Source organism: Arachis stenosperma, chromosome 7 (assembly GCF_014773155.1).
Source record: "Arachis stenosperma cultivar V10309 chromosome 7, arast.V10309.gnm1.PFL2, whole genome shotgun sequence".
In the NCBI taxonomy this organism is placed as follows: domain Eukaryota; kingdom Viridiplantae; phylum Streptophyta; class Magnoliopsida; order Fabales; family Fabaceae; genus Arachis; species Arachis stenosperma.
Genome location: NC_080383.1, coordinates 91,445,093 through 91,577,624, shown reverse-complemented (window position 1 = coordinate 91,577,624; position 132,532 = coordinate 91,445,093). Strand labels below are relative to the sequence as shown.

At 34.6% G+C, this 132,532-nt stretch overlaps 7 protein-coding genes and 1 pseudogene across 16 annotated transcripts; 3 read left to right on the top strand and 5 right to left on the bottom strand.

The window, feature by feature from the left end:
- Positions 1-15,150: 15,150 nt before the first annotated feature.
- Positions 15,151-19,511, bottom strand: LOC130942193 (uncharacterized). 2 transcript variants are annotated; one of them, XM_057870889.1, is made up of 7 exons: positions 19,264-19,511; positions 18,693-19,005; positions 18,448-18,533; positions 17,655-17,801; positions 16,055-16,157; positions 15,811-15,923; positions 15,151-15,554 (listed from the first exon to the last, which is right to left on the bottom strand). In XM_057870889.1, exons 2-7 carry the CDS (start codon positions 18,916-18,918, stop codon positions 15,462-15,464), a joined length of 768 nt encoding a protein of 255 aa, XP_057726872.1. In that variant the 5' UTR covers positions 18,919-19,005; positions 19,264-19,511; the 3' UTR covers positions 15,151-15,461. The 2 variants fall into 2 exon arrangements, with proteins under 2 accessions (XP_057726872.1, XP_057726873.1); XM_057870890.1 differs by having other exon boundaries at positions 18,693-19,182; positions 19,264-19,490.
- Positions 19,512-39,351: 19,840 nt separating this feature from the next.
- Positions 39,352-48,717, bottom strand: LOC130939117 (uncharacterized). Of its 6 annotated transcripts, none has more exons than XM_057867209.1 (14): positions 48,037-48,717; positions 47,615-47,932; positions 47,035-47,214; positions 46,357-46,492; positions 44,973-45,307; positions 44,228-44,357; positions 43,321-43,449; positions 43,156-43,200; positions 41,330-41,409; positions 40,787-40,883; positions 40,572-40,661; positions 39,872-39,925; positions 39,704-39,769; positions 39,352-39,618 (listed from the first exon to the last, which is right to left on the bottom strand). In XM_057867209.1, exons 1-14 carry the CDS (start codon positions 48,519-48,521, stop codon positions 39,466-39,468), a joined length of 2,298 nt encoding a protein of 765 aa, XP_057723192.1. In that variant the 5' UTR covers positions 48,522-48,717; the 3' UTR covers positions 39,352-39,465. The 6 variants fall into 6 exon arrangements, with proteins under 6 accessions (XP_057723192.1, XP_057723193.1, XP_057723195.1 ...); XM_057867210.1 differs by having other exon boundaries at positions 39,710-39,769; XM_057867212.1 differs by having other exon boundaries at positions 39,726-39,769.
- A 200-nt stretch (positions 48,718-48,917) lies between these two features.
- Positions 48,918-49,766, top strand: LOC130939119 (uncharacterized). Its single transcript, XM_057867215.1, has one exon. The coding sequence runs from the start codon at positions 48,918-48,920 to the stop codon at positions 49,764-49,766; it is 849 nt and encodes a 282-aa protein (XP_057723198.1).
- Positions 49,767-61,153: 11,387 nt separating this feature from the next.
- Positions 61,154-63,823, top strand: LOC130940803 (pollen receptor-like kinase 4). The gene is made up of 3 exons (XM_057869040.1): positions 61,154-61,957; positions 62,044-62,715; positions 62,993-63,823. Exons 1-3 carry the CDS (start codon positions 61,243-61,245, stop codon positions 63,631-63,633), a joined length of 2,028 nt encoding a protein of 675 aa, XP_057725023.1. The 5' UTR covers positions 61,154-61,242; the 3' UTR covers positions 63,634-63,823.
- Positions 63,824-68,136: 4,313 nt separating this feature from the next.
- LOC130940895 (uncharacterized) lies at positions 68,137-83,881 on the bottom strand. 3 transcript variants are annotated; one of them, XM_057869174.1, is made up of 24 exons: positions 83,644-83,881; positions 82,726-83,110; positions 82,089-82,205; positions 81,915-81,994; positions 81,499-81,645; positions 81,260-81,408; positions 81,050-81,180; positions 80,768-80,890; positions 80,565-80,638; positions 79,264-79,869; positions 79,029-79,140; positions 78,749-78,886; positions 77,769-78,098; positions 77,037-77,307; positions 76,820-76,930; positions 75,633-76,681; positions 74,587-74,989; positions 73,565-74,493; positions 73,414-73,479; positions 73,212-73,337; positions 71,556-71,800; positions 70,299-71,458; positions 69,687-69,734; positions 68,137-68,989 (listed from the first exon to the last, which is right to left on the bottom strand). In XM_057869174.1, exons 1-24 carry the CDS (start codon positions 83,775-83,777, stop codon positions 68,970-68,972), a joined length of 6,954 nt encoding a protein of 2,317 aa, XP_057725157.1. In that variant the 5' UTR covers positions 83,778-83,881; the 3' UTR covers positions 68,137-68,969. The 3 variants fall into 3 exon arrangements, 2 of the variants coding, with proteins under 2 accessions (XP_057725157.1, XP_057725156.1); XM_057869173.1 differs by lacking the exon at positions 69,687-69,734 and having other exon boundaries at positions 75,633-76,930; XR_009070460.1 differs by lacking the exons at positions 68,137-68,989; positions 69,687-69,734 and having other exon boundaries at positions 71,233-71,458; positions 71,556-71,795; positions 75,633-76,930.
- A 17,806-nt stretch (positions 83,882-101,687) lies between these two features.
- Positions 101,688-115,022, top strand: LOC130942225 (calcium-transporting ATPase 9, plasma membrane-type-like). 2 transcript variants are annotated; one of them, XM_057870932.1, is made up of 31 exons: positions 101,688-102,362; positions 102,442-102,558; positions 102,665-102,704; positions 102,817-102,929; positions 103,046-103,177; positions 103,281-103,370; positions 108,321-108,390; positions 109,440-109,510; positions 109,596-109,679; positions 109,824-109,901; positions 109,983-110,054; positions 110,172-110,255; positions 110,361-110,443; positions 110,682-110,790; positions 110,890-110,945; positions 111,414-111,456; positions 111,530-111,613; positions 111,732-111,869; positions 111,952-112,017; positions 112,126-112,224; positions 112,304-112,414; positions 112,522-112,689; positions 112,765-113,106; positions 113,206-113,304; positions 113,375-113,512; positions 113,589-113,689; positions 113,780-113,825; positions 113,986-114,123; positions 114,294-114,401; positions 114,495-114,586; positions 114,710-115,022. In XM_057870932.1, exons 1-31 carry the CDS (start codon positions 102,165-102,167, stop codon positions 114,831-114,833), a joined length of 3,294 nt encoding a protein of 1,097 aa, XP_057726915.1. In that variant the 5' UTR covers positions 101,688-102,164; the 3' UTR covers positions 114,834-115,022. The 2 variants fall into 2 exon arrangements, with proteins under 2 accessions (XP_057726915.1, XP_057726916.1); XM_057870933.1 differs by having other exon boundaries at positions 102,805-102,929.
- LOC130940712 (protein ENDOPLASMIC RETICULUM-ARRESTED PEN3-like) lies at positions 106,045-107,727 on the bottom strand (annotated as a pseudogene).
- An 894-nt stretch (positions 115,023-115,916) lies between the features above and the next one.
- LOC130940719 (receptor-like protein kinase) lies at positions 115,917-119,582 on the bottom strand. The gene has a single exon (XM_057868934.1). The coding sequence runs from the start codon at positions 119,447-119,449 to the stop codon at positions 116,198-116,200; it is 3,252 nt and encodes a 1,083-aa protein (XP_057724917.1). The 5' UTR covers positions 119,450-119,582; the 3' UTR covers positions 115,917-116,197.
- Between the last annotated feature and the right edge of the window lie 12,950 nt (positions 119,583-132,532).

The window sequence follows — 132,532 nt, the reverse complement described above, 5'->3', positions numbered from 1 at the left end:
CAAAAACCACAGAAAATCATAAAAAACCCTCAAAAATCCTAGAAAACTATAAGAAAACCCTAAAAAACTGTAGAAAATACTAGAAAACCCTAGAAAACCATTAGAAAACCTTAGAAAATCCTAGAATATCAAAGAAAAATCCCAGAAAATCCTATAAAATCCTAGAAAAATACTCGAAAACCGTAAAAAACCCTTAAAAACCAACAAAAACCTTCAAAAACCCTAAGAAAACATTAGAAACCCGTAGAAATCCCTAGAAACCCTAGAAAAACCCTAGAAAATCCTAGAAAATGGCAGAAAACCATAGAAAAGCCTAGAAAATCCTTGAAAATTCCTAGAAAACGCTAGTAAATCGTAGAAATCCCAAAAATACTCTAAAAATCCTAGAAAAATACTAGAAAATATTAGAAACTACCATAAAATCCTTAAAAACCACTAGAAAATCCAAGAAAACACTAGAAAAACCTTAGAAAAACCTAAAAATTTCTAGAAAACCCTAGAAAACGGTAGAAAATCTTATAAAAATCCTCAAAAATAGTAGAAAACCATAGAAAACCCCTACAAAAACCTAGAAAACACTAGGAAACCCTAGAAAATCATAGAAAATCCTAGAAAAATCCCAGAAAACACTAGAAAACCCTCTAAAATCCTAGAAAAACCCTCGAAAACCCTTAAAAACCCTTAAAAACTGTAGAAAATCCTAAGAAAACCTTAAAAAACCCTAGAAAACCCTTGAAGATCTTAGAAAACCCTAGAAAACTGTAGAAAATCCTCGAAAACTATAAGAAAACCCTAAAAAACTGTAGAAAATACTAGAAAACCCCAGAAAACCATTAGAAAACCTTTGAAAATTCTAGAAAATCCTGAAAAAATCCCAGAAAACCCTATAAAATCTTAAAAAAAATACTCGAAAACCATAAAAAAAACCCTTAAAAACCCACAAAAACCTTAAAAAAACCCTAAGAAAACCTTAGAAAACCGTAGAAACCCCTAGAAAATCCTAGGAAATGGTAGAAAACCACAGAAAACCCCTAGAAAATCCTTGAAAATTCCTAGAAAACGCTAGTAAATCGTAGAAATCCAAAAAATACTCTAAAAATCCTAGAAAAACACTAGAAAACATTAGAAACTACCAGAAAAACTTTAAAAAACACTAAAAAACCCGAGAAAACACTAGAAAAATCTTAGAAAAACCTAAAAATTCCTAGAAAACCCTAGACAACGGTAGAAAATCTTATAAAAACCCTCGAAAATCATAGAAAATCATAGAAAACCCCTACAAAAACCTAGAAAACACTAGGAAACCCTAGAAAATCATAGAAAATCCTAGAAAAATTCCAGAAAATACTAGAAAATCCTCTAAAATCCTAGAAAAACCCTCGAAAACCCTTAAAAACCCTCAAAAACCATAGAAAACCCTAAGAAAACCTTAAAAAACCCTAAAAGATCCTAGAAAATCCTAGAAAACTGTAGAAAATCTTAGAAAACTATAAGAAAACTCTAAAAACTGTAGAAAATACTAGAAAACCCTAGAAAACCCCAGAAAACCATTAGAAAACCCTAGAAAATCCTGAAAAAATCCCAGAAAACCCTATAAAATCCAAAAAAACCATAAAAGAAATCGTTAAAAACCCACAAAACCTTAAAAAACCCTAAGAAAACCTTAGAAAACCGTAGAAATCCCTAGAAATCCTAGAAAATCCTAGGAAATGGCAGAAAACCATAGAAAACGCCTAAAAAAGCCTAGAAAACCCTTGAAAATCCCTAGAAAACGCTAGTAAATTGTAGAAATCCCAAAAATACTCTAAAAATCCTAGAAAAACACTAGAAAACATTAGAAACTACCAGAAAAACCATAAAAAACACTAGAAAACCCAAGAAAACACTAGAAAAACCTTAGAAAAACCTAAAAATTCCTAGAAAACCCTAGAAAACGGTAGAAAATCATATAAAAACCCTCAAAAATCCTAGAAAACCATAGAAAACTCCTACAAAAACCTAGAAAACACTAGGAAACCCTAAAAAATCATAGAAAATCCTAGGAAAATCCCAAAAAACACTAGAAAACCCTCTAAAATCCTAGAAAAACCCTCGAAAACCCTTAAAAACCCTCAAAAACCACAGAAAACCTTAAGAAAACCTTAAAAAACCCTAGAAAAACCTAGAAAACCTTAGAAAACTGTAGAAAATCCTAGAAAAACTCTCAAAAACCACAGAAAACCCTAAAAATCTTCTAAAATCCTAAAAAACTATAAGAAAACCCTAAAAAACTGTAGAAAATACTAGAAAACCCTAGAAAACCCCAGAAAACCATTAGAAAACCCTAGAAAATTCTAAAAAAATCCTAGAAAACTCTATAAAATCCTAGAAAAATACTCGAAAACCATAAAAAAACCCTTAAAAACCCACAAAAACCTTAAAAAAACCCTAAGAAAACCTTAGAAAACCGTAAAAATTTCTAGAAACTCTAGAAAAATCCTTGAAAATCCTAGAAAATGGCAGAAAACCAAAGAAAACCCCTAGAAAATCCTAGAAAACCCTTGAGAATCCCTAGAAAACACTAGTAAATCGTAGAAATCCCAAAAATACTCTAAAAATCCTAGAAAAACACTAGAAAACATTAGAAACTACCAGAAAAACCTTTAAAAACACTAGAAAACCCAAGAAAACACTAGAAAAACCTTATAAAAACCTAAAAATTCCTAGAAAACCCTAGAAAACGGTAGAAAATCTTATAAAACCCTCGAAAATCATAGAAAACCCCTACAAAAACCTAGAAAACACTAGGAAACCCTAGAAAATCATAGAAAATTCTAGAAAAATCCCAGAAAACACTAGAAAACCCTCTAAAATCCTAGAAAAACCCTCGAAAACCCTTAAAAATTCTCAAAAACCATTGAAAACCCTAAGAAAACCTTAAAAAACCTTAGAAAATCCTAGAAAATCTTAAAAGATCCTAGAAAACCCTAGAAAATCTTAGAAAAACCCTCAAAAACCACAGAAAACCCTAAAAACCCTCAAAAATCCTAGAAAACTATAAGAAAACCCTAAAAAACTGTAGAAAATACTAGAAAACCCTAGAAAACCCCAGAAAACCATTAGAAAACCTTAGAAAATCCTAGAATATCAAAGAAAAATTCCAGAAAATCATATAAAATCCTAGACAAATACTCGAAAACCGTAAAAAACCCTTAAAAACCAACAAAAACCTTAAAAAACCCTAAGAAAACATTAGAAACCCGTAGAAATCCCTAGAAACCCTCGAAAAACCCTAGAAAATCCTAGAAAATGGCAGAAAACCATAGAAATCCCCTAGAAAAGCCTAGAAAATCCTTGAAAATCCCTAGAAAACGCTAGTAAATCGTAGAAATCCCAAAAATACTCTAAAAATCCTAGAAAAACACTAGAAAATATTAGAAACTACCAGAAAAACCTAAAAAACCACTAGAAAATCCAAGAAAACACTAGAAAAACCTTAGAAAAATCTAAAAATTCCTAGAAAATCCTAGACAACGGTAGAAAATCTTATAAAAACCCTCGAAAAACATAGAAAACCATAGAAAACCCCTACAAAAACCTAGAAAACACTAGGAAACCCTAGAAAATCATAGAAAATCCTAGAAAAATCCCAGAAAACACTAGAAAACCCTCTAAAATCCTAGAAAAACCCCCGAAAATCGTTAAAAACCCTCAAAAACCATAGAAAACCCTAAGAAAACCTTAAAAAACCCTAGAAAACCCTAGAAAATCCTAGAAAACCCTACAAAACTGTAGAAAATCCTAGAAAAACCCTAAAAAATCACAGAAACCATAAAAAACCCTCAAAAATCCTAGAAAACTATAAGAAAACCCTAAAAAACTGTAGAAAATACTAGAAAACCCTAGAAAATCCCAGAAAACCATTAGAAAATCCTAGAAAATGCTAGAAAATCTTAGAAAAATCCCAGAAAACCCTATAAAATCCTAGAAAAATACTTGAAAACCATAAAAACCCTTAAAAACCCACAAAAACCTTAAAAAACCCTAAGAAAATCTTAGAAAACCCTAGAAATTCTTAGAAACCCTAGAAAAACCCTAGAAAATCCTAGAAAATGGCAGAAAACCATAGAAAACCATTGAAAATCCCTTGAAAACGCTAGTAAATCGTAGAAATCCCAAAAATACTCTAAAAATCCTAAAAAAATACTAGAAAACATTAGAAACTACCAGAAAAACCTTAAAAAACACTAGAAAACCTAAGAAAACACTGAAAAACATTAGAAAAACCTAAAAATTCCTAGAAAACTCTAGAAAACAGTAGAAAATCTTATAAAAACCCTCAAAAATCAAAGAAAAGACTAAAAAACCCTCGAAAACCCTAGAAAACAAAAAGAAAACCCTAGAAAATCGTAGAAAACACTAGAAAACCTTAGAAAACCCCAGAAAACCATTAGAAAACACTAGAAAACCCTCGAAAACCAAAGAATTCATGAGAAAACCCTAGAAATCACTAGATATCCCTTGAAAGCCCTGGAACACCCTAGAAAAAACTTAGAAATCTCTAGAAAAACCCTTGAAACCCGTAAAAACCGTAAGAAAATCATAAAAAACCCTAGAAAACCCTCGAAAACCATAGAAAACCTTACGAAAACCCTAGAAAACCCTAGAAATCCTTAGAAAACCCTGGAATACCCTAGAAAAAACCTAGAAAACCCTAGAAAAACCCTCGGAAACCGTAAAATAAAAAAATCCTAAAAAAACCTCAAAAACCATAGAAACCCCTAGAAAAACCCTCGAAAACCATAGAAAACCCTAAAAACCCCTACAAAAATTGAGAAAACACTAGGAAACCCTAGAAATCATAGAAAATCCTAGAAAAATCCTAGAAAACCCTAGAAAACTATATAAAATCCTAGAAAAACCCTCGAAGACCATAAAAAACCCTTAAAAACCCTCAAAAACCATAGAAAACCCTTAGAAAACCATAGAAAATCCTAGAAAACCCTAGAAAATCGTAGAAAATCCTAGAAAAACCCTCAAAAACCACAGAAAACCCAAAAAACTCTCGAAAATTCTAGAAAACTATAAGAAAACCCTAGAAAATCGTAGAAAATACTAGAAAACCCTAGAAAACCCCAGAAAACCATTAGAAAACACTAGAAAAAAAACTAGAAAACCCTCGAAAACCCTCAAAAATCATAAGAAAACCCTATAAAACACTAGATATCCCTAGAACGCCCTGGAACACCCTAGAAATCCCTAGAAAAACCCTTGAAACCCGCAAAAACCCCAAGAAAACCATAAAAAATCCTAGAAAACGCCCGAAAATCCTAGAAAACTCCTAGAAAATTCCTAGAAAACCACAGAAAATCTTAGAAAACCCAAAAAACCCTAAAAAAAACCCTAGAAACCAAAGAAAACCTTAGAAAATCCTAGAAAAACCCTAGAAAATACTAGAAAAACCCTCGAAAACCAAAGAAAACCTTATAAAACACGAGAAAACCTGAGAAAACCCTAAGAAAACCCTAGAAAACCCGAGAAATCTTTAGAAAACCCTAGAAAAATAGTAGAAAATCCTAAAAAACCCTAAAAAAACCCTAGAAAATCCCTACAAAAACCTAGAAAACACTAGGAAACCCTAGAAAATCATAGAAAATCCTAGAAAACCCTATAAAATTCTAGAAAAACTCTCGAAAACCATAGAAAACCCTTAAAAATCCTCAAAAACCATAGAAAACCCTAAGAAAACCTTAGAAAATCCTAGAAAACCCTAGAAAATCCTTAGAAACCCCTAGAAATCCCTAAAAACACTAGAAAAACCCTAAGAAAACCCTAGAAAACTGTAGAAAATCCTAGAAAAATCCTCAAAAACCACAGAAAATCCTAAAAAACCCTCAAAAACCCTAGAAAACTATAAGAAAACCCTAAAAAACTGTAGAAAACCCTAGAAACCACCAGAAAACCATAAGAAAACCCTAGAAAATCCTAGAAAAATCCCAGAAAACCCTATAAAATGCTCGTAAAATACTTGAAAACCATAGAAAACCCTTAAAAACCCTAAGAAACCCTTAGAAAACCCTAGAAATCCCTAGAAACACTAGAAAAATCCTAGAAAATTCTAGAAAATGGCAGAAAACCATAGAAAACCCCTAGAAAAGCCTAAAAAACCCTTGAATATCCCTAGAAAATGCTAGTAAACCGTAGAAATCCCAAAAATACTCTAAAAATCCTAGAAAAACACTAGAAAGCATTAGAAACTACCAGAAAAATCTTAAAAAACACTGGAAAACCCAAGAAAACACTATAAAAATCGTAGAAAAACCTAGAAATTCCTAGAAAATCCTAGAAAATGGTAGAAAATCCTAGAAAAACCCTCAAAAACCATAGAAAACTCTAGGAAACCGCTAGAAAAACCTAGAAAACCCTTAGAAATCCCTAGAAAACCCTAGAAAACCCTAGAAAACCCTGAAAAATCCTAGAAAAACCCCAGAAAACCCTAGAAAATCCTAGAAAAACCCTCGAAAACCATAGAAAACCCTTAAAAACCCTCAAAAACCTTAGAAAACCCTAAGAAAACCTTAGAAAATCATAGAAATCCCTAGAAAACCCTAGAAAATCTAAAGAAAACCTAGAAAATCCTGGAAAATGGTAGAAAACCATAGAAACCCTAGAAAAATTTAGAAAATCCTAGAAAATCCTTAGAAATTCCTAGAAAATTCAAGAAAACCCTAGAAAACCTTAGAAACTACCAGAAAAACCCTAAAAACCCTAGAAAACTTAAGAAAACACTAGAAAAACCCTAAAAAATCCTAGAAATCCCTAGAAAATCGTAGAAAATCCTAGAAAAACCCTCAAAAACTATAGAACACCCTAAAAAACCCTCGAAAACCCTAGAAAACCATAAGAAAATCTAAGAAAACCGTAGAAAACACTAAAAAACCATTAGAAAACACTAGAAAACCCCTAGAAAACCATAAGAAAACCTTAGAAAACACTAGATATCCCTAGAAAACTCTAGAACACCCTAGAAAAAACCTAGAAAACCCTAGAAAAACCCTCGAAACTCGCAAAAAACCCAAGAAAACCGTAAAAAACCCCTAGAAAACCCCCGAAAACCATAGAAAATCCTAGAAAACTCTTAGAAGTTCCTAGAAAACCACAGAAAATCCAAAAAAATCCTAAAACCCTAGAAAACCAAAGAAAATCCTAGAAAATTCTAGGAAAAACCCTAGAAAATACTAGAACAACCCTCGAAAACCAAAGAAAACCGTATAAAACACGAGAAAACCCTAAGAAAATCCTAGAAAACCCGAGAAATCTCTAGAAAACACTAGAAAAATAGTAGAAAACCCTAAGAAAACCCTAAAAAGAACTTAAAAAATCCTAGAAAATCCTAAGAAACTCCTAGAAATCCCTAAAAATCCCTAGAAAATCCTAGAAAACCCTAAAAAATCCTAGAAAATCCTAAGAAAACACTAAAAATCCTAGAAAAAATAAAAAACCTTAGAACACCATAGAAAATATTAAAAAATCTTAGAAAATCTTATAAAACCCTAGAAAACCCCAGAAAAACCATCGAAAACCCTACAAAACCCTCGAAAACCATAGAAAATCCTAAGAAACTCTAACAAAACTCTAGAAATCCCTAGAAACTCATAAAATAATCCTAGAAGACCCTAGAAAACCTTAAAAACCCTAAAAAATACTAAGAAAACCTAGAAAATCTTAGAAATTCGTAGAAAATCCTGAGAAAACCCTAGGAAACCCTAGAAAAACCAAAAAAACCTTAGAAAAACCTAGAAAATCCTAGAAAACCCTAAGAAATGTAAGAAAACCCTAACAAAACCCTACAAAAACCTTGAAAAACCCTAGGAAAACCTAGAAAAACCCTAGAAAAACCTATAAAACACTAAAAAAAACCTAGAAAATATTTGAAAACCCTAGAAAATCGTAGAGAAACCCTAGAAAACCATAGAAAAAACCTGGAAAACCCTAGAAAATCCTAGAAAACCCTTGAAAATCCTAAGAAAACACTAGAAAATCCGAGAAAAACCTATAAAATCCTAAAAACCCTAGAAAAATGCTCGGAAACCCTAGGTAATCCTAAAAAGCCGTAGAAAACCCTAGAAAAACAAAGAAAATCTTAGAAAAACCCAAGAAAACACTAAAAAACCCTACAAAATCCCTAGAAAACACTAGAAAACACAAAAAACCTAGAAAACCCTAGAAAACAAAAAAATCCTAGAAAAACCTTAGAAAACCATAAAAAATCCTAGAAAACCCTAGAAAATCCTAGAAAAACCTATAAAACCCTTGAAAAACCCTCGAAAATCCTAGAAAACACAAAAAAACCCTCGAAAACCCTAGAAAATCCTAAGAAAAGCCTTGAAATCAGTAGAAAACCCTAGAAAACTCTAAAAGACCCTAGAACACCCTAAGAAAACTCTAAAACACCCTATAAAAACATAAAAACCTTAGAAAGCCCTAGAAAATTCCTAGAAAACCCTAGAAAATACTGAAAATGCTAGAAAAACCTAGAAAATCCTAGAAAACCCTAGAAAGCCCTATAAAACCCTAGAAAAACCTAGAAAATCCTAAGAAAATTCTAAAAAACCTAAAAAACACTAGAAAAATCCTAGAATACCCTAGAAAACCTAGAAAACCCAAAAAAACTCTAGAAAACCCTAAGAAACTCTAGAAAACCCAAAAAATGCTAAAAACCTTAGAAAACCCGTAGAAAAGCCTAGAAAACGCTAGAAAAACATAGAAAACCATAAAAAACTTTAGCAAAACCCTAGAAAACACATGAAAATCCTAGAAAATACTAAAAAACCCTAGAGAATCCTAAGAAAACACTAAAACCCCTAGAAAAATATAAAAACCCTAGAAAATACTAAAAATCCTAGAAAATCCTATAAAACCTTAGAAAACACCAGAAAACCATCGAAAACCCTAAAAACCCTCGAAAAACCTAGGAAACCCTAACAAAACCCTAGAAATCCCTAGAAAACGATAAAATAATCCTACAAAACCTTAAAAAATCCTAGAAAACACTAAGAAAACCCTTGAAAACCCTAGAAAAACTTAAAAAACTCTAAAAAACCAGAGAAAATCCTAGGAAGTCAAAAAAAACCCTAGAAATCCATAGAAAATCCTGAGAAAACCCTAGAAAATCCTAGGAAGACAAAAAAACCCTAGAAAAACCTAGAAAATCCTAGAAAACCCTAAAAATGTAAGAAAACCCTAACAAAACCCTAGAAAAACTTTGAAAACCCCTAGGAAAACCTAGAAAAATCCTTGAAAACCTTATAAAACACTAAAAAACCTAGAAAACATTAGAAAACCCTAGAAAATCCTAGAGAAACCCTAGAAAACCCTAGAAAAATCCTGGAAAACCCTAAAAAATCCTAGAAAACCCTTGAAAATCCTAAAAAAATACTAGAAAATCCTAGAAAAACCTATAAAATCCTAGAAAACACTAGAAAAATGCTCGAAAACCCTAGGAAATCCTAAAAAACTGTCAAAAACCCTAGAAAACCTTAAAAAGCTGTAGAAAACCCTAGAAAACCCCTAGAAAACACACAAAAAAACCTAGAAAACCATAGAAAATCCTAGAAAAACCCTAGAAAGCTATAAAAAATCCAGAGAAAACCCTAGAAAATCCTAGAAAAACCTATAAAACCCTAGAAAAACCCTCGAAAACCCTAGAAAACACTAAAAAATCTTTGAAAACACTAGAAAATTCTAAGAAAAGCCTAGAAATTACTAGAAAACTCTAGAAAACTCTAAAAGATCCTAGAAAACCCTAAGAAAATTCTAAAACACCCTATACAAACATAAAAAACCTTAGCAAGCTCTAGAAAAACCCTAGAAAATCCTAGAAAATACTGAAAATGCTAGAAAACCTTAGAAAATCCTAAAAAACCCTAGAAAGCGCTAGAAAACCCTAGAAAAACCTAGAAAACCCTAAGAAAACTCTAGAAAACCCTAGAAAGTCCTAGAAAAATCTTAGAATACCCTAGAAAATCCTAGAAAACCTAAAAAAACTCTAGAAAACCCTAAGAAAATCCTAGAAGACCCTAAAAAAATGCTAAAAACCTTAGAAAACCCGTAGAAAAGCCTAGAAAACCCTAGAAAAACATAGAAAACCATAAAAAACTTTAGCAAAACCCTAGAAAACACTAAAAACCCTAGAGAATCCTAGAAAATAGTAAAAAAACCCTAGAAAATCCTAAGAAACTCCTAGAAATCCCTAAAAATCCCTAGAAAACCCTAAAAAACCCTAGTAAATCCTAAGAAAATACTAAAAACCATAGAAAAACATAAAAAATACTAGAAAACCCTAGAAAATACTAAAAAACCCTAAAAAATCCTATAAAACCCTAGAAAACCCAGAAAAAATATCGAAAATCCTAAAAAATCCTCGAAAATCATAGAAAACCCTAGGAAAATCTGACAAAACCTTAGAAATCCCTGGAAAACCATAAAATAATCCTAGAACACCCTAGAAAACCTTAAAAAACCCTAGAAAATACTAAGAAAACCCTAGAAAACTTAGAAAACCTAGAAAACTCTAAAAAACCTTAGAAAACCCTAGAAATCCGTAGAAAATCCTGAGAAAAGCCTAGAAAACACTAGGAAGACCAAAAAACCCTAGAAAAACCTAAAAAATCCTAGAAAACCCTAAAAAATGTAAGAAAATTCTAACAAAACCCTAGAAAAACCTTGAAAACCCCTAGAAAAACTCTAGAAAACCCTATAAAACACTAAAAACCTAGAAAACATTAGAAAATTCTAGAAAATCCTAGAGAAACCCTAGAAAACTCTAGAAAAATCCTGGAAAATCCTAAAAAATCCTAGAAAACCCTTGAAAATTCTAAGAAAATTCTAGAAAATCCTAGAAAAACCTATAAAATCCAAAAAAACCCTAGAAAAACTCTCGAAAACCCTTGGAAATCCTAAAAAACCGTCGAAAACCCTAGAAAACCTTAAAAAGCCGTAGAAAACCCTAGAAAAACAAAGAAAACCTTAGAAAAACCCTAGAAAACGCTAGAAACCCTACAAAATACCTAGAAAACACTAGAAAACACAGAAAAACCTAATAAACCCTAGAAACCATAGAAAATTCTAGAAAAACCCTAGAAAACCATTAAAAAATCCTAGAAAACCCTAGAAAATCCTTGAAAAACCTATAAAATCCTAGAAAACCCTAGAAAGACCCTCGAAAACCCTAGAAAACACTAAAAACACTCGAAAACCCTAGAAAATACTAAGAAAAGCCTAGAAATCACTAGAAAACCCTAGAAAACTCTAAAAGACCCTAGAAAACCCTAAGAAAACTCTAAAACACCCTATAAAAACATAAAAACCTTAGAAAGCTCTAGAAAAACACTAGAAAATCCTAGAAAATACTGAAAATGCTAGAAAACCCTAAATAATCCTAGAAAACCCTAGAAAACACTAGAAAGATCTAGAAAATCCTAGAAAACCTAGAAAACCCTAAGAAAACTCTAGAGAACCTTAAAAACCCTAGAAAATCCTAGAAAAATTCTAGAAAACCCTAGAAAACAAAAAAAACTCTAGAAAAACTTATGAAAACCCTCGAAAACCCTAAAAAATCCTAAAAATCATAGAAAACCCTTAGAAAAGCCTAGAAAACCCTAGTAGAAAAACATAGAAAACCATAAAAAACTTTAGTAAAACACTAGAAAACACTAGAAAACCCTAGAAAATCCTAGAAAATACTAAAAACCCTTGAAAACCCTAAGAAAACCCTAGAAAACATTAGAAATCCCTAGAAACCCCTAAAAAACTAGAAAATCATGAGAAAACCCTAAAAATCGTAGAAAAATATAGAAAACCTTAAAAAATCCAAGAAAATAAAAAAAATCCTAGAAAAACCCTAAAAACACTAGAAAAACCTAGAAAACCCTTGAAAATCCTATAAAATCCTATAAAATCCTAGAAAACCTGAGGAAAACACGCGAAGAGCCTAGAAATTCCTAAAAAACCGTCGAAAACCCTAGAAAACCCTAAGAAAACCTAAGAAAACCCTGGAAATCCTTGGAAAATCCTAAAATAACCCTAAAAACCCTAGAAAATCCTAGAAAAAAGCTAGAAAACCCAAAGAAAACCCTAGCAAATCCAAGAAAAACCTAAAAAACGCTAGAAAACCCTAGAAACACCTTGAAAACCCCTACAAAACCCTAGAAAATCCTTGAAAAAACCCTAAAAAACACTAAAAAACCTAGAAAACATTATAAAATCCTAGAAAAGCCTAGAAAAACACTAGAAAATCCTAGAAAAATCTTAGAAATCCCTAAAAAATCCTAGGAAACACTAGAAAACCCTAGAAAACCCTAGAAAAACATATAAAACCTTAGAAAACCCGAGAAAAATGCGCGAAGACCCTAGAAAATCTTAAAAAACCGTCGAAAACCCTAGAAAACCCTAGAAAACCTTAGAAAACTCCAGAAAAGCACTAGAAAACACTAGAAAACCCTAGAAAATCGCTAGAAAACACAAAAAAAAATCATGGAAATACCCTAAAAATCTTAGAAAACTCTAAAAACCCTAGAAATACCCTTGAAAACCCTAGAAAAGCTTAAAAACCCTAAAAATATCCTAAAAAATCCTAGAAAATCCTAAAAATCCTAGAAAAATCCTGAAAGACCCTAAAAAACCCTAAAAACCCTAGAAACCTCCAAAAATCCTAGAAAATCTTAGAAATACCCTGGAGAATCCTAGAAAATCCTAAAATCCTAGAAAACTCTAGAAATACCCTAGAGAAGCCAAGAAAATTTTAAAAATCCTATAAAATCCTAAGTAAACTAGAAACCCTAGAAAACCCTAGAAATACCCTAGAAACCCATAGAAATACCCTAGAAACTCTTGAAATACCCTAGAAACCACTAAAAAACTCTACAAAATCCTAAGTGACCTAAAACCCTAAAAAAACCCTAAAAATCCTAGAAAATCCCTAAGAAACCCTAATAACCCTAGAAAACTTTAGAAATACCCTAGAAAATCCTAAAAATCCTAGAAAACTCTAGAAGTACCCTGGAGAACCCTAAAAAACCATACAAAACCCTAAGTAACCTAAAAAATCCTAAAAACCCTAGAAATACTTTAGAAACCCCTAAAAACCCTAAAAAAACCGTAAGTACCCTAAAAAACCCTAGAAAATCCTATAAAACCCCGAGGCTTAGTGTAACGCATATTTTAAAAGAAAATTTGACTTAAGAATCATATTATTTGATTTCGATTTATTAAGAAAAGTATTATGTTTTAAGTTCAATTTATTGAGGAAATATTTTGTTTTAAGTTATGATTTGAATTCGGTTTAATTAAGAAAAAAAAATTTTATTCTTGACTAAATGTTAGAGAAGTTTGGATATGTATAAACTAAACGTTTTGAGGTTATGATTGATGAATGATTGAAAGTGTATCTTTCTAGTGATGCGGAGATGTGACTGATTATGTGGTGATATTGAGGTGTGGTTGATTATTTGGTGATGCGGATGTATGACAAAAAGAAAAGGAATGAGAAACTATGAATGAAAAAAATAATTGAGAATTGGTTGTTTGATTGGGCTTTTTGCCAATTAGTAATGCGGAAGCGCTCGCCTGACTGATAACCTAATGTTGCTAATGTGAGAATGTCTGCCTGAGTGATAGCCTGTTTCTCACTGTGATGCACATTAGAGATGCTAGCAAAAATTATTATGATTATGATCCGGCCTAACTGACATAGGTAAACTCGTGATATCGAGGTATCCTGACTGACATGGGTTCGCCCATGATGATACCAATGTGCCTGACTGACACAGTGGAGAAACCATATTCGAAATTTGCCCCGGGTAACGTTGGATTGCGGGTAGACAATTGACGCATGAGCTCATCACCTGCACAGGAAAGGCATTTATCATATGCATTTGTGTGAATTGCATGAGTGTTCCTGTGTGTTGTGCTGTATTATTTGTGAATTTCCTTATATTTGATCTATGCATGAATTGCTTGTGTGCTTGTATTGCGTGTGTACTTGTGCTTGTTGGTTTTTGTATATGTTAGGGATTAAGATAATTGAGATCTGATCACTGAAACTCAAAACCGAATGACGTGACTCGAATTTACTTGAAATGATTCAATTTACAGAGAACTAACTAAAATCTTTAAAGTGAATTTTAAAGAATTCTAAACGTAATTATTTTGAAGTTATAAAGTAATTATTTGCAATTTATCCTTTTACTCTCATAGCATTCACTGTCCCTACTAAAAACCTGCAAGAACGATGTTCTCAACCCCTATAGGTTTCTTTTTCAGCGGCAAATTCATGAATCCTAGACACAAAACCACAGTTTCAGGAATCTTAAGCGCAAAACCATGACCAAACTACAAAATTTTATGTATATATGTATTTAAATTTTTTGTATTTGGTTCAGTTTTAGGTTTTATTTTGCCCTCATCATTTATTGTTTTGGTTTTCAGACGGGTACAACTTGTATATATATATATATATATATATATATATATATATATATATATATATATATATATATAGGGAATAAGGAACAATTTTTTTAGTAGAACAAGACTCGATCTATCCATGATTGGAATTAATGGTCGCTTAGGTAGATATCAAAATTATAAAATTATATTCAAGATAACCCGAGAATCAAACTCGGATCACAGTAATAGTAAATTAGTAAATACAACGGAAAAGAAAAACGTAAACCCAAGGTCACAGTCGGTTAAATCGAGAATTTACAACAAAAAATATCTCCATGTAGGGTTTTTAAGATTCCACTCTTGATTCTTTTTTTTTCCCCTTTATACTCCACCAAACAACATTGAATCAACATATTTCTATTATAGGATTCCTGTTAAAGCAATAATTAAGATACGAAATTAAAATAGATCACACAGGGCACTGAGGATACACCACGCCCTTGGGGTTGTTGACTTTGTATCGGAGCTCAAAATAGCCATATTAACGTGACATTACTTGGAAAACTTACACTACAGACACGACATACTAATGCTAGAACCTTAGAGGGACCATGGAGACAAGCTATATATTTTACATTTTACACTTAGATGAGTGCTGCTGGTCTCATATGACAGTAATGATGCAATGATGAGATTTTCCAAGAACAATGTAAGCAAAGAATGAAGAGTCAAAAAGCATCGGAATGCAAATCATATAAATTCATAGCTTATACTCTTGGATGATGTCGAAAAATTCAGCCAAGGTGTAAACAATTTGACAGGTACTCAATGCAGATGATGATTTCGACAATAGACTTTAGCATCTTTTTTATGATGAAATTAGATACAGAATAACAAACACTAAGGTACTCCATATTGGTTTAATATACTAATAATACAGACATACAGTATGAAGGAATTTCAGCTAGTCTCAAATATAGAGAAAGAAGAGCAGAAGCTGCAGGGAGAAAGAATTGCACGTGCATTTACCACAATTAGTAAAGGCCCAACATCCTTAGCTCTGTCACATGGCTGGGATCAAGTTCAGGCACATTCTTCACATGTTCTCGATCTTCTACCACATATTCCTGGCATAGAAAAGTGAATAGTTAAATACTTTCAAATTTTGAAAATCCTCATATGATACGAATCATTTAAAATCATCTATTGAATGATACAAGAGTAAATATATATAATTTCAAAGAACACTTTTGTTGTTGTACTTTTGTTTTCATGCATTTCAGCATTCTTATGGCATCCAGTAAAAAGATCGGTATTTTCTGTTGGATGCCATTAGCCTGTAATAAGTCAAACTGATATCAAGTCAAGAAACGCATAGCAGACCTTTGTCAATTCTTGTTTTGCAAGAACATGGTAGTGGCGTTCATTGATTCTTTGACCACATATTATGGCTATGAAGAATCCATAGAGCAATCCCACCAAAACAATGGCTAGAACTGCAAGCCAAAAGGAAACATAATTTTAATTACGTATAATAAAGATGGTATAGATTAATACAATTACAGATGAAGAAAAAAAACTGCAAATATTGGTCATAAAATTTTTAGAGGTGAAGCATTAGGTATACCAGCCATTGTATAAAATCCATATGGATGTTCTTCATAACCAAACATTTCCCTTAGTTCATCTCCATAAAATTTATACACAAGCACCCCCAAGAAAGCAACAACCTGTTGAAATTAGGAAGAACTTAACAGGCATTCTGTCAAGTAGATATTTAAAAAGCATTTACAACACATATGGTACTATTACTATCAAATAATTTCTTTCGGTGGGTCTAATTTTTCAGAGGTCAAATTGAATCAACTTAGGAAGCACAAAGCCTTTGTTAGCTTTATCCGTTCAACATTGGGAAGTCTTTTGTGTAACAATTCTAGGTTAGGATACTGTGGGGTCCAACTGAACCCTTAAGTAGTTAGCAAATGCCAAATGAACAAGGAAATCAATTATAAGGAGAGACCAGAATAATATATCTAACATGAAACCCTTCTTTTAGATCATGTGTCATGCACTACAAGCCAAATATCTAATCCTGTGATTCTTGTCCTGCAAGAATCCTTCAAATCCTATCCCACAATATCTACTTGTTTCTATGGCTGTTGTAAGACATGTTGGAGTTATGCTTCACCCAAATACAACAAAATCTGGCATAAACAGCAGACTACTGCAGATTTTGCTTCCTGCCATGGATAAGTTGAATATTAAAAGCTATAGCTCCTTTTGACAGGATTATTGAACAAGATTACTTGATGGGTTGCACACTTGCACTAAGCATTTAGCAATTGCTAAAAGCCATAGTTGATGGGGATCTCTATTTTCTTAAACCTAAAGACTGAATCAATTATAAGTGATGTGTTAGCACAGATGCCAGTAAGACGGGGGAAATGTAGAAGATTGTATTAAATTGGGGAAGTGTATCAATGTGCCAAAACTGTAAGAATTGGGAAAAAAAACAGTTACAGCATGTGAAGCAAGGGTAGAGGAAGAGTTAGAGCTCCAACATCTCTCTCTAGGCCAATCCGATTTAGTGCCCGATTGGATTGGCCATTTTTAAGAAAGATGAGAAAAGCACTTTTTATAAAGGTATTTGGATATTTAAAAGAAAAAAGCAAACTTTGAGTTTTAATGAATTGTCTAAAACAAAAAGTGCTTATATTTTATATTTAAACACAAAAATGCTTTTTATAATATAAAAAAGATCTAATTCTGTTTAAAATGCCATCTTCTGTCCAATGTTGCTTTTATAATTAGGTCCCCTTGTACTCTATTCTCTTTGTAATAACCTTCTCTTGATGTTAATCAAGTATCTTCAGTTATCCCCCAAAAAAGAAAGTAATGACTTATCAGCGAAAGTTTGTTGAAGACATGCTACACAATAAAAACTAAATGAAGTGGGTTTCCGTAAAATATCTTATTCCACTAGAGGAGAAAACTATCAATGAAATGCCTTCTGAGAATCACAATAATTTGCAATGTTATATAGACTCCTAGGGAAACCACAGCAATGGCCACTAATCAAGAGCGATAGCGGTAGATATGGATATGCTGTATACAAATAAGACTGTTCATACTTCATAATCACTAGACAAGAAAGGGCAAAAGTAATGTCATGAACATGCATAAAGTATCAATTTCACAATAAATAATTGTGATGACCAATCCCATACCAGTTGAACAATTATGAAAATGAATGCATGATCTCTGGCAACAAGAAACTGAAATTTTAATCTCAACCACCACCGATCTGGTGGGACGTTTGCACGTAATATGAAGACAGCTCTACACTCTGTACAGTGAGAAAAAGCAAAGCCCTCCTAGTACAACAGAAGGAATGAGAAGTCCAAAAGTAAGCAACACAGCAGCATAAATATACTGGAAGTCCTCACAAGAGCATGAAAAGAACACAAATAAGTATTAGATCTCCAATAGCAAACAAATAACTCTTACAATTGAATAAAACATTGTGATTATGGTTATCTTTCCCCTGTAGTTTTTCTCCCTTTCCAAATAATCCTCTCTACACTTTTTTTTTTCTTCCTTCCCATTTTCCCTTTTTCTTTTCCTATGAAACCTCCTTCAACTTTAGTTTAAGTTGAAAACAAATCTTTTATAGAAAGAAAATTTTCATTTTCAACTTTAACTCTAACTTGAGTAACAAGTTGTACTTTAACCCCATGTGGTGATAACATGTTTTATTTATAAACCTAGCTCCCTAAATTTTATTTTTTAATTATACTATTAACACCAAGCCTACCAGACTTTCAAGAGGATAATTTGAGGAAGTTTTATCTTACGATTAAAACTATGTTGTCTAATAAAACTAAATTTGAGGGGGTTTAGTGACAGAAAAATGGTAAAGGGTTATTTGAAAAAGTGTGAAACTAGGGGAACAAAGTTTACCTTAGCCTTGGCATAATTATGACCAACAAGACAGAACACTAAGAAGCGAAAGGAAGTTACCTTTGTAGACCGCCAATTATCTAGACATGATCTGTGGACATACTTTTGGGTGCCTTTGCAATGGCAAGGAGCGATCAAATCTTCTCCTAAAAGAAATTTACTCAATATTCAGCAAGTAGTTAACCTTGAAATACATAATTACATGCTACTTTAAGTTCCTTGGATCATATATGGGTTATGTCTGAAACTAATTTCATGATGGATACCATATAAATAAAATAAGTATGAAAAGAGGTATTACAGACCTCCTATATCAAGGCATATCCGGCACTGTGGCTGATCCGCATTTACCAGATGACAGCTCTCATCAAGAGGAACAGGGTGTGAATCATCGTTAGCAGCAGCAATGATTTCACAGGAAAATGAAGACTCTCCTCCTCCTCCTCCATATTCTTGCAAATTTAGATGCTGATTCAAGATGGGTTCGGATTCTGAACACTCTTCCTTGTCACCATTTGACGCTAATTGCATTTCGGGAAATGTATAATAAGGATTAAACAATGAGATTCATGGACAGAGCTATAATTACTACAGACCATCTCAACAGAACTAAGAAACCTGCAAAGACACCCACGAACAAATAATTATTAACTGGGTGTACGAGAAGGGGAAGGAACACGCTGAATAACAAACAATGAAAAAAAAAAAAGCAACTAGGTCTAGTTGGGTCGATCTCATTCATCTGTAAACGCAGGCAGGCAGCTTTGTTTTCAAAACGAAACCAAACAAAGCGAGCTGAAATTGAATTCAATATGATTTTGATTTTGATTAGAATAGATTTGAATTGAGAGAGAGCGGAAGCGAAGTGTGGCTTACCTAAATGATAATAGGAGCAAGAGACGGAGGCCTGCAACTGCAAGTGCTTCTGCAAGCAAACCCCAAATTTGATCTCAACCTCATTGAACTCGACTAACCAAACCTGGCTTTGCTAATGCCTATTAGTATTACTATTAGCACCCAATGTCAACATTCAACGACAAATTGACAATCGAAATCCTTTCGAGTTCCTACTTTCGTACTTTTTTCTTTCTTTCTTTCTTTTTTTAAACCAAAAAAAAACCTTTCGAAATTTCTTCTCTTTTTCTAAAATTTGCAGATCGGATTTCTCTTTTAAGAAATCCAACTGAATTTAATCCATCTTTTTTTTCCCCTAATTTATTCTGTCGTACTGGGCTTAGAATAGTCCAGCCCAGATTCAACCCTGCAACGCCTAGTTCTCAAACTGAGCCGTCTACACTGGTCAAAAAAAAAAAGCTGAGCCGTCTACCAGCAACTCGGCCCGATAGCAACGAATCTATAGTTCGTGTGACCTTGCCCATATAGATCTCCACAAGCCGTATCTGATCGGGGGAGTAAATTAAAACTCTCACCATTATTACCAAAAAAAAAAAAAAAATTAAAACTCTCACCACTATTTTGATTATCACTATTAAGGGTAACAACAAATCTACTTTAAATATGTTACGATTCTTGTTAATTTAAACATCGAATTTATTGTACGTGTTTTAAATGAGTATTTGATATATTTATTGTTCATATTATTTAATATTTTTATTATTTATTTATATTTTTTTTTTAAATTATAGTCTAAACAAGAATGTCAAAAAAACTTCCATCCCGACACAAAAGTCAAAACCTTCAACAAGGCATTTAGACTTCACTTTTAAACGGTGGCAGAACTTGAAACAAAATTTTGGGAGAATCAGATAGAAAATAACTGTTAAGATACTTTTGATATGGACCCTATTTAAAATAAACTCGTCTAACCTCATCTCTCCTATTTAGATGATATTGTCAAATTTGAAATCGTTTTTCAGGTCTCGTTCCAAAAAATTAAGGTCAAACTCATATGCAACTCTTTGAATTTTTAAGGTTGTATCACACTTTTTTCGTATTTATTAAAGTATAAGAATTATCTACAGATGTTGATATTATAAAAGTTATATGTTCTCCTTTTTAAATATTAGCATTTCTCTTAAAAAATGCGAATACACTCAACAAAATTTTATATAAAAAAGAAGTTAGAATGACAAATATTAAAATTTATAATATTTATTGAATATTTTTTATCATATAAAAAATTAAATTAAATAAACAGTATAATATAAAATAATATTAAATTACATAAATGAAAAATATCTAATTTTTTATATTTGAACTCAAAGGTAGAGAGAATATTACTTATTGAATAGAGAGTTGCAAAATGCGAATACACTCAGTTCAGTCTAAATTTAATATGTTTTGAATGTTTAAAATTAAAAATTATTGTGCAATAAAAACAAAAGATAAAGATTGAACTTTAGTATTTTAAGTTATAATAAAGTATTTGAACCAATTGAATTATCTTTTACTTTTTAAAAAAATACTACTATTTTTTTAACAAAAGTTTGAAACGACTATGACCCTCGTCTCAATTAAGTTTCGCCCAGCTTTTAAAATCAAAATTTCATCCAAAATTCCTTAGTCCTAAGGGAATAGAATCTCTCGACTCGATGATATTATTGTTATATTAACACAACGGAGTTTGGAGCTTTAGGCCAATTTTTTTCTTGACTGGGTTGTGCCTTTGTTTGGCTTCGAATAATGAAATTTATTTTCTTAACGAGTTTAACGAAGAAAAATTATGCAGAGAAAAAATTCATGCAGAAGAAAATTTGTTAGATTTTATATGGAAATTGATTTGATATGTGTTTTAAATTTTGTAATACGAAGAGTTTAAATATTATTTAGTAATTATTAATTTATATTTTTAACTATTAAAATATTTAATTTAATTTTATATATTTTGATTTTATTTATTTAGTTATTAGATTAAATTTTATATTAATAAATTTAAAATTTTTTATTTTGACTTAATAAGATGTTATAAATATCTCAATAATAATTCTATTAAATTTTTTTTTGTTCGATGAATTGGACAACCTGTAATTTTAGACATCACAAACTCACATACACCATAAATATTTAAGAATTTTATCAACTATCTAGTCATCTAAAATTCGAATATGAATGTAATATATGAGATAACATATTTAGCCGCTCAACCAAAAGCTTCAGTTGTAGGATCTTGCTAAGTTAAGCCTTTTGGTTTGTCTAAAACTCTAAATTGCAATGTATGAGAGAAGAATTTTTACTGACAGCAATGTATGCTAGCTCCTAACCTCAGAACAGAAGGCAGTTATAGCCCAAATTATAAACGATTGCTGACAAGAGTACCAAGACTTGGCTCTTAGCTGGGGACTTTAATGACATAAAAGAGATCTCAAAAAATAAAGGAGGCATCCCCAACAACAACAGATCCTGAAGACTGTTTGCAAATTGGATAAATAATAGCGAACACATTGATCTCGATTGTGTGGAGTATACCGTATAGATTTACGTGAAGAGGTCCTGTTTAAGAAGGGTATGATAGAATATTTAAAAGATTTTATTGTGTTTTGGTCAATACCACTTAGAGAGTTCAATTTCAGGATATGGTGGTGAAAGTTCTCCCAAGATTCAACTCAGATCACCACTCTATCCTCATAACAGAAGCTAGACCCTGAAAGAAAACGGCTTTTTAGGTTCGAAGTCATGTGGCCTTATCACCCAAACTTCGAACCTTTCCTCCATGAACAATGGGAAAAAGAAGAGATTCTTAACAACACCCTTACCAAAGTAAGGAAGGAATTGCAAGATTGGAATAAAAATGTCTTTGACAATATCTTCAAAAGCAAGAGGAGAATTTTAAATAAACTGATGGCATTCAAAGAATCAGCAGCTATGGAAAAAACAATTTTCTTAACAAACTGGAATATGATCTGAACAAAGAGTTAAATGGGATTTTAGATAGAGAAGAGACTTTCTGGCTTCAAAAATCAAAGAAATAATGGATTCTTTAGGGAGATTGCAACATTAGGTTCGACCATACTAGAACCATTATCAAAAAAAGAAAGAATAAAATTGTCAAGCTAAAAAGTCAATAAGGAGATTGGATTGAAAATGAGAACCTCATAAAGCAACATGTCATGAACTTCTACAAGAACTTGTACTAAGAAGAGGTAGGAGAATATCCCGACAAATGCAGAGATTAGGAGAGCTCTCTTTAGCATAGGATCTCTCAAGGCTTCGGAGAAAGACGGGTTCCTGACTATATTTTTCAAAAATAATTGGGAGCTCATGAAACAAAAATTTGTGACTATATCAAGAGTTATTGATTCAATCCTAACCGCATTGAAGAGGATAACTCCCCTATGTCAAGTACAAGATTTTGTCTAAGATCCTAGTGCGGCGAATTAAACCTATTATCAATGAAAGGATCTGCCCTCACCAGTCTAGCTTCATCACAGGAAGAAAGATTCAAGATAACATTCTTATTGCCAAAGAGGTCTAGCACTCGATGAAAAAGATAAAAGGAAGTAGAGGCTAGAAAGCCATCAAAATTGATATTGAGAAGGCTTATGATAGAATAAATTAGGATTTCATGAAACATAGATTGCAAGAGATCGAAATTCCCAACAAGCTGATCGAAATCATTATGAAAGGAATTAATTCAGCCAGATTCAATGTTCTGTGGAACGAGGACAAAACTGATGAACTTTTACCTAAAAGGGGTATAACATAATAAAACTAGATTATAAATAGATATCGATTTCTGAAAAACTCGTAATTTTATAAAGATACACACGAGACGATATTTATATATTTTCTAAAGCATACTTATTTTTCTTATTGGTATTTGTTAAACTTTAATTAAATTTTTAACATGCATTCTTATATATACTCTATTTTTATGGAATGTAGTAATATGTTACAAGTATTAGACATGGTTATATGTGATTTAGTTTGGATTAGTTTGGGAGACTCTGGCTAGAAAATTGTAATTAACGGCGGTTGTGATGTTAACCTAGATGCATTTGGCTTAGACCTCAGCTAGTAGGGGCGTTGCTAGCCTAACGTGTAGGCCACACATTAGATCTGTTATACCGTACGGGCACATTAGAGGAAAGGGATACCCTTATAGGTGGAGCCGCCCTAAGTGTGTAATATTCGATTTGATTTGACTTCTGGAATGAGAACTCCCATTTCAGTTCATTAAGCGTAATTATTTATCTATTTATTTGCATAATTAATTAATATGAATTCATCATCTTTGGAAAGAAATATAATTTTCATGGTAAAACTTGTATTGTCTCATATGGGTTATAGATGTAATATTTTCTCACTGAGTTGCAAAACTCACCCTATTATATTCCCATATTTTTCAGATACAGGTGTCATTCCAGGTTCCATTCTACCTGCCCCTCAGTAGATCTTAGTCATTTCGATGAGTCATTCTTCTTTCCAAGGGCTAAGTAATCATATAATGGAACCTTTGTTTAAAATCTAGATGATATCAATGCTCCATATGTCACAGGAAGGATCCTCGTTTGGGTTATGTTGTTTTGAATCTCGAACGGTTTAGATAGAAATTATGACTTGGTTATTAAAATGTATGGATTTAACTATATACTTTAGTTATCAACTTAATATATATCATATGACTTTTGACATGTTTGGTTGTGGATATGATTGGAATATGTTGTTATTGTTATCTTTGAAAAATGATGTTTATTATTGATATAGAAAGATAATATTCATGTTGGTAAAACTCTAAGAATAGAGGAGTCTCTGTCCATTTTCCTAAAAACTTGGTCGATTAGCTTGCTGAGAGACTTGTCCCTTGAGTGTCAGTTATGATTTGGTTCAGGCTATGACAAAGTGGTATCAGAGCCTTAGGTTTTTCTGTGTTATATGGAGTAAGGGTCATTTAGTAATACTGTAACAACCTTGATTTTCGAGTACGCGAGATCTTTTTTGAAAGTACGAATTTCTTCAGAATATCAATAAAGGAAACACCTCTGCTATATTGTCAAGCATCTCAATCCTCATTGTCATTATGTCATCTTTAAGCTAGGACCTCTTTTGGGGCAAGCTCGATAACGCAATCACGAAGAACCTAATTTTTGAACCGTATCGGTTAGGAGTTTTGATTCTAGTTTTCGTAAATAGTCTCTGTTTGACGAACCAGACTTGATTCATGAGAGAAGAGAGATAATAGTATAATATTATCATTATATTAGTATTAGAAGCTGCTTGAATGATATTATAAGGTTACCTGGTCTGTTTTAGTTAAAAACTGAAAATCGGTTTAACCGGGTTCACAGTTTACTGGTGCAGCTTTGCACCAGCACTCTCTGACGACTTTAGAAATGCTAAGGCCTAATCATACATGTTCTAATCTCATATTAAATATCTTACTAGTATCATTTATGCTAGTGGCTCATAAAAGAATTTTTAGAGATATTTTTACAAGTGTTCCGATACATCTAGTTTTAGTAGTTATACACCTGATATATTTTAATATTATTTTAATCCACCTTCAAATCAACCAATCACAACTCACCCTACACCACCAAAACCCCCAAGGCTGCCTCATTTTCTCATTGTGGCCGAAAATCATCAAGAGAAAAATGAGAAAAAAGTTCTTAGTTCCAAATCTTCAAAGCTTGATTTCTTCTGAACTAAAACTCAAATCAAAACTCCGATTTCACCAAAAACGAATCCTAGACCTCAAATTGGGGTTCAATTTTTGTTGAAATCATGTGTAAAATATGGGGTTTTAGTAGTTGCAAATTTATTATGAATTGTGGTAAAAATTGGTTGCTGAAAAGATTGAAAAACGGGTAAAAGCAGAGAGAGAATCTGAAGAATTTATGAATAACACGAAGAACACTTTGAGTGTGACAAAGAACATTGAAGAACACCTTTTAGATCTTAAAAAGGGCAAGGTTGTAATTATTTTGGTGTTTGAGGGGTTATTTTGTAATTTCTAAAAGTTAGGGTGGTTAAAGTAGAAATATTAAAAGTTACAGGTGGTAAAAAGTGAATTTTAAAGGTTAAAAGTTAAAAAGGAATAATTTTCGAAAATTTAATAATAAAATAATAAATAATAATAAAATATTAAATAATAATATTTAATTAAAAATAATATTTTAATAAAAATAATAAAATAATGCGAAAAAGGCAATTTTCTGTGAAAGTTTTAGAAAGACAACTTTAAGCGTAGAATCTCATAATTACCTTCATAAAATACTTAGGGAGTGGTAATAACATATTAGTGAGGCAAAGACAAAGGAAAGATAAAAAGTTAAAGAAGAGATAAAAATCGAAGAAAAAATCTGTAAAGTTTTAATGACAGAAAACAACAGATATTAGTGAACGAACTAGTAGCAACATAGTTAGTTCTTGAGTTGCGCCTATGGTTAGGTATAATATGAAAAGTTAAAATGTTTCAGTATAGACTAAATGAACCTATACTTGGGACAGGCTAACTATTCATACCGAAATTTACATTAGCCTTAAATACATACGTTAAGCAGAAAAACCAGAGCAGAAAAAGAGATACAGAAAAAAGAGTAATCAGAGCAGAGTAAAGAGACAGAGAAAAAAGTAGTCAGAGCAGAGTAAAGATTCAAAGAGAATAGAGTAATATGATAAAGATATTTGTATGCTCATCTGCTGCATTGAGGCAGTCAGATAAATGGTGGTACGACCACTGAGAACGCTTTCCTGGGATACCTTGCTATAATGCTTTGTTGTAAGACAGAGGTTGCTTACAGAGGTATCGAGATCAGTGTGCTCCTGTAAGACAGAGGTTGCTTACAGTGAGTGTGCTATTGCTCCTGTAAGACAGAGGTTGCTTACAGCGAGTGTGTGTTGTTCCTGTAAGACAAAGATTTCTTACAGTGAGTATGTTGGGCGTATATCGGCTAATAAGTGCCGCCCTACAAGACAAAGGTTGCTTGTAGTGAATACCCTACAAGAAAAAGGTTGCTTGAAATGGGTATTGCCAACAGGAAAGCCTTATCCAGACAGAGGTTGCTGGGTAATGTCGGGAGCGGGTTAGTAACCGACAAATGAGCTCATTACCTGCACTAGGGCTAGACATGCATCATACTTGGTTGCACATTTCCTCTGTTATGATTGTTGTTTGAATGTATGCTTTCTTTGTTTGTATTCTATTCACTATGTCTGTGTTTTATTTTCTTGTATTCTTTTGTTTGTGTTTTGCTTCATGTTTTCTCTATTTTTCTATTTATTTGTTTCTTCTGTTTAATACTTTTCAGTATTTTGCTATTTATCTGCTAAACAACACGGAATTAATGAAATTAAGTAATAACCCAATCCTACTAAGAACTCCCCAGTTCTTACCCATTCTCTCTCCTTTCCCCTTCAGATGGAAGTAAGAGTACTTTTTCATAGCTCATTGATGATCGTTCCGCAAAGAAGATTCTGCTCTAAGTAGTCTTCTGAGTCTAGGTTGAATCTCATCCTCTGTTTATATGTATATACTGTGAGGCCAGCCGACATCTACACCCCGTCTACCTATGAACTTTAGCCTAGGCCCTTTCGTACAGTGTTGCTGTTTTGTGGACAATCAATAAAGTACCAGTGAGATGCTCTTTGACGACGTATGATCGTGCAGAAGAGTAGTAGACGATCTTCTGCCTTTGATGACTTTCCACCTGACTTGAGTTTTGAAGACTAAGAACATACTTTCCCTTGCTTTAGTAATTTAGAGGGACTAGGTGAGTATAGAGTCTAGGCTAGCTTGGGTGCCAGCTTAGGGACTTCTTGAACAGGTCAGGGCCTGGGATGTTGTATATATATATATATATATATATATATATAGTTATTATCTAGCTATATCTAGGGTTGTTCTACCTAAAAGTTTATACTCTAATGAAGGCTGAATCACTGAATGTTGTCAACTACTTGTGATGTATTTATGTGTGGTTGTTTATAACTGTTTTATCTGTTATCAGTTGTGAATTGATTATTGATGTACCACTATTTTATGGTTTATTTTGTGCTAAATTGAGTGGTATTTATCAATTCTCTGCATACTTATTCATACAATTTGCATGGTTTTACAAATCCTTCCCAATTTTGTTCTATGGTTGAAAACTTGCTTCCTAAGCCTTTAAATTGTGTATTTTTAATTCCCCTCTATCCCATTCGATGCCGTGATTTGTGCGTTAAGTGTTTTCAGGCTTTATAGGACAGGAATGACTTAGAGGATGGAAAGGAAGCTTGCAAAAATAGAAGGAATACAAGAAACTAAGGAGCTGACCAGTGAGCATCGGTGCGCACGCGCACCTCACGCGCACGCGCAACTTGGTGCATCTCACACGACGCGGACGCGCACCTGACGCGGACGCGCGCCTTGCGCAGAAGATCATCGATGCACACGTGTACTTGGCGCGTACGCGTGGATCGCCGTCACGTGCTGCATATTGCAGAAAGCGCTGGGAGCGATTTTGGGCCGAGTTTGGACCCAGTTTTTGGCCCAGAAACACAAACTAGAGCCAGGAGACAGCAGGGACTCAACACACATTCACACATTCTCAGTTTTTAGTTTTAGTTTTAGTTTTTGGGAATCTTAGAGAGAAATTACTACTTCCTCTAAGGTTCTTCACATTCAGAGTCTTCTAGTTTTATGCTTTTGAGTTGGATATTACAAAGAGTTACTACCTCCGTGAAGTTTTTATCATTCTAGTTTGTTTCCTATTCCTTTACTCTTTTATTTCCCATTTACTTTGTTTAGAGTTATATGGATACCTCCAATTTTGGAATTAATTAATGCAAAGACACTTTTCTATTTAATTTCTTTATTTCTTGATTATTTTTAATTGAGTTTTATTGCCATGTCTTCTTTCTACTCCCTTTACATGTATGCACAAATGGCATCCATGTCAATGGAGTAGGCTCTCTACTTGGCTTGGGAGTTGATTGATAGGAGACCCTTGAATTGGAAAGACTCAAGAGTTAATTAGTAATTAGAGGTTGTTGGCTGGCTCTCTAGTCACTAACGCTAATTCTTCCCACGGGAGAGGATTAGGACTTGTGAATCAAAGTTAGCTCAATTACTTGACTTTCCTTCATTCGTTGAGGGTTAACTAAGTAAAAACAACAATCTATTACTATTAATCTTGGAAAATCTAACAAGGATAGAACTTCCTATTAATCTCCTCCTAGCCAAGGCTTTTATTATTTCAATTACATAAACTTCTTGTTAATTTCTACTACTTTAATTTATAATTAATTATTTGCCCATCACCCAAACTCCAAATTTCTGAGAAACTCCTGATCAATAAGTAGCACTCTTTTAGCAACTCGTTGGGAGACGACCTGGGAATTCTACTCCCAGTATTTTATTCTAAATTTGTGACAACCCTTTTTAAATTGATATGCAGAATTTTCATTGGTTAAAAACTGTACTTACAATGTTGTTTCCGATATAAATTCTTAATCGGTAATTTTCCGCACATCAATTATGAATGATTCCGTCTATTAATTCAAACATTTTCAAAATATAAAAATACCTCGCAAATTAACTATGTTTTTAACAATGAATTAGTCTCATGTGATAAATAATGGATAATAATTAGGAAGATAAATTTGTAGTGCTCAATTTCTGGTATGATCTAGACATATTGAAAATTAGGTCGTTACAATTTAGTATCAAAGCAGTTTGTTCCCAGTAGAGCCTGGGGAGTGAATTGACTATGCTTCACTGCATACTCTGCTTGTGTGTCTCATGTCGTTAGGGTATCTTTAAGATACATTAGGCATGAATGTCTATGAGCACTCATTTTGAAAATGTTCGTGATTAACTTGAAATATTAAGACTGATCACCTTAATATTGATTGTTTGGTGTGGATAAGACCTCAATGATTGTGAACAGACATGGTTTAATCGAGCTCCGAGCGACGAATCGATGCGAGACACAGCTATCATCATAGCTGTTATGATGTCCATAGCTATGACTATGTGAGATTTGAAAGCTGTAAGGAATGGTCTGATCTCTTCGTCAGGATGGCTTGAAGGAAATAGATCGCTTGAAGATGAATTCTTGAACGTGGCTGAAATTTTGAGGGCAAAATTTTCTTTTAGGAGGGTAGAATGTAACAATCCCGATTTTCGAGTACGCGAGATCTTTTCTGAAAGTACGAATTTCTCCAGAAGATCAGTAAAGGAAACACCTCTGCTATATCATCAAACATCTCAATCCTCATTGTCATTATGTTATCTTTAAGCTAGGACCTCTTTTGGGGCAAGCTCGATAATACAATCACGAAGAACCTAATTTTTGAACCGTATCGGTTAGGAGTTTTGATTCTAGTTTTCGTAAATAGTCTCTGTTTGACGAACCAGACTTGATTCATGAGAGAAGAGAGATAATAGTATAATATTATCATTATATTAGTATTAGAAGCTGCTTGAATGATATTATAAGGTTACCTGGTCTGTTTTAGTTAAAAACTGAAAATCGGTTTAACCGGGTTCACAGTTTACTGGTGCAGCTTTGCACCAGCACTCTCTGACGACTTTAGCAATGCTAAGGCCTCATTTTCTCATTGTGGTCGAAAATCATCAAGAGAAAAAGGAGAGAAAAGTTCTTAGTTCCAAATCTTCAAAACTTGATTTTTTCTGAACTAAAACTCAAATCAAAACTCCGATTTCACCAAAAACGAACCCTAAACCTAAAATTGGGGTTCAATTTGTGTTGAAATCATGTGAAAAAGATGGGGTTTTAGTGGCTGCAAATTTATTATGAATCGTGGTAAAAATCGGTTGCTGAAAAGATTGAAAAACGGGTAAAAACAGAGAAAGAATCTGAAGAATTTATGAATAACACGAAGAACACTTTGAGTGTGATGAAGAACATTGAAGAACACCTTTTAGATCTTAAAATGGGCAAGGTTGTAATTATTTTGGTGTTTGAGGGATTATTTTGTAATTTCTAAAAGTTAGGGTGGTTAAAGTAGAAATATTAAAAGTTACAGGTGGTAAAAAGTGAATTTTAAAGGTTAAAAGTTAAAAAGGAATAATTTTCGAAAATTTAATAATAAAATAATAAATAATAATAAAATATTAAATAATAATATTTAATTAAAAATAATATTTTAATAAAAATAATAAAATAATGCAGAAAAGGCAGTTTTCTGTAAAAATTTTAGAAAGACAACTTTAAGCGCAGAATCTCATAATTACCTTCATAAAACACTTAGGAAGTGGTAATAACATATTAGTGAGGCAAAGACAAAGGAAAGATAAAAAGTTAAAGAAGAGATAAAAATCGAAGAAAAAATATGTAAAGTTTTAATGACAGAAAACAACAGATATTAGTGAACGAACTAGTAGCAACATAGTTAGTGCTTGAGTTGTGCCCAGGGTTAGGTATAATATGAAAAGTTAAATTGTTTCAGTATAGAATTAATGAACCTATACTTAGGACAGGCTAACTATTCATACCGAAATTTACATTAGCCTTAAATACATACGTTAAGCAGAGAAACCAGAGCAGAGAAAGAGATACAGAGAAAAGAGTAATCAGAGCAGAGTAAAGAGACAAAGAGAAAAGAGTAGTCAGAGCAGAGTAAAGATTCAAAGAGAATAGAGCAATATGATAAAGATGTTAGAGAACAAGTAGAGGGCCTGTTGGGAGGTCAATTGTTGCATTAAGGCAACTCCAAAGATATTTGTATGTTCATCTGCTGCATTGAGATAGTCAGATAGATGGTGGTACGACCACTGAGAATGCTTTCCTGGGATACCTTGCTATAATGCTTTGTTGTAAGACAGAGGTTGCTTACAGAGGTATCGAGATCAGTGTGCTCCTGTAAGACGAGGTTGCTTACAGTGAGTGTGCTATTGCTCCTGTAAGACAGAGGTTGCTTACAGTGAGTGTGTTGTACTCATGTAAGACAGAGGTTGCTTACAGTGAGTGTGTTGGGCCTATATCGGCTAATAAGTACCGCCCTGCAAGACAAAGGTTGCTTGTAGTGAATACCCTGCAAGACAAAGTATGCTTGCAATGGGTATTGCCATCAAGAAAGCCTTATCCAGACAGAGGTTGCTGGGTAATGTCGGGAGCAGATTAGTAACCGACAAATGAGCTCATTACCTGCACTAGGGCTAGACATACATCGTACTTGGTTGCACATTTCCTCTGGTATGATTGTTGTTTGAATGTATGCTTTCTTTGTTTGTATTCTATTCACTGTGTGTGTTTTGTTTTCTTGTATTCTTTTGTTTGTGTTTTGCTTTCTGTTTTCTCTATTTTCTCTATTTATCTGTTTCTTCTATTTACTGCTTTTTGGTATTCTGCTCTTTATATGCTAAACAACACGGAATTAATGAACTTAACTAATAACCCCAGCCCTACTAAGAACTCCCCAGTTCTTACCCCTTCTCTCTCCCTTCCCCTTCAGATGGAAGTAAGAGTACTTTTTTGTAGTTCGTTGATGATCGTTCCGCAAAGAAGATTCTGCTCTAGGTAGTCTTCTGAGTCTAGGGTGAATCTCATCCTCTGTTTATATGTATATACTGTGAGGCCAGCCAACATTTACACCCCGTCTACCTATGAACTTTTTAGCCTAGGCTCTTTCATACAGTGTTGCTGTTTTGTGGACAATAAATAAAGTACCAGTGAGATGCTCTTTGACGACGTATGATCATGCAGACGAGTAGTAGATGATCTTCTGCCTTTGATGACTTTCCACTTGACTTGAGTTTTGAAGACTTAGAACGTACTTTTCCTCACTTTAGTAATTTAGAGGGACTAGGTGAGTATAGAGTCTAAGCTAGCTTGGGTGCCAGCTTAGGGACTTCTTGAACAGGTCAGGACCTGGGATGTTGTATGTATATATATGTATATAGTTATTATCTAGCTATATCTAGGGTTGTTCTAACTAAAAGTCTATACTCTAATGAAGGCTGAATCACTGAATGCTGTCAACTACTTGTGATGTATTTATGTGTGATTGTTTATAACTGTTTTATCTGTTATCAGTTGTGAATTGATTATGAATGATTCCATCTATTAATTCAAACATTTTTCAAATAAAAAAATACCTCGCAAATTAACTATGTTTTTAACAACGAATCAGACTCATATGATAAATAATACATAATAATTAGGAAGACAAATTGGTAGCGCTCTGTTTCTAGTATGATCTAGATATATTGAAAATTGGGTCGTTACAAATATCACAATTGTGCAAATAGAAGTCGATCCATTTTCACAAAGTGTGATGTTACTAGAGGCCTATAGGAAGTTGTCCTCAATCTTTTGTTCTTATAATTCTTTCTATCTGTCCTATTGTCTTTGAACCTAATAATCTAATATACATATGTCGGTTATGATCCAATCGCCTTACTTACTCAATAGGTAGAAGATGCCACCCAAGAAAAGAGATAGTGGAACTGTTCATACTCCTGATACTGCTGAATCCAATAGGGCAGTTTCTTCGTCACTTGGAGCACTTCGACAAAGACCATAGAGCCAAAGGATAGCTAATAGGCGCAGAGAAGTGATACCCCATGACGGAGTTCAAGAAAACCCTACAGTAGGAGTGGCTCAAGTAGACTTGGCAACTGAATTGAGGGGAATGAATCAAACCCTTAATGCGGTATTACAGGTCCTAACAAATCAAAATAGGGGTGAAGCGGGACTTTATAATGTCTCAAATCTTTAAGCTCAAAGAGTTCATCAATTGTTTGGGGATTAAGAGCCGCCAATTGAGAAGTATTTGAAGTTGAGTTCATCTACTTTCAATGGAGATTCTTTGGGTGAAGATTCACAACAATATCTAGAGGATGCAATGAAAGCTATTTGGGTTCTCAAGTGCATCAAAGAATGGGTTATTGAGTTAGTATCCTACAACTTGTACGGTTCAGCAAGATATTGGTATAAATCTCTTCTCGAGAGCAAAGAAGTAGCTAGAATTTCTCCTTCTTCTTGGGAAGAGTTCACCAAAGAATTTCTTGTTCAGTTTTATCCAACTAACAAGCAAGCATAAGATGCAATTGCCTTTAAAAGATTAAGGCAAAAGAATATGACAGTGACTGAGTATTCTAAGGAGTTTAATAGACTTTCTAAGAGTACTCCGTACTTGGTGAATTCAGAAGAGATGAAAGTTCATCGGTTCGTTTGTGGGTTGGCAGAACTTATGTTCACTACTCTTATGCTTGATGTCGAACGCATATCTTTTAAAGATATCCTAAACCTTGCTTATGGAATTGAAGCTGGGATAGTAGAGAGAAATGCTTTTAAGGATGTTGGCAAGAAGCCCAAGATGAAGGGACAATTTTCTGGTGGATCTAGTTTAGGAGGATTTCAGTCTTATCATGGCCAGACTAATCAGCAAGGTTATTCGGGTTATCGAGCTCTTCCTTAAACATCTTTTGGTGGGGTTGCTTCTTTTGGATCTGCTCCCATGAGTGTTTCGAGTCCCATACCTTTTGTTAAGGGCACCTATCAATCTAGTGCATAGGTTCAAATCAAACAAGGCCAGCTCAGCCCTATTGCCATCAGCGTGGGAGTTACCATTCTGGTATATGTTTCAAGGCCATTGGAGCATGTTTTGGTTGTGGCTAATCTGGGCATCTTAGGAGAGGTTGTCCTAATTCTAAAGGAGGCTTTGCTCTAGGTATTGCACGTCTGACAACACCAATGCCATCATCTTCAGCTATATCTATTAGGAATTTTCTGGTCCTATTGGTAGAGGAGCTGGTGGCAGGGGTCAGATTTATAATAGAAGAGAAAGTCAGAGAAGGAGAGGTCAGGCACGTGTGTAAGGTTTCAATGGCCAGAAGCGTGTGAGGAAAGTTTTCAGATGTTTAAGGCTTGTCTGACCTCAACGCCTATCATTGTTTTACCTTCAGGGTCTGGGAGATTCTCAGTCTTTTGTGATGCATCTCGGATAGGACTTGGTTGTGCATTGATGCAGCCTGGCCGCGTTATTGTCTATGCCCCGCTACAATTCAAGAAGCATGAGCAGAATTATCCAACTTAAGACTTGAAAATGGCAGCGGTTATTTTTACTTTGAAGATTTGGAGGCACTATCTTTATGGTGAGACCTATGAGATCTATACAGACAACAAGAGTTTGAAGTATATATTTTAACAAAAGGATTTGAATTTGAGGTAACAGAGATGGATGGAGTTGCTAAAAGATTATGATTGTACCATCTTGTATCATCCTAGCAAGGCAAATGTTATGGCTGATACCCTTAGTAGAAAGTCGATGGGTAGTTTGGCTCATATCACTCTTGCAAGGAGACCAATTGTTGAAGAAGTCCACCAATTAAAGGGTGGTGGAATCCAATTTGACCTCGGAGAATAAAAAATGTTCTTAGTATATGTCCGAGCCCAATCTTCCCTAATAGAACAAATCAAGGTTGCACAAAGTGATGATCCAAAATTAAGAAAACTTATGGAAGATGTTTGCAATTGGAAGAATTCAGACTTTTCTATTGATCAAGATGTTTTGCGTTGTGGGAACGCTTATGTGTACCAAATAAACCACGACTTGAAGAAAGTTATTTTGGAGAAGGCTCATAATTCTAAGTACACAGTTCATCCAGGTTCCAACAAGATGTATCAAAATTTGAAACAATTATTTTGGTGGGAAGGCATGAAGAAAGATATAGGATTTTTCGTTTTTCATTGCTTAACTTGCCAACAGGCTAAGGTTGAACATCAAAAGCCTGCTGGGTTATTATAACAAATTGAGATACCTGAATGGAAGTAGGACAAGATTACGATGGATTTTGTAACAGGTTTACCTCGTAGCTTTAAAGGTTTTGATTCAATTTGGGTAATTGTGGATAGAATGACGAAGTCAACCCACTTTCTTCCAGTGGAAACAACTTTTATTGTAGCTCAGTATGCTCAACTTTATGTTGATGAGATAGTTAAACTACATGAAATCCCAGTGTCCATTATTTCAGATCGCGGACGTCAGTTCACCTCTCATTTTCGAAAATTATTTCAGAGAGTATTAGGAACTCGTATGGATCTTAGCACAACTTTTTACCCTCAAACCGAAGGATAATTGGAATGAGCAATCCAAACATTAGAAGACATGTTAAGGTGTTGTGTTCTAGATTTTGGTGGGAATTGGGACAGCTATCAACCTTTGATCGAGTTCTCTTATAATAATAGTTATCAAACCAGCATTCAAATGGCACTATTTGAGACTCTTTATGGGAGAAGATGCAGGTCACTTATTAGGTAGTTTGAGGTTCGTGAGGTTAAGATTTTGAGACCAAATTTGATACAAGATGCAGTTGAGAATGTTCGCTTAATAAGAAAACGCTTATTAGCAGTTCAAAGTAGGCAGAAGGCTAATGTGGATAACAGAAGGCGCAAATTAGAGTTTTCAGTGGGTGATCAGGTATTCCTTAGAGTGTCACCTATGAAAGGAGTGATGAGGTTTGGAAAAAGAGGCAATATTAGTCCTCGTTACATTGGTCCATTTGAGATATTGGATAGAATAGGTGCAGTTGCTTACCGGTTAGTACTGCCGCCTAAGTTGTGCATGATCCATCAAGTGTTTCACGTTCTAATTGTGCAGTTGAAGAGGAACCAGTGACTATAGTTGATTACCAAGTAAAGAAACTACGTTCTAAAGAGATAGCATCTGTGAAAGTTGATTGAAAAAATCATTCGATAGAAGAAACAACTTGGGAAGTGGAGGATGTCATGCACGACAAATATCCGTATCTGTTTGAGTCTGAAGGTAACTATCACACTTATCACAATATATGAGTTCGAAATTTAAGGACATAATTTCTTAAGAGGGAGAGAATGTTATAACTGAAAAAAAAAAGAAAAGAAAAAGGGAGGAGAGGCACGCGAAAAGCACGTGCCCCCATTAATCCCTCTTATTTCCTTCAGGAAGGCAGGGATAACAGGCCGATCTTCCCCAAGAGCTCACATCGACGGGAAGGTTTGGCACCTTGATGTCGGCTCTTCACCACCTGGCGCTGTAGTATGTTCCAAGGGTTGGGTTGTTCGCCCATTAAAGCGGTACGTGAGCTGGGTTCAGAACGTCGTGAGACAGTTCGGTCCACATCCGGTGTGGGCGTTAGAGCATTGAGAGGACCTTTCCCTAGTACGAGAGGACCGGGAAGGATGCACCTCTGGTGTGCCAGTTATCGTGCCCATGGTAAACACTGGGTAGCCAAGTGTGGAGCGGATAACTGCTGAAAGCATCTAAGTAGTAAGCCCACTCCAAGATGAGTGCTCTCCTATTCTGACTTCCCCAGAGCCTCCGGTAGCACAGCCGAGACAACGATGGGTTCTCTGCCCCTGCGGGGATGGAGCAAAAGAAGCTTTGAGAATTCAAGAGAAGGTCACGATGAGACGAGTCATTTCTCATTAACGATAGGTGTCAAGTGGAAGTGCAGTGATGTATGCAGCTGAGGCATCCTAACAGACCGGTAGACTTGAACCTTGTTCCTACATGACCCGATCAATTCGATCAGGCACTTGCCATCTATTTTCATTGTTCAACTCTTTGACAACATGAAAAAACTAAAAGCTCTGCCCCGTCTATCTATCCAAGGGATGGAAGGGCAGAGGCCTTTGGAACGACGGGAATTGAACCCGCGCATGGTGGATTCACAATCCACTGCCTTGATCCACTTGGCTACATCCGCCCAAAGGAGAAATTTCCTAGACTACTCTGCTGCATAGCCAAATATCATCATACTTACGTGCATCATTAACCAATAAGATTATAAAGCGGGTACTAATATTGCAGATCGATGCATTTCGGTTAAAACACCCGAAGTAGCAAAGCCTTGGGTAAAAATAACACTCAGTTCAATTATTGCACTTAAATCATTTTTATGCTTTTTAAAACAAAACCTTACTCATTTCCCCTCTTTTTCTTAGCCTCACCCTTCTCCTTTTTTATCCATCTCGTCTCCCGCATTATTTTCATCTTTTCATATCTTCTTCTTCCAATCACACACTATCATTAAACTCACTTCTTTCATATTATTTCCTTTTCCTTCTCTATTCTATCTTATTTATTCAAATTTCATTTATCACAACCCTAAATCATGGAGTTTCAACTTAATGAGTGAGAAAAATAGTTAACTTTTGAGTTCTGATTATTATTGAGGTTTCAAGGTAACTCTTTAACTCAATAATTAGCTATATCTCTAAATTTTATCATTCCTATGCTTGTGGGTATAGCAAAATCCGAAATTAGAGTTATTAGGTTAGAAAATTTGGGACTTTTGTCAAAGTGAGTAAGATTATGTTAATTGACAACATTAGTAGCTCACAAATATCATTATTGTCATATTTCTAGAGTTGTAAAGTTATTGGACTTCATTTGGTAGCTCGTTGACGCGCTCAAAGTTGCTTACGGTTCCTTGGAATCAAGTTGTGAGTGGATATTATGTCTATAATTATTTTAAAGTATACTATTATTAATATTTAAATTGAATCATTATTTTCAGCATTTGAAAATATTTAATTATTGTGATTTTTGAATTGGAATGGATATCGATTTCTGAAAAACTCATAATTTTACAAAGATACACACGAGACGATATTTATATATTTTCTAAAGCATACTTGTTTTTCTTATTTGTATTTGTTAAACTTTAATTAAATTTTTAATATGCATTCTTATATATACTCTATTTTTATGAAATTTAGTAATATGTTACAAGTATTAAAAATGGTTATATGTGATTTGATTTGGATTGGTTTGGAAGACTCTGACTAGAAACTGTAGTTAACGGTGGTTATAACGTTAACCTAGATGCATCTGACTTAGACTTCAGTTAGCAGGGGCGTTGCTAGCCTAACGTGTAGGCCACACGTTGGATCTGTTATACCGTATGGGCACACTAAAGGAAAGGACTACCCTTAGAGGTAGAGCCACCCTAAGTGTGTAATATTTGATTTGATTTGACTTCTAGAATGAGAACTCCCATTTCAATTCATTCCGTTTAATTATTTATCTATTTATTTGCATAATTAATTAATATGAATTCCTCATCTTTGGAAAGAAATATATTTTTCATGGTAAAACTTGTATTGTCTCGTGTGGGTTATAGATGTAATATTTTCTCATTGAGTTGCAAAACTCACTCTATTATATTTCCATGTTTTTCAGATACAGGTGTCATTTCAGGTTCCATTCCACCTGTCCTGCAGTAGATCTTAATCATTTCGGTGAGCCCTTCTTCTTTTCAAGGCTAAGTAATGATGTAATGGAACATCTACTCAAAATATAGATTATGTCAATGCTCTATATGTCACAGGCAGAGTCCTCGTTTGGGTTGTGTTGTTTTGAATCTCGAATTGTTGAAATAGTGATTATGACTTGGTTATGTAAAACGTTTACTTTAGTTATCGACTTAATATATATGATGTGACTTTTGACATGTTTGGTTGTAGATATGATTGGAATATGTTGTTATTGTTATTTTTGGAAAAGGATGTTTATTATTGATACAGGAAGATAATATTCATGCTGGTAAGACTCTAAGAATAGAGGAGACTCTATCCATTTTTTCTAAAAACTTGGTTGATTGGCTTGCTGAGGGACTTGTCCCTTAAGCGCCAATCATGACTTAATTCAGACCATGATAAAATAGCTGATGATATATTAAACAAGCAATTGCTTGTTTATGAACCAAGTTATTATTCACTTAGGTAAATTCTCCGTGAAGGTTTTCATATTGATGTTACAGTTGATATTCTGGTATTGTTTGTCTTGTTGAACTCCTCACCATGAATATGGAAGTAATATTTTCCATATTTCATATATACAAATTTATTTGGATAAAGTATACGTTTTGTTCATAACATTTATGATTTTTTTTTAAATATTTTTAACATTTTTTATTTGTGTCAAAATTATCTCTAAAAGTTTTCAATTTTGTTCCTAACGTTTTACATAGAATTAGCGTGTAGAAGTAATTTTGACACAATTCGAAAATATTAAGGACAAAATTGTATGAAACTAAATGTTAAAAGGTACTTTTAAAGAAAATCACAAACGTTAGGGATAAAAAACATACTTTACTCAATTTATTTTAGCTCTAGAAACATATTATATGCTGTATTGAATGCCTCAGTTTACAGTTGTTACGGTGTAAAGTGCATCTTGCACACTTTAACTTAGCAAGCCATTCCATCGCTCTTTCAGGTTCTGATAAGCCTTCGGACAAGGTATAGCCAACAATCCAAGCCTTCCGTCAATGCAAGTTTCTGTTGCTAGGTTCAACCTTAATAGTGTACTGAGTGCCTTGTCAACTGGCATTTCAACCTGCCAAAGAACAGAAAATATGCAATCATTAAAGTCAGCAGTCGGCACTATCATGTAACAAACTAAAGCATCAACCATGTATCACCTTTACTTTAAACATTTCATACATGAATCTCTCGCATATCTCTCGAACACTTTGTCGAGAAGTGACCTACATTGAAGAGAATTTCACATATGATTTATGTTTTAATTCATGACGGCAGATTTACAGCATTAGCAGATAGTAGCCTAATTTAATTAACTATTAACAAACCTGACCCTTCTCAGCTTTGAGCAGGACAGCATAAGCCAAAATAGCTTCCTTATACTGCATGCATAAGGTTTTGGGAGATAACAGTAATGTAGGTTAGAATAAATAAGAAAAATGAGGTTGGAAACAAGTCAGTAAGTCACCCTATTTTTCCAGAGCAGTTTACCATTTTGCATGACAAGTATCGTGCATAATAATATTATCAACTACTTTGGCTGGGCTTTATGTTCAGACACTGAGTTTGTAACATAAACCACACCAAACCAGTTCATATTTGTTGATATTAACTAACACTGAATTGCTTTTGCAAAGGAAGTTTATTATCTGATTTCAGTTTGGCAAATTCACTACCTAACGTCACCTTGATTGAATAATCAAACAATTCCAACACTATTTTCAGTTCTTTTTCATTGCCAGTTGATGGTATTATCTGATTCACAATTCGGAACACACCATTTTCCTTAAAAAAATTGTTGAACAAATCATTCAAATACTTTTTAAATTTTTTATCAAAATATATTAAGCACCAGTTAACCAAAAATCATTCAAATGGTTGATTATGCTCAGCATTGGCCCTACCTGCCCCCTCCTCCCCCCCCCCCCCCCCTTTTCCTTTTTCTCTCTTTCTCCACCAAAAAAAAAAAAAAAAAAGCCAGAGTCATATACAGAAAGTGGAAAGCATGCGAAAGAATAAGATTCTCACCTGCTGCTGTTCAGAAGCATCCAGAAGAAAATGCACTGAACCGAAGCCACTTGCTAATGTTTTTTCATAAAGTGTCTTGTTGACTAGAAGCTGCAATATAATTCTTCACAATTTAGATATTTTGCTTTCCACAGAGTGCGGAAGAAAGAACAATGTTTTTACAACCTTGTAGCATAATAATATTCAATAGCACAAGAAACTATTATGCTTATTACCTGATAACGGTCCCTTGTTTGTTTGTAGCCTAGAACCACACGACTTCCGTATATTATAAGAGCACTTACTGCGACTGCATCAAGTAATATTGCTGATCTGAGGCAAAAATCAAAGCAAGATACTGTTAACAGGATAAGTGGTACTACATAAGTTTCTGATGTAACTGCTAAGCAGGAGAGTGACTGGTGAAAGGTAGAAATAAGGTGTTTCCTTCGGCTCAGTTTGTGACTTGAGAGTTTGGAAGGGAAGAGAATGGTTCGAAGAGTAACCTCATCTCATAAACACACCCTTCCAGACCTCAAGAACATGTTCATACATGGTGTAGTCTGGTTTGGTATATCACAGAATATAAGGCTCCTTTCTAGCATCAACGATAGTTGAACTCTAGTCATGATGACAATATTTAAAATTTAAGTAGAGGCCGCAAAATCTTTCGGAATATTATCACATGAGATACTTGAACTCTAGTCATGATGACCATATTTAAAATTTAAGTAGAGGCTGCAAAATCTTTCTGAGTATTATCACATGGAACTACATACGGGGAGGATAAAACATTCTCAAATTTGTAGTTTATGAAGTAAGCCAAAAGTCCCAAAATTGTGGCAATATCCAAGCGCACCTGCAAGTTCACAGTTAACAGTTGCATGGTTAAATGAGAATAAACAGACCTCTGCTTATCTACTATTATCTTACGACTATATCCCTAATTTAGAAACTAAAAGGACTTTGATGTTGTAGCATCTTGTCAACGATTTGTTGAACTTATTACAGGAAATTGTGTAACTTTGTCTTTATAGTGCACCAGTCTCACGTATAGAGACATCTATGGGCAGGACCTGAGGTCACATGAAAATTGTTCGAAGCATTTTTCATTTTTCCTATTAGGATTGTCAAATTAAGGCAGAAGTATAAAGGAACAACAGATACACATGTAAGAACTGTTATCAGTTACGTTACACAAGTGTACAAACCTGTAGGATTTAAGTAATATTGGTGTAGTATCACAACCCCCTCCCCCCCCCCCCCCCCCTCTCCTCTTCTTTTTTTTCTCTTCCCTGTATGTAATATCCACATAATAAGAAGGAAAATGTATGATAAGGAAATAGTGTTTGAGTGACCTTGCTCTCTCCTATGTTCAAAGTCCAATTTCTGAATGATCCACTCACCAGTAAACTTCTCACCTCCCTAACAGAATCATCAACCTCTCACTCCCTTCCAACTAACTTGCACCAGCTGTTAGAGCTAGTGATCAGCCTCCCTTGACCACATGCCTGCCCCATGCTCCTGTTAGCCTTTCTAGTCTTCCTAGTATATAGTGTTAGGTATTGTTGATATTGTATTCAGATAATTGAGTCAATTAGCTGTTAGGTGTCAATTAGGTTAGATTAGAAACAATTATGAATAGTTGTGTTTTATCTACGTATTGTAATGATTAATTATATAAATATGAGCTGAGGAGTTCAAAAACCTCAATCTCCTTGCACTGATCATTGGGATGCTGTAATGCGACTTGTAAAATATATCAAGAAAGCCCCAGGCCAAGGATTACTATACAAAGGTAAAGGAAATACCCAAGTCAATGGCTATTGTGATGCTGATTGGGCATGTTCTCCTATTGATAGACAATCTACTTCTGGGTATTGTGTCTTTCTTGGTGGAAACCTTATATCTTGGAAAAGTCAGAAACAAAGTATTGTAGCCCGATCAAAGTGCAGAAGCTGAGTATCGCGCCATGGCATTAGTGGCTTTAGTTAATATGGGTCAAGCAGTTCCTTTCAGAGTTGAAGTTTGGGACAGTTAACCAAATAAACACACAGAGGTGGATTGTCATGTCATGAGGTAGAAGGTTATATCTAAAGAAATTGTCACTGAATTTGTTAATTCAAGTGAACCATTAGCTGATATTCTCACGAAGTCTCTCAGAGGTCTTCATAGTAATTACATTTGTAACAAGCTTGGTGCATATAATATATATGCTCCAATTTGAGGGGGGATGTTGATATTATATTCAGATAATTCAGTCAATTAGCTGTTAGGTGTCAATTAGGTTAGATTAGAATCAATTATGAATAATTATATTTTATCTTTAGTAGGTATTGCAATGATTAATTAGTGTATATAAATATATGAGTTGAGGAGTTCAGAAACCTCAAGCTTTTCAGATTGAATCACTGTGTAAACAGGTATAATTTAGTTAACTGGGTTAACTTTACATGGCCAAGGGGTAATATTCATATCATAATCTAAATCAACACCCAAACCCATATCAGCATTTGAATCAGAAGCTTAAACAACATAGAACGTGACTTTAAATGAATAGTAGAAACCTAAAAGAAACATCCTGAGCTTTTTGCAGATTTCATACCGTGTCTATGATACGGAAAGATAGCTTTTTGTGTGGAAAAATTACCTGCATATAAATTGAATATATCATGAAGAATAATACATAAAACAAATACACAAATCACAGCAGAAACAACACTAGAAGAATCTTCTCCTGTGCCAGCACCTATAGTGGCAGAAATATTACCGGTAAATCCGGAAAAGGAATTCTCTCATAGATCTTTAATTGCAATGATGGAACTTCAGCTTCATCTCTAGAATTTGTTTCATCAACTTCCTTCGTATAAAGTAGAATTAATTCTTCAAATGCCGGTTCCTACTTTGTGAAAACATTGAGATTTTATCAATTTTTCCAGCATAATTATATATCAATTGTATAACAGTTTTGCGAGAATAGAGAACTCAGAGAGACAGATAGAAGTTTCAGAGCTGTGTAATGTATATTATGACATTTTGTGACTGAGTTTAGCACTGAACTGTGCTTATACACACGGCTGAATAGCTTGCTGTGCAAGTTGGCCGAAGGAGCAAAATAGTCCTTTCAATCTTAAGTTAGTTATCATAGCTGTTAGGTAGTTACAGCTGTACTATCCTAGCTGACTCAGCAGATATAACTAACAGCCCTCTACTCTATTCTCTCTAGGCTTTACTATCACTTAGCTAACACATTCCATCAAACCTCGTTGCCACCTCCAGTGTAAACCAAAAAAAAAAAAAAAAGGAGGGGGGGGGGGGGGGATTTCAAGATAAGAACTTTATTAGCTATTAAAACTTGGAGCATAGACCCTTTACCCTCTTTTTTTAAAATAATAAGAAAAAGAAAATATGAGATGTCAACCAAGTGCAACACTGCATAATAATTATGACTAACAATAGACGTCATGTATCTTCAACCAGTTGAGAAGAATAGAAAAAAAGGAAAGAAGATTCATGTCTTACAACAAGGTCACAGACTCATACATGAGTCACGCCTTCAAAAGATGCATGAAAGTTGAGCTAGTAAAGCTCTGCTAAATACATATTTATGCAAATTATACGAAATATATATTTATGCGGCTTTGAGAGAGTTAAAAATTAAAGACAACGGAGAATACCTGCAGGACTGACTGCGAGAGAAGTATGGAAATGGACGTTTTCAACATTTTCCAAGGATCATTTCTGCAGTATTTTCTTGTTGCTGGTCTCCAAATATCACTTAGTGATATCCTTGATAAAAAAGTAGGCCTAGATACAGAGTCCTACTAATTGGTCATGTCATATAAAAAAGATGACACTTCAACAAAATTACGCACAAAAACTCGCAAAATAATAATGACAGCATCAGACATCTCATATATGACTACTCCAAGTGCAAAATAATAATCATCAGGTATTCAACTACTCCAAGTGCATTCAGTATCATATATGACTCAATAATCAGTTTTCCCAATGAACTCAGAAAAACATCTCATATAAAGTTACAACTGATTATAAAGCGGGTACAATTTTATAAAACCATACGAACATGCAGATCAACTGGCACCTAAGGGCTAAGGGGTGGTTTGTGAGTTGGGTTTTTGGAAGGAAAGGGAGGGGAAGGGAAGGCTTGTAGTATAAATGTTATACTATAAGTCAGTCTAAAACACTCTATTCCCCTGCAAACTTTCAACTCACAAAAAACCCCCCTAAAGTTTGATCCTGCAATACGTCACTTACTTCCCTCCCTTGGCGAGGTCGTTGTCCCAATGCACCAAATTTAAATGCGTTTTACATTAAAGGAATCAACTTTGGATCTTAATCAAAGAGGAGCGCCTATCAAAGCTAACAGAAAGTAATAAATGAATGTTTTGTGGAGCATACCTTAAGTAAGGTTCAGATGTGTTACTATCATTGTCAACCTCGAAAGGTGCTTCTGGGGTGGGGGGAATAAATCCAATCCAAGAAAGCAATCTCCTCAAGAGCCTTTCACGGGGACCAATTGGTGACAAAATCCCTTCATATCGAGCTACTGCTCTCTGAGCTACCAGCCAAATAGGGAGTTCTCCATTTGGTGCATTGTTTGCACCCATTTGCTCATCTGAAGCATGCTCATCATAAAGTAATGATTTTTTAAATAAGGATAATTCCTTTATCCAAAGCCTCAGTCTTTCAGCCCAACTTTGTAACCTATGATCTCGACTGGCATTTTCATAGGTCTGCAAAAGAGAACGTAACATTTTATACCAAATAAGTCAAAATTTGAAAGATGCCTTATTTTTAGTCCAAGTTTGGCTTATTTTTTTCCCTTACAGGATTAGAAATTTTTCATACAAACAGTAAATTTGGAAAACTAATGATTATATTACGAAGACAATGAGAAACAATGGTCTGGACCTTGACCGGAAAAAGTGTAGTGACAACTGACAAGAGATGAATTGGTTAGTGTGAACTAGAAGAGAGAGAAAATGGGACAATCTGTGATGATGTGCAATAATGAGGAGGTTATACATAAGTGGGGATGATGAGAGAGAATCCATCAAGATATCTTTTGAAGAGAGAAATTTTATAGGTTGAAGGCTCCTCTCTGCCCAGATTGTTTCTCCTTTTCCATTGCAATTACCAGATGCATAGATCAATGAAATACATCCCTGTAAAGTGTAAACTGAATTTCAGACTGAAATCTCAGTCTAAGGCATTTCCAGAAATTCTTATTTCATTTATCTGTTGATACCACTTGGAGAAACAAGCTCGGTTGCAGGCTGAGTTCGGAAGGGCGATTGAGTTGGTGGCTCAGTGGTTGGGGGTGGCTCCAAGATAGGAATTTGGATGAGAGCATATCCAAAAAATTAGTGCAACTTCCCCTATATAACATCATATCATATTATAAAATTGAGATCAAAGATGATTGGTAATGATAACTCAATTTAGCAGATCAATATAAGACAACTTCAGCAGTGGATCTTCCTGCTTTAACTTCATATTCCAATTTATATCTCTCATACTTTTGAAAATTTTCATGCCTTTCACCGCAAGATTCTCAATTTCCTTCATGTAATTTCTTGTTTAAAAATAGCTTTTTCATTGTAGAGTACTGACAGTGGAAGAATTTATGCCATATTAGTCCCATATAATGAAATATGTTATCTGAGCATATATTTATGCTTGTAGTAAAAGATTTCTTTCTCATGGCTGTGTAGTGGCATGATTCTATATTTCTTTGCAGATAGAACAGCGTTAGATGATGAAAGTACCATAAAATAATGACCTCACTTATCCAGGTACCAAGTTTCCCTAGAGGTTTTGATATAATATAGAAGATTCTCCGTAGAAGCATAGACTGTAAGTAATCCAGTTTCTCAACAAGTAGTAGGCCCTTCTGCTTCTCAGTTGCATAACCCCGCCTACAATAAATACAGACAGTAGGTTACTCTGGAATAAACAGAGGGCATATGCTACATTATATATTTTCACGTTATTTTGAGTCCACTTCCTCGTAAAGATATATAAAGCATTTTCATTTGGAAGGATACCCAAACTGGAAGCCTTTGTAATTAGAACAGGTATGTCAGCTTATAGAAACACAGATTATCCACTCAAATACAAAACAAAATAAATACAATACCAGAAAGTCTTAAAAAAACATGAATTACTATTATTGTTACGAATGAAAATAACTAATAAGTATATTGCTATGCCAGTGGTTCAAAGATGTCGGATCCTAAATAAAATAAAAGAATGTAACTATGGAACTATCAAAAGAAACAAATGTAACTATATTATCTCACTAATCAATAATCATATACAAAATGGAAGTCAATTGTTTAAGTGTTGAGATAGAAGCACCCAGAGCAACATTTCACTGAAAACCTTGAAGACTAATTTGTGGAATTTGATTTTGAGTAACAATACAAAAACAAAACAGATGAGATGTACATCGAATTACCTAAATATTATGGCATTAGACTCATATGCTCTCTTCCAATCAACATATATGGGTAAGGTAAGGAGATAGTCTGTGTTCAATGCAGATGTTAACATCAGATCCCTAGCAGATAGTTCTTCAAATTGTGCATCAGAAAGAAGCTGCATGAAAGAATGCTGGAAACGTGTGGCGACAGTAACTCTGCAGCAAATTTGGAATAGCAAATTTGAGAAAGAGAAGGTTTAATAAACAGAATGCTCATACTCTTTTCAGTTTCATAGTTTTCCATCTGACTTTGAATATTTTGATTTGGTCTGCCTATGAAATTGAGCCCTTCCTTCAAGGGAAGGCGCAAATTTAAAACAAAATAACACCTAATTTCAAATTAAAAATAGTCGGATTGAAAAATTAAAGTTTTATGACTAGAGAAAGGTCTTTGAGTATATCAATGTGCTCTTCATTCCTCTAATTGTGATGCTGCTCCAATTTGTGATCCTCCTGATTTTATATTGTTTGCAATGTGAATAACAGAAACCCTTTAAACAATTAGGATAAAATCTTCAATTAGGAAGAAGAATAATGGTGTTTGTTTGTGACAAACCTGGACCCCCTTCCATGGTCTTTCTTGCTTTTTTTGTCGAGAGCAGGTAAAAGGCGCCTTAGGTCCAAACCATAGTTGGAAGGGATAGGCTTTTCCTGTTCATCAACTGGCACATCTTGATAGACCTCCCTGTTCTCAATTCCAAGAATGTCATTGCTAACCAAGTTTGACTCCTTCCCATTCGGCACAACTGGCGTCTGTGAATCAGCTGGATTCTGTACAACTGCGTCCTCAGTTTGGACTGAGGTAAGGTAATAATCGAAACGCATCTCCTCTAAGATATTTTTGTGCTCGGCATGAAGTATGGAGTCTAAGCATCTGTTTTGGTAAAATATGCACGGGAACGGAGTTAGCAGAGCAGAGTAGGGGAGCTGAGTTGAATTGAAATGTATATGACTAAATGAGAGATGGAGTAAACTCACGAAGTGAGAAGGCGAAAGTGATGGGCATCATCAAGATCATCTTGGTCTTGGTTAAACAGGACAGAGAGGATGGCATCCAGAAGTTGGGATTTGGAAATAGGAATGTGTTTCTGTCTTGGTACTTGTATTTTGGAAATACCAACTTCTTCTTCTAGGTCTTGCTCATCAGCATGAGTCGCAGTATTGTCGCTGTAGGTGGGACTCACACTCGCAGCAGCGGCTGCCGCATCATCTTCCTCCCCCTCCTGCTCTGATTTTGACTGGATGAAAGACATCTCCTGGACTGGTGTTTGTGCTCGTGCTGGTGAAGAGGTAGCAAAAGTAAGCCTGCGGAAGAGGAATATACTATGTGACTGCAACTGCAACTGCGTAGAGAGGCAGTGATGATGAGAATGAATTAATGGTTCGGAACGATAACGGAAACGGGAAACTGAAAGGGCGTTGCTCCCCGAATTATGCCAACAAGCTGACATCTGGACTGGCATGGATGAAGAAATTCAACACCAACTACAAATCACAGCCATTCGGACTTTGCAGCGCTGCTCCTTTTTTTCCTTGGGAAACAACTAACCCTGCCTCTGTCTTTATTTTTTCTTTTTTATCATGATCATGATAACGATAATAAATTGATATATATATATATATATATATATATATATATTTGCATTATCTTTTATTTTTACTTGAGGTCAGATGAGCGGAGGGGAGACAGACGCAGGCTCATATTTACTTATTTGTGGCCATGAAGCGTTGGATATTTATCCTTTACTTAAAAGAAATTATTCTGCTGAGCGGGTACTAAGAAGCAGCAAGCAAAAGCATTGGTGGCGTTGGCGGAGACGACTGAGGCTTTTCGCTTCCCTTTCTCCTCCACCCATTCAATGAATCTGTTGCATCATCATCGTTATGTTTGTTTTCAGTTTAGGAAGAGGGACAGTCACGGTCGCAGTCCTAATGGTAGTAATAGTGTACTGTTAACAAATGAGAAGGCGGAGTTGAGGCTGAGGATGAGATGCAAATCGGAATGTGATGGGGATAAAGAAGTGGCAGCACGAGACAGAATAATAACATTCGGGAAATATAAAGGGAAGATGATGGGAAGCATTCCGTCGAGGTACCTCAAGTGGGTGTCCAACAATTTAAGAGCGGGGTATTTTTTGGAGTGGGCAGAGCTCGCAGACCAAGTCCTTCAAGATCCAATCTACAGAGACCGCATGGAGTGGGAGTTGGCTCTCAGTGTCTTGAATGGTGACACTCACAGTCACACTCTCTCTTCTTCTTCCTCTGCGGTCTCCGAGCTGCTCGACATTAGCGACAGGTTTGATTGGGATAACCAAGACAAGCTTGGTTGGAGCAAAGTCGATTTTGACCTTCTCGGCACCACCAAAGGCGGTAGAATTCCTAGACGACTTGCACCGCTCAATAATCAGTCTCACCCATCCGCCTCCATTACACTAGCCAAGTCAACGACAAGGAGGATGCAGAGAAGAGAGAGGCAGAGGAACACGAGTTTGAGGACACAAGAAGTATACCACCACCAGCAGCCGAAGAACATGAAGAATGTTGATTATGTTGATAATGGTGGCGGGGAGATGGTGCGGAAGAATCAGCATCCGAACCAGAATGTGATTGCCAATCCTTTCCCGGGACGTCAGGCACTCCTGGCACACTACCACCGTGCACTCAAGCACCACAAGAAGCTTACTGTTAATATTGATCAAGACTGTTGAGTTAAACTGCTGCTGATGATTTTGTTTTATAATACAGTATCTGCAATTCAATTGTTTAGCTTGCATTGGCTTTCAGGAGTTTGAACTTTGAAACACAAAGAACTGGGAATTCGTGTCCTCACTCATAATTGTAGTAATATCCATCATGGCTTTCAACGTATGTTCTCGGGTCAGATTTAAGATATCCTATAGAAGTGAAGCAATGGAAATATGCTTAGTATACACCTAATGCGAAAATACCATGCATTACGATAAAAATTATATATCAATATAAAATTAGTGATGTTATAAAATTTATATATCAATATACACCTATGGATCTATGAAATTAGTCATGTTATAAAATTAAACCGATAATTATTTCGTAAAAGGTGCAGAATCATATTTACATGTATATGGCATGGGGTTCAAACTGTTCAAGCTTCTATTCTAATAGAATTAACAGAAGAAAAAAGCAATTGATTTGTTAAGACTTTCGGTTTACTTAATTGAGAATGAAATTCCTAATACATGTTAAAGTAATTTTTACATATGTTCGGTCGTGTGCCAAACGGGTTGGAAACTCTGGATACTGGGGAGTTCAGCTAGGGCTGGATCAGGGTTGAGGTCCTAGTGAGCTGATGATTCGAAGAGTAGGGGGTGTGCCACCAGCAAGAACTCCAACGCTCAAGTAAGGATCCGTACAAAGAGTTGACAATTAGGATAAAAAAGAGTGACGTACCTTGGGGAGGGATAGAATCCTCCCCTTATATAGCCTGAACGTGTGTGAGCCCCTCATGGACAGTCCCTCTTTCCTAGAAACTTCTTTTTCCGCTGTCTGTGATCATACAGAAGTGGTGACAATGCGGGTCATCTTTCGATCGGTTGTGGACAGGCTGCCGGGTCAGGCGGATACCCGGACTCAGACCTCGAGCGTGTTGGGCTGGGCCGGAACAATATACAAGTTCTAAATATTTTATTTTAATCAGTGACAACTGAATTTGAGAATATGCATGCTAACGATAAAAGTAATATAATGAAATAACAAAATTAAATCTAATGTTACAAAGCCGTTTAGGGTGTGTTTGGAGTTTATGTTTGGAGTTTATGTTGGTGTTTTGGAGTTTATCTTGACAAAATTAAATCATTTTTATGTTTGACAACTTGTTGGAAATCTGAGCGCAGAAGTGCTTTCACATCTGAACGTATGTTTACGTGAAGTTAAAAATTGTAGCTTCTGTGTTTATGTTGGGGAAGGCTGATTACCATTGAGAAATTAGATTTTTTTTCTTAAATAAAATAAAAAATTAATTAATTTCCCAAACAAGATTTTTGAACTTTATTTTTCAGAATACGTTTTTTTTTTAAAGCAAGTTCGCCACACCTCATCGAACTCTAGGTTGAGTTCAACACACTATGTAAACCTGGTGGGGTCATTCTTATTTGTCCTTTTCTTTCCCAATCTCTACTCCAAATTTACTTTGTTCCTTCTGTCTTTCGACGTCCATGAAATTCGTTATCCACAACATCCTCAGTTTCAGGTCAATAAATAATATGTTAGTTAGAGTTACTTTTCTCAGGTTAGTTAGATTTACTGTTTACATATTAGTTAAAGTTACTAGTTAGTGGTTGCATGTTAGTTAGAGTTGCAGATTTATTGTTTACATGTTAGTTAGAGTTACTATTTACTGTTTACATGTTAGTTAGAGTATATAACATGTTATGTTAGTTAGATTTTTTATGTTACTGTTTTCAAGTACAGTTGCTGTTTATTGTTTATAAAATTAGTATAAGTTTTTAGTTAATTCATAGTTAGTTTAGTCAGAATAATTAGTTTAAGTTGTAAATTATAAGCTAATTAGTAGAATAATTAGTTAGGTTAAGTTAGATTAGAAAGAAACATGATTAGTAAAATTTAGGGTTCAATTAGTTATTGATTAGGGTTGTTTAGGGTGTTAGTTGACGGCATCATGTAGTTGGGTTAAATTTTATTTAGTAAGTTTATAAACTGATTAACAAGTAAGGTAGACAATTAGTGGTTTTAAATACGTTTTTTAAGAATTTAGTTAATGTGAAAGGAATTGAGTCTAGTATATGTTATTTTATTTTACTAGAGTGTGGTTAGATAGAGAAGCAGTCATTGGGTTACGCGGAGATGCTTTACAGATTAGATCAGGTCGAACACATTACTGGAAGACTTGATCGAGTGGTACGCTTTTATCATTGTTGTTTATTTCATTGTAATTAATAAACAGTGAACTTGTTATTTTATGTGTTCACGGTGATTTTTTTATTTTATTTTTTCATTTGGTAGGCGCCTCGGATTTTACGCACACGGTGGAATTTGATGACACAGCTATCGGAACAGATTAGGCCATATCTCAAACGAGTCGGGTTTGAGTATGTGGCCTATATGGTTGAGTTCAAGCACGACTATCCAGTTGCCTCGGCGTTGATATATTATAGTGGGGACAATATATATAATTTTTATAATAAAAATATTATGTTATCAAATTATTCTTTAATCGTTATGTATTTGTATATAAATATATGTATTGTTTAATTTATTTTTAATGTATATTTTTTATTTCAATATATATATATAGGTTGTTATTTTCTATGTACATATAACATGGTTAGTTTTTAAAATATCTAGTTTACAAATTAAAGCACTAAAATATTAATTTAAATAATAACATATAATTTAGAATTTTATTATTTAGGTTTCGTATTTTAAAAAAATTAAGTAATTTTTTTCTTAACAATACAATCAAAATATCTATCTTTTTATATAAGATAATGTTACATATTCATGTTCTTTTGTTAACCAAATCCACCCAAGTTAGTCTAAGATAATAAAAATCAGTTATCACTAACATTATTTCAATGTATTATTGTTTAACTTTGTTAGACTTAGTTTATAAAAAGACTTGGATGTATAGTATTATTCTTACATATATATAAGTAAATACTTATTTAGAAATTTACTTCTCATACAATTAGAATCCAATTCTTATTGAGATTCATAGTTGAGAAAGTTCTTTCAATTAATGCAATTGTTATGGGAAAAAAAATTAAAACTAATATAAAAAAAGATAAAGAATACTCTTTCGAGTCGATTTTTAAGAAAAAACACAAATTTCATTTAAATTTAGAATTGATCATTCTAATGATATCTAATATGAAATTTTTAAATTGACTATGAAGTACCAAAAATTAAATAAAAAATTATTGTGAAATCAAATTCAATAATTTACTAAGGACAAATAAATATTATTATCATATACTATTAAAAAAATTTTCAAATTGTAGTGGAGGCGGTTGCCCCTACAATTATATATGTATATCCATCCCTGGCGTTGATAAAGAAGTGGAGGCCTAAGTCGCACACATTTCATCTACCATGCGAAGAGATGACTATCATCCTGCAAGACGCATGTGGCCTATCAGAATTCTATGTGTCCAAAGCGACCACAAACCTGGCACTGTGGTCTATTATTTGCAGAAAATAATCTTCCTCTTCTGCCAAATCTATCCCCTCTGCCTCTCCTAAAGCCATTACCTCGCGATGAGTTTTGAAAAGTTGGAAAGGAGCTCTGAGTGATGTTTGCTTGAAGCATTTCAGAATCATTTCTCTTGAATCTTTCGATCATGTCATCATGAGACATGATTAGGTTCTCTACTTCAACCAGACTGTAAATTTCTGGTTTAGCATTGATAGTCGGTTGTGCCATGGCCTTATAAGACATACGTCCTCGTCGTCATGTAAACGATACCTAATTCAAAACAACTAAAATATTTCTCACAACAGTGGTCTAATAAATATACTATCAACAGAGACAAGACAATTGTGATATACATTTTATAAAATAAACTGCCATCTATTTTGGTCGGATATCTGTAGTAAATTTTTTTCACTCTTTTGATTTCTTGGTGATCTACGGAATGCAATATCAAATTCTTCAACGTTGTTAGACTGTTGACTTCCGGTGTTATATAGGTAATTATCGAGCCTTCTTCATCATACACTATTTCACCATCGTAATGAATGGATAACAATGGATTTCTTGACATTGTAGAAAAAAATACCAACAATGAGAACGAAAGTGGAGAATAAAATTGTGGTTCTCAGCTCCGCTCTCCAACAGACATTTATTTCCAAACTCAAACTAGGTGCGGCGAACTCGATTTAAATAAAAAAAATCTTATTTTGAAAAATAAAGTTCAAAAATCTTGTTTGGGGAATTAATTAATTTTTTTATTATATTTAAGAAAATAATCCTTAAGAAATTAGGTGAGAAATTTATTTATTTTCTACCAACCCTACCCTTCATTTTCTTCTATAAAAAGGATACAAGTAACTATATAACTTTTATAGTAGTTCTTTGTGTTCTTCGTTCCAATTTTTTTTTTCATCAAGATCTTTCAAATTTGTTTCAATCACTACCAAGATAAATATTTTAATTTTTTTTATCACTTTTAGTACTCTCTTTCATATTTTTATTTTTATATTTTTTATTTATATGATAAATATTTTTTATATTATTTTTTTAGTGTTTTGATGTTATATTTTTAGAATTCATTCTATTTTCTAGTTCATATGAGTTTTTTTATCATTTACTAAACGATTTTTTATATGTATATTTTTTATGAAGTCTTTTTTTATTTTTATTTGATTTTGTTCATTTGATTTTTTATTTATTTTTATGGTATTTTTTTATTCATATGACAAATATTGTTGATATAAATTTTAATTTTTATGATATTTTTATAATTTTTTGTTTATATAAATTCTTTTTTTATCCTTTATTATACTATATTTATGTTGTGTATAAAATTTTTTATTTTTTATTTAGTTTTATTCATATGAATTTTATTTACTTCTTATTGTAATTTTTTTTATTCATATGATATATGTTGTTGGTTTTATAAAATTTTTATTGTTTCTTATTTGTATGAGTTTTTTATTCTTTTATTATATTTTATTTTCGTTTTGTATGAAATATTTTTATTTTTTTATTCGACTTTGTAAAATTTGTAGTTGTAATTAGGGTTAAGTACGATTTTGGTCCCTAAGGTAGGGGTTGAAAATTTTTTTTGTCCTAAATTTTTTTTTACTTACAAAATAGTCTCTAAGGTTTAACTTAGTTTTAAAATCGTTCTTTTTACTAAATATTTAATTTTTACTCCGAAAATACCCCTAACTAAAAAAAACGGGTTAAGGGGGAAAGGGGGAAGGGAAACACGCTTTTGGGGGGAGGGGGGAGTTGGTTTGGGGAAGAAGAGGGGGAAGGGAAGGGGAAGGACCAACACCGCTGCTCCTCTTCCCTTCGCGCTAACCCTAAAGCCACCGCGACCCACTGCCCTCCTTTTCTCCTTCCCTGTCTCGGACCTCCTCAAATCAGAGCTTACCGCTGGCGAGCCTCTCCTGTTTCACCACCGCACAGCAACGTGGAGCCCTTCTTTTTCACTGTCCGTAGCCTCATCTCCAGAGGGATGGCAACGGGTCCCCATGTCCACGCCCCCCCCCCCCCCTTTCCCCGCCCCTAGCCCCTAGCCCCTAGCCCCTAGCCCCTAGCCCCTGCCTCTATATCCGTCCCCGTTACCCATGACTCCGTATCCGCTGGGGATAACCAACAAACACAAACATCCAAACATATTCATAAACTATCAAATATTTCATAAATTAAACAACCATAAAAACAACCAAACAAAGTTCACCACATTGTAAAAACATAATTCTCAATCCTCCTTTCATCCCGTAGTGATGGTAGATCATGATTTACTTGAATCCTACATCGAAAAGAAAACAAATTAAAGTTAAAATCGTATAATAACTGAATAATAAGTCAATAATATGAAAATTAATGTATTGTATATAATTTAGTATTTTAGTTACATTAATATCTCCTTCAATGTTATGAATTGTATAACACTCAAATGCTTAATCAAAAATTCAAAATCAAAGTAAAATAATAAAAATTTCAGAATAATTATAACAAATTCTTAACAAAATGACAGTAATTATAACAGAAAAAGCAAATAAAGATAATGAAGATTATAACAAATGCTTAATTATAATCATATAAATTATACTTAATCTAACTCTGTAATTAGAATAAATGCTTAACAAATTCACAATACACACAATTTCATAATCATAAACACAAAACATTTTAGAATAGCATCATAAACATATAACATGACAAATCTTGAAAGTTACAATAAATAATGAAAATTTCATAGTCAAAGAAACCAGAATCAACAACTCAGAAAAAGAATCATATAAATTATACAATCAACAACTCATGAAGATTATAACAAATGCTTAATTATAATCATATAAATTATACTTAAAGCAAATCATGAAAAGAACAGAATTCTATAACTTACCCAGTTACTCGACGGCGAAGAGGTGACGACTGGCAAAGGCGCGACAACCAGAGAAGAGGTGGAGATCGGCGAAGACAGTGAAGATGACGGACTTTCTGCTGCAGTATGCGTGATGTACCGTGACCTGACTGACCTCCACTCCATAGTGCGTGAGAGGTGGCAGTGACGGACTGAGGGGGTAGGAGGTAGCGTCGTAGCGGTGAAGGACTGAGAGGGTGGGAGGTGGCAGTCGGTGGTGGTGATGGTGCGACCGTGCGTGGTTCAAAGAGGGTGAGAGGCTAAGGTTTGAGGGTGGTGAAGAGTTCAGACACTAGGTTGAGGATTGTGAATTGCAAGTGTGACGGCTAGAGTTTTCACTATATATATTAAGGGTATTTTAGTCTTTTTATATAAACAGGGTTTAAACGGGTCTCTACGGAACGGGAACCTCTATCCCGGCCCCCATCCCCGCGGGTACAAAATCGTCCCCATATCCGCCCGTGACGAGTAAATCCCCGCGAGTACCTGCCCTGCTGGAGATTTTTGCCATCCCTAATCTCCATCGCGACCCTCTTCCCTCTTCTCCCCAAACAACTAAACACTTAATAATAAAAATAACCATCCACAGACCTAGTAAAATGAACAACCAGCATAATTTAATTTGGTATCCAGAAAATCTGTAATTACATCATTCATTTCAAAGATTGGAATAATTGCCAAAGGCTTCACATCCACAGCAAAAATGATTTTTGGTTTCCTAAGGGTATCCAACATTCCAACTTCATATTACGAGAAGGACAAATGGACAGTCTTGTTTTAAGTTTAATCAAACTTGGCTCCCAACTAATATTCTTTCTGTCATAGAACCAAGGTTCTCAATGTTCCCAACTTTTATGAGCATTGCCTACCGTACATGAAAGAAACCTACCATTATTAAGGAACAAGAATCATTCTCACTGTCTACCATAACGTCCGATTGATTACTTAGACAAACTTCGGCGGGAGCCGATGATAAAGCCGACTCCTTGCCTTTACGACGCATCTTGAAAAAGAAAGAACGGAATACAACTCAGAAAAAATAGATAATTGGCACAAAAGCAAGAGAGGGATTAATTAAAATTCAAATTAGAGCCAAGAAAGCAAATAAATATTTAATTAGGGAAAACATTTAAAGATGTGGTAAACTTGATGAAAATCAAGTTGAATTGCTCAAAAATATCAAAGAACAAGTGACTATGTATGTGATCATTCATATTCAAAACATACATGAATAGGTAATTTCATTCAATTCACTTAAGTAAACATGATATGCACTTCTTAAATTACACCAATCAAATGACCAAACTTGAAATTTTAAACCAATTTGGTGTTTAAACAAAAATAATAATTAAGTGCCTTATCAAAACTCAATCCAAACATCATTAAAAATAGCATAAAATTGCACAATTCTAAATTATAATGCCTAAAGAGAACAAAATTTGAGACAAATGCTGGCCAAACATAAGAATTAAACAACAAGTTTCACTCAGGTATTTCATCGAGCATATGGTGTGCACAATATGTAAACAGGGATAGCACCGGAGTTTCTCGTCAGGGTTGGGCTTTGTACAGAAAACAGGGATAGCGTACAGGAGATTCAGGAGAAATGGAGAAAGATGGAAGAAAAAGAGAAGCGAGGGAAGAGAGAGGGTAGGCGACGGTGGTGATGGCGATGGTGTCGGATGAAGGGTTAGAGCTGGATTGTGGTCTCAGAGTGTGCTGGGTTAAGAGCGAAGAAGAGAAGAGAGTTCAGCGAAAGAGAGATAAGATGAGAGGTTAGTGTTCAATTTACCAACATGAAAACTCTAATTTTTTAAATTTAAAATTTAAAAATTATTAATTATTAATTAGTCATGCCACTAATTAAATTTAAAATTAATTTATTTTTTTAACCTCACTGTTTATATTGTTCAACAGTATTGTTGTATAAACTATAAATAGCGAAGGATTCCTTGAGACGTATCAAAAGTGCATGCTTGGGATTGAAGTGGTTTACTAGAAACACGTATCAAGCTTGAATGATAACAAGTATATTTTCAGTACAGTTGTGTGGGAAAGACTAAACATAAGACACAAGTAGAATAGTGACCAATCCAAAATAAATTCTACTGTGTGATATTTCTCTATCCTCAGCTCTTTTATATTGCATCTATATTTTAAAGTGGTAGAAAATATAATTTCTTATAAGTGTTATGAATTCACTTGTAAGTCCTTAAAAAATATTAGTACTGTTTTCTCAATTTTTAGCAAATTAATGATGGTTTAATTTTAATGGTTTGGGAGCAAAACCTACTCTTCTTTTGTAGGTCTCAGTTTTATAAATGTATCAAAGATTCTCGAATTAGATGAGTATAAACACAGAAAATAAATTCGAAAAATGCCAAAAGGATAAAAGAAGTGTAAGAGAAAAGATTTGAAAAGTAAATTGACTGAAATCGAAATGGTTTACACTGAATTTAAATAAAGTAATAAAATGTCTTTGATTGAATCAAAGAACTTTTAACGTAAAAATTAAAGATGCTGAAATGTAAATTGGGCAAAAAAATTAAACATTGCTTGACAGATAAATTGGATAGAAAAGTAAAGTTTTACAGAAAATGTAAATGGAAATTTAAAAACAATGGAAGGAACCCTACAGAAACCGAACTCGAATGCAGACTCGAAATTTCGCTGGGAAGTGAGTGTCATTGAGTGTATTTCTGAAGAAAAGTTTCAATCCTTATTCCCTAAAATTTACTAATATTTATAATCCATATCTGTAACCGATCCTTAATTACACCATGTTGTCTTGTATGCAAATTCTTAATTAACTGTTTCCGCTCTTTTGTCTACAGACGTTACCCATAAACTTCTCATTTAGAGAAATCAGAAAACATTCAACTTCTCTACTTATGTAACCGTTCGATTCTCTATTCGAATAGCTATTCGATTTCTCATTCAAATATTTACTCGACTATACTTGCTCGATTTAATAAAGTGTCTGAGTCGAGTCCGCAATGCCTGCACGTGCGCCTTTTAACTTCTGCTTCCATCCTAACATCTTCTCAAAATTTTGAATTAGCTTGTCCTAGTCAAAAATATTTCTCGACTAACAAGTACATGTCAATTTGTACATTTATTTTTAATGATTTTCTTAATAAAAAAAATTATCATTGATTTTATACGCTCAATTCACTTCTTCCTAAGCATATTCTACTTGGTGAATAATATTATATAGATTTATGCAATTCGAACATGACGAATAAAAGTTGAGAGGATATCACGTGATTATTTATTTGGAAGTATTGAATAAATTATCAAAGAAGATTGTTAAAAGTGGCTCAAAAACTTAAATATAATTCTAGCTTTTATGAACTTCGGTGAATCAAGAATTTGTTGACAGGTTTCACAGTGGGCACCAAAATATTTTGATGTTGAAATATTTTTCCGATGTATAACTCATTTAGCATGTTATTTACTATATGAAACTTTTCTTGTAAATTAAAGTATGTAGTCGAAGTAAAATAATAACTTCAAGCTATAATTCTGCTGAAAATTTTTTCATAAGAATCTCTTCAATGGTTATGATGATGAGAGTCAAACCGATATAACAAGTACGTGCGTGGAGATGTACCTCCAAAAGATATTTTGATGACGTTAAAGTTAATAAATGTTTAAGTGATATAATAATTTTATAAATATAGAATATTAGATGTAAAAATATAGAAACATATGATAAAATAGATACGTAATTTGTAGAACTTAATGTATATTTTTTTTATTGGAAAGTAGAAAGTAACTTATATAGATATTATATTGATGAATAATATTGATGTTATGTTTGTTTAGTCATTAAATCAGTAACGATAATCATTAAATTTATCGGTAATAAGTTAAAAATAAAAAATAATTAAGGTCGGTTGAGTTATCATTCATGATGTACTATATAAAGATAAAATTGTAATTCATCACGAGTAATAGATTATTCCTCAACTTAAGTAACGAATCGAATACTTATTTTAATTTAATTTATATTTGGTTATAGGTACAAATCATATTAGTTTTATGCTTAATTCAGCATCAAGTCGAATGTATGTTAGCTAGTTAGACTATTCTTCTCTTTTAAAATAACAGGAAAAAATGGAAAATAATAGATTGATCACAATAATATAAGGAATCACCTTTAAATAAGTGCATATAGTGGTTAATAATTAATAAATTATTACAATTAAATTTAGTTTATTATTATAGAAAATTAATTTATTTTAAAATTAGAAAATGGATAAATATTTTAAAATTTCAAAATTGTTAAACTCAATAGATATATTAAAAATGTAATATACACATTAAAAATATATTATAATATATTTATATATAAATATACATGTTATTTAAATTATTTTTAATTTATATTTTAATATATATTTTATATATAGTTTTTGTGTACATTTACCATATTTGGAGATATATAATGTGTTGTAATTTGTTTGAATTCTAAAGTAAAATCTAAGAATGGAAAACTTGATCATAATTCAAAGGACACGGTTTCACAGCTTAAATTACATAGACCTAACCTAAGACAATGGAGATGAAGAAAATTTGAGGACCTCCTTAGACCTCTCCGAATCGAACACAACTACTGAAAAGACCCAAAATTAGGCTGACCGCACATGCAAAAATTTTCCTGTCATCTCCCTTACCACAGTATCCAGCATCCACTATTCAGTATCCACATCATAAGCTTCTTTGCGTGGTCTCTCCAACATCATAATTACCCTTATTGGCATGTGACCATTAAAACCTAACAAATTACTATTGATCAGAAATAAACAATTATAATATAATAATAACAATAACAATAGTAACAAAATAATAAAAATAAAAATGATAAACCGTAAAAAAAACAATAATAATAATAAAAAACAATAATGACAAAAACAATAATAAGGGAAAAGGAAGAGAATAACATATTGCCTAATCCCACCAAAACCAAAACTAAAACCGACAGAAACACCTTCCTGTGAATAAGCGAATTATTATTTATTATATTATTGTGGGTTTTGGTTCTTGTGTCCTCTCACCATAATTGTCATCATCGTCAAGGCGAATGGGCGCGCGCTCGGCTTTGCTTGTGCGCGCACCTGCAGCATCCAACAATGTCCAGTTATTGTTCACGTTCGTTAACATTATTATTGTTGCTCTTTTGGGGATTCTATCACCGTGCTCTTCCTATTCGGATGCTGAGGCGCTCTTGAAGTTCAGGGCTTCATTGAGAAATGCGGTTGCCCTCAGCAGCTGGGATCCATCCATAAACCCAAAGCCACCGTGCTCTGGCAACATTGCCAGTTGGGTGGGTCTGTATTGTAATCAAGACAAAGTTTGGGGGTTACGCCTGGAGAGCATGGGCCTCAACGGCAACATTGACATGGCTTCTCTCTCTTCAATGCCCGCTTTGCGGATGCTTAGCCTAATGAACAATACCTTTGCGGGTCCCTTGCCCAACATTAAGATGCTGCCCAATTTGAAGGCCCTCTTCCTGTCCTTTAATCATTTCTCCGGAGACATACCTGATGATGCATTTGCAGGTTTGAGTCGATTGAGAAAGCTTTATCTGGCAAATAACGATTTCACCGGTAAAATTCCTTCTTCCATTGCCGCATTGCCTAGTCTCCTCTACCTCAGGCTTGATGCAAACAATTTTCACGGCCAAATTCCCGATTTTCCACGCAGCAATGGTTTAAAGACTTTCAACCTCGCTAACAATGATTTAGAGGGCCCCATCCCAGCCAGTCTAAGCACCTTCGATCCTACCTCCTTTAGCGGTACTTAATTCCCTGTCTCCGTGTCCCTTATTAAATTGAATAAAATAGAATTGAATCTGAATATCGTAGGGTTATTTATTTTGCAGGAAACAGACGTTTATGCGGGCCACCACTGACAAATCCTTGCCCACCAACTACAACAGGAAGCCAGGATGGTCGAGGCAAAGAGCAGGTTATGAAAACTGTAGTGATTGTGATCGGGGTGGGGGTGGTTGTAGCTTTCCTGGTTACAGTCTTAGTCATATGGCGCTTGAGACTCAAGTCCCGCGATCTCAATCAAATAAATAAGAATGAGGTCCCAAAGTTCCAAGGCCAGACCTCCGACAAGTTCGTTCCTCCCGTTTACGTCAAAACCAAAAGCCTAGCGGAACAAAATGATGCTGCTACAACTCCTAAGCAGGTGCTCAGTTCTGTACATTCCAAGAAGGTGGAGCAAGGCAAGCTCGCATTCCTGAATTGTGACACCGGACTCAAGTTTGATTTGCAGGATTTGTTAAGGGCCTCGGCCGAAATTCTAGGCAGTAACACATTTGGCTCTTCCTACAAGGCCGTTATCCTGGACGGTCAAGCTGTGGTTGTCAAGAGGTACAAGCAAATGAACAATGTGCCGAGAGAGGAGTTCCATGAGCACATGAGAAGGCTTGGAAACCTCAACCATCCCAATATTCTGCCCTACATGGCCTATTACTATAGGAAAGAAGAGAAGCTCTTGATCTCTGCCTATGTTCAAAATCGTTGCTTAGCCAGCCATCTTCATGGTATATATTTATTTTGTGCAAATTAAAAACTAAAAAGTAGAGTTTGGATAAATAAAATACTCACAAAAATTATAAATATCAAAATACACACTATATAAAAGTACCATGTTGTCACCGGAATTTAAGATTTGAAATATATTTTTATCCATTAAAATCAATTTTTTAAATGTACTTTGATATTTATTAATTTTAATATATATTTTTGTCCACCTCAAATGTACTTTGATATTTATGAAAGCACAGCTTATTAACAAATACAAATAAATGATTGTTGTAGGAAATCACAAGAATAAAAAGCAGGGGCTTGAGTGGCCAACCCGATTGAAAATAGTGAAAGGTGTGGCGAGGGGATTGGCCTACCTATACAACGCACTCCCAAGCGTTGTTACGCCTCATGGTCACCTCAAATCTTCCAATGTGCTTTTGGATGAATCTTTTGAGCCCCTACTGACCGATTATGGGCTCAGTCCTTTGATCAACCTTGATCGTGCCCAACAAGTCATCATGCCTTACAGATCACCCGAGTATGCTCAACTTGGGCGTATAACAAGGAAGACTGATATGTGGAGTTTTGGAATTCTGATTCTGGAGATTTTGACAGGTAAATTTCCAGAGAACTATCTGGCACAGACACATAACAGTGATTCGGACATTGCCAGTTGGGTCAATACCATGATTACCGAGAAGCACACCAGCGACGTGTTTGACGCAGACATGGGAGGATTTGGCAATAGTAAAGCTGAATTGCTCAAACTCTTAAAGATTGGCTTGAGTTGTTGCGAGGAGAACGTGGAAAGAAGGTTAGATATCAAGGAAGCTCTTGACCAAATCGAAGACTTGAAGGAGGCTGAAAGTGATGGAGAATACTCTTCTACTACTTTAGTCACTTCCGACCGGGATGCCTATAGAGCCGTGTGATTAATTCGACTCTCACTTGCCGTTTTCCTTCACCGCAACTACCTACCTTGCAAATTGTACGGCTGCATAGAAGTTGGCTTTCCTCCAACAATATTATACATAAACTGATAAAAGGAAAAAAAAAAACTGTTTATTAACCTTGAATTCTTCTAACTAATTAATTAGTTTTTATGTTTGCTTTACTGGTTAACGGAAGTAGGTATTTTCGGTACATCTCGATAACTACACTCCACATGTACATTTTGTTACTTTGTTTACATAGATCCTAGATAGATTTAGGTTATCTCCTTTCACACTTCTATGTACATACATTGTCTCTCACAATTTTAATTCTGTAGTCTAGTTATTATTCTGTCCATCATTCACGAAATTATTTTATATATATTCACTCGAAATAATCGTCAGTCATGCTAAAGTATTGATTAATTAATTGATGTCTAATACTAGTTACCTAACTTTTTCAGCTCACATTCATTAATTTTTTAAAATTATTTTCGTAATCTCAAAATCTAAGTTTTAAATCATAAACCCTTAACCCTAATCTTAAACTATAATTATTCTAAATTCTAATATTGATTAATTAAAAATTAATTTTTATTTTTTAATTAATTCACTCGAATAAAAAAAATGCTAAAATGCTGAATGATGCACCCTTAAATATTATTTAATAGTGAAATAGTTTTAGAATAATAATATAATAATAAAACTGAGCATATAAAAATATTTGAATACAAATCACATGCAATCTAACAAAAAGAAGTTATAATTAGTTTGCATTTTAATTTTTATGTTTTTAAAATAAACTATTATTTATATTCATTAATATTCAAAATATTGACAAATCTGCCTATAAAAAAATGAAACTAACATTATAATTATCAAAGATGGACTTTAAAAATTATCCAAAATTTCAAACTACTCCTGCTAATCTAACTCCAAATTTTTTTATCACAATCCGAATTCCGCCATCACTAATTCTCAACTGTACCCTTTACTACCAAAGACGGAGGCATGTAATTTTTTGCTTTGCTTTTCAAGTGGTATCTCTTGAAAAATTGCAAGTTTTAAGGTTGACTACATATATAGTTCTCTTTGTATAATATATCACAATTTTAGACATACTCCATCACTATAAGACTGGTATTTAGTCTCTTTCAATCTCTTGGACTAAGATCAAATCATCTCAACTCTTAATATTTACCAAAAAAATTAAAAATATAAGAGAAAAAAAATTTGGTAAATAACAATACTTTATTATATACAAATGTGTATTACAAATAACTTATACCTTTAAATTCAAATTCTCTTGTTATATACAATTATCCTAAATGAATAATCTATTATCTATTATTACTTTATTAGTGATAAATTTATCATGTATTCATATAAAGACACATGTTAGCTAAACTTAATACATAATTATGTTATTTTTAATTACATTTAAAAGCTATAATTACAAAGTATAAGAAATAAATCTATATATTTGTGAGTCATTTTTATACAAAATATATAAATATATTTTCATATTAAGTATTTATTGTATATTTTAAAATTAGAACGAATAATTTTATCAAAAAATATTTTATTAAAAATTTTAAATTTATTTTATCTTTTAACATTGAAGAATACTCTTATTTATATTTCTTCCAAGGATTACCTGAAACGGTGATTTAGACCTAAATGTGAGGTTTAGACTCCTTCTAAGCCAGCGTCCAACTGGTGTTGGTACCACAGTGTCGCCGTCCGAGTTTAACGTGCGGAGGTGAAGGTGGTACCTGCAAGAGACTCCGATACTTAAGTTAACAAGAATTTTAAGCAGGTTTTTAGTAGATTGAGTGTCAGTGTATTTATAGTAAAAAGATAACCACATTTAGAATAGTTCCACCTTTGATGGTGGATGACCATTCTCTTTATCTTAAAAATTTGTTGAGATCTCCCTTCTAAATAAAGTAGAGAGATAATAGGAGTAAATATTTCGGGGGATAGTTACTTATTTAGATAAGTAAGGTTGAACCACCCTTGTCGTGCCCGACCTCTATGAGGTCAAGTAAGTTGATGAGGCTACCTTTTTAGGTGATTTTTTATTTTTATTGAGTCTGACTTTATATTTTTGGATCAGGTATAAACAATATTCTTATATTTTTCATGTATCACATAAATTTTAGCTTTAATTAATATTAAATATAATCAACCGTCCAATCAAGTATCCATAACATTCATTACAAATATCTATCATAGCGTTTTCTCTAAATTACTTTAAACAACTCTGCATATTTATACGCATATATATATTTTTTTATAGTGTTCTATGGCATTCTAAAGTATTTTTAGATCGTTTAGGGTCTTTATAACTTTCTTTAAGTACTATAGAATTTTCTAAAATATCCAAAATAATTTCAAACACACTAAAATTTGTCCAATTTTTATAGAAACACCAATAAAATAACATTTTAAAATTTACTGAGGCAAAGGCTCCAAACATTTTTTAAATTAGAGGGAGATCTACGCGATGCGTGACGTGGAGTGTTAAATTAATGATAGTACTTTAATAAGTATTATATTATTTAGAAATTAATTAAAATATAGATAAACTAATATTAAATTTGATGTGTTTTTTATTTAAAATATTTTGTAATACAAAATTTTTTTTATTGGAATTGTATAAAACTATATCTTTATTTGTTATTTTTATTTTTACAATTATTTTATTTGACATATTTAGTCTTTTTATATAGGCATTATTTGTCTTCTTTTTTATTTTTGGTTGCTGTTACAGTTGTTTTTTTCTTTCTGTCATATATTTTTGTGAAGATATGTTGTTTTTGAAGATATGTTGTTTTTGAACTGTTGACCTGTATGTATTTTTTATTGTCTTTTTGGATCTATATTTATATGTATGTTTTTCATCCGTATCTTAAATTTGTTTACTTTTCTTTCTCCTTAATCTCTTAATTGGTATGTTATATTTGTCTAATGATATTAATGTTGGTAAAGATAGTTCCTATAATTAATAAAATATTATAAATGAGCAATATAAATGATATATATTTTAAATAGTTTGTAATATTATCTATTTTATTTGTTATAATAGGGATTAAGTTTCAGTATTTTTGTTGGGACAAATCTCTTGGTAATTGTGTATTATTGAAAAACTTTTTTAAAAAAGTTATTATTACTATCTTGTTAATTATTATATATGTAAATTAAAAATAAATTGTATATTTATTTTTTTACTCTTTAAATATCAACTCCATTTTTTGTATTTTTTAGATTTTTTAGACATTTACTTATTCTTTTTCTCCTAAAGCATGCAATTTTTCGATGACTTCTGCAATAGTAAGAATAAAATTTTTTAAAATATTTATTATGTGTGAAAATATATATATATATATATATATATATATTGAATAAATTCTTTTTAATAAGAACAATTTAAATAGCATAAAATAAAAATACATATTAATATTTTTCTTTGACCCACTCTGTGACAATATAATGTCTCGTAATAAAAATTTAAAATACTATCGAGGTTCTTTAAAATTTTTTATAGTATACACTTTTTCTTCTTGTAACAAATATTTGAATTTGTTCATCATATTTTTTCTCACAATTATATGAAGAGGTGTTTTATGCAGTGTTAGTAAATCATGTGTTAAACATCAGTAAACAAAATTATTAACGCTTAATTTTTTTAGTTATTACAAAAGCAACAACAAATAGTATATTAAAATAAATATAATTATATGTAAAGTATTACAAAATAATAAAAAAAATATAAATAGTGATAAGAGTTTTTTTTTTTCGTAAATTCATTTTAAAAATGTAATAAGTATTTTTGTTTTGTATCTTATTATCTAACATAATCATTTCAAAACATATAGACTCTTCTTCATTTGTTGATATAAATATTTTTCATATAGATTTTGATAAACCATTTATCTATTTGTTTGATGATATTATATAAAGGATGGTGCTTCATCGTGTAATTTTGAGATGCTCTATAGTGTACAAATAAAAAAAAGTTAGAATTAAAAAAAATTAATTGAGAATAAGAATATAAATAATATAATATAAAATTAAAAATTAACTATTTAATCATAATATATTTGAATGTCCTTAGTAAGGATATTTTGTTGTGCCAAAATTGAGATTGTTTGAAAAAATCTTCAATAGTTGTGTGAAAATTTGTAAAATAAAATAATAGTGATAAGAATTTTATGTATCATATATAAATAAGTTAAATAATATAAAATTTAAATACGCATAACTTAAAATTTATTATTATTAATATTATTATTAATACTTTTAATATATATGTTTATTACATTTAATTAGTATTTTATATTTTTATTTAATTACTTGCAATGATTTTACAATAGTTAATTGGTTGATTTCTATATTTTATCAAGTAATCAAAATTACTAACAGGATATCGTTAGAACTTAGAAGAGAAACTGAGAAAACATGACATAAATTCAATGTAAAAGAAAATATTAACTTCTATATAATAAAAATAGAGGGATGGATGGATAAGGGTAAAGTCGGCAAATACATATTATAAACAATCCACCGGTATATGGAAAATGAATTGTACTGTGCAATCAGTTATTCTATTTATGAACAAAATTTCCTGCATTTACTCACAAACTGCAATTTTTCTTCGTGAAGCAAAACCTATTGGAATGAAATCACAGGTCTGTTCCACAAGAAGGCTACCAGTGCAACCAACCACCCACTGGCCATCAGCATTTCGAACAAAACCAAAACCGGAAAGCTGATCCGACCAGAGAGACACTGGCGTCATAGTTCACCCTAGAAGTAGTCATAGGAGGTATCCTTTAGTGATCAAGGATGGAACCAGTTCTCTTTGGACAGAATCCGTCCATAAGAACTCACTGATATAGTGCCGAATTAACAGATGTTGCGCGATGTGTGGATTGGTGCTAGCTTGGGAGTTTGCGTGTTCAGACATTATATGTGAGACTGAGCTTGGAAGCGTTCTTGTTAACTCAGAATTTGCTTCCTTCTGTGCATAGGGGAAGCAACTAATTCTGCAGCGGATGCTGTGGCTATGTATGCAGCAAGGGATCAGGATGATTATGCTGACCTTGGAGTGACTTAGCTGAACTTATTCATATTCAGAGGGACTTGTCCTGTCCATTTTAGGATTGTTTCCTCTGTTTTCTGTTTTCTGTTTTTGTTCTATATCAAGTCACCCAAAAAAATATTCACAGGTCTGTTACCGAAATATTATGAACAAAATCCCCAGACCACTAGATAGTTGATAGAACAGCATAAGCCATAAGCAGCAGAAAAGCTTGGGGGGATCTTCCTCCTCACTCGTGTACTGATTGATCTGGTCACACAGAAAGACTGTGAATTCAGGGAAAAGTTCACAAAACAAACACAATCAAGTCTCTTTTGCAGAAAAAATGACTTAACAGCCAAAATACTATTGATAATCCCCCTTCTTTTATTTTTATTTTGAAATAAAAATGGGTTGTCATTATTTTAAAGTCTTACATGAATATTTATCCACCACACATTCACAATCGAACAATGATAATCTGTTACGCTTGTTAGATTTTAATTGAACTCATTAGCATACGCTGTTAATTGAGAATCTCTTGGCCTTCATAGAGTCCATTCTTTGTAATCTTCTATCCTTGTTAGTATGCAAGTGTGTGTTTTTGTTATAAATTCTACATATATGAAACTTTAAAGTTGAGAATCACATAATTGAACAATGAGATAGATATTGGCAGTAGAAGCATATCATAAATAGTAAAGAAAATATAGGAAGCCAATATATATGTTATAAAAATTATTAAAAAGAACCAAATTTAAAGAGAAGGACCAAATTTTCTTTCCAGGTAGAAAATTACAATTTTCTTGTGAGGATTCTTTCCCTCGAATTAGCCATCAAACTTAAATCCTGATTAATACATCTTTCTACTATGCAGTATGTATTTTGTTATGGGTGTGCAAAATTGTAAAATCTTTTCTTTAGTATACACCCAAAAAATTTAACTTAAAAAAAAACTTTTTCTTACTAGAGATTGCAATAGGTCGCTCCTTCCTTTCGGTAGCTTCCATTGAAGCTTTACCACAAAATGAGAAAAGCAGCAGAGTCATGGGCAGGGAAAAAACATAACCAAACGCCCAAATAATACTACGTTAATTACCCTAGAACTATAGTATTTCATAATCTGCATCATTGATAACTTAATAGGTACCGTAATATTGAGGATTGGATACTGCAGAAGTCAGAAATAAATCAGGTCGAGAGATGGGAATTGGGTTAAAGGAAAACAAAAGAAAGGTATAATTGACTCTAATTTTTAAAATTGGTCATTCTCTTTAAATATTAATTAAGTCGTTCGTTTTTAATAATTTTAATATAAAAGCTACTTTTCTATAAATAACTTTTGTTAGCTGTCCTTAAAACTTATTCTCCCAAAGAAGATCGGATTGAAATAAGACCAACTTAAAATCATTAGGCTCAAATTGGTCCAAATGAAACTAGGTTAATTTATGTGTGGAGCTACCAAAAATTAATTTGAAAAGAACTAGACAATATTGTACCTAGTAAGCCTGGTTTTAGCAGTTGCCAAAAAAGAAGAGATACATCATAGAAATTAATTAGCAGAGTGAAGGATGTTTACCGTTTGTTGTCTTGGGTGGTTTCACGCTCTCATTTGCAATAGATGATGAAAAACGCCTTTTTGCAGAAGCTTTTGTCAATGTCTCATCCTTCTTTGTGGATATCAGAGATGAGTAAAGAATAGCATCAACAGCTTTACGCTGCTGTTTCCGTTTTGAAATCTCAGAAACCCCACTTTTAGTAGTACATTTAACTTGATCTGCATGTTTTTTTTTGTGACAGCCTTCCAATGAGGATGCAGAAACTTCATTACTATTACTTGTATCCCCTCTGGAACACAAATTTGGTCTATCCAACTCTGAAAGTTTTGAAGTTTTCTGTCTGCTACCTGTCTCTTCAACTACATGGTGTGCGCTGCTCCTTGTGTTCTCAAATTTTGATTGCCTCTTACCCAATATTGTCTCTACCCTATTGATCTTCATCTTGTCTTTTCCTTTTCCATTCTCAAAAACCCGTTGTTCTGTTGTTGTCAACATACCATCGGAGCAGCTTCTGCTTTCACATTTTGCAGCGAGACAAGTCAAGTTCTTGATGGAGTTACGTTCATCTATGGATTTCTTTTCCTTACATAAAGCACTTTTCCCCAAAGCTTTGTCATCCCTCCTACCCTTAGACTTAACTTCAGAAGCTACACGTTTCTTTTTACTCTCAAAACCATCTTTGTCATTATCCTTAACCTCTCTTTCATGCTTCGGTTGTCTTATGACATTATTAGAATTCTCAAGAAAGTCTTTATCTTTACTAGCTGTTTTGAAGATTGAATGATATGGCCTTTTAGCAGTCATAATCAAGTCTCTTTCTTCAGCATCCTTCACAAGAGAAGCCCAGTTATGGTTTGTTTGTAAAGTCCTTGCATTACCAAAAATCCAAAGTGACAACTTGGCCCTTGTTAAGGCGACATTCATCCGTCTTACATCAGCAACAAATCCAATAGTGCTTGAGTTTCTTTCAGATGCAGCATTGCTCAAAAGTGCTGCTCTTACGGTAGAAAGTAACAATATATCCACTTCTCGACCTTGGAAGCCATCCACAGTGTTAAATTCGATTTCAGCTGTGATTGAAGATCCAAATGTATCAAGAAAACGAGATCGCAGAAGAGAAAGTTGAGACTTATATGGAGTAATAATTCCAATTCTTCCTCCAGTAAATTCAGTTGGGAACCTGGGAAGCATTCATATAGGGTTCCATAATTCATCAGATGAGAGAGAGAGAGAGAGAGAGAGAGAGAGAGAGAGAGAATCAGTCAGTAAATGAGTACCTTTTCTGGAAAAACCTTAGTACCTCAACTGCTGCATCAGCCTCATGCTCATTACAAAGTGACATTGCACCCATGTTTTTTCCACGAACCTCCCTACCATCAGTGATATCATAGAATACATAAGGCCCAAGACACTTGGTTTGATGAAATGGTGCTGATTTGCGAGACATTTGGCTCCCATTTAGTAATTTATTGTCATAGAAATGCAGTGAAGGGAACTTGCATATCTCTGGATGCATCCTATACTGCCATGATAAAAGAAAATCAAGGATTCAGCTTTCACTCATAAAACAGGATAATGTAAAATTATAGACATCCTTGCCTAACAAAATTAAGCCAAAATAAGAGCGTCATAGGAATAATAACATGCAAAACTTAAGCTGTTAAGGAAATTGACTATCATATACAAAATACAATCAGGCAGGGTTGATCATATGCTGAAAATGTTCTACAGCTCAATCATTATTATCTCAAATGACTGAATTCAAAAAGGAGTAGCACTGAGTTTGAGCCATTGAAATTCCTATAATGACCTCAAAAACCTACAAGCAGAAGAGCTTCAGCCAAGATGTTTGATGCTTCTTAGGTGTCTTTTACAAGTCGGAATCTTGAAAGGGAATTGCTTGATGAGTAAGTCTCTAAATTGGAAAAGAAAATTTGGGCTTCCCATGAAGAGAAAACCACACAAGATCTCTCATCGGAACCAGGAAAGGAAATCTGCACCATGGCAAGCCTTCGGCTTGAATAGATACACTTGACCATGTTAACTGCATGGTTGGATGCATAAAACATGAAAGATAAGTATACAATGAATTGAATTCTCTAATCCCTTCGCATGCATACAGACTAACTCATCAATATTAAAGGGTTCTCAAATCCCTCTTCATATACATCAACACGACTCCCTAATAAAAAGAATGGTTGGATGCATAAAACATGAAAGATAAGTACAGCATGAATTGAATTCTCTAATCCCTTCGCATGCATACAGACTAACTCATCAATATTAAAGGGTTCTCAAATCCCTCTTCATATCCATCAACATGACTCCCTAACAAAAAGAATGAGTGATAAAGAGATAAAAACCAAGTTTGAAGATTGAAATTTCTCCTTCAAGTTCAAGCATTTTATTTCAGAAAAATACCAGAAAAACAACCTTTAATTCTTCAAAGCTTTTGCAACTAATCAAAAGAAACAGCTGAAAATCCATATTCAGTACCCTCCAAGATTCACCAAATATACAAAATGCATATTCCATATGAGATGGATTCCACTTTTACAGTCAGTGTAGAAATAACCAGCATCAATTTCATAATATAGCAATGCACCACACATATTCTATGGGTATATTTTACTTCAATCACTTGTCATCAAACCTCAATCCCAGAATTTAATTTCTTTCCTTTTTATATCTCTGCTCAATCCTTCTAAACAGTAATAAGAATTGTGCGGAATTGATTATTCAGTCAAACAAGGCAAACTAAACGGATAAACCCTAAACCTTAAAAACAAAAAGAAATTCTTTTAGACCATATGCTAAGTTGCTAACAGTCTAACCCCCAATACCCAAGGAACCTCAAGCCTGCAATGATTGCTCCACCAAAATATATGTCATACAATGAGACTTCAGATCAGATCCAGTAGCAAACTATGTACCTGCTCAGTAAGCATGATAACAGGATGCCCTGCCCTTTGTAAACGTTCAAACATGCTGCACTCATAAAGATATTTACTCGCAACATTTGAGAGTACAGTTGCAGGAAGTTGCTTTGGGTCACCAACCTTAGATAATTTGCAAATGTCAGTATAACCTCTTACCTTATAGCAGAAGTTCAAAAGCCTTTTTAAGTACACTTACCATTATGCATTTGGTTCCACTTGACTTTAAAAGCTGAAGAGGAATCAGAGTAGCAGGTTCTAGAGCCTGAAACAGAAAAACAGATCAGGAAAAAAAAAGGAAACAAGATGATTGCAGATAAATTATCTATAACAGAACAAAGATATGTTACTTGGGCGGCTTCATCAATGACAATAGCATCAAAGAGAGTAAGTTCAGATGGACCACCAAATTTGGAGCTTAACATTGTTTCAGAGCAAACTCCATAAAGATCACCGCCACATCCACTTAATGTAGTTACCACTATTTCAGCTTCCATCAGTATGGATTTCCGCAGCTTATTTCTAAGACTCCTGGTTTCTTCATTGACTTTCTTCTCCTGAGCCTGGACATTACTAAGATCTTTATATAGTTGGTGTTTCTGTTCATAAAGTTTACGCAGCATCACTTTAATTTCTGTATCAGACATTTCTTTCTCATCCCCAACATGAGAGTCATCATGCAGGTGACTTCTAACATTAGAATTTCCATCCCTTAGGTCAGCCCGTTTGGATTCATAGAACCTAATAGAATCAACTAATTTCTCTAAATTAGAACGAAGAACCGACAAATCTACCTTCATATCTTTCTTCCCCTCATTCAAGTGCATCTTCTCTTCTGTTACACGTTGATCAACAAGTGTGTCAATGAAAAATGGCAGTGAATTTGGATGGACTGTTTTTGCATTTCCAACCCTCACAAGATAAGGTTTGTACATTTTTCCATTACTTCCGTAAAGACCATGATTAGAAATTCTTGATACCAACTCATCCACTGCAGCATTAGATTGAGCACAAATAAGCACTCTTTGTCTCACAGAACTTCGAAAAGATTTCAATGAACTTTGGACATCTTCACTCATTTGTCTTGCCAAGGCTGCATCTTGCCATGCCCTCGCAATGGCAACACTCTGGCTAATTTTGGGTCTTGAAAAGGGAGAAAAAGAATTCTTGTTCAAACTTTCATTGAAAGCTCGTTTTACACAATTCATCTTTAGAGAAGTGGAAGCAGAAGCTAGAAGGGCACTGACAATTGCAACAATAGTTCGTGTCTTCCCAGTTCCTACATTTACAAGAGCATATAAGCAAACTTGTTAAAATCATTATTAAAATTGTAAGGCCTTCCATGAATAAAGACATAGGGTAAATCAATTACCTGGAGGACCCTGAATAAGAGACAGTTCACTATTTTTCTTGGGTTCCACCCTTCCGATAGAAGCACTAATTGCTTGAAGTTGGCAGACATTAAATGATGATCTCAAAGTTTGTTGTAAGGACAGGCACAACTTATTGAGATCTGCTTCTTTAGTTCCACCAAGACAAATGGAGTCACTGACAGGATTTAAAATAAGCGGAAGCAAGGGGATGGCTTTTACTGATGACAATGCATGGAATTCTCGAATTTGTGGGGTAATACTCATTATTCGGCAAGCATGCCATTTACTTCGTTCAGTGAGATTCCTTCTAGCAAGATTTAAGCGCGAGGAACCATTTTGAAGATAGAACCTGATAAGAACAATACTCAAACTTCTTTTATTGTCTTTCTCACGCCTTTCAACCTGCAAACACATTGATGACTGCTTTAGCATGACAGGTTTGTTAGCCTGCTTGTTTTCAATTGCATTACTTAGCAACACTACATTGGTTTGAGGCTAGCATTGACCATGCTTGAGGGCAGCCTGACTTAGCTCCAAAAAGGGCAAACAAAATGCAAATCAACTTGGATTTTAATTGAAATAATTGACAGTTCAATTTATAATTCTACTTATGAACAATGACTAAGTACTGGAATGATTTCCTTTATAAGAGAAGGTTAAAAGGAGTTAATAAAGATTAGTAGGATGGGTAAATCTTCATGCTTCAGTCAATCATGGCTGAATGTGCCAAAAAAGTGGATCTCTTGGTAAAAGTCACAGTATGTGCGAAGAAACAATGAACCTGTACTAGCCTAAGTTGGTGAAAAATAATAATAGAAAGGTTTTTTCAGCTTGAGGTGGGCTAAAAAGAAGCATTATGCCTTCACTACTTCTGTAATTTACTTTACCAAGAGTCATCATATAATTTCCTACCAAATTAGCAAACTTCCCATTTTCCAACTACTCCATACCACAGATTAGAAAAATTAACTCTAGGACTTCATGTACTTGCAAGAATAAAACTTTAGATGACAACAGTCACATTCACACATGAATGACAGTATACCTTTCCAACCATATGAACTTCCTGAGAAGACTTTTGAGGAGGATCTTTTGATAGCAAAATGAGGTCATTTTCTGAAAAGCTCTTACATGCTGCAGAATCACTGTCATCATGGACAAAACGAACAAAATGAAAATCATCAACTCTCTCCACTGACATCACTGAAAGGTTCCCATAAGATGCATCCTCCCATGAAGACATCTCATGAAAAGTATTCTGTATCTGTGCTTTAAACTCCTCCAAAACTAACGGCCTGAATATCTCCACATATTGTTCTGGTGATTGAAAATAAACAGGAACTTCCTTTAACTTCCCGACGGTTTGGGTTTCATCTTTTCTTGTGGATGACAATCCAACTGTCGCAAAATAATTTGTTTCAAGAATAGGTTTATACCAATCATCCAACCTAGGTGGCTTGAATCTGTTCTCTGGGTTCTTTAATTTATATAGACTGACAGAATTGTTATCAAGAGGTGTTTCGAGTTGAATAACTTGCCTTCTCACAACCGAAGTAGGCTTTGGCACATGCAACTGAATACGGCCCACAGGTTTCACTGCAGGCTCTAGCTGGCTGTCTTCAGCATCCTGAGAATGACTTGACATTTTACTGCTTTTACTTGATTTAGTATCACCAATTTTCGGAACGGCACTGCTGCAAGATTTATTCAATTTTTTAACATTAACAGCTTCATCAGAAAATTTTGTGAAATTGACCCTATCCTTGGATTTCAAGCTTACTTCCCTGCTTTGAGTGTCTAGGCCTTTTGAATCAGCAAAAGGAGTGACCGCAGGTTTAATATGTAAACTAAAATTACTGGAGTTCTGTTTCTCAGAAGAAAGGATGGGAGAATCAGTACAAATATTTTTTTGGAAGGGCTCCATTATTTTCCCACAGAATTCCATACTTGAAACATTTTGTTTAACAAGGTCAGCAGTCAGCAAGCTTTTACCAGCATCACAAAACATTAAGTTGCCATGAGAGACATGGTTGCCTATCTCATTATCTGATAAAATAGACTTATTGGGAGACACTTTTGCTTCCCCTTCATCATCTGAAAGAATAATTACATCTTTAGTGCCTCTTTTGCAAGACATCATTGTAGAGTCAAAAATTTGTAAATCTTTATCAGCCATAGTTGAAGAGTGCAAATCTGAAGTAAAAGGGTTCTTCTCAAAGGACAGGCTTTTACACATTGATTTCGGTGTCATATTTGTCTCCCGAGACTTATGAGAAACTCCCCTAGATAGAGAGACAGACAGGTGAGACACTTGTTTTATCAATTCCTCCCAAGGACAACCATCTAAATCAATTAGAAACACGAAACATGTTAATGATATGATACTAACAGGTATTACCAAAACACAACTTCAAACATGATCGTGTGTGAATACAATATCAAAACTCACCATAGGAAATAAGATGTTCAATGGTCATGATTGTTGAAACTGAAGTTTTATCACAAAATCCTTTGAATAGATTGAGTAACTGAATAACTGCTCGCTTCCAATAAACAACAACAACTTTAAGTGATGACCTTCCCCATTGCATGAGATCATGAAGCCATTTGAAATCCAATTTATTTTGTACATGCATTCTGAAATTTCCATGCTTTTTACCAAGACATATGTGTTTGTCAACAACGATAGGCAGGACCTCGAGTAGCCTAACACAAGTCATCTGAAATAACAAGGAACTATGAAGGTCAAGATCTTCATGGTTCTAAAAGCAAGATGTTGATCCGAAACAACAACCAAACTGTAAAAGAAAAGAAGCAAACAATAAACTGAAATGTGATCATCCATACTTGGTCTCCTCATTCTTCCAAATCCTAACAATCTTACATCTAAATCACTTGATATATATTTTAACTACGTTTTGGAAAATTGATATTAGGATCCAACTATTCAAGCATCAAATTATTTAAACCAAGCAACATTCATTCTAAATTTTGGACAGCAGAACCATGGTATCTTACAACTTGTCTGGAAAATTGATCACCAAAAGAAACACAACTTTCCTGATTGGATGCCAATAAATGTTAAAAGCATTTATTTTACATGTAGCTTTTTAAAGAGAGAGAAACATAAAGGCAAAGCTGTAAGCACATAACTGATACTAAAGAAGAACTAGGATGATACCTGACAAAGATTGTAATCAACAAACTCCCTTCCTTTTACCAAGCTCTTGCAAAAAATAGGCCATGCCATTTCAGATATTAAACCACCAAATTTATATATTGTTTTTAGTTCAACATTAGAAACATGTTTATCCATTTCCAGGGGCAGAGAATCAAAAGCCGGTTGCTTCAAAAACCCGCCTTGTGAAGAGAATTTTGGCATCATTAAATCACTATCCATTTCTCCCGGTAACTCTTGAGGAGATAATTCGCTTTCTTTGAGTAATTTACATAAAATAAACCAAAAGTGATGTAGAGAATGAAACTTCGACATGACAGAATCTAGTTGGACCTGCAAATAAAATGAAATTACTGAAATGGCACAGATAAAGGGAATAACAATTGAACGACCACTAGACAAAAGACATTTTACACCAAAGTATTATTTCCGATGCAGAAACACATTATCAAAGTCACATAATCTGACTGGACACAGAAAGACTTTGGTGTAGCATCAAAAGCTACAATTTAAAGGGCTTCATGACAACAGGGAAGCCAGATGTCTGTTTAAGTATGTTACTTTGGCAATTTGCTGACGGATTTGACAAAAGGAGAATGTCCACCTCTTCAAGGGCACATATTTGCCAACCAAAAAAAGCTACAAGAAATTGTTATGGATTTTCTCTAGCTAGGGGACCTACTTATGGTTGTTTTAATGGAGTTTACAATACAACAACAACAACAACAAAGCCTTGTCCCACTAAGTGGAGTCGGCTTTTAATGGAGTTTACAATATGCAAAGAAAATGGATAGATTGGTTGCTTTCTTAAGCCACTTTGGTTACTGTTTCTGAGGATCCCTATCCTTCCACTTAGTTGCACTTCTCTCTTCAAACTAGTGAAATTTCCTCTTTCATACACACACACACAAAGAAAGGAGATAAAGTAAAGAGGATCAGCATTGACCAAAATATTATCAAGACATCTTTCCCGAAAATATTACCAGTCTCATAGCATGCTTAAGGCCCAAAATAATTGCATACAATGACAGCTCATGCGAACATAGGAACTTTATTCCACATGAAAGACCCCGAGTATTTGAAACTTGTTCTAACACAGACTTTCCAAACTGTCTAACATCCTGCACGGGAAAAATAAATTATAATACAATATACGCTATATTCAACAAATAAGAAAAGAATGAGAACAAATTCATTGGTTCTCAACAAGGTAAATAGAGAAGAATGTGATCTACAGGTTCTATACAAATTTGGCATATTTACATCATTTGGATCCAAAAGTGAAAGGATCAAGCTTTCACTCATGAGAGGTTGCCATGTCCACTGACTTTGGAGCACTCCTTGACCCATCTGCACTAAAAAATATGCAGCTAACCTGTTTGCAACTCCAAAAATATTTAGCTAATAAATTGAAAACCAAAAATTTATCATAAGACCACAAGATACTCAAACTTCAATTTAGCATGGCATAAATAAAAATTCAAACTAGTTATAGGACCTGTTAAATGTTCTTATTAAAGGAGACGACATTGCCAACACTTCAACTGAATTTTTAGACTTTTTTCCATCTCCACCATCATCAGAACCAGTTGGAACCTTCCACCCAAATGAAGAGGAAATTTCTGCAGCATAAGATGAAAGACAAGATCTAACTGGAAGCACTGTTTCTGAACTCTTCTCAAGTTCTATCATTGGAAAACGAGACCGTGCCCAAAAGATGGCCTGGGAAAATGAAATTGGTAGGACTGAGGGACTGATATCAACTAAAACATCAACCCATAACATTGGAATGCACATCCACTCACGGAACTCTTGATAGATTATTCTAGCCTGCGCACTGAATTGAGCCCAAGAACAATCATCATCCTTCATTGCACAATTTGGAATAGCTTGGAAACAAATATCATCACTTTCATCATCCAACTCAATAATGACTTTGTTTTCCATGCTACTCTCAGTGTTTGGATTTGTGCAGCAGCTCAGCACTGAATTCACTAAAGCAGCAGCATCTGATACTATGATAATCTGTATAAGGTCAAATGCAGGTTGCCTTAAGGAACTGTGAAGTGAGGAGTCCTTCAGAGACGACACCAGGGCAGGTCCCCTGTTCAACATAATGTTGAGAAACAATTAAGCAAATGCATTAAAAGAAGTCCAAGTATATCATAATGATCTTAATTTATGGTGAAGTTCATCTATATTATGCAGCAGTTGTTTAGTATTGACTTCTCAGACAGTTCAGTATGAAAATACGATCCAAAAAAGGATACCCCCCAAGCCTTAGAGCTGTGACAATGGAAATTCAACAAGACCAAATATTCTGCTACACCTCATTAAAGTCATCTGAATGGTTTTTCCCAATTCTCCCAGACACACTATAATGAAGTAACATGATCAAGCTTAAAGAGATTCTCTAATAGGTAAACAGTCCTAGCAGGATAACATACCGTACATATTAATGTTACAAATGTTCACTTGCTCATAAAGTTTTGTTTATGCCTATAAATTTCATAAAAGGATCTCTTATTCGTCAACCGGACAAAAAAAAAACAAAACAAAAACAAAAATAAATAAATAAAAGACTCACAGAACTTGTATCTCTAGTCACAAATATAATCAAGAGGATTTCCTATGTATCCTGATAGATAATACGAGAGTTTATGTCCACTGCATGAATGCATTGTTAAATTGAACATAGGAAAAGGTATTTCTTTTTCCAGCAAACTATGACTAGTCTCTGCTAAATTTAATTCAAACAAGAAAAAAACAAGGACAAAAGGGGAGTAACTGCGTACATACCACATGTGTGAACACTCAAAAGGAGGGCAAGGTGGGTTCATCCTATATCCTCGGTATACAACAAGTAATGCTATCTGAAAAGACAATTATTAAATATATAACAACTATACAAGAGAAACCAATATGCAGCATCAATGGCTACAGCCAAAGAGCCTATAGCCACTCATTGCATAGCCATCGTGCAAAAACCTAAATGTGATAACCTGATTTGCCAGTTTTCTCGTTAGAATGCTGAAGTTACTGCTCACTGGCACTTGATGGAGGAGAAAATAGAGAAAGTGTCTACGCTGTTTTTCATGCTCACCATCTTGAAGAGCTTCAAGAGACTGGAACATGGCATGAAAGATGTAAACAATGTCAAACACACAAAGAACCCAACCCCCCCCCCCCCCGACGCCCCCACCAAAGCCACCCAAAGAATTTTTTTTTCCTTCCTAAGAAAAACACACAAAAGAAACAAACAAACACCGGTTATGCATACATGCCTGTAGGAAAGGTTGGAAAAGGCCCAAAATATCTTTATGGATTTTCTCATTGTGAGTATGGAAACATTGACCAAGTAGGGTATTGCGCATTACACTTGGAGGTAATGTAGACCTTAACCAAAGCTTGCAACCTAGGATCAAGCACAAAGAATTGTTACGCGAACAAATATAAATCTGAAAAAAGGAATATAAGAGACAGACAAAACATACCAAGCATTTCAAATAGTAGTCTCAAGCAATTAACAGCATGTGAGAATTCAAGTGAATCGCCACTAATATGATTGAGTACAATATCTACAAAAAAGGGGTATTGTTCCAATATCCCTTCTTCAAAAGTTGTAGGCTCCAAGAAGCTAAGCCTTCACAAAAATGTTTATAAAAGAGTACCATCAAAATAATAGCAAAGAGATGACTAGGCTAATGACTGATACTACTGAATACACTCTTACAATGATTTGATGCCAATCCATAAAGACACACGATCCAGCTGGGCTCTTGGTGTTGAAGTATCCAAAGCCAATGGTAATGCATCAGCCTCTAAACAGCCAATAAATTTCTTGAGAAGTGGCTGCAAAGGTTTCAAGTCCGCTCCTCTCCTACACACAAACAAAAAGCATTGATCGTTAATAAAACAGACTTCTAAATGTCCAACAGCAGAAAACAGGATCCGGAAACAGTGACAAAAGACAATGTTAAAGTTCATTTTCATCCATCCAAACATAAGTTCAGGCTTCATGCCTTCTATATCCAAGTTTAATAAAAGGGACATAAGTTGCATTCAATTTGTTAGGGCATCATCAACTCATACAGATTACAATTAGTGGAGCCGAAGCTCTTTCATGCCAAATTGCCAATCAACAAGTACCTCAATTTTCCCATAGATTCTGCTAAGCGATATCCAACAGAGCGAACACTTCTCTTGCAAAATAGTAAGGCATATACTCCCTGTAAGCAAATGGTTCACCACGTAAGCAATCTAGAATACTACATTGGCATGTAGAAGCACAATACACAGCAAGGATTAAATTATATATAATACCGGAAATTGTTGATGCCCAGACAAAGCTAATTCGTGTTTACAGTCAATAGCTTCAACAAATAACTCAAACTCATTGAATAAAGGCTGATAATCTAAGAGGACTGGGAACATTAACACCTGCATTAAATGATTGGAGGAACAAAATGAGGCTTTAAACACTAAAATCCAAAACAGAACATTCATACACAAAGGAAAGAAAGAAAAATATACAAATGCAAGAATGCATACAAGTGGAATATCTATGCTAATCCCCCTCCCCCTTTTCAAATAATATGTACATAATATAATATATATTGTCTAGTCCTGATCTAACAATGTTCAGTCTGCACTTGTCTGTATCAACAGATATTAGTAACTTGTTTTAAAACTATGAAAATATTCAGGTTAAGAACATGTATTATCAAGTTTCAAGTCTCAACAAACAAACAGAAGTTAAACCATATTCTGTAAGATGAATAAAAGCAAATAAAATATCTATAATGTTGGGGAGGGGGGGAGAAGGAAAAAATAACTTTTTTCTTGGGGGGGGGGGGGGGAATGTACATATTTCAAAGAAGCAGAAATAAATTTAGCCATAAAGAGGAGCCTTATCAAGTGTGTCGAAACTTGGGATAGTGGAAAGCAACAGGAAACACACCTCATACAACAAATTAACTACTTCAGCATTATCGCATGCAGGATTATATTCTTCCCCTGCTAACTTTGTGTTGATATCTCTCAGATGTAATGTCACCCTCTCATTATCAAGCTTATGCAAGACATCAAGAAGAGGACCAATAGAGCTAGACTCGTACTCCATATTGTACATGTCTTGGGCTTGATGATGCTGAGAAACGCATTGCAAACAGCGCTTCATTTCATCAGATATTCTCTTCCATAAACGCCTAAGAGGAGAATCATGACGATCGTCTTTGAAGTAATTGTAAAAAGTCTCCAATAGGGGACCCATTATATCCCAAAAGCCACACCAAAAATGACTTTCACAAGGCAAGCAAATTAGAAAATTATATGCATCTGCAAACCTGACATTAAGTAAAGGTGTTAGATATGAAACTACCAAAGAAACAATGTCTCAATTCCCCAACAAGAACATAACTCCATTCCATCAATGCAAAACAACAACAATGAAAACGGGTTACATTGATAATGCAAAACAACAACAATGAAAACGGGTTATATTGATGAAATAACGCCCATTGCCACCAATGAAGGATGAATAATAATAATAATAATAATTCAAGTTATTAATATGACCAAAGACTACGTTTCATAGACAATTCATAGACTACTTGTTCCCGCTGCTTATTCTGGGAATGAGAGTATCACTTCGAATTTCGCTTTACTTTCATCAACTAGTCAAATAATTTCCATTCAAGAGAACAAGTTATAATTACTCTACAGAAACGTCGTAAAATCGCCATTGCAACTTCACCATTATTAAAACAATAAGGGAGTAATGTATAGAAGTCCGTGATTACATGCCCCTATCCTGCTGAAACCAAATAAAGTAAAAAAATAAAAAAAAATAATAATAACAAGTGAAGCTGGGGAGAACCATTGTTCTTTACGGAGGTGGAGCAGATGGCGCTTGGATGGATCGGGGATATCGCCGTCATCCTCCTCTTCTTCCATCTGGATGCCTCTCCACCGATCCAGTAGGTCCCGTCTAGTTGCAAGTTTGTTCGCCATGGTTATGGTAGGGTTTACCACTTCAGATTTTGATTCACATAAATACTAGGATTTCTTTCTGTTCGAGTTCGCGCGCTTCGTGATTTTTTGACGGTGAGGTTTTGTTTTGGGTGGAAATAAGACATGTATAACGGTGGGGGTTTCACTTCAATAAAATATGGACTAAACTACTGGGTCTGGGCGCTCGAAAAAGTTTTTTTTTAATAATATTTTTTTAAAAGATCTTTTATAAAAATAAAAATAATTTTATATTTAAATATTTTATGTAAAAAAAATTATTTATTAATTATATTTAAATAAAATAAAAAAAATTTTATTTATTAAGTGAAAAAAAAATTTTAAATTTTTAAAATAAAATATAAATTATAATTTTTTTAAAAAATATATTTTTTTGGTGTTTTTAGTATTTTTATATTTATTATTAAAAATTTGTTAAATACATTTAAAAAAAATTCATTTTAAAATATCTTTTTTTATCTATTAGTACCCAAATAAATACATAAAGCCCGTTTGAAAAGTAGCAGAAGTTATTTTTTTTTAATTATGGAAAATCACGGTACACGTATGTGTTTGGCACTACTTTAAAAAAAATTTTAATTTCCCAAAAAGATACTTCTCCTCGATAAGGCATTTTATCATTTTCTTTGAAAGAAATGACCTCAAAACAAAAAAAATCTACTTTTATTCTTATCTCTGTAAAAAAATACTAAAATACTGGAAATACGGACCACACACCACTATTTTCACCCAAGATTCCATTTGTTAGAAGCATTGCCCTTTTACCATCATTTTCACGTAATCTGTTGAAAATATCTGAATCACTTCTTGCATATATTCCTTCCAATTTTTTTATCATTTAACCACTCTATTTTTATTATTAAATTTGTATTTAACATTGTGTGTGGTATAAAATCTCAGTTTAATTTTTTTTTTCCATGTGATTTTATTTTTATATGGATGCTATTATTTTTATAGTTAGTTATAACAAGTTCTTGACCCAATAAAAGAGAAGAAAATTCTAATATAAGTAAAAAAAAATAAAAAAAAGTAACAAAATATACATTGACACACATTTCACGTTTATTTTTTATTTTTATCTACCATATCATACACAATAAAATAGGAAACACTAACTACACAATAATTTCTTTGACATTGCCATCAAGATTATTGTGAATTAAAATTTTATTACTATTTACCACATACAAGAACACCGTTATGGGTGAAGATGAAGTAAAAGAACCAGTTTCTACCTAAAAAATGGAACTAATAAGAGAGCAAATAAAGAATTAATTGTCTAAATAATTGTAATCTTAGTGATTAGGTTATAGAAAATCAACATTCAATATTGAAAAGTATTTGTCGTTGTTTTAATATCCATTTTTTGTGAAAATAAAATTATATTTTTTGAGTTATTTATTCAAACGCTATAACTTTAAAATAAGTACTTCTACAACTAAAAATTCAAATACAAAATAACTTATTTATAAGCTGCTATTAATAAAAGTTCTTATACTTTAAGCTCTTTTTTCAAAATAGCTTATTTAAGTTGTTTACCCAAATTGAGCCTTAGTCTTGAAGCCAAATTTTAATTTTCTTTCTAATATTTAAAATCACCTTATTTTTTGACTTTTTTTTAATAAATAAAAAATTATATTTACACTTTAAGCCTGTTTTTAAAAGTTCATTAAAAATCTAAAAAATACTCTTAAATTTTATTTCATTTTAATTTTGCCCTAAAAATTTTTGATTTGCATCAAATATACTCCCTAACAACTAATTTTTCAAAAGATTTAGGGCTAATTCAATAACAATTTTACAAAAACAACCATCAACACAAGTAAACTGAAAATAGTTGTCATATATTATTGCTATATTAGTCCTAAATTTTTAGAAAATTTAACTGTCGATGGTATATTTGATGAAAATCAGAAATTTTTTAGATAAAATTGAAACAAAAATAAAAATTAGGAGTGTTTTTAAAATTTTTGGCAAACTTTAAGGACAAAAAATATACTTTACCTTAAATTTTGTACTGTTTCGAATATTATGTTACTATGTCACAGACAACAATAGCACAGGTAAGAACTGCGACATAAGCTAAGAAGTTATAACGCAATCATTCAAACGCTATAGCACTATAGTGCAGTCTATGACAACGTTATTATGTTAGAATGCTATAGCGGTTGCGTTGCCTGCGATATTATAGTGGGACTTCTCTCAAACGATTGTTATATATATTCTTCCTCCCTCCCAATAACTTTCACCATTAATCATTTCTATATATTTCCTCTCAAACACAAATCCTATAAAATGGCTAGTAAGCGTATGGTAATTATTGTGTATCAGAATGCAATAATATTACGCAAAGATGATGGTGTATGTAAGAACTGCAATTAATCGAACCAGTTAATTAAGTGGTTACATTGCCCAAATTTGATTCCGGAAAGTTAGAGTGAGAATTTGAGGTTTTAAACATCATTTATGGACTCAGTGGGTCTTTCCGAGTCAGAAAATGTGTTTTCTGCAAAAAAAACTGTGAAAAACTGCGAACAGACAGTTGAACCGGTAAACCGGTTCAAGTCTACCCAATGTTGCGCAAGAAAATATAGAAACGGTCAAAAAGCTTAGAAAAATAGTAGAAATGAAAAACCGGGCATTAATTTTAAAGGTTTAGCCGAAGTTAGGCCAAACGGGCTTAAAACGCTAACGGGTTGAACCGGGCCAAAGTTGGGCCCAAGTCCAACATATATAAAGGTTCATTTAATGAATCCTAACCTCATAAACACACACACTTCAGAATTTGAGAGAGGGAGGAGAGGAAGAAGAAAACCCTTTTCACCTCAATCTTTCCAAGCTCATATCTTGAGCTATAGAGCTTCGATTTACGTGCCGTCAGCGGCTACGCGTTCCTTGTGAAGAGCTTTACAATACCTATCCAAGAAACTCTAGAGGTAAGCTCGAAATCCTCTCAGTTTTTCTCTCCAAAATTTAGGGTACTAAGGTTTTTGGTTAAGTGAGTTTTTGTGATTCTTGGTGTTTAGGTTCACTCTAATCCTTGATTAGCTTTAGGTTTTGCCATCTAAATCTGTTGAAAAAGGTAAGATGCTTTGATCTCTTGTAAACTTTTGATTTATGTTGAGTTCTAGGTTAATTTTGTGGTGATTTATATGTATATAGCTTGATTATTGTGAGTTTGATGCTTGTTGGAGCTACCTTGGTGGTTGGATTGTGGTTGAAAGATCATTTGGTTCTAATTGGAAATCAGCCAATGTATGGTTTCAATTTTCTCTATGTAGTATATAATATTCATGGACACTTAGGCTAGTGACCCATAAGATAGGATTGGATTTGAATGGTTGATGAGTTGTTGGATGTAATTGTATGATGATGCTTGATGAAATGATGATTTTTGAGTTTGATATTGATGATTAAAAGTGATATGATGAGGATTATTGATTTGTGAAGTTGAGGAGTAAATTATGTTGCTAAATGTGATATTGGTGTTTATTGATGGGTAATGTAGTTGAAAAATTGTTAATGAAGTTTGACATATGAGATATATTGATGTTGATGTGGTGGATGAGGAAAAATGTGATGAATTTGGTGTAATATGACATAGAGGATTGATTTTGATGAAAAGTGGGATTTGGAATGGTTTGGTTTGGCTTTAGTTGTGTTTTACAAAGCAATTGTGAAAATTGTGATTTTGTGTAAAAGTGGAATTTTGGTAAACTTTGTCTGATCATAACTTTTGCCCTGGTTTTTAAAATTGGTTAAAATTTATTTAGAATTAAAGATCTTTGAAAACCCTTTAAATCGGTATAAAGTTTGTGAAAATTAAAATTTTATAGAGAAAGTTATGATCATTCAAAGTTGGTGTTGAAAATCTGAAAATTCTGCAAAGTTACAGAATTCTGAGTTTTCTGGTATGTGCACACGCACATTATGCGTAAATGGCAACCTGCACGTCCGCACACGCAGAGGCAGGCAGTCTGCTTGCAACACTGGCACAGCTTGTGCGCACGCACACCAATAGGAAAATTGCAACCTGTGCGCACGCACACGTTGGGGAGGCCAGTTTGTTAGGGGCGCTGGCACAGGTTGTGCAAGTGAATAGACCTTTGTATGTTTTGACACCTGTGCGTACGCACACCCCTATGCGTATGCACACTTTTAAAAATTTCCTGGGCGTGCGCACGCACACGTCCTATTTCTCAAATTTTGCTTTGTTTTCAACTATTTCACCTTCCCGACGAGGTTGTAAGCTTCTATAACACCTTTTTAAGACTTTTGGGCATATTTTTGGGCATTCAAACATGGGAAATGGTTTAAGGGTTTTAGATGCTATTATTTGGGAAAAAGTTAGCAAACAGAGTACTAGGTTTTTGTTGTACTGGGAAGGTTTGATTAGGTGTGATGAATGGTTGATGGATGAGATGCGAAATTAAGGAACTGAAATGTGCATGAACAGTGGTTGAAAGGAGTTGAGGACTCTGAATGAAGTGATGGATCCACCTTGTACTAAAAATGTTTTTGAAAACCACTGTATCACTTTTCATTGAGATTATGAGACGCTATGCGCCCGGCAGGGGCCGAGGTTGGATCCCGCCTGTCGAGGTAGCGGCGGCGGCGTAAGGGTGGTGGTTCGTCCCACTTGCGCTTAGATGTGAGGTCGATGGCAATAGATCCCGCTCGCATCCCTTCGGATCATCAGAGCGTACAGGCGCAAAACCCTAGATAGTGATCCGAGCACTATATCTCGAGGGTTCCCACACCATGAAACCGAAGGGCAACATCTCCATGGAGATGTGTCAGGTTGGCAGTTGAACCGACAATGTGATATCACAGCCAGTAGGGCAGGCATTCATCATATGCATTTTCTACCTGTTTGTATGCTTTGCCGACTTGATATTGTTTCTCCCTATCTGTTAAACATGTCTAATTGCTACTTGTATTAATTGTTGTATATGCCTCTACTTGTGTTTTACTTGTGTTATATATACTTGTGCTTTGCTGGAGCTGAGGAGGTTCGGAAGGCTGTGGCGACGGGATCGCATGGCGAATCGGTTGGTGAAGGCTGTGGAACAACGGTGTTTGATTAGAGTAGAAATTCCCTAAAATAGATTACGTTGTTATGGTAATACGGCTTAAGTTGTATTAAGGAATTACATATTATGCTGTTTTGGTTTAGTATGCTTTAAGTTTGAATTCTTGTGACAGATATGGAGTCTAGGATTGCCTTTAGCGTCCCGGGGTCTTATATCCTACATCACTGGGAACTGTTACCATACTGAGAACCTCCGGTTCACATACCATATTTCTGTTGTATTTTTCAAATGCAGGTTGCAACCCACCTCGGCGAGTTATCTGGTTGGTGACAGAAGCGGAGGATCCGGATACTTCTTTTGAGTCTTTGATGTAATTTGAATATGTTTCTCACTTTTGTATTTTGCTTTGGCCTAGAGGCTTGTATTGAGAGAACAAAATTTGTATAAGCTGTTTTTACTGTCTGGTTTCATACATGGTCTATATATGGCTAGCTGGCTTAAACTCCACGAGTCGTGGCTAGTGTCTTATGATATTATACTACTATATTATGATGTCTTGTTATTCTAAACATGTTTCTTATGCTTTAAGTCAGTAGTTTTGTTAGTACGTATTGCGCTTTTGAAATCCTGTTTTGAGCTATATTCTTCATCGAGCTTTTAGATATTATTAATTCCTTCTATATACTATATGTATAACCTTAGAACTGTCGTAACCTCTAATTAACATTTGCTTTATGACGCAAGGTAAGGCTTAGGCTAATTAGGATGTTACAGTGTATATTTTGAATGTTGTAATTCTGTTGTCATGTATAGTTGGGTTACATTCGTTGATAGAGTTTGAAAGTTTGATTTTACTCAAGATTGGAATGCTTGGAATTAAGCATATTCAAAGAATTGGATATCGGTGCATTTCACTAAATGCCATGAGAAATATTCGATATAAGGTTGTTGTGGCTAATGGATAACGATCATATGTGAGCTCTATTCGATTGCTATGGAAAGCTTGTCATTGAACAAGTGATGGAGCTTTGTGTTAAGTTGCGGAGGTTGACAGTAGTTCTTCTTCCTCATGTGCAGTCCTAACATGTGCAGCAGGACATAGTCATATGGGAAGAACTGAATTCTCCATAAGAATTCAGTCTTCTTTCTGAATTCCCGAACCTGAAACTGATTTGTTTTTTGAAGAGTTTGAGTTAAACGAGGAATGGGTCCAATTTGATTTTGATAATGACACGATGAAGATACAAAGTTTGTCCCAGAAACTCAATTATGGTCTTTTACTTCCCCACAGCTTAAATTGCCACCATTGTTACCACTTGGTACCTGAGCCCAACTTCAAATCCATTATTTGACATTGGACCTGGATGCTATGCAAGTGGAGCCGATGCCTTTTGGTATGGGGGGAGCTGACAACTATAACACATATAAGAGCGTGGAACTAAGGGTTGGCCATAGATTCTATAGCAGAGAGTCCATTCACCTTACAGTCAAGAACTACAGCATTTGTCGAAGTGTACAGTATTGGATTCTTGAGTTTGATTATTTGAAGTATCATTGTTGATGTAGATCATTATGTTGTAGGTTGTCGGTGGAGCATTTGAATTGCATATAGATAGAATCTTAGTTATTGGGAGGTTCATAAATATGAGGCTATGCACACACACTTGACACCAACTATGTCCCAAGATGATTCAAATCTCGATAGCAACCTGATATGCAAAGTGATCTTTTTCATAATAGAAGATGATTGTTTTTTTAAATTTTTGCATCTTTTTCAAGAAAAATTGTTACATGTATATGATGTTATTATTATAACAAATCTAAAATTGGTTGACATATTCATCAATTTAGGTAATCTTTCCATTTTTATTAGAGTATTACAAAGGATAGTTGAGCAGAGCTACAGATTTAAGCTGTCGTACATGAAAGTTTGGTTGGTGAAACAAAATGCAATGTTAAAATCTATAAAGATTAGAAAGAGTCGTACAACCAGCTTCCATGGTTGCTAAATGCGGTTGAACAATGGGTATTGAAACACCAGTAGGGAAAACCTCATGTTTCCCTGCAGGTCGGGTGTGATGATACTACGCAGCAATACAAGCCATCTCCTCATATGTGGTACGACATACGACGTATATCTTGCCTATACTCATCTCAGGTCTGTCGCATCCCCTGCCCACCGGACCCATCTGCATGTGCCTGATGGCCAACTCCGCTCGATGACCCCAACTCAAAGACCGAGTGCCTAGGAATATCATCTCGATCAGAGTCCCTGATGCCATCACCATCATGAACATCCTCCTATCTTTGATACTCTACATCATTCTCCTACTGAGGATCATCTCAATGTCTAAGTTGTCTATGCCCTCTCACTCTTGTTCGAGCACGGTTATGCATATGCCAAAGATCAGAAGCATATGGATGAAGCAACAAGCCAACAACTTGGGAGACCTCCAGTGGAGCGTCCTCTGGCAACAAATGGAGAAGGTGAGCGTCGTATTGTGACAAGAAACGCATGTGGCACATCCTGTACCACCAGGTGAAATACGGTCACGAAGGTTGTAGGTCTTTCGTTGGTAACACCATCGCCTGTAGCAAAGCCTCGAAACAGTCTCTCCATACTGAGTACCACACTGCAAGCTCCATCAGCCACCATTTGTCCTCCAATCAACGTAAGTATCCCATCAACATTTACTGGCATCTTCGGTAAATATTGTGCACTACTAACTGTCGAATAACTCGAACTGAGTGATCAAACTCAACACAATGAAAACAGACCAAAGGGACCACTACAGTATGCGTTAGCCTCTCTCTTCGGTCTTTGCCATTATGCACCCACTAAAGAATAATATCCTGCAGTGCTTATGTGTCATAGTAAGGTGTCCACTGAAACTGCATAACAACATACAAACGTATATTTAAATCAGCTTAGATATGAGCATATGGAAACAAAATTTACTAAGTATATTATATGTAAACTTAAATATCCTATTATAAGGGACTAAGTCCAACTGCTACCGCCCAGATGCAGAACTAGAAAGAACAGCGTAGGCCATCCCCCTCCCAAATTTTTGAAACTTAAAAAACATATATTATATGTTGTATAGAACTTTTAACAATATATCTACTAGTTTAATGCTTGAAAGAATGTATTTCAAAACATGGGTTCAAATACTATTTTATGCATTTTAAATTTATTTTATTCAATAAAATTCTTTTCTTGTTCTTTCTAATTTTTGTTTGGTTTTGTAATTCTTCCATCTATTATCATATAAAAATATTTTAATTTTTATGATAATTCTTAATTGAATGTAATAAGAAAATATATACATAAAACTAAATTAGATTAATATTTGTTATGATATTAAAATCAGAATATATTAAATAAATTATTTATTAATATGAATATATTTTATATATTATATTCACTAATTTATTTTTAATACATATATTAAAAATATTAGAGAAACAAATTTATATTATTTATGCCATATCTTTTATAATGAGGATAAAAATTAGCATTTTACGCAAAAAATAATATAAATGAATCTTTTAAAATTAATTTTAGTTAAAACAATTTTAAAATATACAATTATTTTTTTACTAAAACTTTCAATTTTAATATGGCACTTTCAATTTTTTGTTTTCGACCCCCACTTTATAAGATTTTTGGATTTGCTACTGCTATTGCCAGTGGAGTAGCCGCTAGTCCATGTCATCTCTATGCTGTTGTGGCAACCCAACCAACCTGCATATACAAAACAAAACATATTCAGTTGCAAATATAACAAAATAGAAACCACATATTAAATTCGACAAAATAAAGACATACTTCGCAGCCAATGGAAACTGCACCATGTTCCTATCCCAAGGGTTGGGAACCAACTTGAAAAATTGTGGTGAATCTAAAAAAGCATATGTAGGATGCATCCGACCAAGTTACCCACTTTTACATTGATAGCCATACACAAAGAGTGATAGGTTCAGGCAAGCAAAGCTAAACCCCAGGAATACTACCTGCTGCATCTCTTGAAATTGGCAATGAGTGGCATCCATCTAACATGTACTAAGGTACTGGACTTATTTGTCATCAGCAGCCTACCAATCAAGTTAATAATATAATGTGTCGGAGTACATCTGGTGCAGCGTTAATAGACATCTGTCTCAAGCAAGCCTTCAACCACGTCATCTTAATGGTGAAAGACTCAACCTACCACACACCCTCGCGCGACTCCCGACGTTGTGGCAACGCTCTTGGTGCCTCCTCAACCATCTCCCACGTGTCACGACTGCAACCTCCTACAGGCTTCCCATGCATTCGCAAGTCAAGGTGATAAGCAATGTCATAAAGGGGGTGATAGTACATTCATCTCATGGCATGTGGAACAAATCGGTCTCTACACGTCATCTTTCGACAAAGGCCGATAGGAGCGAGTTGTAGAAGTAAAAATCTCGAGCAGCATAGGCGAAACCAACCTCCTCCAAGTAAGGCATCAATGCATCAGAAGGACCCTCTACTCCTGAGTCTCCATTTTTTCTCGAAAATAGGACCTGCTGACTCTGTGTTATTTGGACATACATTAACCTTAATTTATATAATGACTAACAATAATACCTATTACCTAAAGCATCCCTAGATATACTACAACAATTAACCAAAATACAAAGATTTATATATTAAATTTTATCTAATGACACTTATTATATAAAGCATCTCTAAAAATATACTAACTCAATATTTATCTTATTTTATACTAATCTATAACGTATAGTCTAAATCTAACAATTTCTACCTTAAATATAAAAATCTCCCTAATCTATATATTTATAAATATATATTCCCTAATATATTAGAATTATCCTAAATTTATCACAATTATCTAACCAACTAACAATTATAACGTAATTAAAAAAAATTAAGTTCTAATAACCTAATCATCATCAATGTAACCTACAAATTGTATGTCTTCATCCAAACGGCTGATATCATTATTACTCTGAGTTATTGTACCAATCTTTTTTTTTCTTTTTTCCTCTCTTTTTTTTTCTTTTTTCTTCCTTCTTTTTTTTTGTGTTCACTCTATTCAAATAGTAAAAATTTGAAAAATGACTGCAGAATGTGCCTGTGCTGCATGTGTTGTTATATAATGGTCTCAACTATATCGCACACAATGAATGCACTATAGCGTGCATTCTAATTTTCATTCTTTGATCAAATTAATTTTTAATGATATTTTTTCGTCTATTATGATTTCTTTTTAGATAATGGTTAAAATGGAAAAATGGTAGTAGTTATAATTAGGAGTGTTCACCATGCAATTCGAATTAGTTTTGGAGAAATATTAATCCAATTTGAAATATATAATTTATTATACTTTGAATTAGATCAGTTGAATTTTTTATTTTTAAACTTGATCTAATCCAATCTAAACTATTGGGGTTTGAATCAATTCAATTTATTCAATTTAAAAAAATTAAGATTTTATTATTAAAAATAGAAATAACTTTAAGTTGGCATGACAAATAAGTGAATGAATCTCATTTTATATTCATAAATATTTTTCTAAACAATAATATAATATGCAAATAAAATAAAAATATATAACAAATTAAATATATTATATAAAAAATTTAAATTTTAATATTGTATCACATTTTGCAGTTTTGATTTGACTTGTTTGATTTTAGAAAGTGGATTTAAATTTTAATCCAATCCACGTGTTTTGTAGAAAATAGAATCCGATCTAATCTAAATTAGTGCGATTTTAATTGGTTTTTTTATTTAGATTGAATTGGATGAACAATTTTGTTTGGATTGATTTTTATTTGAACAATGATACACCACTATTTCGTGGTACATTTTGTGTTTAATTGAGTGGATTTTATCCACTATTCTCACATTTATTCACAGAATTCGCATGTTTTACACTTTCCTTCCTAATTTTGTGCTATGATTGAAAACATGCTTCTTTGACCTTAAATTTGCTATGTTTAATCCCCTCTTATTACCATTCGATGTCGTGATATGTCTGTTAAGTATTTTCAGGGTTTATAGGACAGGAATGACTTAAAGGATGGAAAAGAAGCATGCAAAAGTGGAAGGAATACAAGAAATTGAAGGAATTGCAAAGTTGTCAAGCCTGACCTCTTCGTACTTAATTGACTATAACTTGAGCTACAGAGATCCAAATGAGGCGGTTCCAGTTACGTTGGAAAGCTAACATCTGGGGTTTCAAAATGATATAAAATTTGTCATAATTGCCTTGCTGTTAGGCAACGCGTACGCGTGCATGGCGCGTACGCCTGGATAGCGCAGCAAACAAGCAACGCGTGCGCGTGGACGACGCGTACGTGTGACGGGGCCATGTGTTGTACGTATTTTAGGCCCAGTTTCAAGCCCAAAAATATTGATTAGAGGCTGCAGAGTGGAGCAGAATGGGATCATTCAATCATTATTCACTTTTCATAAGTTTAGGTTTTAGATGTAGTTTCTAGAAAGAGAGGCTCTCTCCTCTCTCTAGGTTTAAGGTTTCTCTTAGTTTTAGGTTTATTTCTTCTCAAATCCAGGTTCAATGTTCCTTTAATTTAGTTTCTCTTCTACTTTTATTTGTTCCAGCATTCTAGTTTATTTATTTTCCTTGTTGATTACTTTATGTTGACAATCTAGTTTATGAATATTCCATGTTAGATTCAATTTCCATATTAATGCAATTTGAGGTATTTTATGTTTATTGCTTCTTCCTTCATTTGTTCTCATTTATATTTGCAAGTGGTTGTTTAGATTTAATGTTATCCTATTACTTTTCTATGCTTTTACTTTATGCCTTCCAAGTATTTGATAAAATGCTTGGAAGGATGTTAGAGTAGATTTTTCCCCTCTTAGCTTTGGTTGAGTAATTGGTGACACTTGAGTTATCAAACTCCTTTGTTGATTGATAATTGAAAGTTGCTAATTGATTTGGATTCTACTAAAGCTAGTCTTTCCTTAGGAGTTGACTAGGACTTGAGGAATCAAATTGATTCGTCCACTTGACTTTCCTTCATAATTAGAGGGTTAACTAAGTGGGAGCAATGAACAATTCTCATCACTATTGAGGACGATAATAAGGATAGGACTTCCAATTCTCATTCCTTGCCAAGAGCTTTTATAGTTGTTAGTTTGTTCCCTTTGCAATTTACCTTTCTTGTTTCTTAATCCAAAACCCCAAAATATACAATTCATAACCAATAACAAGAATACTTCCCTGCAATTCCTTTGAGAGATAACCCGAGGTTTAAATACTTCGGTTATTAGAATTATTGGGGGTTTGTTACTTATGACAAACAAATTTTTGTACGAAAGGATTATTGTTGGTTTAGAAACTATACTTGCAACGAGAATTTATTGTAAAATTCAATACCACACAAAAATTTGATCATCAAACAATCTTAATCATAATTTAAAAATAAAATTAAACCGATCAAATTCAAGTAGTAATAAAATCGATCCAAGCTACACCGTAAACAATCATAGTATAGTGATTTCAGAGTGATAATAATAGGAGAAATGAGATAATAATAATAGAAAGGAAAAGGTGTTTTTGAAAGAAAAAAAAAAGTTAATTTTAAATGTTTGGGTCGAATATTAATTTTGTCTAACATTTTAAACGTCATATTTCAATTTTAAAAACTTTCAAACGTCCTAATCCAATTTTAAAAAAGTTTTAAGTGGATTCAATTTTGTTCTACCATACATTAAATTTGATACAAATAATTTGTATATTGAAAAGCTAATAGCATTCGATTTTAGCATGTAAGTAAAATCAGTTCACCAATTATTACTTGTATAAAATTTTTTCTTTGATTTTAAAACATTGATTATTAATTGTTAGGACTTATAATTTTGTACAAAAAAAAAATTAAGGAAAAGAAATATTATAAAAAGGTTTTGGTTATATTTTTCTAACACATGAAAGAATATATAACTTAGTAGTAATGTTATTAAGGTTCGCATCACTCATTCGGCTAACTATTAGTATCAAATTTAACAGTAGGACTATATTGAACATGATTAAAACTTTTTAGAATAGAAATAAAATGTTTTAAACGTTAAGGATTAAATTATTAAAATTTAGTCCAAATATTAAGGACAAAAATAATATTTTATTTTTTTTATTTAATCCAAATATTTTGTGAATTTGTTTATTATACACTGTTGTTTAGTATTTGCATAAATGATAAAAAAATTTATTCATTATTATGAACATAATTTATATGTTAAATATGTCGATGGAAATATTTTTTTTAATATTTAGAACATAAATAAAAAATAACTATTTATATATATTATTGCACGGTAATACACTAGTTTATATTTTACTTTATCATTATAATTATATATATAGTAAGGTTTTAAAATTAAAATGTTATGGTCATACAAGTCATTTTTTTATATAAGTTTATACAAGTAATTTATATTCATGCGCGCACCTTTTTCCTCTTCTTTATTTTTCTATCTTTCGTTATTGTCGTCACTAACACCACCTCCTCCTCCCTCTCATTTTTTTTTCATAGGAATTTCTTCTTCTCATTCTTTTTCCTCCTTCTCCTCCATTATCAGTTATCTCGTTGTTGAAGATAATGAATAATTCAAATTCAGATTGTCAATTAAACCAGAACGAAATTTATTATTGTTTTGAATCCAATCAAGTGGCTCAGGTGTGATTCAATTTTAGTTAATGTTTTCATTAGTAATATATGATTCTGTAGGTGAATAATATTTTTGTTGTGAAAATTGTTGTTCATCGTTGATGGTTTGAATTGAATGTAATGTAAAAATCTACATTAAAAAAATATTTTTTTGTATTATTAGTAGCAAATTTGGGTGTAACACGAAAATATTTGAGTATATTGTTTAAAAGTTTTCGGTGTATATGTGCTAATAAATTTTGCATAATTCAAAACTCTTCCCCTTCCTCCTCCTCATCTTTTGCTACTTCGTCTTCTTCTTTTTTATCATCATCATCATTATCATCATCATCTTCTTCTTTTTTTATTCATCTTTTTTTTGTTTTTTATCTTCTCAAGTTTCTTCTTATTTTACTTTCTTAATAAGAATAAAAACAAAAAAACAAACAAAAAAAGAAGAAATAAGAAAAAAAGAAAATAAAAAGACAAAAATAAAGCATTAGAAGAAATATTTTTATGCATTTGCAGTAAATTTGGGTGTAACACGAAGATATTTGAGTGTATTTTTTAAGAATTTTCAATGATGTATGCTGATACGTTCTGCATAATTCAAAACTCTTCTTCTCCCTCCTGCTTATCTTCTGCTTCTTTTTCTTTTTTTCATCATCATCACCATCTTCTTTTTCTTCTTTTTTTTATTCATCTTTTCCTTTTTATTTTACCTTCTCAAGTTTCTTATTATTTTATTCTCTTATCAGTAATAAAAACAAAAAATCAAACAAAAAAAAAGAAGAAACATATAATACTACAAAATTACTTGAAAGATGATGAACTTACATTCATTCAACTAAAAAAAAAGAAAGAAATAAGAAAAAGAAGAAGAAAAAAATACAACACTAGAGAAAATATTTTTCTGTACTTGCAGCAAATTTGGGTGTAACACGAAAATATTTGAGTGTATTGTTTAAGAATGCTCGGTGTACCTGTGCTCATAAATTCTGCATAATTTAAAACTCTTCCTCTTCCTCCTCTTCATCTTTTTCTTCTTCATCATCTTGGTAAATCGAAGTTGCAAAATTAATAGAAAGAAGAAGAAAAAAAAAATGCAGCAACAACAACAGTAATAAAAAAATGGGTAAAATACCTAAATAAAGCAAGGAGCCACCAATATTATTCAATAGTCCCAAAATAAAAAATTTTAGGTAGATATCCCAATGCATATATATATCTATATAAATCGAATTAATTTAATTCGAATTACATATTCTGGTACTAAATCGAATCAATTTGATTCGAATTAGTAGGGTTATTGGTAAATCGAAGTTATATAATTCGAATTACCAATGATTGATATTGGAAATATATCGTATGAGTAGTAAATCGAATCTAGTTGATTCGATTTATCATTGAACAACTCATATATAGTAAATCAAATCAGCTTAATTCGATTTATCGGTGATATAGATTATTGACATTTACTAATTAACTTTAAAATATAAATGTCAATAAAGAAATACCCCCATTTGAATTCAAATAAAATATCAACAAAATTAAAACGAATAAGAATAGAAATCTAATTTTTGTATTTCAGTTCAAATTCCAGAAAATCTATATTTTTATAAACTTATAAGTTTAAAATGGAACAATAAACGATTTCTAAAAATTCACTAAAAATCATTCTTTATTTGATTAATTAGCATCTAAAGAATTATTATCAAGATTTTTTATGTTGAAAAAGTTAATATAAAGTATAGCCCTCCCAAGTGGCATAGGAGTTAAAACTTGAATTTTTTTCAAAATCAGAAATAACAGATAGTTATACAATATAAAAAGACTAACTGTATTTATACAATATGTAATTTGAAACTTTAAATATATTTTTTTTAAAATTTAAATATATTTATACAATATGTAAATTTAAAACTTTAACTTTAAATTTAAAGTTTTAAATTTACATATTGTATAAATATATTTAAATTTTGAGAAATAATACATTTAAAATTTTAAATTACATATTGTATAAATATAGTTAGTCTTTTTATATTGTATAACTATCTGTTATTTCTGATTTTGAAAAAAATTTAAGTTTTAACCCCTGTACCTAGGGGTGGCAAACAGGCCTAGCCGGCCCGCGTAACTCGCCAAAAAAGGCAGACTGGGCTGGAAAATTGGGACCCCCAAATAGTAAAAGCCCACCTAACCCGCACCGCTTAAACCGCGGACTTTGGCGGGGCGGGGCGGACTTCCCCGCCGGACTTAGAATTTTTTTAGCAAAGGGTATTTTTACAATTTTTTTACCAAAACCCAACTTCCCCCAACCCATCTTACAAGAGAATGAAGATGAAAATTGAGTATTTTGGATTATATTTATTTTGTTTTAGAGACAATATTTATAATTATGTTTTGGATTATGTTTATTTTGCTTTGGGAACAATATTTATAATTATGTTTTGGATGAAAACTTGGTTTATAATTATATTTATTATATATTTATAATTACAAAGACTTTAATGTTTGTGAATATAAAAAATATAATTTGTTTATACTTTTAGAAATTATAATAGTTAAAAGTAAAAAATAGGAGATATTTTTTATGCCTTTATATATATTATTTAATAGTTAAAAATAAAAAATAAAAAGAAAAAAAGGTTATTTGGCGGGCTTAGCTCGCCAGTCCGCCATTAGGCGGGGCGGGCTAGGATTTTGGGATCGCCTCACTAGGCGGGGCGGGGCGGGCCAGCCCGCCCTTTCTGGCGGGGTGGAGTAAGGCGGGACGGACTTTCCCGCTTGCCACCCCTACCTGTGCCACCTTAGATGGCTATATTTTATATTAACTTTTTCAACATCAAAAGTTCTGGTAATGATTGTTTAGATGCTAATGAGTCAAAGAATGATTTTTAGTGAATTTTTAAAATCGTTTATTGTTCTATTTTAAATTTATAAGTTTATAAAAATATAGATTTTTTTTATTGACATTGATGTTTTAAAGTTAATATAAATAGTAAATGTCAATAATCTGTATCAATACTAAATCGAATTAAGCTAATTCGATTTACTATATATTAAATCGAATCAAATAACTTCGATTTACTAATAACCCTATTCATTCGAATCAAATTGATTCGATTTAGTATCGGAATGTGTAATTTTAATTAAATCAATTCGATTTACATAAATATATGCATTGGAACATCTACGTAATGTTTTTTATTTTGGGATTATTGAGTAATATTGGTGACTCCCTGGTTTATTTAAGTGTTTTACCTAAAAGATGAAATACTTAAAGAAAAAGGAGGAGAAATGCAAAGAAGAAGAAAGAGGAAGAGAAGGACGTGAGATACAAAAAAGAATAACGTAATTCTCACGCTCGTATTATGGAAGTTGATTTTGTTGGGTTAGGGTTAATTTGTATGACTTGTATGCCAAAAAAAATTTATATGTGTAGTAGTAATTTAAATTTTATTTTATCCAATAAAATACATATACTGAAGTACCAAGATAAACGGAAAAAACTAATAACTAACCTTTTTCCAACCAATATTTTCATTTTAAAAAATTTCCCCCCTCCTTAACTTTATATGTATTTGCTTTTTCACAACTTTATCGACAGAACAAGCTAAGAAAACGTTGGTTTCACCGAACAGGACTTACCAGGGGCCACTGGGCCAGTGATCCACTGTGAGGGGTACGCATGAGCAAGGAGGTTGTCCTTGCAGACCTTGCAAGAAGCCTCCATGGGATTAAAGGGAAAAAGAGTCGCTCCTTTTTAACTGATAATCGATAATAATAATATTAATAAATAAAATTTATTAATAGTAGTTTAATTAATGGTTTGAAAGTAGCTTAGCATATTAATAGTAGTTTGATTTAACGGGCCAACTTTCCTAACTCATCAAGTAAATTGAATTGTGACATGATTAAGTAGTTGATAATAAAATAAGCAGAGCTAATGGAAATTGATGATATGGGTTGCTCAATTCTTGGTCTGCTGCTTTTTTCTGCTGATGTACATAACAGACTAATTTGAGAAAAAGATTTAGAGGATAGAGAGCACAAGGTAGCATGCGTACACGTGTGGCTTGAATTATGATGATCTAAATATAGAATTAGGAAAGAAAAAAGGAAATAGGAAACGAAGAGAGAATAGAATAGAATTGAATGGGGAAAGGGAAGAAATAGGAGAATTAATGAATTAAATGAATAGGATGATGGTTTGTTGGGGATGGGAGGAATTTCCAGCTAACTAGCAATAATAGCATTGCCCAACAATAGCCAAATAGCAGCAGAGCCATGAGCCAACAAGGCTTCCATCATGCATCATCCATATGCAATGCCTGCATCCATCCAGACGATCATGGAGACCTATCTCTTTACTTTGTGGTTTAATTATCTTATTCATTAACATTTTTATTTCCTTTTCTAGCCACCTACCTAGTTTCTTCGGTCTCTCTTGGCTGATCGATTTATGAATTCTTTAATTTCATTTTGATTCTCATCATTTTGCTCCTATCTTCTCCACCTTAATTAATTAATTAAATCCATCCACTCTTTTGATTGATTAATTCACCTTTGGCGCGAAGTGATCGAAGTGGTCATCTGAATCTGAATAAATATATACACAATATACTATTGACCGATCTGTACGTCTGGATCCAAGACCTTGGCAAACATGGCCCGCTCTACCTCGCGGGGTTCCAACTCCTCTCCCAATGGCCTCCTCACAGTTACCATCGCTGGCGGCCGCCATGACCACGTGGACCCCGCTTCGAACAACGAAGAAGACGACGATGAACTAGTGGATCCCGATGATCCTTTTGACGTTATCCACACCAAGAACGTCCCGCTCCAGACGCTCAAGCGTTGGAGAGTAAGCACCCGCAACATTTTATCCAATTTACTTTTCCAACGATGAAAGGAAGTTTCACTGATCATTTAATTATTTGCAGCAAGCAGCATTGGTTCTGAATGCCTCCAGGCGTTTTAGATATACTTTGGACTTGAAAAAGGAAGAGGAGAAAGAGCAAAAGAAAAGCATGATTAGAGCCCATGCACAAGTCATAAGAGTAAGCTAGCTCATTAAAGTTCCCTCCTGATCAATCAATTAGTTTGGTTTATTTCCCACGCTTCTCTTCTACTAATCAACCATGATTACTTGCTTTATTATATTAGGCAGCTTTGCTTTTCAGATTGGCTGGGGAACGGGAACTAGGTACGTACGTACTTGTCCATTGAATTAAATTTTTCTCTTATTACTATTCCCTCCGTACGTATGCATGCCTAAAATTAAACTTGTATCATACGACATCCAGTGACAAATACAGCAGCGCCATCCCTGGCAGCCCCAACTCCTGATGGTGACTATGCAGTTGGACTCGAACAACTAGTTTCGATGTTTAAGGATCAGAACGTTCTTGCTTTGCAACACTATGGAGGGGCAAGTCTACTTCAATACAACCTTTTGTATGTTGTGCACTACGTTAAATTGATGGCTTGAAGCCTTGTGCTTTATTTGCTAACACACACATATACATACGACATCTTATTCATCAGGTTAGGGGCTTAGCGGATATACTAAAATCAAATCCGGAGAAAGGCATTAGTGGAAGTGATATTGATCTATCAAAAAGGAAAATAGCATTTGGAACTAATACATATCCTCGGAAAAAGGGCAGAAGTTTCTGGGTACTTTCTATTCTTTTTTATACCATCTTTTCTTTTCAGGAAATTAAAGATAAAAATTGCAGTTAACGAAGTAGTTGCTAGTTTAACAGTGGTTGTTTTACAGAGGTTTCTTTGGGAATCTTGGCAAGATCTGACGCTTATAATATTGATTATAGCAGCTGTGGTATCATTGGCACTTGGAATAAAAACAGAGGTGTGTGAATAACACTCTTATTTTCTAATTCTCATCATTCACAACAAACATTTATTCGAGCACTAATGCGCTATACAGCTTGATTATGTGATGAATTAGGTAACATACATGCACATGCGGTTCCATGTATCATCTAACTGAATAAAATACCTCTAGTGCTGTCATGTAATACGCGTTAATTGTAATCACTAAACTAAAATATTCTTGTCCAAATTTTAATTCTCTTTCTTAATTTCACTGAGAAAAGAGGTATTCCCTTTATCCTTTTAGATAAATTTAGATATAAAATTATTTGAATAAAAAAAAATTACTCATTTCGAGGTTCATTTTTTACGTTCCTTAATAGTTAAAAAAGAAAACCGAAAATGACCAAAAGTCCAAAACTAAGATAGGGAGAAGCATCAGCTGATAGACATAGTCATCACCAGTCAACAATGGAGGCAGAGGGCAGTTCCCAAGCCTCTGCGGCGGCATCAGAGTCCCAAGCCACCAGCGAACGCATCAAGCTCAACGTCGGCGGCAAGCTCTTCGAGACAACCCTCTCGACCATCCGGTCCGCCGGTCCAGACTCCCTCCTCTTCATCCTCTCGAACCGCCCCGCCAACGACCCCAACCCGGTTTTCATAGGATTAAATCTTTGAATGCCAAACTCTTTAAAAAGAATACTGAATAAGAAAAATAAATCTTTTATTATTTCTCAATAATTTAATCATAGATGGTTCTAATACCACTTGTTAAAAATTTTCAGAATTTCCTCAACCCAAGATCATCCATGTTAAATCATTAAGAAAGAAATATTTGAATGCAGAAGCGTGCCTGAATTTGTAAGCATGATTAAAAGAGTTTGGTTCTTTGATCTTCCTCAACCAAGCCTTCTGTATCCCTAATAGGCTGAATTGCACCATCTCCCCTATGATTAACAGCATCCAATCCACTCTTCCTCTAATAATGTGTGAAGTTTCTAACCCTCAGATTCCTCATTATTTATGACGCTTTCTGTTTACATTTTGAAATGCCTAATCATGCTATATCATACATATAGCTTGAGTTCAGACATCAGAAAATGAATATAATAGAAAATTATAGTACGACAAGATGGTGATGTCCTCAAATGTTCATAATATCAATAAACAATGGCTCATGATAGTAAAAATAAATAGCAATAGATAAATTGACCAAATATCAACCATGGGTAAGTAGTAGGGAATGTAGTGCTGAAATCTACTTCTAATCTACTTCTAATGCCCATCCCATCCTAAAACAAGATAATCAAATTTGATGTAGTACTATATAAAATGGGAATACTTACAAAGTCATCATCATATACAAGTAACTACGTTTTTAAATAATAAAATCCATACCTGAACAGTTAAGAAATGGTGTCATCGAATATAGATAGATTATATTATACATGTAATGTAAACATACCTGAAGTTGAGATCCTTAGAATTAAGTAACTGGTGTGTTCTGTAATCCGCCAATAGAATGAATGAAGAGGATAATTTGCAAACAAAAGTAAACTATATGATCTGAGTCTTCCATGACAAAGGTTTTCATTCAGGAAACACGACAAACAAAGCAGATAAATAGTGTGATCAAAGACAGTAATACTGGCAAAGGCTAAAAGCTGTTATAAAAATGTGCATGTAATGTAACATACCTGAAGTTGAGATCCTTAGAATTAAGTAACTGGTGTGTTCTGTAATCCGCCAATAGAGCATGAATGAAGAGGATAATTGCAACAAAAGTAAACTATATGATCTGAGTCTTCCATGACAAAGGTTTTCATTCAGGAAACACGACAAACAAGCAGATAAATAGTGTGATCAAAGACAGTAATACTGGCAAAGGCATAAAAGCTGTTATAAAAATGTGCTGTTTAGCTTGATATGTTGGTTTTTCTGATATGTTTGGTGTTTTGATATTGTAAAACTGCGACGGATTGACCCCTGCTTCTTTTCGGACAGGCTGAGTTACTTTTTGTTACTTATTCTAGTTACCTTGTGTACTTATCCGGAAAAAAAAGCTGTTAGCAAAATGTTGCAGTGAAAAAAACAAAGCTTTATATCATAACATTCATTAAAAAAGAGAACAAAATAGTACTAAGGTACTAAACATATCCCTTAACAAGATGGTGCATGTACACAATCATGCTTCTCTATCATTGTGTCAAACATAACAGGACTATAGTGAAAGATAAGTTCACTAAGGCCATCACAGAAAAGTATAGTACTTAATTGACCATGAACATTGAAATGATCCCAAAGCTTTCACTAAAATACTCACATAATTAGCAACTATTAGTAAATCAATTGAAGATATCCAAACGGCACTATACCAAGATCATAGTTTCACACCCAAGTCCAAGACACTTCTTGATATGAAAATGTTCAAGCTATTAGAGTAAAGAACTACTTTCTCTAACACAGTTTTCATGAAAGAAGAAGAACCTTGCATAAAAAAATGGAAACCCCCTAGCAAAGAACCTGACAAAACACGATGACTAATGAGTAATACAAAATCAACACCAACACTACACTGTAAGGGAAATTGCATCTTATTATAACTTATTCAGTGTATACAGCTGAAAATATCCGCGCTATAACTAACTACAGTTTCTCATTGAATCATCAGAAGGAAAAAAATATATGATCTTACAAACAGAAACCCCTACCTAAAATGTTGAGAAAGGCCCTAATCCATGGGGAGGGTCATGAAACAGGACAGCTCCAGAAGTATGAGAACTCTCCCACACTTCAATACCTTCACACCTTCCCTACAACAAACACCTATCCCCACCACCTTCAATCTTCTTTATATCCCCTCTCTCTGAATCACCCCTCTTATCCACGAAGTTCCTCCGAAACAACCCTTCACGCCGCTCTCACCTTCGATGCTGCCACCATGGGCTTGAACCCTTGACCAAACCTCCAAGCTTCCACCTCTTCCAACAAACACTTGCCCCCAACAACAATGCATCAACAAATTATTCACCTTCACCACCATAATTTACCATGCTAGGTTCTTCTCCCCCAAAACCCAAGGATCATCCCCCAAACGCCTCATGTCAGCCATACCCAAATCCCCAGACTTAGAACACAGCTTGAAAATCGATAACCCTTCCGCGTCAACATCCACGTCAGCAAATGAGTCTCCGAACCTGCTACTCCGACCCGCACCAGGCTCGTTTTGTCTCCCAACCACGTCTCCGGACCTGGGTCCCAAATCCGTATGTAACCGGAGTAGCCGAAGCGCCGCTCGTGATGGCGGTTCCGACGAGAACTCCGGTTTGCCGGAACAACGTCAGCTTCGACGGAACCATGTGCTTTGCCTGGTTTCCCCGATTGGCGCCCTAACTGCGATACAATCTGGATCCTCTCTTTGTCGATCTCGAGAACAATGTTCTCGCGGTGAGGACAATCGAACGAGGCGAACACAGAGGTTTCCGAGGCGGTTATGGCGTTAACGCGAGCCTTGATATGCGAGGATCTGAAGGATCGGTCCAGTACGGATCCAACGTGGCGGCTGCTTGAGAAGTCGTAGAAATGAAGTCCGGCATCGGATTCCGATCCGACGGCAGCGATCTCCGTCATACGCGGCAGATGGAGTCGATCTCGTCGAGGTGAGTACGGAGAGTGCCGGTGTGGGCGAGGCTCCAGTCATAGCTGAGATCTGGCCGCCGTGGGCGATCCAGACCGCGCCGTTGTCGGCGACGGCAAGGTGGAAGGGAGACCCTCGGAGGCGGGACTGATGACTTGACGATGGAAGCATCGATGCCGGAGAAGGGCGGGGGAGCGGCAGCAGAGCGGAAGTGGAGTCTATGCCGTAAAAGGCGGCCTCGTCAAGCTCCTGTGTGGAGAAGCGGCGGGCGGCGGAGGGGATCTGATTGGTGCGCAGGAGGGAGAGGAGGACGGAGAAGATTTCGGGGTCCCGGTCTATGAAAACCGGGTTGGGGTCGTTGGCGGGGCGGTTCGAGAGGACGAAGAGGAGGGAGTCTGGACCGGCGGACCGGATGGTCGAGAGGGTTGTCTCGAAGAGCTTGCCGCCGACGTTGAGCTTGATGCGTTCGCTGGTGGCTTGGGACTCTGATGCCGCCGCAGAGGCTTGGGAACTGCCCTCTGCCTCCATTGTTGACTGGTGATGACTATGTCTATCAGCTGATGCTTCTCCCTATCTTAGTTTTGGACTTTTGGTCATTTTCGGTTTTCTTTTTTAACTTTTAAGGAACGTAAAAAATAACCTCGAAATGAGTAATTTTTTTAACTATTAATGGCGCCCAAACATGCACATAGTTTGGCTCCTATTAAGATTTAAGACTAAGGCAAATGTTTAGCATAGTTTAAATCATTTAATATTAGTTTGGTTACTTGTCTCTTGCTTATTCCACCTGAATCCTGCTCTTATAATGTTTGTCTCATGTATCCTTCTTTATTTTAATGCTTTGGTTAAAAATAATAAAGTAATACTTGTGATATAATAACATAAAATTATTTTATTTAATTTATTATTCTTAATTTATATATATAACATTTAATATTATTCAATTATTTTAACAATAATTAAAGAAATAAAATAAGATAAACATCAATTAAGAAATATAATATAAAGTAATTTTAGATTTTTTTTTAAGTTGGTATCTTATTGTTTCTTAAATAATTTTTTTTAAATTAATGATCATTTAATTAATACTGCATACCAAACGTAATCAATTTATTTATACGAGGAATACTAAGAGATCAGCAAGTTTTATAATTTGTAGTCATTATTAATATTTTTAATGGTGTAAGATCACATCTAATAATGTAGAATTATTTATTTTTCTTTTACTAGTTAAGTGTAGGCTAAATTTTAATAAAATTGTTTATTCCTAGACTTTTCCTTCATTTTTATATTTTTATTCAAATGATCATTCATAAAAGTTTGTTCATTTCATTAATTTGTAATCGTTAGGGTTTGGAACATGGATGGTATGACGGTGGGAGCATTACTTTCGCAGTTTTTCTTGTCATTATAGTTACAGGTATCCGAACAGCTTCTTTCATTTGATAAATAAAAGTAAATTTATCATCATATCATGTCAAATATTATATGAATATTAAAATAAAATTGTTTAAAATAATGTTATTTGATATTAAATAAAATAGTATATATGAATTTAATTTATGTGCACTATATATCATTGTGAAATTCTTTTCCATTGATACCTAGATACAGTAACTTTCTTTCTGAGATAAATGGTGGCAACATACTCGATTTTATTTTAGTTTAAAATAATTTTACATTTATTATAAAAATTTAACTCTTTATATAACATAAACAAAAATAATTAATGTTTATAATCAGTTTAATAATGAATGGATTGATACTTAATTAAATTATTTAATAAATGTGCAGTATATATACCATTGCAATAATTAGTTACTGATGTTATATAAAGTGTTTTTTTTAAGTTAAATATGATTTAGTCGAATATAATTAAAAAATGAAAAATATTAAAAGATCAAAATAGTTAACAAAAAAGTTATTTAATATTAATTAAAAACAAAATAAATATAAAAATATTATTTTAATTCCTAACACTTAATCTAAATTAAAAATATTATTTACCTAATATTTCTAACACATCTGATAGACTGATACCCGCTACCACCATTTTATTTTTGTAAATACTACAAATAAAATTTTATATATAATTATTTGTATATGAAGATGTTTCTTTTTTTTATCATATAAAATTTAATTTTAGTATATTATAAAAATGTTATTTTTATTTAAAATGTAGCTAAATAAATAAGTCATATTTTTAATACAAGTATTTTCATAAAAAAATAAAAAATTTAGCATATTTATTTTAGTGGGTGCCTTTATTTTTTGAATTTTCGTCCAAAGTGTGTTCTATACTACCTACAAAATATACATGTTTTAATTTCATAAAAGAGTGGGTCACATTTTTTAACATTTACATTTAAGTAATTTAGACACAAAATTTGTAGCTCTAGAATTGCCCTCGCTCCTTCGAAAACCGTTAAATTTTTGTATTGTTATTACTTTTGCCTTTTTATATTCCAGCCGTCAGTGATTATCGGCAATCTCTCCAGTTTAAGAACTTGAACGCAGAAAAACAAAATATACAATTGGAGGTGTGTAGTTTATATTACAATGACAGATAACTCACTACGTCGAAACTTAAACTAATCAAATGTACTCGTTATTAACTCGTTGCAGGTCACTAGAGGCGGTAGAACAATAAAATTATCCATATTTGATATTGTTGTTGGTGATGTAGTACCTCTTAAAATAGGTGATCAGGTGATATATATATATTATTATATATTATAATACATACATAAGCTTGTTTACGGAACTGAATATTGCATTATTCTTTCTGACTTTCTATATTATTATAATATATTGTATTAATCGCTTTAATTTGTTTATGGGTGTAATCATCAGGTTCCTGCTGATGGAGTTTTAATCACTGGTCACTCACTTGCCATTGATGAATCGAGTATGACTGGTGAAAGCAAAATTGTATGTTGCTTATTCCTTCAATTGACCTAATTAGTGGTTGTTTATTCTTGTTTTGATTTTTAAGCTAGGAGTGCCCTGCAGGTTCAGAAGGATCACAAGGCACCATTTTTGATGTCCGGTTGCAAAGTAGCAGATGGAGTTGGTACTATGCTGGTACAGTATTATAATAATCCTTTTAATATGCTGCATCTCAGTTAGGGGGTGTGGTGGTATGCTAATATTTTCTTTCTTTTATATATGCCATGATGTGATATTGGCATGGATGTGTAGGTAACAGGTGTTGGCATTAACACTGAATGGGGACTGTTGATGGCAAGTATCTCAGAGGATAATGGGGAAGAGACTCCGTTACAGGTTCTCTTGCGCGCATGCATCCAAATCCAAAACCAAAATTAAACAAAGAAAACGCTGTTATAACTTTACCTAATTATATTTTTTGGGTGACACGTAACGTAATAGGTACGTTTGAATGGAGTAGCAACGTTTGTTGGCATAGTTGGGCTTACTGTCGCCGTTTCTGTTCTTGCAGTCCTCTTGGGAAGGTAAACACACTAAACACTTCTAATTAAGCATCCACGTAGCTAGATAGATCAATTCAATTGTTTTTTGATTGGTTGTTTTTTTAGTACTTACTATATAGTACTACTAACTAGCAGTAACACGTGATGTTAGTAATAACCAGTGTAGTGTACTTAAAACTTATTAATAGTTACTACAAGCTCCGTGCTCTGTGTGTGTGTGTGTGTTGAGAGAGAGTGAGTAATGATTTTGGAATCGTAGATACTTCTCTGGCAATACAAAAGATGTAGACGGACAAGTGCAATTTGTAGCGGGAAAGACTAGTATTAGTGATGCAGTTGACGGGGTCATCAAAATCTTTACCATTGCAGTAAGTTCGAATCCTAATACATGTAACTTTGTTGTTCTTGTTTTATTTCCATTTTATCGTTTTTGTAATTGTTTCTCAACTAAACCTAGAGTGGTGCAGGTTACAATTGTTGTTGTTGCAGTGCCTGAAGGTCTACCTTTGGCAGTTACCTTAACGTTAGTAATGTCGCTATACTTTACTTTTATTTCCCCGTGTACATTGAGTGGACGCTATGGTACCTATGCTATAGTGACTATAATAGTTATGTTATTTTAAAAGATATTATTAAAATTAAAGTAATATTTTTTTATTATTTAATAATACCAATACTTTTATAAAGAATAATAATAATAATATACATAGAATATAGAGAATAAATATATTTGCTAGTAGAATAATATTTTATTTAAATAAAAAGCAGTAAAATTTACGTAATTTGTTATTTATTTTTATCTTTTTCCGTATTTTTTACATTATATGAAAACAAACACCTATTTTAATTTATTTATATAGCTATTATAACCACCATAATCATAGGAATCATAGACTCCAACTATACACAGCTCAAATGTAAAAAACTAAGGGAGCTGAGAGACGTGCATTCCTCTATTAAGGGTAATTTGTATTTTGTTGGTGATATATAGCCTGGCCTTCTCTATGCGGAAAATGATGGCAGACAAAGCATTGGTAACTATCCTTTTATTCTCCAGAACTATTTTGTCATGAGTTAATTAGTTTTAAAACATGCATAGTTGTGCAGGTTCGAAGGCTATCAGCATGTGAAACTATGGGCTCCGCCACAACAATTTGTAGTGATAAGACCGGAACTTTGACCTTGAATCAGGTGGGTTGGTAGTATGTTACATTATATTCATCCCTCAGATGGTTAATTACCAAGCTCATTTGTGCATGAATATGCATGTGAATAGTAACTTGTTTTGCGGAATCCTATATATATATAGATGACTGTAGTTGAGGCATATGCTGGGAGGAAGAAACAAGATCCACCCGATGACTCGTCGAAGTTGCATCCAGAAGTTCTATCCCTCATAAATGAAGGCATTGCACAGAATACTACGGGCAATGTTTTTGTGCCTAAGGTTTGTTGATCTAATCTAGAACTATAGAATATTTTATTCCCATGGTTTTCATTCTGACTGCATTATATATTTCGTTTGGAAGGATGGTGGAGAGGCAGAGATTTCAGGATCTCCAACCGAGAAGGCAATTCTTTCTTGGGCCGTGAAGGTTGGTCCTACTAATTAATTAGCTTGTTGGTTAATATATGTCTGTATATATATGTATGTATTGATGTATTGATTTTGAAGCTGAACTTAATTAATCGAGTCATGGCAGTTGGGGATGAATTTTGATCTTACCAGATCAAATTCGACAGTTCTCCACGTCTTCCCCTTCAATTCTGAGAAAAAGCGAGGTGGTGTTGCTCTAAAGATGGTAATTTTTTTTATCAAATAAATAAATTAGCATTTAAAATGCTGGTTGATTATTAACACCATTCCATTTCTGGTGGCAGGGGGTTTCTGGAGTACATATACATTGGAAAGGAGCTGCAGAAATAGTTCTAGGAGCCTGCACTCAATATCTTGATTCAAATGGTCAGTTGCAATCTATTGAAAAAGACAAGGTTGGTTGGTTGGTTGGCTATTCTTATAACTGGCGGTTAGCTATGTTTGTTTCTTAAAATGATTGGAGCAATTCGGATAAGGAAAAGATTAACATTATGTTTTGCAGGTATTCTTCACGGAGGCCATTGAAGACATGGCTGTCCAGAGCTTGCGCTGTGTGGCCATTGCGTACAGACCATACGAATTGGACAAAGTTCCCTCTAAGCAAGAGGATTTAGACAAGTGGTCCTTGCCAGAACAGGAGCTTATTTTGCTTGCTATTGTTGGGATAAAGGTAAACTACTTACAAGTCGATCCTTTTATTCTGCTTTGACTGAGGTTAGCAACCCTGAATTTTAATCATATTCAGGATCCTTGTCGGCCCGGAGTGAAAGAAGCTGTAAGACTATGCTCTCAAGCAGGTGTTAAGGTACGGATGGTTACGGGGGACAATCTGAATACAGCAAAGGCAATAGCTTTGGAGTGTGGAATACTGAGTTCAAAGGAAGAGGCGGTGGAGCCAAATATAATTGAAGGGAAGACATTCCGTGAACTATCTGAAATAGAAAGGGAACAAGTTGCTAAGAAAATAACGGTGATGGGGAGGTCTTCTCCTAATGACAAGCTTTTGCTCGTGCAAGCGCTGCGTAAATTGGGTGAAGTTGTTGCAGTCACAGGGGATGGCACCAATGATGCTCCTGCACTTCATGAGGTACGTATACCATATTTCTTCCATCTCTGGATCTTTAATTGTATATTTTTTTTCCTTATACTTATAATTCATGACCGTCTTTTGCTATGTTCCTTTTAGGCAGATATTGGTCTTTCTATGGGCATCCAAGGAACTGAAGTTGCAAAAGAAAGCTCCGATATTATAATTCTTGATGATAACTTTGCATCAGTAGTTAAGGTAACCAACCTTCACCATATGCATGATCATCTGTTTATAATTAATTAAACTGTTTTGTGTGTTTGTTCAGGTTGTTCGATGGGGCCGTTCAGTATATGCGAATATTCAAAAATTCATTCAGTTCCAACTCACTGTTAACGTTGCTGCTCTTGTAATAAATGTTGTGGCCGCCGTATCTGCTGGTGAAGTTCCTTTAAATGCAGTACAGGTGCACCACGCTTCCCTCACTCTTTAATTTATTTGCAGATGTATGTTTAGTTTTGGTTTAATTTGTTTACGTGCAGCTTTTGTGGGTCAACCTGATCATGGACACTCTTGGAGCCCTTGCACTAGCTACGGAACCACCAACTGACAGCCTTATGCGCAGATCACCAGTTGGCCGAAGGTTTGTATTGCTTCATTTGGATCTGATTTCTGCCTTTTACCATGTCTCTCGCCTTAATTTCACACCATGTGCTCTTCCTCGATTTTTCAGGGAATCTCTTATAACTAATGTCATGTGGAGGAACTTGGTCATACAGGTAGCTAGAGTACATCATTCTTAATACTGTGCGGAGAAATTAAACTTGCACATTGTCCTGTTGTGAGATCATCATTTAGTTGTGTGTAGCCTGAAAACATATTACATATACCTCTTTGGATCCTATCACTTTATGATTTTTTATACATTTGATTTTCCAGGCTGTCTATCAAGTGACCATTCTTCTCATTCTTAATTTCGGTTGGCAAAGTATTAATTTAGGTGATGATCAAGATTCTAAATCTCACTCCTTACAAGTGAAGAATACTTTAATATTCAACACATTCGTTCTATGCCAAGTAAGTAGTGAAAACCTATTTAATTAATGGTTTAATTTGGAGATAAATCTGCGATTTCCTTATACAATGTGTCTCTGTCCCATCCCCATCCCTTGCAACAAAATAATTTTATAGTGTAATACAGTATATAGGATTCTTATTGGGACGGTTGTTGTAATGTTTTGACTCAGATATTTAACGAGTTCAATGCTAGAAAAATAGATCAAATGAATGTTTTCAAAGGAGTGACTAAGAATCGTCTCTTCATGGGAATTGTTGGAATGACATTTGTGCTTCAGGTGAACAGGCATCCAATTGTTATTCTAAATTAATCATTTAGCATTTGCATGCACGTATTTCTGAATCTAATTAAGTCAAATTAAACTGTTCAGATACTAATCATCGAGTTTCTCGGAAAATTCACCTCAACAGTGCGCCTTGACTGGAAACTTTGGTTATTTTCTCTTGGTATTGGGATAATCAGGTTAGTTGACTCAAGTGCCTGCTCATGTCAGCTAGACTACTTCTTGTGGTCAATTGAATTGAATTTGTTGATTGATTGATATATTGCATTAATAGTAAGACTGATTGCTTTAATGTAACACAGCTGGCCTCTTGCTGTAGTTGGAAAACTAATTCCAGTTCCGAAAACACCATGGTCACGGACCTTAAAGAAGCATATCAGACGACTCAAGAAGTCTCGTACTACTGCTGCTGCGCAACCACAATAGATACGAGAGAGAACTGGCTAGTCATAGTTAGCATCCACCAACCACTCTCCTTCAATTCATAGCTAGTAAGCTTACTAGCTAGCCTGACATATGTGACATATCCCTCACTAATTTGTCCCCCTCCCTATATATTACAGATATCAGCAGTTTCATTTAATTTCCTCCTAGAATTTATTCGTAGTTAATTATATTGACAATATAGCAGCAATCTTATATTTTCATCACATGCATGCCCCAACGTAGACGCAAACCATATACTCTCTACTACTTGTAAACATGGTAAAAAAAATATTTATATATTATAGAAGCACAGGTAATTGGAGGAGGAAAAAAAAATCTAAAATTTATATTTAGACATAACCTTTTTTAAAAAGATGATGTTGTACTATTAAAGTTTTAAAAATAACGATAATATTTGTTCTTAATTTAAAAGTTCATCCAGCTATCGGACCAAGAGAAATAAGAATAAAGGCTTACCGGAATAGTATAATATAAAGCTATATATTTTAACAAGAAGCATACAAATCAAAGTTAAATATAGGTGCAAAAAAATATAAAAAAGAACTGTTAGAAAGAAAAATATAAAACAATGTATGCATTATGGTGTTTTTTTTTTTTAAATCTTGATAACCAATTTAAAAACAATACTCCACACGTCACTTTATTTTATTATTAATTTATGATCTTATTTTATCTGTAATATAAAGTATAAAAATACTATCTCAAGGCAAGTGACAACTTAGGCGTTCTCTTTATCAAACATTACAATACAAGGGTACAAGTTTGGCATTTTCTTTATAGTCGCGAACTAGTGATTTGTGAAATTCCCAAGTGGCCAAGTAACTCTCGGAGTCTCCCTAATAATATATTAATATTGGCTGTAAGGTTTTGTCCTCTGGTTTCTCTGTAACGGCCTTCCAGATGTTCATGTTATCGACCTCCCCCTCAATGTTGGCGTTGTGCTCTGCCAACCCCATCTCAGTGCCCTCCATAGATGCTATATGTTGCCAACTAGATTCTGACAGATGTCAAACATTGGATCCCCCTTGTTACATTATTAGTGTTACACCATTTGTAGAAACGTACATATTTTAGTCTACTTGTGTATGTGAATGTGAAGTTATCAATCCAACAAACAAAAAAGAGAACCACTAAATTTATGGGAAGAATTACTCTAATTTTTCATATTTTCTAGTTCCATACTAATCTGCTGGATACAATATATATCGTGCTCAGTGTTTGCACGATCAGTTTGATAAAAGAATGAGATGGGTTAAATAAATTCTTATACACCATCGCAAACATACTCCAATTCCTGTGTTTCACCACAACTACAACGCAGTTGTTTGAAAAGTGAAAATAAACTAGCCCTTAGGATTAGTATTAGTTGTTGGTGGATTTGCATCTGATAAGAGCTTGGTAACAAGTGTCATTGGGGGTCTGTTGTGGGGATCCTGCTCAGTGCATCTCAGAGCCACCATAAGCACTTTGGTAACTTGCTCCATTATGTGGGTGTCAATGAATTCTTGTGCAAGCCCTGGATCCACAATTTGGCCAATTTCTGCTGTTTCTCTCCAGAGGGATCCAACCCAACCCACCAAATCACCATCATCCGCTGCCTTCTTTCTGGTTAGGAGTTCAAGCAAGACTACCCCGTAACTATACACGTCTGACTCCCTACTAGCTGTTGTTGCATATGCATTCTCTGGTGCAATATAACCAATTGTGCCAAGGGGGAGAGACGACGACAATGATGAAGGCGATTTCTCTGTCAATACCGACAACAGTTTGGCAATGCCAAAGTCAGCGATATGAGGCTCCATATCAGAGTCCAGAAGTATATTCTTTGGCTTGATGTCTCGGTGTACTATGGGAGGATCACAATCATAATGGAGATAAGCCAGTCCATGAGAAACCCCAACAGCTATCTTATACCGCACCCTCCACTCTAAGACAACTGGCCTTGGATTCTTTTCATGCAACACATCATGGAGGCTCCCATTTGGCATGTACCTGTACAAGATTAGCCCAAAATCTTTTCTCAACCAAAAGTCTTCTACTTTCACCAGATTTCGATGCCTAATTCTTCCGAGGGTTTGGATCTCTGTCACCATGCTCAACTTCTTAAATCTGCTTGTACCAAATCCCAACTTCTTCACTGCAAAAGCCTGGTCGGGACCCACCAGGGCTTTGTAGACAACTCCATGGGCTCCTCTGCCAATGACAAACCGTTCACTTAGGTTGTCTGTAGCCTCCATGACTTTGTTAAGTAAGGAGGAAGACCCCTCCTCTCCACAGATAATATTGTTATTATTGACTCCATGCTTTGACTTCCCAGCAAAAGCAAACGCATAAAGCGCTAAGATGACAAAAATGGATGATCCAATTGCTGTCAACACTATTTCAACTTTACTAAGGCCTTTCCGCTTAGGTGATTTGTTATCGCATGGCTTCAGGTACTTGCTTTTAGTGCAAGCCAGGCCATCCCGCGTTGAACAACTAATACACAGTCCAGGATTGCCCAAAAATGATGGCAATGAAGAATTTAACAACTTCACTAGCATCTTCGGCACAGGACCATGAAAAGAGTTGTATGAAATGTTGATTTCAACTAATGAGGCGAGTTCATCAAGAACTTGTATGCTTCCTGTCAACTTGTTCCGAGATAGATCCAATATTTGCAATTTTTTCAGTTTTCCAATCTCCACGGGAATGCCATCTATCAGCCAATTGGAACTTAGATTCAACCCATAGATCAAATTCTGCAATGCTCCAATAGATCCAGGAATTCTGCCTCCAAGCATATTACCACCAAGCTGCAATTCAGAAAGCTTTTTAAATTCTGAAATGAAAGATGGGATGCCTCCACTAAAATGATTCTCTCTCAAAATCAATGTGCTTAGCCCTGTCCAGCTCTGCAACCTTGATGACAATGAACCATTTAGGGAGTTGAATCCCACATCAAACTTGTCCATTTTGGCACAATTTGACAGCTGAGATGGCACAGAGCCTTCTAAGTTGTTGTGAGCAAGATCCAAGGTTCGGAGATTCACAAGCTTTCCAAGTTGCGGAGGTATAAGCCCCGAAAATTTGTTCGCAGACAAAATTAAGGTGGTGAGATTTCTGCAGTTTCCCAAACTGGGTGGAATTGCTCCATCAATTCTGTTATTGCTGATATCCATATATGTGAGATTTGGATTGCTTTCGAAATCAGGAAGAGGCCCAGTGAGAGCATTTTGTTTGAGAATCATTCTCGTAAGAGTTGTACAACTTCCCAAACCAGGAGGCATGCTACCTTGAAGTTGATTGATGCCTAGAGTCAGCAAGCTCAATTTCTTGCCAAAACAGAGATTTGGTGGGATGTTGCCGGTGAACCTATTATTTGTAAAGTCCAGCTGGACTAAACTGCTATTAATTCCCAAGTTTCGAGGTATGACTCCAGAGAAGCGGTTGTTGAACAATGAGATGTTCTTCAGGTGCTTGAGCTCTGTCATTTCCAAAGGTAGCTCACCAGAGAGGTGATTGTTATACACATGGACATTCTGCAAACCCTGAATCTTCCAAATGCTCAGTGGAATTTCGCCACTTAATCGATTGGAAAACAACTCAAGGTCCTTGAGTTTACTCAAATTCCCAAGATCACTTGGGATATTTCCCTCCAGTTGATTGGAATACAGTTGCAACTCTATCAAAGACTTGCAGTGTCCCATTTCGGAAGGTATTGTTCCGGATAAGCGGTTATTAGAAAGATGTAGAAAAGAAAGATGGGTCAGTAAACCAAAGGAGGATGGAATCCTTCCGACTAAGTTACAGTTGACAAGAGCCAATTTTGATAAACCACTACAGTTCCCCAAGCCAGAGGGAATGCCTCCACTAAACACATTATATGATAGATCCAGAAACCCTAAATTGTTACAAGAGCCCACTGGAAATGGAATGGCACCAGTAAGGCTGTTGCTGGCAGCACCAAAATAAGCAAGATCATGGAGGTTGTTTAGACTCTGAGGCAGAACACCTTGCAACAGATTCCGATTCAAAAACAACTCTTGTAGTTTGCTGCAGTTGCCAATGGATGAGGGAACTGTCCCAGATAATTGGTTATCCTGAAGATACAGGATCTTGAGCTGAGTCATGTTCCCAATACTTATGGGGACGGAACCGTTTAGATTGTTGTCAGAGAGGTGAACAATTTGTAGCTGTGAGAGTTGAGTCAAGGAAGCTGGAAAATGGCCTGTGAATAAATTATCAGCAAGGCTTATGTACCTTAAGTTGCGCAAGTTTTTCAAGGTATCAGGTATTGGGCCGTGGAGCGAGTTTGCAGCAAGGTCCAAACGGTGCAACTGAGTGAGATTCCCGATTTCAGGTGCTAAGCGACCGGCAATCCCGAAGCCAGCAAGGTTAAGAGAGACGACGTGCTGGGCATGATGGTCACATTGAACTCCTGCCCACGAGCATGGAGACGGAGAGGCATGCTGCCATTGCCAGCTGGAGTTTATGGAAGGAGGCACCCATGTCCACTTCCTCAAGAGTGAAAGCAGAGTCTCCCCTTCAGAGTTCAGTGCAGAAACAGCATGCAACAAGCAATACAACAAGAGAAGATCCCTCATCGTACCCATTCACCCACTCCCCTTACACGATTAGAATACAAGAATAATGACTTACAAGAGAGAAGGCCAAGTCCAAGGCCATTGCAATGGGAAAAAAGTGGTGTTTTGTGGTATGAAAGAGAGTGGAATGAGATGCAATGTTCTCGAGTGTGTGAAGTGTGAACAGAGAAAGAAAGGAGGTTGCTCAAGAAGGTAACACTGCACTGCATTAATTTTATTGTAATGTTATGCGGTACAGATGTAGAAACGCATTGAAAATGATGGTTGGCTGTTGCATCCGTTATTCCCATGCCTTTTTCTACTTTCTCAATAAGATACATTAGCAGGTGGGCTAATGACTCTCTTGGGACCAGAGATTGCCACGGTGCTCTTGCCTCTGCTTTTATTTTATCTTAATCCTATTGCACTCATTTCCACGTCTGAACGCAACTCCAAAATTACCACCTCTCATGTGAACTGAAATACTTAATGTTATTGTACGTCGGACATGCCATATACCCTTGCCTAGATTTTTTTAGTAGTTTATGTTACCATTTATCATTTTAAGCTTATATTGTTACAATAATTCTGACTTTATAAATATTTAAATCGAATTGTAGTTGCTGTTGGGTTGTTCTTTAAGGTCAGAGAGTCTGAAGTCTGAACTGTGAAGTGTGAACCTTTGTTTCTGATTATAGGAGAATTTTAAGGTACAGATCACAAAAGGACAAAATCCATACAGATTTTAAAGATTTTTGCTTAAACTACACTTTTTATAAAACCACACTTTTAAAAAGCGTAACAAAGAAAAGCGTCATCTAATGGAAAAAAGTAAATTAGAGGATTTAAGAGAAGAAATAATTAAGTTATCAAAATTAATAGATCAAAAATTAATGATTTTAACTAATATCAATTGTAATGACACCGAATTCTTAAAATCAATACAAAATGATTTTTCTCAAAATCTTTATTTTACTATAAGTTTTATTGAAGGACTTCAAAAACCTGAAAAAACTTATATTTCACATGGGGTTTCTAAAAAATGTTATCATGGAGACAATTATCCCCATCTTCATCATACTTTTAATCCACAATTAAATTCTATAATAGATATGCTTGAAGAAATATTAGTTTGTCTAAAATTTCAGAAAAATAAAGAAAAAGAAGAGCCTAATATAATAAATAAAATTGAACAGATTCTTGATAAACATTTTCAAAAAGAAATTCCTAAAAAAGAAGAAGTCCAAAATAAAATCGATACGACAAATCTAAAGATTAGACCACCCCTAAAACTATGAATATTGATGAAAAATTAGAAGAAGTTACAATGCTTTTTAAACAATTAAAAATGGCTCAAGAAGACAATTTTATGGAACAAGGTTTTCAGATTAAAGAAGAACCAGAATTTTCTGAAAGAGAAGAATACGTTTTAGACTATTCAAGTGATGAAGAACCAGTACATCCAGTACAAGTAAAAGATGAAGCTGGAACATCTGGGAATAATAATCAAAACCAATTTAAATGGAAAACAGGTTTTGAAAATTATGCCTTCAAAAAAGGTTTTATAAGCAAAAATTCGAAATATACTAAAATACCATCTAAATACGTTCCTAAAATTCAAGAACTAGAAGGAGAAAAAATGCTTGATCTAGATTGCAAAAAGAACGAAAAAGAAATTTTCGAAGATTGGATGAACTCTTTTCTATTAGAAGCCTATACAAACCCAAAATTAAATGAATTATCTGAAATGGATATCTGGAATTTCATAGGATTCCACACAAAAGGAACTATAAGAAACTATATGTTATCAGTAGATAATAAAATAATAGAAGAATTAGCTGAAAAAACAACAGCTTATGACAAAATAGCACACATAATGAGGGTTCTATACAAAGAATTCTTTGGAAAAAATGTCATAAATCATAGAAAAGAAATTTCTGAAAAAGAGTATTTAGAGGCAAAAAATCATTTGGCCAATATTCAGATATTCGATCTTTGCTATATAGAATCCTATATTTGTGAATATAGAATATATTATTATAAATTAAAAGAAGAAGATAAAAATCATTATCTTAGCATGTATATCACAAAACTTCCATATCCTGCTAATGAAATTATTATGGGAAGATTTATAAGAGAAATAAATAATAAAACAATTGAAAATAATTTCGGTGGAGCAACATTTGCTATAAGAGAGGAAATAAAAGAGCGCTGTATGCAAGAAGCTACTCAGAAAAGATTTAATAATATAATTAGAATTTGTTGTCAAGATAATGAAGAAATTCCTCAAAAATATGGTTCTAATAAAAATATTCGGAAATACCATCCTTATAAAAATATCAAAAGAAAAAGAAAATATCACTTTAGAAAAAGAAAATATTATCCAAATTGGAGAAAAAAGAGATATTTTAGGGAAAGAAGTATCAATAAAAAACAAAAGAACTATTGCCCAAATAAAAAAGAAAACTGTAAATGTTGGTATTGTCAAGAAGAAGGACATTATGCAAATGAATGTCCAAAAAAGAAGGATAAAAAAGACCTAACTAAACAACTGGAAGTTGCAAAAACTTGTTTTATGGAACCTCTAGAAGAATCTGATGATGAATTAAAATATATTTTTGAATATGTCTCAGAAACAGACTCAGAAACAAACTCAGGAACTGAGTAATAGCGCTACGTTTATTACTGTAAAAATTACAGAAAAATTTATTAATGCCTTCATAGACACAGGGGCAACAAAATGTTTTGCAAGTTCAAATATAAGACTTAACTGGAAAAAGTTAGAAAATCCACTAAGAATTAGAATAGCCGATAAATCTATACACAAAATTAATTTAAAGGCAGAAATGGTTGAAATCTTCATTCAAAATTACAGATTCATTGTTCCATCTATATATAAATTAGAATCTGGAATAGATTTAATTATAGGGAATAATTTCCTAAAACTATATCACCCTTTCATCCAAGAATTAACATATATAGTTCTAAAAGCCCCATATGATTCCTCTCTAAATCAAAGGGCAAAATTAATAAAAATCCCAACTACTACTATAAACGAAATTTTAAAATTCAAAATATTTTCAATTTTAAAAGAATGTTATTTGAACCTATATTTCCAGATAAAAACCCCAAAAAATGACCTTGAAATCAAAATAGAAGAACTTTTAAATGAAGTTTGTGCTGAAAATCCTTTAGATATTAAAAATACAAACAGAGAATTAATAAGCATTAAGCTAAAAGTTCCTACAAGGGAAATAAATGTTCCAAATAGAATTCCCTATTCAGCTAGAGATAAGGAAGAATTTTCATCTGAATGTAAGGAACTTTTGAATAAAGGAATTATAAGACTAAGTAAAAGCCCTCATGCGGCCCCAGCCTTCTATGTTGAAAACAATAACGAAATTAAAAGAGGAAAACGAAGAATGGTTATTAATTATAAAAAAATGAATGAAGCAACCATAGGTGATGCTCATAAGCTCCCAAGAAAGGATTCCATTCTAGAGAAGATCAAAGGAGCAACTTGGTTTTCATCGCTAGATGCAAAATCAGAATATTGGCAACTTCGTTTAGACGAAGAAACAAAGAAATTAACTGCTTTTACTTGTCCAACAAAAGAATCAACAGGAGTATTACTCTACGAATGGAATGTCTTACCATTTGGACTAAAACAAGCTCCAGGTATTTATCAGAGATTTATGGAAGAAAATTTAAAAGATTTAAATGAATTTGTTCTAGTTTACATTGACGATATACTAATCTTTACAAAACAAGATAAAGAAGATCATCTTCAAAAATTACTAATTGTCCTAGAAAGATGTAAGGAAAAAGGTTTAGTCCTTAGTAAAAAGAAAGCTAAACTAGCAAAACAAGAAATAGAATTCCTCGGATTAATTCTATCTACTGAAGGGAAGTTAAAACTTCAACCAAATGTTTTAGAAAAAGTAAATTTATTTCCTGATAAAATGGAAGATAGAAAACAATTACAAAGATTTTTAGGATGCATAAATTATATTTCTGATCAAGGATTTTTAAAGAATATAACAGACTATACTAAAAACTTATTTTCAAAAATAAGTATAAAAAAGATTTGGAAATGGGAAGAGAAGGATAGCATGCAGATTCAAAAAATTAAAGAACTCTATAAAAATCTTCCAGAACTTTATATTCCAGAAGAAGATGACTATTTAATAGTAGAAACAGATGCTTCAGACAAAACCTGGTCAGGCTGTCTAAAAGCTAAAAAAGCTGAAAAAAGCTTGAACAAAGAAAAAGAATCACTAGATTCTAAACATTCCTCAAAGGAATTACTATGCAGATATATTTCTGGAACATTTACACCAACAGAACAGAGGTATACTACCCATGAAAAAGAAACTCTAGCAGCAATAAAAACTATTAAGAAATGGAGGATTGATCTACTTCCCAAGGAATTTACATTACGAACAGATTCAAGTTATTTAACAGGTTTTATTAGATATAATTTACAAGCTGATTATAATCAGGGTCGTCTGGTAAGATGGCAAATGTTTTTATTACAATACCCGATAAAGATCGAGTACATTAAAGGAAATAAAAATATTATTGCAGATACATTGACAAGAGAATGGAGTTTATTGTCAACACAATGAATCAAGAAATCCAGAAGCTTGAACAAGAGCTTGATAGGTGCAACCACTGTCAGCAGCTAAGAGCTCAAATTCAATCCATCAAGAAAGCCATGGAAGCCATGAAAGTAACCCAACAAGCAACATTACCCACTCCAATACCAATGCTGACAACACCATCAGAATTCAGCCAGCTAAGCGTGGTGGACCAGCCACAAAACTCACAAAACCCAAAACCAAAACTAATTTTTTCTGAAAAAATCCCTGAAAATAAAACTCTGGCAAAAATAGTTAAAAAATCAACCCAGGACAAAAAATATTATGTCATCTATAATGGCCCAATGAAAGGAGTCTACGACGATTGGGCAAAAGCAGCCCCATTCACTCACCAGCCCAAAACTATCCACAAAGGAGGATTCTTGACAATAGAAGAAGCAAAAGAATCTCTCAGAGAATATGAAGTGCTCCACCCAGAGCAAATTCTAAGAAGAGCTGACAAAGCTCCAGCCCAAATCCAAAAGACTCCAGTCCAAGTTCGAACAGGAATGTTGAAAAATATTCCCACAAAGGCCGAAATAAATGACAAGAAAAGGGTCTGCAGATCAAACTGTAGAGAAACCCTTAATCTAGTTCTAAACTGGACTTTGGACAAAAGAGCAATATTGGGATATTATCCCATTAACAAAGAACAGCTAACAAAGCTGGTAATCTTCCCAAAGGCTTCACCCTCTGATACATATCAGTTTTTCCAATATGGATTAATTGATACAATCCTAATTTTTGACAATTTAAATATTATTAAAGAATTTCCTGCAGGTTTTATAGATGCAGTGAAAAAATTTAAAAATATGATTGATGCAAGAGAACCAAGGGATATATCCCTAAAATTTACAAGTAGTCAGCCAATTTTCAATGAAGAAGGAGAATGTTTGATCCCAGCATTTCAAGTAGTTTTCATGTCAGTCTTCCCAGGAGACTTTCAACCAATAGAACAAGTTCAAGACCTATCAATTTATAGCGACGAAGGAAGATTGGCTAGCACATTGGCAAGAGTCTTCGAGAGAGCCCAAAAAATAAACAAAGAATCCAGAACAAGAATAAACTACAAAAGTAGAAACACTCTAATTGTTTCTAGTAAGAAAAACCAAATTGAATCAAGAGAGATGAGACTCCTAGTGGATTTTGAATCAGCATTTTACAACTTTTTTGGATTACTGGAAAAGCTTCCTGACGGGATAAGGAGGAATCTATGCCATTTACTAAAAGACAAAGAAGACCATAGGTGCCAGCTATGCACCTCAGAAATGTCTGAAGAAAGCAACAATGCTGAAGGCCCCACCCACGTGGGAAAAGAAGAAGATGAGACATCTGAGTCATCCATCAACATTATTGTTGAATGACGTAAGAGCTTACGTCACAAAAGCACCAATAATGTAGTTGGTGCAAGCTAAGTGCTCAGTGACGCATGCAATGACGTCACAAGAAGGGTAAGGATGGGATTTGTCCATCAGACCCAACCATTATAAATAGAGTGCTAAATCATTTGTTAGAATCATCAGAAATCAGAAAGCAGGAAGCTTAGAGTACTCGCAAGCCAGGAGGGCAAAGAGGAAGTAGCTGAGGCGATTCTGGAGTCTGATCCATTAGAAAAATAATTCTAAGAAACTCCCCTCTGGAGTTAATTTGTAGAATCTCCCCTCTGGAGAAAAACACCTATTGTAAAATAACACTAAATAAAAGTTCATCTCCAGAAAGGTACATCTTCATCTCAATCTCTTTATATTATGAATTACTTAGAAGATTTGGAAATAACTGAAGAATCTGATTATTATAAAATAACTGCTTTACTTGATAATGAAAAACAAGCTATTTTAAAATCAGAATTAGATCTCAAGGCAAATGAGAATTTTAAACAAAGCTTTTTAAAAGAAATTTTTAATAGAAAGAACATAATATATTATGGAAAAATGCAGTTTGAAGCACCTGTAAAAATAGAATCTGCTAATGGAGAACTTGAAATAGCTCTAATAGATGAAGAACAAATAAACGAACAAATAAAGAAAATTAAAGATCAACAAAAAAGATCTAAGATCGGATGGATTCATATTAGTACTGTTCATACATTGGCCCAATGCTAAGGGCCCAGGTCCAATCGAAAGGCCTGATCCAATAGATTAAACCTAGCAAAGCACCCACCTCCACTCAAGAGGTCGGTGTCAACCCCGACTTGGTACGAAGAAGTCGGTTGTGAGATTAGTTGGCAGATAAATACTCATGCAAATGAGTAACCGCCCCTAAAATCTCTCTAACCACTTCATAAAGCCGTATCTTAACCTCCCTAAGATAATGGGACGGTTACCATCCTAAAGATACGGCACTACTCCAACGGTGGTTATTGGCTCACCACTATAAATACACTGACACCCCTCAGGTATCACTAAGCCCAATACTCTCTAAGACCTGCTTACACCTTTGCTAACTTAGGCATTGGAGTGTCTTCGCAGGTACCACCCCCCATTCTCACGCGAGCACAAGTCGGACGGAGCCTCCCGAGTTGCGGACCTACCCGGAGTTCTCCTCCATCACATACTTGGGCCGCCAAACGCTATCCATTGGGCTAATCTCCGGTTACCCACCGTAACATTGGCGCCGTTGCCGGGGACCCGCGAGATCATCCCTCGATGGCAGAAAGATCCCATGAAGAAGGCCATGTCGAAACGGACTCTGAGCAAGAGAATCTAGACATGGGCAATGACAATGAAGACACAGCCCAACATCAAGACAATGATCAACACAGAGAGGGTACCTCCGGAGTAAAGAATCCGAAGGTAAATTCCTCAGATGGGCGTGAATCAGAAAAGGGCGGACCAGCTCACGTAGCTGAACTAATGGGATTGGTCCATAGCCGCCTGGAGCAATTGGAACAAGAACGGGAGAGGCAAAAGGAAACCGAAAGGTACCTTAAAGAAGAGATGGAACGGCGAAAAGAGTTAGAAAGAAAACTCTTGCAGCTAGAATCCTCTCTCAAGAACTCCCGCGATGAAGGAGAAGATCAACTCCCAGGCGGAGAAGATCCCTTCAGTGAGGACATAATGAGGGCAAAAGTTCCAAGGAACTTCAAAAGCCCTGATATGGACCTCTATGATGGAACTACGGATCCAAAGCATCATCTTAGCAATTTTAAAAGTCGGATGTATCTGGCTGACGCCTCCGATGCTACGAGATGCAAGGCTTTCCCGACCACTTTATCGAAAGCAGCGATGAAGTGGTTTGATAGCCTTCCCCCAAGATCCATCACTAGTTTTGAAGACCTCTCGAGGAAATTCTTGATGAGGTTCTCAATCCAAAAAGATAAGGTAAAACATGCACCGAGCCTCCTGGGAATAAAACAGGAGGTCGGAGAATCTTTACGAGCCTATATGGAAAGGTTCAACAAGGCATGTTTAGAGATCCAAGACCTGCCCACAGAGGCAGTGATAATGGGGTTAGTCAACGGACTCAGAGAAAGCCCTTTCTCACAGTCCATATCTAAAAGACACCCCGTTTCTCTAAGTGATGTACAAGAAAGGGCCGAGAAGTACATCAACATGGAAGAGAACACAAAACTTAGAGACCTGAGTTCACGACCGGGACCTACTTCCTCCTCTAAGGAGAGGGAAAGGGAAGTCAGGAAGAAGGAAGAACCCAGTCTCGAGAGGCCCAGGAAATATCACTCTTATACTCCTCTAAAGACCTCTATAGTGGACGTATACAGAGAGATTTGCAACACTGAAAGGCTGCCACCCCCAAGACCCATTAAAAATAAAAAAGGGGGAAGTCGCAGCGAGTATTGCGAGTACCATAAAATATATGGTCACTCCACCAACGACTGTTACGACCTCAAAAATGTGATAGAAAAGCTGGCTAGAGAAGATCGGCTTGATAGATATCTCATGGAGAGGTCAGACACCCATGGAAAGAGAAAGCGAGATGATATGGACAGGAGAGATCCTCCACCCCAGACCCCTGAGAGGCACATCCACATGATCTCAGGAGGATTTGCGGGAGGAGGAATCACCAAATCTTCTCGCAAAAGACATCTCAAAAGAGTCTATCAGGTCGGGGATGAGACACCCGACCTCCCCACTATATCATTCACAAAGGAGGATGGGCAAGGGATAATCCCCGGGCATGACGATCCTGTGGTGATAACTATGATCCTAGCCAACGCCCATCTCCACAGAACCCTAGTAGACCAGGGAAGCTCGGCGGACATCCTTTTCAAGCCCGCCTTCGACAAGCTAGGGTTAGATGAAAAAGAGTTGAGAGCTTACCCCGACACTCTATACGGGTTAGGGGATACGCCAATAAAGCCACTGGGATTTTTGCCCCTTCACACAACTTTCGGAAAAGGGGAAAAATCGAGGACTTTGAGCATAGATTTCATAGTCATCGATGAAGGGTCAGCCTACAATGCCTTAATTGGCAGGACTACCCTTAATCGACTCGGAGCAGTGGTATCAACTCCTCACCTCTGCATGAAATTCCCGACTCCAGGAGGAATAGCAACGGTGAGAGGAGATCAAAAATTGGCAAGGAAGTGCTATAACGAAAGCCTAAATCTGAGAGGAAAGGGCAAAGAAGTCCACACCATAGAACTGGGCGGCACAAGGACCAGAGAAGAGCTACGACCCCAGCCGGGTGGAAAAACCGAGGAGATACAAGTCGGTGAGGAGGAAGGAAAAAACACCTACATAGGAGCCAACCTGGGGGAAGCCCTGAAACAAAGGTTGGGTGAACTCCTAAGAGCTAATTCCGACCTCTTTGCTTGGAAGGCTTCCGACATGCCCGGGATTGATCCCGAGCTCATGTCCCATAGGCTCTCGGTTTACCCAGGGTCCCGACCTGTACAGCAAAGAAGACGCAAGCTCGGCCCAGAGAGGACCTCCATAGTAGAAGAGCAAGTACAGGCGCTCCTGGAAGCCGGCTTTATCAGAGAGGTCAAATACCCAACATGGCTAGCCAATGTAGTGCTAGTCAAAAAACAGAATGGTAAATGGAGAATGTGCGTCGACTATACCGACTTGAATAAGGCATGTCCTAAGGACCCTTATCCTCTACCAAGTATTGATGCCCTGGTAGACTCCAGCTCAGGGTACCAATACCTATCATTCATGGACGCCTACTCGGGATATAACCAAATCCCGATGCATGAACCCGACCAGGAGAAAACATCGTTCATCACACCAAAAGCCAACTATTGCTACGTGGTCATGCCATTCGGACTGAAGAATGCAGGAGCCACGTACCAAAGGCTGATGAACAAAGTGTTTTCCCCCCATTTAGGGAACTTAATGGAGGTATACGTCGACGACATGTTAGTAAAAACCAAGCAAGAAGTCGACCTCTTAACCGACCTCTCACAAGTCTTCAACACTATAAGGTTGCATGGGACGAGACTAAATCCCGCAAAATGCACCTTCGCAGTAGAAGCAGGAAAATTTCTAGGCTTCATGCTAACACAAAGAGGGATTGAGCCCAATCCCGAAAAATGCAGAGCCATCCTAGAAATGAAGAGCCCGACTTGTTTAAGAGAGGTTCAACAGCTCAATGGCCGACTTGCAGCCCTCTCCAGATTTTTGGCAGGATCGGCACTAAAATCCCTTCCACTATTCTCCTTATTAAGGAAGGGATGCCAGTTTGAATGGACTCCGGAATGTGAGGAGGCATTCCAAGAGTTCAAAAAATTTTTAAGCCAACCTCCTATATTAACTCGACCAGTACCGGGAGAGGACCTCGTCATATACCTATCCGTCGCAAACAAGGCTGTCTCATCAGCCCTGATCAGAGAAGACGAGGTCGGGCAACACCCGGTCTATTTCACCAGTAAGGTTCTACAAGGTCCTGAGCTAAGGTACCACAAACTAGAGAAGTTTGTTTACTCCTTAATAATAGCCTCACGAAGGCTACGACCCTACTTCCAGACTCACACAATAAGAGTCCGTACAAACCAGCCCATGAAGCAAATCCTTCAAAAAACGGATGTTGCAGGGAGAATGGTTCAATGGGCGATAGAGCTCTCCGAGTTCGATTTGAGATATGAAACTCGGACTGCAATTAAAGCCCAGTGCCTCGCCGACTTCATTGCAGAATACGCAGGTGAACAAGAGGAAAAACCGACTACATGGGAACTCTATGTAGACGGATCCTCCAACAAAACAGGAAGCGGCGCAGGCATAATATTAGTAGATGAAAAAGGAACCCAGGTAGAGGTTTCCTTAAAATTTGAATTTCCGGCTTCAAACAATCAGGCAGAATATGAAGCCTTGATTGCCGGATTAAAGTTAGCAGAAGAAGTTGGCGCTACAAAGGTGATGATCTACAGCGATTCACAAGTGGTGACTTCCCAAATAAGAGGAGAATATCAGGCGAAGGACCCCAATATGAAGAAATACTTGGAAAAAACCTTGGAACATCTGGGGCACTTTGCGGAAACCGAGGTCAGGCACATAACTCGGGATCTAAATAGCAGAGCTGACGCCCTATCCAAGTTAGCAAGTACCAAGCCCGGAGGGAACAATAGAAGCCTGATCCAAGAAACCCTCCAAGAGCCCTCGGTATCAAAAACAGGAGAGGAACAAGAGATACTTGAGGTAGTCGGCCTAGACCTCGGATGGATGAGCCCCTTAGTCGAATACCTGAAATTCGACATCCTCCCTAAAGAGGAGAAAGAAGCTAAAAATATCCGAAGGGAAGCACAACATTATACTTTGGTGAGAAATGTCCTTTACAGAAGAGGGATATCAACGCCATTGCTGAAGTGCGTACCGACCTCAAGAACCACCGAGGTGTTGGAGGAAGTACATAGTGGGATCTGCGGAAACCATCTTGGAGCAAGGTCGCTGGCCAGAAAAATAATCCGAGCAGGGTTCTACTGGCCGACCTTGCAGAAAGACGCAACAGACTTTGTGAAAAAATGCCAGCCATGCCAGATGCATGCAAATTTCCACGTGGCTCCACCAGAAGAGCTCATCAGTATAACGTCCCCCTGGCCTTTCGCAAAATGGGGAATGGATTTGTTAGGTCCTTTTCCCCAAGCACCAGGGCAAGTCAAATACTTGATCGTGGGAATAGACTACTTCACGAAGTGGATAGAAGCAGAACCATTAGCCACTATCACCGCTCAAAGAAGTCGCAGGTTCCTCTACAAAAACATCATCACAAGGTATGGAATACCTTATTCCATCACCACGGATAATGGAACCCAATTCACTGATGCCACCTTCAGAAGTCTGGTAGCCAGTATGAAAATCAAGCACCAGTTCACCTCGGTAGAACACCCACAAGCCAATGGGCAAGCTGAGGCAGCTAACAAAGTTATACTGGCAGGATTGAAGAAGAGATTACAGGAAGCAAAGGGAGCTTGGGCGGAAGAGCTCCCCCAAGTGCTTTGGGCTTATAGGACGACCCCCCAATCCGCCACAGGAGAAACACCCTTCCGACTAGTCTACGGCGTAGAAGCCATGATTCCTATAGAAATCAGTGAGCAAAGCCCAAGGGTAATTCTCCATGATGAGATCGGAAATGTACAGGGGCACAAAGAGGAGCTCGACTTGCTCCCCGAAGTCCGAGAGAACGCCCAGATAAGAGAAGCGGCATTAAAACAAAGGATGACTACCAGATACAACAAGAAAGTCATTCGAAGAACATTTGCCGTAGATGACCTGGTCCTAATTAGAAACGACATTGGGGTCAACAAATCAGGAGATGAAAAGCTAGCCGCAAATTGGAAAGGGCCATACAAAATCAAGGAAGTGTTAGGGAAAGGTTATTATAAAGTAACCGACCTGGAGGGCACTGAGTTACCAAGGTCGTGGCATGCTTGTAATATGAAAAGGTACTACAGTTAGAAGCGAACTCTACTCCCTGATGTACTCTTTTCCCAGCTTCACGATTTTTTCCCAAAAAAGGGTTTTTTCGGGAGAGGGGTTTTTAACGAGGCATCATAGTAGAGGCTAAGGGAAAATATACTGTCAAGACCCTTAGTAGCAAAAAGGTACCTTCCCGATTAATAAAGATCTTTTTTCATTCATAATATCTCTTATAATATCCTCCTTTATTTTTCTAAGTCTTTCTACGAAACGCGCCGACTTAAGCTCGACAAAGCGTGAAAATCCCATGAACCAACCTAGATGGTCGTCAGGATAAAACGACGAGGTACAAGTCGGTGTAAAGAGGTTATATAAGTCGATCGTAAAAAACTCGGGAACCAACCCGACTCATAAGTCGGAAAGTGATCCCGAGTAGGGAAACTTGGAAAACTTTGATCCACAGATCGGAGTATAACACCGAGTAGAAGAAAAACGCATCGCAAAAATAACCTAAGTCATAAAAACTCACTAAAGCAAAGTCGAGTATAAAGGATAACAAAAGAGATATGACAACCTGAAAAATTTAAAGCTTGCATACAAGCCTTTTCGCGAAAAAGGCTCGAGAAAATAATACAAGCTAGCAAAAAAAGTTTTTTCGA

Coding starts and splice junctions, on each gene's coding strand:
- LOC130942193 (XM_057870889.1), bottom strand. CDS start 18,918: ATGCAATTAGCGTCAAATGGTGACAAGGAAGAGTGTTCAGAATCCGAA. Junction 15,924..16,054: donor TGGATTTTATACAATGGCTG/GTATACCTAATG, acceptor TTTGGCTTGCAG/TTCTAGCCATTGTTTTGGTG. Junction 15,555..15,810: donor CAAAACAAGAATTGACAAAG/GTCTGCTATGCG, acceptor TTTCTATGCCAG/GAATATGTGGTAGAAGATCG.
- LOC130939117 (XM_057867209.1), bottom strand. CDS start 48,521: ATGCCAGTCCAGATGTCAGCTTGTTGGCATAATTCGGGGAGCAACGCC. Junction 40,884..41,329: donor GAGAATGTTTTATCCTCCCC/GTATGTAGTTCC, acceptor TTTTTGCCTCAG/ATCAGCAATATTACTTGATG. Junction 39,926..40,571: donor ATGCTTCTGAACAGCAGCAG/GTGAGAATCTTA, acceptor TTATGCATGCAG/TATAAGGAAGCTATTTTGGC.
- LOC130939119 (XM_057867215.1), top strand. CDS start 48,918: ATGAATCTGTTGCATCATCATCGTTATGTTTGTTTTCAGTTTAGGAAG.
- LOC130940803 (XM_057869040.1), top strand. CDS start 61,243: ATGGGCGCGCGCTCGGCTTTGCTTGTGCGCGCACCTGCAGCATCCAAC. Junction 61,958..62,043: donor CGATCCTACCTCCTTTAGCG/GTACTTAATTCC, acceptor TTTATTTTGCAG/GAAACAGACGTTTATGCGGG. Junction 62,716..62,992: donor CTTAGCCAGCCATCTTCATG/GTATATATTTAT, acceptor TGATTGTTGTAG/GAAATCACAAGAATAAAAAG.
- LOC130940895 (XM_057869173.1), bottom strand. CDS start 83,777: ATGGCGAACAAACTTGCAACTAGACGGGACCTACTGGATCGGTGGAGA. Junction 81,646..81,914: donor GAATCTATGGGAAAATTGAG/GTACTTGTTGAT, acceptor GTTTGTGTGTAG/GAGAGGAGCGGACTTGAAAC. Junction 80,891..81,049: donor TTTTCCAACCTTTCCTACAG/GCATGTATGCAT, acceptor GCCATGTTCCAG/TCTCTTGAAGCTCTTCAAGA.
- LOC130942225 (XM_057870933.1), top strand. CDS start 102,165: ATGGCCCGCTCTACCTCGCGGGGTTCCAACTCCTCTCCCAATGGCCTC. Junction 102,930..103,045: donor CTTTGCAACACTATGGAGGG/GCAAGTCTACTT, acceptor CTTATTCATCAG/GTTAGGGGCTTAGCGGATAT. Junction 112,415..112,521: donor AATCTATTGAAAAAGACAAG/GTTGGTTGGTTG, acceptor TATGTTTTGCAG/GTATTCTTCACGGAGGCCAT.
- LOC130940719 (XM_057868934.1), bottom strand. CDS start 119,449: ATGGGTACGATGAGGGATCTTCTCTTGTTGTATTGCTTGTTGCATGCT.